General features: G+C 38.9%; 3 protein-coding genes and 1 long non-coding RNA gene across 11 annotated transcripts; 2 read left to right on the top strand and 2 right to left on the bottom strand.

Annotated features, from left to right (window-relative positions):
- Positions 1 to 5,720: 5,720 nt before the first annotated feature.
- IFT80 (intraflagellar transport 80) lies at positions 5,721 to 52,998 on the bottom strand. Its single transcript, XM_080604031.1, has 20 exons — positions 52,855 to 52,998; positions 50,757 to 50,845; positions 49,802 to 50,020; positions 42,165 to 42,275; positions 39,795 to 39,863; positions 34,691 to 34,800; positions 34,026 to 34,115; positions 33,059 to 33,196; positions 23,989 to 24,168; positions 21,308 to 21,426; positions 20,365 to 20,439; positions 18,609 to 18,772; positions 16,141 to 16,205; positions 15,448 to 15,583; positions 14,771 to 14,918; positions 13,811 to 13,982; positions 11,298 to 11,387; positions 11,027 to 11,199; positions 9,777 to 9,900; positions 5,721 to 6,969 (listed from the first exon to the last, which is right to left on the bottom strand). The coding sequence occupies exons 2-20, from the start codon at positions 50,794 to 50,796 to the stop codon at positions 6,856 to 6,858; spliced, it is 2,337 nt and encodes a 778-aa protein (XP_080460157.1). The 5' UTR covers positions 50,797 to 50,845; positions 52,855 to 52,998; the 3' UTR covers positions 5,721 to 6,855.
- Positions 52,999 to 53,584: 586 nt separating this feature from the next.
- On the top strand, positions 53,585 to 90,388 carry SMC4 (structural maintenance of chromosomes 4). Of its 6 annotated transcripts, none has more exons than XM_080604418.1 (25): positions 53,585 to 53,795; positions 54,797 to 54,980; positions 55,559 to 55,755; positions 56,894 to 57,072; positions 57,678 to 57,869; positions 59,597 to 59,773; positions 73,053 to 73,217; positions 74,267 to 74,394; positions 74,889 to 75,029; positions 75,850 to 76,000; positions 77,264 to 77,428; positions 77,636 to 77,869; positions 78,444 to 78,629; positions 79,482 to 79,643; positions 80,296 to 80,521; positions 80,616 to 80,695; positions 81,766 to 81,918; positions 82,066 to 82,192; positions 83,587 to 83,776; positions 84,117 to 84,261; positions 84,936 to 85,109; positions 86,314 to 86,496; positions 87,607 to 87,839; positions 88,469 to 88,652; positions 90,027 to 90,388. In XM_080604418.1, exons 3-25 carry the CDS (start codon positions 55,626 to 55,628, stop codon positions 90,198 to 90,200), a joined length of 3,879 nt encoding a protein of 1,292 aa, XP_080460544.1. In that variant the 5' UTR covers positions 53,585 to 53,795; positions 54,797 to 54,980; positions 55,559 to 55,625; the 3' UTR covers positions 90,201 to 90,388. The 6 variants fall into 6 exon arrangements, with proteins under 6 accessions (XP_080460544.1, XP_080460545.1, XP_080460542.1 ...); XM_080604419.1 differs by having other exon boundaries at positions 55,564 to 55,755; XM_080604416.1 differs by lacking the exon at positions 54,797 to 54,980.
- A 1,518-nt stretch (positions 90,389 to 91,906) lies between these two features.
- On the bottom strand, positions 91,907 to 97,810 carry TRIM59 (tripartite motif containing 59). Of its 3 annotated transcripts, none has more exons than XM_080604426.1 (3): positions 97,699 to 97,810; positions 96,216 to 96,352; positions 91,907 to 95,204 (listed from the first exon to the last, which is right to left on the bottom strand). In XM_080604426.1, exon 3 carries the CDS (start codon positions 95,199 to 95,201, stop codon positions 93,966 to 93,968), a length of 1,236 nt encoding a protein of 411 aa, XP_080460552.1. In that variant the 5' UTR covers positions 95,202 to 95,204; positions 96,216 to 96,352; positions 97,699 to 97,810; the 3' UTR covers positions 91,907 to 93,965. The 3 variants fall into 3 exon arrangements, with proteins under 3 accessions (XP_080460552.1, XP_080460551.1, XP_080460553.1); XM_080604425.1 differs by lacking the exon at positions 97,699 to 97,810 and adding an exon at positions 97,356 to 97,660; XM_080604427.1 differs by lacking the exons at positions 96,216 to 96,352; positions 97,699 to 97,810 and adding an exon at positions 97,356 to 97,661.
- On the top strand, positions 97,803 to 100,499 carry LOC308199791. Its single transcript, XR_013954946.1, has 3 exons — positions 97,803 to 98,034; positions 98,322 to 98,403; positions 99,759 to 100,499. It is a non-coding gene; the product is annotated as an uncharacterized lncRNA (long non-coding RNA).
- Positions 100,500 to 101,357: the final 858 nt, after the last annotated feature.

A 101,357-nucleotide genomic window follows, 5' to 3' on the forward strand; every position in this document is an offset into this window, starting at 1 on the left:
GGGGATGGAGTGGTGCTGGCAGCACTGGGGTGGGAAATGCTCTGCTCAATGAAAGCATCTTGATGCAGAAGGGAAGGGCAAGAAGGGAAAAGGAGAGGTTTTCCAGCTTGCCTGGGGCATTGCCCAGCTCCTGGTGACCCCCTGCTTGGCAGGGATAAAAACTGGGGCACCTGAAACCCCTGCACGGGGATGCAGGAGAGTGGCTGGGACGCGGCAGGGCATGTGGAGCCGGAGGAGGGCAGGACTGTCCCCGTGCCCCCAGGCTCGTGGCACCCCAGCTAACCCCCGGTTGCGAGCAGACAGACATTATTTCACCTCCCGATGCTCGGGGTGACCTCGGGATGTGCGAGCGCAGCCAGCGAGGGCCCGGCCAGATGGGAACGGCTCCTTCGTGTGCCTTCTGACTCATGCGATTCGTGTGGGTGGCAGAGAAACCGCTCCGAGAGAAGAAGGAATGGGAAAAAATCCGCTGCTATATTTAACCACAAATAATAGGAAGAGGCTGAGTTTTTGGGCTAAGTTGTAAATAACAGTGAGATGAAATCATCTCAGAAATTCATGACTGTATCGCTGCCGCCCCTTGAGAACCGGCGTGACTAACGAGGACTGTGGCTTGGAAAAATGTTGCCCCCTGTTTAAAAAAAAAAAAAAAAAGATATTTCATTATTCCAGGCCACGGCAGCGATCCTTCCAACCGTGACAAATTGTTCTTTATTGCCTCTCAGTTGTTGCCGCGCTTTAATGTATTTCGGCGTTGGTGTGTTGAAGTGGAACACCGCGGCCGGCAGCGCGCCCGCCCCGATGGGCTGCCAGCAGGGGCCTCGAAACGAAACCTCTGCTCCTGGACGGTGCTGAACCCCGGCCATAATCCTGGATCATCTGCAGAAATTAATACCTTTGGCTCAGAAGGCAAACAGCCATGGGAGCAAATCGTGCCTGTTACACGAGCGGCTTCATTGTGTGAGTGTTGTGCGAGGAGCCGCTCGCTAGTTGTAGCGCTGGAAGCCTCGGCCAAGGCCGGTGAATGAACGGGAGCCTTCACAGATCGAAGGGTTCGAGTCCCAGTCGCAGTGAGGTATTGCAGGGGGAGAACTGGCACGATCCAACTTTGCTGATGCTTATTTTGAATAGAAGGAATAAAAAGGAGTAAGTTAACTGTGACATGGAAACTGGGATGCCTGACAGCACGCTTGATATCGATACAAGTTTGCTGCGATATTTCCACATTTTATTTATTTGAAGAAAACACATTTTGCTTCTGGAGAACATCCAGAATCGTTAAGCAGAAGAAATGACCTAGTCTGGGAAGGAATCGCAGTCATGCATGAGTGTTTGAGCCTCTCTCTCTCACTTTCCCTTTTTTTAATAGTCTAAAAAGAAAATATTTGCTGGCAGTAGAGATTTCTGGGCTGTGAGGTAATGGCTTTTTTTTTTCATACATATGCAGAGTCATCTTCTTGTTTCCTAAGCCTTATTGCAGTTACAGATGTGCTCAGAAAATATGAAGTAATAGAGCCCAGCTATGTGTTTTTAATTCAAGCAATTCAGAGCTCGCCCGAACTGAGCAGCGCTCGAAAGCAAGCTGTGGCTGGGCATTTTTATGAGCTTCTGTTTTTACAGAAATTTTTAAAAATACTTGTTCTTTGGCAAAACGCTTTGAACGTTGTGAAGACCATCAAGGGTTGAGCTCGTTTCTGTCACAAACCTAGATTGTCATCCACGAGCCACGGGATTACTTCTCACAGTGCTGCTCCCTGCGCTGAGGCTTCCAGGGTCTTGCCAAAAGGAGAAGCCCCTGCTTCGGCGTGCTTTTTCCCAATTAGTTTTCCCATATTTGGAGGAAACATAAAAGAAAAGGCAAGGCAGATGTGAAGCATCGTTCCAAAAAGAGCATTTTATGCAGCGGGCTCCCGTGAAGACAGGTTTGGAGTTACACAAGTGCCAATGGTCGCTGGGAAAATTAAGCCGACTATAAAATAATTACTGTGCCCGGTCAGCTCTTTGGCACCATTTGAAAGATCTGGAGGTCAAGTATTTAACGATCTGCTGCTCCAAAGGGATCGATGCATTTCTGCAGGGGTCATTTGCAGGATCGGTAATTGCACATCCCCCAAAAACTGGAGGAAAGTGACTTCGGCGGCTCCTTCACAGAAACCGCTCGGCAGCCCGGGCATTTGCTGGAGCCCCGGGCACCTGCAGCTCTGGGGGGAGGCACAACGATGAGCTGGCGATGAGTTACTTGTGCTCAGCTCGTTGCTCGTTGCAGCCTCTGCCCAGTGCTGCTCTGTAGGGAACCTTTTCTCACCGTCCTTGATCCTGAGCCCTGCAAAATCTGCAGCAGATACGGTCGGTGTGAGACTACCCAAACGCAAGGATGACAGCAGGAGTATCGCTTACGGGTATCAGCACTGAAATCACTGCGGGTCGAGTAAACAGGACAAAGGAAGCTGACCCGGCACACGTGACAGCACGTAGGTGGCTTAGCTGCTGCGTATCAGATCTGGCCTGATCGCCTAAGAGGAAGCCAAGCAGAAAAGTGCTGGTCATTTTTTGCCATGTTTCACGTTAGTAAGTTTTTCCATGGCTGGAACAGAGCTCTCGCTCCTCTCCCGGTTGCCTGAGGAGTTTTGCAGTTGAGCTGATGGGAATCAGCAAAAAACACAGCTGAGGTCTGGGGTTACTGCGGAGCACGTGGATGGATACAGGGGTGGATCGGGCCCCCACCAGCACGGGCACTCAGGGGTCAGGAACTGCTCATCCCCATGCCCTTGGGTACCGCTCAGCCCCGCATCCTTGGGTACATCCCCGTGTCCTCAGGTACCGTTTGTCCCCACAACCTCAGGCTCATCCCCATGCCCTCGGGTACCACTTGTCCCCACGTCTCCAAGTACTGCTCATCCCAGTACCTCGGGTACCGTTTATTTCCATGCCCTTGGGTACCTCTTGCCCTTGGTACTGTTTATCTCCATGCCCTTGGGTACCTTGGCAGCTCTCATCCCTGCCCCAGCCCTGTATTTAATGCCTTGAGTCAATCCTGAAATATTAATACATAAATAAATGATTTTTTTAAATCATTTTTCGTTCTATTTCTAAATACTACCAACATTTACCACGAGATCTGTTTTAAAAAGCTGCCAGCTCTTCCATTATTTGCTATTTATAGCTTTGACTATTCTGAAGTGAAATAAGGCGACTGAAAACAATGCGGCTTTAACGAGCCAAACTGGCCTCCCAGCGTACCATGCTGTAATGTGATTGAAATGTGTCCCCTTTTCAAGCGGCAGAACACAGTCGGGTGCTGCTGGGGCTGCCGTGCTCACCTCGCAGAACTTCACCTCTGCTTCTGCAGCGGTTTGCCTCGCGCCCCTTGCTCAGCCTCAGTTGCGGGACCAATTCTGCTCAGTTCTGGCCTCACCCAGCCGCGCAGAGACAGCCGCGTCTTGCCAGAGCGCTGCCTTCTGTTCTTACGTGGTGAAAATTCCCAACTTTTTTCTTCCTTTTTCCGGAGAGCTAAATGGTAACGGAGGTTATCATTTCGGTCGAGTGGCCCAAAACAAACACCGTGCGGGCTTACATTAATTTTCGGGCAGATTTGCCAGATATACCCCCGAAATCACGTAACGGCTGGCACCAGGCCGTTAGGATACAGCTCTTAAATTACTTCACTGCTTGAAGGAGTGGAGTTCACAGCTTTGAGGCATTTTCCATTCCTAGGACCCACTTTGTCAGTGTAACAGCAACTTTTCGGTTCCTATTTTGCTTCTTTTGGAACCCAAAGCACCGACACATCATAATTCTATGGAAGGCTCTTTTCTGTCCCCCTTCTACCATCAGTATTTCCATTCACTGTTAAATAGAAGCTACGTGCTTTCTGAAGAAATAGCAAGACCAAGTCCCACAGGATTTCAGGACATTTTTTGCTATCTACAAGAGCGAATTTTATCTTTTACCAGAGTGCAGGCTGACAGGTTTGGATGACATCCCAGTGCAGCTTAAGGCAGAGCCGGGGAGGCTCCCCGCACAGCTGTGCTAACTGTATGCATCTCACCGAAGCCCCTCGCCTCTGAAACCCGGGTCAGCTCCTTTCTGGGCAGTTTCTGTTAAATTCGGCGAGAGCTGCACAGCTGCAGCTGTCCTCTGCTTTGCCAACCGATTCCTTGGCCCGTCAATGGTCCTCACCAACTGCGCCAGTTTCCAGCAGGGACGAGGATGCTCCCCTTCCAGCTCTCTTGGGTAGGGCCAAGCTCAGCGGGCACAGGGAGCCTGGTCCAGCTTGTGTGGATGAGCATCTGGCTGGATGAGCACAAGTGAGTGACTTCATCTGTCCAGAAGGGAATAACAACACCGGCCATCTTCATCAAGTGCCATGCCATTCATTAAGGTTTCCTGGTTTGGGGGGTTGAAATCCTTCAAAGTTACAATTTGCCAGCCTTTCCGCTCTCCAAGCGCATCACACACATTAACTTCTTGGAATCCCCAAACCCACACTGCAACAGCCAGCTACAGGGCTCCCACCTGCAGACGGCAAAAGTGAGGCTGGGAGAGGCCACGGAGAAGCCACAGGTAGAGTGGAAGCCTGGAGCTCCCAGCTCCCACCTCTCGCTGCTGTTGCCTCTTACCTCCCTCAAAGCTGCTGCTACGAGACAGCTTCTGGCCCCCTGTACAAACACAAGATACCTACAGTCATCTTACCATTTGCAGCACCTGGAATAAGCGCAGCCAAGATGGTAATGAAAGCTAAACGCGATGCAAAGCAATGTTAAAGCAGCAGTTCCTTTTATATTTTTTATTTATTTTGGTAATCCACGAGGATGTGCTAAAACCTCTTGTCACTGCTCTTCATCAGTCACCACTGACGCCTACCCTTGCTTTCATATTCCCTTCCAAAACATTTAGTATATAATTTTCAGCAATTTACACCTTCAAGTTGTCAGCTGGTCATAACATATAGCCCTCAAGACAGCAACACTCAATGAGCAAGTCGTTACCTACAATTTCTTTGTTTTTCTATTTAGCACAAACATGCTCAGCATAGCACGTAGCTCAGGTCTGGAAGAGCACAGAAAAGAAATGAATCTCAGTGGCAAACACCTTTAGGTCTTCACTGTGCTTTCGTCTAGGTACAGAACCACCTTTTCCATCCCCTAAATATACAACACTTCTTCATACTTAGACATGGAAATCCAGCTTGCAGTACTGCTGCATCACTGCGGACAATGCAAACACCAACCTGAAGGGCAGACACTTTAACACAGGATCCTTGCAAGCACGACATCCATTCCCTCGTTTTATCTCAGACTTTACAATTGCTAATTGTTGCACCAGGCATTTTTAAGAAGCTGAACAAATTTGCTGCTTCTACTGCGCTTCCAGCTGGCCCAGGAATAGAAGAGCAAGACTGAGTTGAGATACTGAACTTTTTATCACCACTAGCTGGTTTTCACAAATTGCTTACATCGCATCACAAATATAAGCCAGCCTTTATAAATCTAACATTAAACACTTGCCGTTAGTGATATTTTGGGCTCAATTCTGGAACTAGTAAGTGCTCTCTGCAAGTCAATGGAAGGTGAAGAAGGTGTTCGCTGTCACATGTACTTGATGTATTTGGGAGCTTCAAAGGAGCTACACCAAAATTATTGTTTTATTTAGCAACAAGGCAAATCAATTAGGCGATCGCCTAATAATTTATCTATCAGCTACATTAAAAAAGCCCACACTTATTTGATTATTTTTATTAAGAAAATTATGAACTGTGCAAAAGAAGTGTCACATAGTCATTTATAAAACACAAGAAATTCACCTGATATATAGATATTTAACATTTTGATGGTAACATTTGAAAGATTATTCTAAAGCATCAGTTCTGAATAACCTGCTCACATCTTTATACTGCAAAGGGCTTCTATAAAGAGCATCTAACATTTGCAGTCACTTTCTTATGTAGAAGACAAAAAAGTATGTACTGATGAAATAGCACACATGTAAAAACAATTTTTTAAAATCAAATGCTTTGGGCAGAGAAAATACGTGTAAAGCTCTTGCCTATTTTAAGTGAATACGATATTTTAACCTTTAGGAAGCTCTGAGTATCATTCTCAATTAAATGTGCTAGATGCTACAAAACCAACCCATAACGCTGTTCATTACTTCAAACAACAGTCAAAGCAACTTCCACAGTATATTGAACAATTTACACTACCTTGGAAAATACTCTTTATTATGAAATTGTTTGCTAAGAGACAAACCTGAGTTGCTGAAGCAATCTGAAATCATCTATTGAAGAACTTGCTAATAGATAGATATTAGCAGAACTATGTACTACCAGAACTGTACAACTGCAAGTGAAATATTCTGTAACTGACAAGTGCAACCTCTTTTTTTTTTTTTAATTCTCAATGCTTACAGTTCATTTCAAGGCAATTTAAACACGTCTTCTCAGAGGCTCCCTGAGGTTGCAGGAATAACCAGATTACAATACCCAGATTACTTAACTGGTTGCTTAAACAGGGAAATCAGTACTCAACTAGGGACAACCAATGTTAAACAATTTTAACGGCAACGAAAATTTAAAAGCCAATAATGGAAAGACAAAAATTAACTTCCCCTTTTTTCTTGTATGTACTTATTATGGACTACGGTGTAACTATTCACTGGAGTTAGGGCATCAGAAAGTAAATCCAGCCCAAAGTGAGACTGTAATAAATAATTCTGCCTGTCATCCAACAATTAACAAGAACTACATCAACTCGAACTCCCGTTCCCTGCAAAATATTTGTTGATTTTTACTTGTTCGTCAAAATATGCCAGTACAAAATACTCAAGAAGCACTTACTAATATTGCCAAAAGGACAGTTATTGCTGCACAGTCACACTAGCTCTCACTGTGGCACTGGCTGCTGCTCGTTCTCTTTCTTTAGCAATTTCCATCTCTATTTTGGCTTTGATTTTATTCCAGTCAACTTCCAGCTGCAAGAACAGAAAAGCGAGTACAACAAGGTCGAATAATATTGTATAGATAGGTCAGACAGCTATTCACTGGCAGGAGAATCTGAAGTTATGAAGTGACCTTACTGCTCTTTATGTAGCTCTTCATGGATGTCAACTTACACTAATGGAATGTACCAAGGCACAGCTGAGTTCTAGCAAACTGAGCTTTCCACCTCTAAATTAAAAGAAAACTTGACATAATTTAAAAAATATTTACATCTTGATGTGTAAAGAAAAAAAAACACCAACAACATTAAAACAGGAAAATAACTTGGATCATCTTACATCTAACTTAAATGTAATGAAATGTGTCCTATTACTCAGATTATACCTTTATCAATAATACATGCAGTAGTATCTTTTGACTGCACCTAAAGCCCACCAAGTAAACTGTTGGCATATTACACTAGTTATTTAATATAACAGAAATCAGACTTCTGCTTGAAATTTTTCTTCTATATCAAGAAGTGTTTTAGCTTTATTCAGGCTTTTCTCCAGCAGCAGAGAATTGTTGTCTTCTGGTTGTATTCTACTTCAGTGAAACTTCAGACAATAGATACAGTACGATATCCATGGTACAGTTGGGTACAATAGTTGTCTTTGTGTCAAAAATGCCTGACAAGAAAGCATGGATCATGGTGCATTTGATGACTACAAAAACATGTCCAAAAACTGGACAAAAAAGTAATTGCAAAGTTCAGTTTCCCTGCTGGAGAATGAAGACTGTCAAAGATGGGATGGGGAAAAAATCTCAACTGCTGCACAGGGAATTTCCAGAGTAGCTGTTATCCTGTTAACTAAGTCATGAAATAAGGAAGATTCTCTGCCAGGGAAGATGTAACTGCAATACCCACATTCTCATGTGAAAAGGTTAATCCCTCAATTCAGGATGCATTTGCTGGGTCCAGGTGCTTTGGATCTGATGACTGAAATCTTTATGGAGCTCTAAGAAAGAATGTGTTTGCTTTAACAGATGTCACGCAGATGCTAAACATACCATGGAAAGGGCTAATTCTACCATCTAGCCCAGAGAGCTACTTGCCAGTGAAGCCAACAAGCCTTGCCAGTGACACCTAGTAACTGCCAAGATATGGATTCTCAGTATACATATTAGGTACATAATACCTTATATATAAAGATGTGAGATATAACAACTAAGCACATTGTTTAGATTCCGTATCTGATCGCAGATCAGTGGTCTCAGCTGCAGTATAGAAAAGACATAAAGACCTCGGTTCTTAAGCCTGGAGGAGTTTTTGGTGGTGAGAAAAAAAAGCGAGAGATCTTTCTTTTCCCAGGGATGGAATAGCAACGCAAAATCTTGATTTTTCTCTTTGTCGTCCTCATCATTTTATTCTAAATTCGCTGCTTGAGTTTGACAGGCTGCATTAGGAATTCAGTTACCACAGTAGCCAACAGCATCAAACTGACTTCATTAGGTAGGTCCCCTCCTAGCTTCAGATCCAGCAGACGAGCTCCAGGACATGGACAGGGAATACAGCTCGAGGACTTGTTGACTCCAGGAACTTCCCACACTCTAACACCCAATCTTCAAGACTGAGTGTAAGGTGAAACCCCTGCATAGGCTCTACTCACATCACTCTGCTCACACCCTGTCACTGACAAGATGTTATTGCTTAGGAACCCTTCCAGCTCTCTCGATGATTTAAAGACAAGACAGTATTATCTAAAAAGTGTCTTTCAGAAGCATCAGGGGATTAATATGATTTTTGCTCAGTAATGGATCTAAAGTACATAGAAGGCATACTTTTGGCTCAGCAGCTGAAAATGCTGCACAATAAGAGTGGTTGGAATCCGTTCTGTTATTTTTCTGCATTTCCTAGGTAAAGTACTGTAGAGCAGTTCATCAGGCAGCTAGATGTTGTGCAGATTTTTATTCTTGTTTATGAAGTGAGACATCCTCAGAAGTGCTAAAAGTTAATGACTTACATTAGAAATCAAGCTTTATTGGAAGTAATGGGCACTGTCCAATTAAAGGATCTGAGCTAACAGCTCAGATGCAGTTCCTGACCCATCAGCGACTGTGGCTGAAAGGATCTGTTGAAGTACACGTCTCTTTTCATAGCTGCACCCTCAAAATGCTTAGAAACAGCAAGGGGAAGAGCAGGAGGGACATAAGGGCTGCTCAGTGAAATTGCCACCTAAGGTACACATGCGGTACCTCTCATCAAGGTAACGCACTGAAGATACTCTGGTGGAATCTGAGATACTTTTAGCTTATGAACAGTAAGATCTCTCCTCAGTCTTTAAGATCTGTGAAATGCTAATACATTGAAATAACCAATTGATTATGGAGAGACTTTCCAGAGGTTTGAAGAAATATATATAGCTATTTATCATATTTGGCAGAACAGTTCATAATCCACTCTTAACATATATATGGTTACTTTCAAAGTTTGTTATCGTTGCTATCCATAAAAGTATGTAAAAATGCTGAAGACATTTAAGAGGTCTGCATTCAACTATACTAAGTTCTAGCTCCCTGTTTATAGAAAACAACTGTGCCTTCATTTGTACAATCTTTGCCAGGTACTAAATATGTACATTCCATATCTGTGCCTTCAAATAAAACACACGCACAATGATGACTAGGCAAGTAGCCACACATCAAGCCATGAATTTGCACTCAATCAGATGTAAAATCTTGAGATTTGTGTCCGCATTTGAACCAAAGAAGGAAAAATGCAAAAACAACTCCACCCTCACAATGGCTACAAAGAACAGGCTGACCTAAAGCTGTAGGAATAATCCCAAGGAATACTTACACCTTCTGCATACTGCAAAAATCTTTTGTTTGTTTCTTTTTTACCAAAGTCCTCTAGGAACTTCTGTCGATAAGCCAGGACTGTGTCAACATGTGTCTTGTGCTTTACTGCTAGCTCTAGCGCCCTGGAATAAAACAGAAACGGGCTTGTCAGGCTATATAAATGTTCTGGCACAACTACAATCACCACGGTTTTGCAAAACAATATGCTGAACAGCATTTGGGCTGCAGGCAAAGATTCTTAATCTGTAGTGCCAAGCGGTTTCACATTAGTATCAATCACGGGTTGATAGGTTAAAAGTAGCCAGTGAAATGTGACTGTCTACTTTATGATGCATGCTATGAAAAATATCCAACAATTTATTTCTGTTGACAACCTCATCACATCATTGGAGCTTGACAATAAGAATCTTTACTTCAAGGAAAAAGAATAAGAATGCTTAGAGTTCAGCACTCGATAAAAGGGGCAAAATTAATCATTTTTAATAACTTTATAATAGTCAGGAATTAACATATGTATTTACAGCATAGGCTACACAGCACTTAAGAATATTATATAGGTAGGAAAGATTAGCCATTGGACTAGGATAATTGACTACCCTCATGTCTGCTTTCATTTGAATTGTATAAGGAATACTTAACACTTGAAAAGCTTACTTTTTACATGATGCTTATTAAGCAACACGATCAAAAATACAGATGTGAGGGGGAAAAAATGTTTTGCCCACAGCAAAATGCACATAATAGCAGGGCAATTAGTAATAAATAGCCTCAGAAGATTCTTTTAGAAAACGTGGGGTTCTTGTTTAAAGGAGAAATTCCTACTTTGTTTTCTCATTCCTAATTCATATTTCATCCACCTACACAGTGCTGGGAGTCTGAACAGCCACACACCTATTTTTAGCAACAAGACATTTCAAAACAGCTTTAATTCTTTGGGGGTCACATACAATTTGAGGTATTGCTAGGGACTTTTCTGTGTTAACAACATAAAAAAGTAAAATGTTACTTAAACATGCTTCTAAGCATGTTTCAGACTTCTTATCACAGAATAATTTTATCTTCTAAATCTGATAGAAAACAATTAATTTTACTTCTTTAGTTATTGTGATCATCTTTTTACAGCTTGGGGCAATTACAGACAGAAAATTAATGAGGAAAGCATCTGCAATAACACAGTTGAACTAAAAAAATTTACAGGTTACCTTAGTAAGACTGCTTATAAACATATTGTGTTTAAAGAAATACTACCTATCCCAGTTGTAAAGATTAATGTTGACTTGAATAGCTTGATAAATAAGGCCTGTCTGAAGAAGCAGGGTTTCAGCTTCTTGTGTATTTCCACTGAAGAGGAGTATATGAGCCATCCTCGACTCTTTTGATGGAAGATCTTTGATGGAATTGATATACTGAACTTTGTCAATCTGTTAATGAGATTTATAATAGTTTAATAAGGGAAATCAATTAATTAAATCATTTTTGCAGCTATTTAACTCGGAAATAGTTAACTCCATTTTCTTACCTCACCAATTGATGCATAGGCAATTTCTGCCGTAGCCATATCTTTATTGGCAACTGCCATAGCCGCTAAACATGCCCACATAGTTTGATCCTGAAATTAAAAAAAAAAAAAAAAGTAATTCCTCAAACTTCAAATGTTTAGCATTATACCAAGAATGACTTCTCAAAGCAAGTATATAGGTCCTGAAAACAATGTAGAAAAATACAATATTTCTCAGTATGCCATTCACTGCACTGTGGTCTAAGTCTCTTATTAGAAATCCCCTATGTAATTATTTTTCAGAAATTCCTTACTATAAGAACTCTGATGTTGTGATCAGCTGAGATTGACAGTGTGGCCGAATGAATCATTAGTTTTCACCATCTCAGGCAGTAATGAACTCTTGCCATAGTATTATTTTACGACCTCATCATTGGTGTCCCCATCACTACTTGTGGAACTACATTGGACACCAAAGCACTGAGGAAGGTTAAAATAATTATTTTAACTTGGTTCATACCAACCCGGCTTCACAAATAACTACTGGAACCATAATGCTGACAATAGCAATAATTGTTCATATATAGTATGCTTACGATAAAGGTAGGAGAAAGGAACAAATACTTGATAGTGGAACAGATTATGAACCTGCTGAAAAGTAAATAAGAGCTTCAAAATTTCCATCTCCTTTGTGATATTTTCAGTTCATTTTATGTTTAGAATTAAGAATTAGAAAAGCTTGGTAGTAATGGTAATAATATTATACCCTGTTCTCTATTTTCATGCCTTTTGCTTTTTTTTTGGGCATTCTTAAGGAAACCCCACAGACTCAGAAAAACATTTAGGAAAATCCTAACATTTTCGTGTCCTCCTTTTTTACGTTTAACTACACTACAACAAAAGACCTACTACTTAAACATCTTAGAGTATCTTAGGATACAATATCTGAAACCAGCAGGTGGTTATATATTCAAAAATATAATTTTGAATGCACTTGTCAGTCCATATGCACTCAGAATTAAGTTGTTTTTAATGTTTTTGTTAAGCATGTTTGATAGTAAATTTGAAAATAAATATTTTTTGTAATGTAAATATGTTTTTAAAAGCTGCAGAGAGAACTGCTGATTTAAGTAAGAATAAACAGCCACATTGAGTATGCTCTAAACATATTCCCATATCCTGACTTATAATCACTTTTGTATGAAAAACAACTGGTAAGACCCGTAAAGTCAATGAAATACAGAAAAGTTTACCTACAGCTACAGCTTCACTATCAACAGAAAGAAACAATACTATTAATATTACTACTTACACAGAGGTTTTGTTTTCTATTTTTAAAGATGCTGCAATTAGATTGTTGAAAAAGTTAACATTATACTATATTGAAAATCCCAGTTCCCACTAAGAAATACCAGAACAGAAGCCTACTATTAGAAGGGCAACACAAAAAATAATTATACCTCTCAATTATTTGGATACGTATTGATTTATAAAGCAAATACACGTTTCAGGTCATGATAATCATACAGAAGTGCTAAGCTCTTTTCTAGGAGTAGCAAGCAGAGCAGCTAGAATAGCTAGAGCTACCGTGCCCTCATGAGCCTCCACCTGCACTGCTGCGTCCAGCTCTGGGGCTCACAGGCAAGAAAGAGACGGACGGACCTGTTAGAGCGTATCCACGAGGATGACCAGAGGCTGGAGCACCTCTCCTATGAAGAGAGGCTGAGGGAGCTGGCGTTGTTCAGCCTAGAGAAGAGGGGACTCCAGGGAGACCTTACGGGGACCTTCCAGTACCTAAAGGGGGCTGCAGGAAAGCTGGGGAGGGACTGTCAGGGAGTGCAGTGACACGACAAGGGGTAATGGCTTTAAACTAAACGAGAGTAGGTTTAAATTAGACATTAAGAAGAAAATCTTCACTATAAGGGAGTGAGGCATGGGAGCGGGCTGCCCTGAGAAGCTGGGGCTGCCCCATCCCTGGCAGCGCCCAAGGCCACGCTGGATGGGATTTGGGCAGCCTGGGCTGGTGGGAAGGGTCCCTGCCCACAGCAGGGGCTTTGAGGTTCCTTCCAACCCAAACCAGTCTATGAATCTATGATTCTATTAAATAGGGGGAAGGAGGCATGGTTTAGTGGGATTTTTCTTTGTTTAAAGACTGCCAGACTCACCTCATCTGTTGCTGTTGCCTAAATACATACAAAAGAAAGCGAAGGAAAAAAAAAGTGAAATAGAATATGAAAAAATACTAGACAACTGTATGTGGAGATACAGAATATTTTTAATCAGTTGTATTTAAGGCCTAAAACTTAAGCTTATTACCAGCTTCCGTGAGTACCTGTGCTTAATCCATTGGAGGTGAGAATAAAAATAAGATTTATATAATTTTTCACCACCGGCCCCCAATCATCAACAACAAAGCAGAATGGAAATAAGATCTAACATCTTACATGCAATCACCATTATTAAAGTAATATTCGAAAGCAAACAAAACACATCAATGAAATTGTATCTGAATGTTGCCAATTATTAAAATTTACCTTGACGAAGCGACATAATCTGACAGCATCTTCCCACTTAGAACTACTAACATACTCATGAAGAATCACAGGGTAAGGTGAAATATTAAGGTGAATAAGTGAACCATCTGCTCTTCTAATTGTTATTTGATTTCCTACAAAATGTACAATCTGGGGATTTTTGCTAAACTCACTGTGTAGAGAAAGAAAAGTCAGTTAATATTCACTTCTTTTGTACTGAAAAGAACATTAGCAACTTAAAGGAATCTTTGTTTATGAAATTACAGCATGATTATACTTTATTTTCAAAGCATATACAAATTTAAGCACCTAGTTATTCAACAGTTATACCTATTGTAGTTCTATTGTTCTCTAAAACTAAAATGATAGCTATGCACATCCACTGGCTGTTAGGCAAATGCGAACCGTGTATTTGTGCAAAAACTAGTTTATATATGTTTTTTCAGTAGAAATATATTTAGGCTCCCATAACTCTTAGAATGAAATTATGAATTCAGGCATTCTTTATGAAAAATTTCCTATCACATATACATGCTGAATTAAACATGGAAAGTAAACACGATGAGCTAGAAATAACGTTATGTGTGACCAGATGTCCTGATACTATTGATCTACAACAGATACTTTAAACTGATCAATTTTCTTTTTTTAAACAACTAAGACATTATTCTGAGATGTCTGATTAAAATTTTGCTTCTGCATCAAGATGTTACTCTACTTTTAAACTGCGCATCATTACTTCAACTCCAAACTTTATGGTATACTTCATAAGACACTTTTTCCTCACTTCCTAAAACACTTTTTCCTTACTTCCTAATCAAATAACGTTAACACTGAAGTAATTTTGAAAGATGCGACCTGCCTTCTCCTCCTTCAACTGCCAAAACTAATATAATCCTTTAAGGAATGAGAAAACTAGTTAAAAAATATACTACACTTTGATCAAAAAGGATATATTACCTTGCATCTTTTTCATATAGAGTTTTTGTCAAAAGGTCTTTATCTACATAGACCGTGTTGGGGTAGTACCAGACTGTAAAACGGGTATCCTGAATCCCACAAAGTATGTTAGATGTGTCATTCCAAGCCAACGTTTGAACCATTGTTCCTTCATTTAAAGGTAACAGAATAAGAATCAGTTGCACAAGAACCTTCAAAATAAATGTATACTTCTTGAAACTCTACTGGAGGAGTAAGTACCTTGTACTTACTGGATCATGCATCTGTCTACAGAATTTAGACCTTTAATTAAAAAAATATAAACCGAAGTGTTTGCTTTTACAAGAAAATGTCTGAAATATTCTGTATTCAAACAGCTCGAATTATTCTGAAGAATACATCCTTCTGTTATATCCTCTTAGTTGCTTACCCTGTAAGTAACAGGGTATGCAGTAACGAGCAATTAAATGTTAACAACTCCTTTATATGTAACTGATGAAAGAGTTATCAGAATTTAGATAAAACGTATTAAAATTGTTGCTATCGCTGTATCGTATGAAAACCACAGAACTATTCCCAATGTTTATTCAAGTCCAATCTCAGTAATAATTACAATGCAAAATTTTGTCTCTTATACTAGATAAAATCTGTTTCCCTGGTAACATGTTGATTAAAAGTTATTTAGACTTTTTTCTCACCTATTTTGACAATCTTCTGTTCTTTCCCAAACCTTTTAACTGAAGTGATATAAAGGTCTCTGTTCTTATCAATAAAAGCTATTTTTCTTTCACTTGTAAGTCCTTTCTGGTCCAAAGCAATCTCCATGATTTCTGACTAAAAAGAAATATGAAAATATCTAATTTTTATTTTGGAATTTCATATCATGGAGAACATGATATTCAAACAAATGATTTACTAAAAACAAGACACAAAACCCTTGAAAAACTGGATTGCGCAGACACTTTTTTTAATGTGTCTTCTCTATTGAATGAAGCATTACATAAATTGAATTTCATGCAGAGTAGGATAGAACTGCAGCAGAGAAGAGTTCAGAGTTTAGGAATTTACTACAGAAGACTACAGAAATAGAAATGGCAGTCCAAAAGTAAAAGCAACATAAATGTTGATCCCCCCTGTAGTTTCAGTCTCTCAAGTGCAGGTGAAAAACTCTCTAGTAACTGAATATAACCTAGAGTAAATCCCTTGGTACATGAACACTGCATAGAGAATCTAACTTTTTATTTTATAAGAGTAAATTAGAGTTGTCAAGCTGCTCTGTATTAAGATCATAAACTTTAGTAGGTTATTAAATATATTAACATCAGGCAAAGCATTATTGATTATTAATTTCAAAATATAACAAAAAAGAGACTTTCTAGCTTTCATCTTACCTTATGGGTTAGAGGCTTTCCATCACCCAGTGGCTTTCCAGACAAAGCATCAAATATGTAGATAACTGAAGGACAAAAATATGGTTTATTAGCTAAAATCAACAGTTCTTTACAGACTTTTCAATAAGTTCCATTCGTTTTCAGAGTATGATAGAACTGTAAGTGGATACATATTACTGTGTGCTTAGTTTACCAAAAACTTTCACGCTCTGGTCAAACAAGAATCTTAGTTTGGAAAATGCAGTCATCATAGTCTGCTGAGCACAGGCAGGAATATTCTCATTTTGCAGTCAGAGTATTCTGTGAAAATTCCCAAACATTGTTATTTTCAGGGCACTGATAGCCACTGTAATATATAATGAGAAAATTAGCACTTTACTGCCTATTTAAACTCCAATTTAAACACTCGATTCAGCATCAGTTCATGGAAAACACAGATGTGACAGCATTTCAGATGCTTGATAACACATCCCACCTGAGGATTTGACGTGCTACCTGTAAGCACACACCATAAAATGAACATGCATGCTCACTCCAAAGGATGGCGATGTTAACATGTTAATCCTGCTGCGTCTTTCTCTCACTAGGACACAGGATGTTGCTTTGAGGTCAGTGGTTATTTAGGCAGGAAAAAAAAAGAAACTGTAAGAGCAGGTGTTCGGAAAGCATCGGTCGAGTTTGCAGAGGAGGAAAAGAAAGGGTTTTGCACAAGCATTACTCTTGGCAGCTGGTTAAATATACAAAAGAAAACGAGTTGTTCCTGAGAAGTGGTATTTTTCTCACTTTTATGCATGGCTCCCTGCATGATGTTTATTTTGATCTTGCTGTACAAACCAATTCTGCTGCTACTATAATAGCTATAGGAAGTGAGATTAAGGGGGGGTAAGAGAAATCTTCTGTACCTAGCTGGCAAGTGAAATTGATTAACTTTTTCTATCTACAATGCTTATTATGGTATTTCAGGTAAGTGCGATTTTGTGTATGTGTGTGGTTTTTGTTTTTTTAAATCTTGAAATCTTAACATTACTTAGAAGCTAAATTATCTCTTTCACCAGTCCGAGAAAGAACAGCTCTTGTGTGCCTTCAACACACACGTATTTTCATGGAATAGCTGGTCACAGCTAGGGCCAGGAGCTCCTTTTTCAGAACAAGCTCTCCTCCCTCCTCCAGCTTCCCTAGAGAATGAGGAAGGACACTAAGTGCACAGATACACATCTTTTTTTTCTGGATTACTGGAGGAGGGAGAGTATCCACATAACGACGCTGAAGTTATGCCTGTCTGTGTTTGGGAGTAAATGGGCTTGTAAAGAGCTCCTGGCTCTGATGTGCAAACTGCTTCCTGCAGCACGCTCAGCTCTTAGATATTTCTATAATGCACTGCATTATGAAAAACAGACCTGCCCTCAAAATAGGGCAAAGAAAAAAATGCTTCTGCTAGGGTGAGTTGAGAAGAATAAACAGGCCTAGATAAGCCACAGCTTCCTGTGCCAAGAATCTGTTTTCCCATGTGCTGGCATATTATAAGGCTTTTTACCACTACTGGTGGGATTCGTAGCAAGAATAGGGAAAAATAAAAATACAAATCCCTACTTATTAGCAGAACAGAAGCTGCTATCAGTAGTTTCATTTGGTGAGCTTATTTTGAAAACATAGCCAGATACCCAAACTCTGTAAATTACAATTTTGATGAAGATCAGCCTGTGTGCAGAACTGGCTGACAAGATTTTCAGGACACTAATAGCAATGATTTGGAGCTGGAGATGCTCTTGGGTTTTATTCAGGATGATGGCCAAAGGAACAGGGCCAGAGAGTGGATTTACCATCAAAATCCAAAGTTTGTGTAGATACAGATGCAGACAGCAGTCAGTATTCTTGTATGAATTTTCCACGTTTTCTTCATTTATCCATAGTACTTCTACTGTTTTTATCCTAACTGCATCAAAGGTGTCAATATGGCAATAAAGTCTGTGTTATACATACTAATATATAAAAAACCATACATACACTTGTGCAATAGAAATACACAGAGTAAAAAAGACCAGAAAAAATCCAACTTTTCACTTACCTGTTTATAATTGTTTTGAAAACCACTTATTTCTTCTGAATACATTTCACTAAAATATATTGTTACTTATAAAAGTCCATTTTATTATTATGGAAGAGCCACCGTGCAGGTATTTACTGCAAATATTCCATGGTTTTCCAATGTATTACATGCAGCTGGAAGTTCGGAAACATATATATTCTCATTCATTTTTTTTTAATCAAAGGTATACAAGACCCATCATTTTACGTCATTTTTATTATATTATTATATTTGATTTGTACCATCAATAAATTCTTCATGCTCTATGCTTACGTTTTATAATAATTATGCTAAGCATGGAAAACAAAGTTAAATGCATAGATGCTGAAAACTTCACAGTAAATTATTAGCAAACATGGAACTATCAGAACTGAGAACTTACCCTTTTCATCAGCTTTGTCTTTTACTGCCAGAGTATCATTACTCAGAGATACTGTCTGGGCATTTAAAATGTCTGTTCTCATTCCTGGAAATTTTGGAGAGGAAATTAATCTCCCTTCATAGGAATATAAATAAAGTCCTCCACCATCTACGAGAAGAAAATGCCTAAAAAAAAAAAAAAAAGCTAATTGTTTAATAATATAGAAAAGAAGGATGACCATTTCAACCATTTGAAGACAATTGTCTATTATTCTGCAAATGTTTTCAGTTAAATGACATAATTTCTAAGCCTTACATAGTTGACATTCTGAAAGCTCTGAGCAGATGACTTCAGTTTTAATGTGAATGTTATCTTTTTCCATAAGAAATATTTATTATCTGGAACTACTATGATTTTATCAGTTATAGATATTTTAAGATTTAATCTTATGACGCCTGATGACACAGCATATAACTACACACAGTATTCCCTGCACATCACCACACAAGAGAACCCTGACCATCGGTTTGTGTACTTTGTGCATATATTTGAGAAAAAGCCCTAATATTTAGGGCTAGCTTTGAAAGAGTATTATCTGCATCATTTCCTTCACTATGACTGGATTATAACGTAAAGAAAATAGAAGACACTGTTAACAAACTGCTTGCCATCTATTTAGATGTAGAGCTTCAGTGAAATAAATTATTTGCCAGAACACGTTGCAATCTTTTATATAGAATATAAATACTTCTGCATAACAATAATTGTTTGTTAAGTACAGTATCTATAGTTCATAGACACAAAATACATCCATTAAAAAAAAAAACGGTAGACTCCCAACTATTGTAAATATCATTGCCATTGGCACCAAATGAACCACCATCTGTTTGCACACAGATCTGCCAGCGTAGACATATTTTACTAAAATTTTAGGTTCAGTTCTGTGGAGTAGGGATCACCTTCACTGCCATAGAACCTGTATCGTGTTTGCAAACTATACTTTTAATTAGCAGTACAAAACTTCAAATCTAGAATTCGATCTTCAGAATCCTGGCTACTTGCTTCCCCTTCCTGTACTGCAGTCTCTCTGCAGTCCAAGACACGCGTGTTTAATCTGGGGCACTCAAAAACGCAGGGAGTATTGCACTGCATTATGCTGGAAAAGCTGTCCAAGAATACTTGCCCAAGAGAATTAAGACTAAAATTGAAACTGAAGATTTTTGAATTCTGCTCCTATTCGTAGTCCTTTAAAAGACTCTCCTACAAAAGCACACGTAAAGATCTCTGACAAATGATTTTCAGGAAATACAGATTAAAACATTTTTAAACTGAGAAAAAAAAATGTAATTTCTTGTAAACATAGTACATATATGTAAGAAAAATGAAAGCATCATTTATTTTTTATTTTGCATACCTGGCAATGTTTCTAATAAAACTTGGAGGCCTAAGTTAATTTCTATAAAATATATTCCACTTCAAAAAAGCAATATAGAACATAGAAAAGAGACGTTACTGTAATAGAGGAAGATTTACTTTCTTCCATAAATGAGTATAACCATACACATGTAATATATGATAAGATTCATTACCACCATCACAGATGTATGTCAAATACACTGGCTATGCCTTCAGAAGCTACTTACCAATACTGTATATTTTTGTCTATTTCTAAAATCTCCTGTGTGTTATTTTGTTTTGTTTCCTAAGAACTTGGTGGCAAAGTTTTTCAGAAACACATCTCAAGAAGTATCTAATAATGAACATTACAGTAAGCTACCTTTCTGCTTGCAGAATCAAAGTGACTGTTCCTTCCTTCAGGTCAAAGATAAGTGGTGTATTCCAGTTCTTTGTACTACAGGAAAAAGAAATTCATCACTTGTTAAAACCATTATCGTAACACACCATCGTAAATACAAAGTTGAATTCACTAAGTAAAGCACACACATTTTAATCATTTAATATTGTTACAAAGGGAGTTTTTCAACAAGGAAAACGACATATAAGAAGCCAAGTAACACTGATAACTGTGCAGTATGATCCAGTAACACTTCTGCTTTCTTTTTTGCATCTCTTCACACTAGCTGTAGCTGACCTAGGTGTCTGAGTGAACAGAAAAATCACGTTTGTATGAAGCAAGTAAATTTTTAAAGTACTTCTAAATCGCAGCTCAACTCTTAGAGTGATCTGGAGTCAGGATGCACGCCCTGTTACAGGCTGGATTATTGTTCAACATCAGTCGTCTCACTGAGCTGATTGGTTGCTTCAGCAGTAAACTTTAGATCTCAGCATATGAAACAGAATATCATGTTCTTAAAAAATGATGTAGGATTGAATCATTCTGATTTTATTCCAAAACAACTGGCATGCCAGAAGCAGTATTCAAATAAAGTCACTGGATGGAGTCACCTAATGGGGACAAATACATTTGCATCCAGTCATCATTATTGCTGCCTCTATCTGAAAAGAGCAGAAATTTTTGTGGCCACATGTTGGTGCGCTGACTGGCTGTACAAGAAGCTAGAAGAAGCTGGAAGAAAGGATGACAGAAGGAGGGCAACTGTACTCAAATACATTTTGTTGTATATGATGCTAGATAGAGTATTTCAATTAGTTTCAAAAACAAATAGGTCATGAACTACTGTACTTCAAATAAAGTTTCTGCTGCTTTCTTACAACAGTGAAATAAATTCAAAAAAGCTTCATGAATACGTATTACTTACGAAAATACGTAACACTGAAGAGAAGTTGAGACAACCAAATGCCCATAGTTCAAAGAGGCCTTGATAACCCTGTCACGGAATTCCAGCAAATCAACTGCATCATTAATAACGTTGTGCACCTAATTGAGAGAAATCTTTAGATGAATAAAATGGCAATAAATGAAATGAAAGTTGTTAAATATTATATTCTTTCTTATTATAAGCACATGCTGATACTATTATATCATTAGTAGAAGAACACAATTATGTTGGAATAGGCACTTGCACAGTACTGGTGGAAAACTTAAAATGCAAAGGTTCTATAAACTCTGAATAAACAATGAATATGCTTTTGAAACAAATTTTGGGAAAAAAAAAGAAATTTTGCTTTAAATGTAATTTTTATCTGTTAATTTTCTGTCTTTGTGAATGGATGTTCTATTCAAAAATCAATAGCATAATCACAGCTGGGTACTCCAAGAGTCAATCGTTAAAAACAGAAAAAGCACAACAGCAGGAATGCTCAAGGAATAAAAATTACTCAAGAGCTGGATAGACTTCCTTAAAAGAAAGAAATGAATAATTAATGCTTAATTGGAACACAGAAGGTATAAGCAAAATATAATACATGGAGTTGATAAAAGCATCTGTGATCAAGGATGTCTGAAAGTTCCCATTTTAACGCTCACTGTTCAGCTGGTTAAACAATTTGAAATGTAATAAATACTTCAGTGATCCCATCATGATCCCATCTGAATACTTAGCAATAACCAAGGTTTTGATAAAGATATGCTGTCTCGTTATTAAACAGTTCTGGCTATTTAACATACTTTAAGAGAAATTTAGGATATGACCTTGATTAAGTAGGCCGTGTCATTTCTGTGAAAATTTGCTCAGATGACAATGTTACAAGAAAATCACAGTTTGTAACCAACACAGATTTTTGAGCTCAAAGATGCCTTTAGATTGTAGTTGCATGAAATCTACTAGGGTGGTAATTTCTCCTTGATTTTCTCCATTCTTCAACGAATTGCAAAACGAGGATTGAACTCAATTATTATGGAGGTCTAGAACAATTTCCAAAGGCATATTAATTTTTGTGTTCACTGTAGTGATATGTCCATAACTAACTTTGCTATTGTAATAATAAGGACAAAGGAATGCATCTAGAAATTTTGTGGGTAAGATTTTTCTATATAAATATATAGGAATAAAATAAAATAAAATAAAATAAAATAAAATAAAATAAAATAAAATAAAATAAAATAAAATAAAATAAAATAAAATAAAATAAAATAAAATAAAATAAAATAAAATAAAATAAAATAAAATCTTGGATCAGGGTTAGCTATCCTTCCTCAGTTGTTTGCATATTCAAACTCCCTGGAGTTATTAACAGAGCCCATCTGTTACGAGTCGATGTCTGGGAATGAAAGAAGAAATACGAATTTTTACCTGCTAATTTGTCTTCTGTGTTCCCAGACACTGACTCATATTATCCCACCCACTAGACACAATTGTTATACAGCATTCCTGTTGTTACAACTTTTCCCAATTACATAGTCAACATGAAAGAATTGAGACCAAAAAACATTTAAGGGCCTAATTAGGAATTTAGGAACTTGAATTTGATATTGAAAATATTGGCCTGGTGTCTAATATCAAATGTGTAATTTGGAAAATTTGTAAGATGGAAATCTTATATTACCCCACTGTCCACTGAGCAAATGTTGTGAGTCAGTGTCTGGGAACACAGAAGACAAGTTAGAAGGTAAAATTCATATTTTTGTATTAATTCCCAGATATTTGGTAACCTAAATGTGGATCCGGGCCAAGATTTTTCGAAGGAAGGATCCTGAGCTTAAGCTCCAGAAACCACATGTAGGGCCTGCTGGCTTCCAGCAGCGCTGAGACTTGGCAGCTCCCCCGGAGCTCGGTGCCTATGGCTCGGCACTCAGGGGCTGGAAGCACCAAGCGGGTACCTGATGTGTGATATATGATGCATGACAAAGTTCTGCACCTTTGGAAGATCTGGATCTAGGCTGCGATACAGCACGTGGTGCAGATAAGCAGCTACAGCCAGCAACCAAATGTATCTGGAAATTCACTGAGACAGCGACATTCATCATAGCTTCACTAACGACATGGGCACAGCACGCCTAGCTAAAGGATCAGCTGTTACGAGGTGCATCAGTCCCTCCAGCATCTTAAGAACGCAGGTAAGGCAAAGAAAGTTCCTCTGTATTGCCTACACTTGGTCAGGCAGCTTCATCTTTGCTGACAGTTACTGTAACACTATTGAAATAATACCATGCTTTGGTTTTGGCCCACGTATTTGTATTGTTTTCTGCATAAACATTTTCATTACACTTGAAATTATCTCTCATAAGCTGCCTCCCACAGCTAATTTCACATGTTCTCCAAATGGGCTTTATTTTATTCTGGAGGATAAAGTACTTCTGGCTCATCTGGCAGTATGGTTTAGTCTACAGAGATCTGATCTTCTGTACAAGGGATAACTATTTACATTATTTGCTAACTCTGGCCATTTTATGATCTTAACATTTTCAGTGATATATACATGGAAATAAAGGATAGTCAATAATATTTGTTACTTGGGGATTCAAAATTCAAATCTGGTACTGAGAAAAGCCTTAGAAAGCGACTACTCGGGATGTAGAGTTCTGCATAGTTAAGATTACCTGCATGGTTCTCCTCTTAATCAATGTTATTTCAAAGTTCTTCCACTCCCAGCGCTGCTCCACAACGTGGGCAAAGATGACGTGCCCATTGCCACATGCTCCAGCTAGCTGAGTGCCGTCAACAGACCAAGCAATATTAAATATGCTGCCAGTGTTGGGCTTCTCTAAAGCATAGGACCACTTGCAGAAAAAAAGAGAAAAGAATTCTTAACCGTTTTGTACTTGTTTGGAAATAATTGATTGTAATAAATAGTTACAGAGTTATTCACATTTTTTTAACAGAAATGTATCAATGGCATAACTTTTTATCACAGTTTTAACAAGCAAACCAAAGAGATTAGATTCTTAAATCAGATTACTTGAAAAGCGGGGACACAAAAAAAGGAAACCATCAGATATGGCAGAAATGAAGAATGTCCCAGTGCCTGAAGTACAGTAGGTAAAAGTTAACTAGACAAGGTATATTTAAAGCATACCTAGCCATCCATAAAGCTAGGCAATCACTACATGAAAATTAAGGAAGCACCCTTAGAAACAATGACACTGGTAACGCTGGTACAGTAGGCTACAGTCCTAAGTGTGTGCATTCAGCTTATGCTGCAGCGGCGGCTGTTCCTGCACACAGAACTAGCACTGCCCAGGCAAAATCAGCTTAGAGCAGCCACTGCTGCCGCACAGAGAGCTGCCGTTGCTCCTCACCATGCTGCCAACCTAAGCGGATGGAGAGAAGCACTGAAAGAGATGCCTACGCATCGTTCTCCTCCTAGCACGGGAAGATGCTAGATACCTTGCCCGCCTTTCTCCCTAGTCTCTGTTATTGTTATTTTGAAGGGGAAAGATGTATTAACGTTTCCAGTTGCTATGCCTGCAACAAAAACAAGAAGTTGAAACATTACTGCAACCACAGTCTGAGATCTGGCCTAGCCTTGGAGAGAACTAGAGCAGCTTACATTTAATGCTAAGCTTAATTTTATTCCTTTCCCATATTTACATTTTCTCCAGTGAAAACCTTCATTCTCAAATTCACTCAGCCTTATGTGCAAGACTCCTCTAAATTTAGGTGGATCCTTGTCAATACACTCTTGTCAAAAACTAGAATTATCAGACCAAGACACCCGTCTTCTCTTTCTTGCATCTCAGAAACGCAGTTGAAACAAGTCATCCCAAACCTGAGAACAAGCGTTTCCCTGAAAGTGGGTGACAAAAATGAAATAACCTTTTTATGGACTTCTAGGAAGAATTTAAACCAGAGTTTAAAAGGAGAAGCAAATCTCAACTATAGCCCCTTCAGAACTGTATAACAGAATATTTTTAATAGCATTTAGCTCTTGCAGAACCACCTGAATATTCAAACACATTTGAAAACTTAAGAATCAAATCATTAAGAAAAAACATGTGATCGAAGTTAAATGTAGACATTGGATTCTCGTGACTTTCAGATACATGATATTACACCAAAGGGGAGACAGCTGGAAGAAAATATTCACCTAATGTTTCTAACACATTTCATACTCTGATTTCTTTTGCAGTACCCATAAGACCAAAGAAATATGAAGTCCTTCACGCAAAGTCTTTGTATGACTTATCCAAAATGAAATCACAAAAATCGTATTAAAATAAAGGTGTCGGAGCAACTTTCAATAGCAGGGAAACACAACGGGATGAAATTCAAGCTCCCAGTTGTGCTGACGATGTGCAGCGTACTCTCTGAGATGACTTACTGAGTTACGGCTCTTTTACAGCCGAGGCACACGAGGGCAAGTGAAAGACAATGTCAGCACTGACTGACTTTCCAATTTCAAGCACTCAATTTTAAGGTTTCAGCTTCCGTGCCTCTTGGCTCAGACACACCATTCACTGCCTATATAATCTGCAGTTGGGGAAGGTAATTGCTTTTTACTTTTCCTTTTTTTTTTTTTTTCTTTTTTGGAGAAAAGTCCATAACTTACTCTTCTGCCTCAACAGGATGAGCTCTGTATGAGACACTCCGTAGTAATTAAAAGCATATCTTTAATTTGTGTCTGACATCCTTACATGGGGAATGAGTAAGCTCTTGAGTTGTAGGGCCATGCGATGATTGCAACAGGCACACTCAGAATGCTCTACATGTCCTCCTACATCTGAGACATTTTTCACAGCTGGCCAGATGTGGTCTGAAAAGAGTGTGAAGAAGCACTATTTCAAAGCTGGGTATTAGGATCTTCTCAAGCAGACAAGAGTTTTTTTCTAAGGCCATTTACGTCAGATAAAGGCTTCAAGCCATCAACTAAGAACCACATCATGGAGCTTGAAGCATCTGGCTTTAGGGCTAACTTTTTATGCAGAGCAGATAGACTGCACCTCTGAAAGAGAATACATTTCCCAAATTACCTCTTTATAAGACAAAAGTCTGCTTTTCTTTCAGGTATTTCAAACACTTACTAACATGTTTCCAGATTACAACCTAAAATACATACATTTTTAAAAATATAAAACAGTTAGAAAGTTTTATTTCCTATTCCTTTCAGAAAGCACCTGATGTAATTCAGAGCACTCCTGTGATCCGTACTCCCTGAAGATGTCTGATACATCGTGCACACAAAAAGCTCCAATAAATAAAGATAATTTACCTCTTCATTTGCAAAACAGAAACAATTTCTACAAACTGTTATGCATCCCCTCCATACACTGAGTTAAAAAAAACCAGGATATGGCTATGACTGTATGAATGACTGTACGAATGTTCTTCCAACATTGTCCGAAATGCTGCAATCTTATCCTGTGGTATTACTCTTTGGCTTATACTTCTCCTGTGTCATAATTAATTCTTTATTGAATTCAATGAACTACCCTCAAGAACAAAACCAGTAGTTATAGAAGTTTCATTATATTAAATGAATACCTAAAAGCAATAACTTAAGCTTCCCTTTTCTGATTACACAATGTAGTAAAAATAGATGAAGCACTGCGGCCATTGAATATTGTCTGACTTCCAGAAATGGAAACGGAGTAGGCTCTTGAGACGTGGGTCAATTTTAATGAGCAAATTCAGAGGAACAAGGATAGCCTTTCAAATGCATAATATTGATAGATCAAGACTCAATATGAAGGATCGAGTTAGTTATTATTTCTGGACCGAGTGCAGTAAGTTAAGAATGGTTATCCACATAATACCACTGCATAAATACATGGAAAAGAAACATAATGAAGAAAGAGCATTCTGTTATATTTTAAATGATAAAAATAATGCTAATGTCAACCGTGGATGGTTCGTTGTTCCTGGCTGGTCTCTGTTCAGGGTCTCTTTACAAGTGCGCGGAGCTTGGTGCAGGGAGCACTGACACAGGCTGAACTAAAGCTGATACTGCTGAGCCTCCCCATGAAGTCAGAATCTGCACAACATACCTAATCAGCCGGCTTTAACTATCATCTTTGCTAATTTTGCCTTTCTTTACAAAAAGAGAACACGCGATCTCCCCTGCAGACCACTCCAGGATTCATAGAGCAGAAGGGACCAAGAGGAACCGCACGCTCTTGGCCCCGCGCAGCCCGACCGGGCTGACATTTGCACAAAGGCTCAGCTCTTGCTAAATAAGAACTTTTACTTGTTTATTTTAAAGTGAAGGACCAGTCTGGCTTGTGCCCTGCTGGGGAATTCACATTAGTGCACTGGTAGCTGATATCTCAAAACTTACTGCAGTCTGCATGCCCATTAAGGCTGGCAAGTGATGTTTTAGTGCAAACTGCCTGGAAGCTTCACTTCAGAAAATGCCTATTAATTTTATCATATAACAGAAGACACGTCAAATATTACGAGATTATAAAATCAATTATCCAAAGCAAATCTATACTCGGATGCTTTAGAAACACCTGAATATTCATACACATACAGACCTAGCTTGTAGGATGCGTATGTCTCTACGCGACTCCACCCTTATTTTACTGAGTATAAAACATAAGGCTTATTGTACCAAAAACACCCTTATCGGGCTTCCACCTCCCACCACACCAGCATCCACAGAAGATCCTGCAGACCACAGACAACACGCATAACTGGTGGTAAGGAATCCAGAGCTACGGGTGGAGATACAGCAATTTACTACCTGAGAAGGAGAAACTTTCCTCAGCGTGTGACTTGAAGAAAGCAGAGGACTAAGAAGGGTTCCTGTTGCCTTCTCAAACATTTGTTGGAATTAGCTCTAGTAATTAAAGTTAATTATCAAAAAAAAGACTAAGCCAGTACCTCCAGGGGAGGTATTATGCTGCTTTCCAAAAATTCTCCTGAAATCCAAGCACGCTCTCGTAATTATTGGACCCCAGAAGAACTAAAAATAGGATGACAAACTGTCCCATATAAATTCTTAACCTTAGAAAATGAAACATTGATGTAATTCTTTATATAGATTATTACTTCCATAGATGATCCACATGTTTTCATTTTCTTCCAGAAGTCACATTAGCCAATTCTAATAAATTAAAATATGTCAGCTTGGAAAGAATTGGTCAGCAACATAACTCCATGGGAAACCCATCTGTAAATTTTTTTATTTTATTGAGCTACAAAGAATTCAGAATCTTGATTGTTAATAAAGGTAGATGAAATAGAGACAGCGCAGAAGAAAAAACACAAAAACTTATTTTGCTACACTGCCAAGTGCATATCTGTGAGAAGCAAGACTAAATGTAATGGGATCAAAGCTCATTGTAACTCTATAGGAAACAGATTTGCTGTGATTTCTACAGTGCTGTAGTTTAGGACAATTCTGAATGGTATGAAAACACACGCATTGTATACAGCCGCTTTCAAAATCTTGCCATCTTTTTTATATTAGTCTAATATCTAATGGTAATATAAAAGACATATTATAATGTTAATTTTACAATAGTCACACACTTCACTGTCCTGAATGGGGATCATGGTTTTAAAGATAAATCTTAAATTATTTTCAAAGCTTCTCTGTACATACCTGCTACACTGTAGTTTTAAAATCCTTAGATGCTTTTTTTCCCCTCATTTATCAATAGTTTAAAAAATAAGGAAAAAAAGAACACCGCTAACTATTTAACATATGACCAATTCTGGATATCAAATAATGCAACAAATAATGCAATAACTCATTATATTTGTCTTCTTGAGAAAAAGCTGAAAAGAACCATGTAACAACAGAGCTCAACAGAGCCATAGCACCATACTTCCACTTGCTTTAAATGGGGTGAGGAATAGCTGTTACATGTGCAGATCTTTTTCCTTTATTTTCTACAGATATTAGGCAATGTTCCCTACATTTTATTGCTGTGGTTTTTATATTATTCTTCTACTCTCCAAAGCATTCACAACACAACCTGTCTTAGGAGCAGATGGGTAGGGTCCATTTTCTAAGGCACTTACGTGGGAGTGGAGTGGAGAAGGAGGAAATCAGTGAATTTCAGTCATTCTTACCATCTCTTACTGTGTAAATATTTTGACCTGATCAGTAATGTCAAGGGAAGCACGCAGAGCCACAGGAAATAGCTTACATAAATGAACTTTTTAAGCATTGCCCTCCAACCAAGTGATTAGATTCGGAAAAGCTGCGAACACCAGGAGGGTTCAAGTCTATCTCTCAACATATCCAGCATTACGTTTCAATATTTATGCCTTAAAATTAATCTTAGTAGCCTCTACAGGATTAATGATCACAGACACTAGGGCAGACAACAAATTCCAACAGTAAATATATTTTGTTTGTTATTCTGTACGGTAGCCATAATAATTTATTTTAGATAAATAAAGCTATCAAGAGCAAAGGTGATTTTTAAATGAAGAAATAAAACTTTTCTAAGAGTTACTGCTATATTTTTAGTTTTCTTTCTTAACGTACAGCTGCCAGAACAAAGTATCCAGGAAGAAAAAAAGAATAGGAGAAAAGAACATACACTAACAGAATTTAATTTAATTATGTCCCAAAACTGAACACATATGCTAGAGAAGAGTTAATGATATATATATCGCCTGATGGCTCCCTAAGGAGCAATTTGCCAATATAGCTCCATTACATCAGACATAATAAAAATGTCTATGTTGACCAGTAAAAGCCAGGTCTGGTTCTCTTCAAACTCCATCACTCTGGTGGTATGTGAATCATTCTTCCTTTTCCCCCATTACTAGCAAAGCTAGTTCTTTAGTAACTATTTACATTTAATGTCAGGAAAGAAACTTTCATTAAAAGTCACGACTTTTGAAGATAATAATTTATCATTGCTAGCTGCTAAATAGAGAAAAACATCTGGCACTAGCTACTGTACATGCCTTTATTTCTTTGAGAGTTGAGTAATAAACCAGGTAAAAGAGCCCTTAATTTTGTGAAAAAATAAACCTATCTGCATTTTTTTAAAGTCCACAAGCAGACTTCTTATTATATACTGATTAAAAAATTACTCATTTTTAGTTAGTAGGAGTTTCAACTGTACTTACAATAAATTAGATTATATAATGGCTAGCAAGAAAAACAGTAATGCCCTGGAGATCAGAAACAAAAGCTATACAAAACAGCCTACAAGATGGCAGAAAAAAAATATCTAGTATTTGTCTTCCTTTTCCAGTACATCAGTCTTCATCACATTTAAGCTTAAATCTATGTTGAGTGCAAAATGTTATTTAAATTGCTGGCACCACCCACAAAAGAGCATATGTATTTCAGTTTACCATTTGCTAATATAGCTCCGTAATCCCAGTACTCAGAAAGGAGGCGGAAAGCGGTTGTGAATGAAGAGAGCACGGTTTAAAGTGCTCTTTGAGGAAGAATACTAGTGGTAACGGCCGGTCTGGTTGTTTAAAGTCCTGTGTTACATAACATCGTCCAACACAGATGTAGTTGTACTAGCATAAATATAACTTATTTGGCTGCAAAATATGCTATATGTATAGAAACACTTCTACAATGGCATATTTATATAGGCAGATGGAAAGGCAACAGAGCAGATTACTGCTTTAATTACGTTTTAAATAGAGTTACTCGGCATATTAAATGGAGACAAATCCTCTTATCCACTTCGCCTAGGAAAAAAAGTTTAGGGGCAGTCAGAAAGACAATGCCACACTCTCCACGCCTAACATTAACCTGACCAGAAGGATGCCAGGAGAAGAAATGATGTCCCCACCGGCGATAGAGACTGTGAACAGCGATCTGAACGTCCCACCGTCTGACAGTTGAGAGGTGACCGCACAATCGTTATGATTGCATGCACAGAGTATTTATCCATTTTCTTGAGAGAGGCAGTATTTAACTCTGAACAAAACGTAGGCAGAGAAATCTAACAGTAAGATATACCTGCTTTTAAAAGAATAGTTTCAATGATGAAAAACATTACACGATGGAAACTGCAATCGATTGTAACGATGTTTGCACTGTTTAATATGCATTTTCTCTGCTTTGTATAATCCACGTGAAATGTGAGGTGATAAAAGGAAACTTCTCACAGTATATTTGTTCTCAAAACATATACCAAAAAGAGACAGGAAATACCTTTTTTACTTCTATATTTTTTATACCTACTTCAGTAACTTTTTTTTTTTTAAACCTATGTGAAAGTTACCTGTTTTCGTTTGCACAAGCTAATAAAGCTCCAACTCAACTTTACTCTTCTGAACTTTCTAGTGTGCTTTTAACACATAGGTGATAAAAAAAATCTCCTTAACGTAAATATCTGAAAAAATCAGATATAAATAAAGCAGATTAAACAAAACAATCTGCAGAGTAATGCTTTCCAGAAGAAAATTGCATGTGAGGTGCTTTCCTTCAAGACAACTGTACACAAATTTTACTTATACAGATTAAGTAGCACGAGGAATTTCTCAAAGCAAGAGGGAAAGGCACAGAAAATTGAAGCAATCCCCGCTTCAAATTTAAAGGCCTCATTTACATTTATTTTTTTTTAGGGAAGATTACCAAAATCAGAATCAGTACAGAAAGTGAAATACGAAGACTCAGAGATCCTACCCTGCACGCCTCTTCTCGTACAATTTTTAAAGGCTATTCTCATGAATGTAAAACTACCTGAAACGTGCCGTCCCGGTTCACAGCAGGGAAAAACCCGAGGTACTGAGGATGCCCCCAGACACCACAGCAAACGCTGCTTTCCCAACCTGAGCAAAAGTGCAATGAATGCAACAACAAAAGAGGTAGAGAATGGGTCAATGAAAGTCCCAAACCGGCAAGGTTTGATGCAATTCGAGTCTGAACAAAAAGATGCAGAACCACAGGAAATCCACAGAGACAATCAGGTCAATCTGTGCTTTGGGCTAACTTTTTTAGAATACCAGCGAAGGCAGATGAAACCACATTAATTTTAATTGAAGACCAAGTTGGAAGAAAAAAAAATACTAGGTCAGCAACAGCAAACTCGGAGTAAAGCTGCAAGTCAAAAAAAAAAGCAAACAACAACAACAAATGAGAGTTAGCTCCTTTAGGTGCGTCTTTCTTCTGTTATTCTACAGTCAGGTAGTAATAGAGAAGATCAGATGGGACGATTAAAGCATATCTTAGCTAGAATAATTATGCCCTGTCCATCCATTAGAAACAAAATCATAAATGTTCTCTTAGCTCCTCTTTTACTACTGCTTTAGCGTTATCATTTCTGATGTCTGACAATTGCATTTTGTGATCTTATAAAATATGCCTGTCGATTCTTAGAATTTTTAAGGAAAAATAAGCTAAATAATATATGCATAGGAAATTTTATTCTTTTTTTTTTTTTTTCCCATGGACATTGTTCTTTTATCTCCTTTTTTAAGACAGCTCATTGTCATTCACTACTTGCTTTTTCAGTTAGTAGCATTTCATTATAGCCTTACAGGATATGCTTGTAAATTCTTACAGTTTTAAAGGAAAAAAAATTTAAAAAAAAAAGCAAGCCAACAAACAAACAAGCAAACAAAAACAAAAAAGTATAACGTCCTGAAAGACAATATTATTTAAAGAATTTTTACCCACCAGAACATACTTAGATGTGCAGCTAGGCAGATCAAGAAGTATAACCCCAGGAATATTTACTGTATTATCAATAAATTTGCACAGTTCTACATCTGCTGTTTCTCAGCATTATTACTTACCCCAGTTTTATCACATAGACGTAAAGTATGAAAAGACCCCACAGCAAATAATTCTCCATCCCCAGACCAAGCAATGGATGTTATAGGATATTCGTGGGGCTGTGAGCTGTACAGTAGATGCCCATAACTGTCCCATACCTTAAAAAAATATATTAAAAACGTTATATGACCACACCTTGCATGCACCTCTATGTATTCTAGACCTAACCCTCACAATTACAAAAGTTAGAGCAATACAGTCTCCTAGTTACTTTAGTGTGCTGTTGTGTAACTGGAAAAAAAAAAAATCACACATCGTATTATAGTTCATCTTTCATTATAGGCTGCTCCTAATCAATATTGGTTAGTTTAATGCAATGGACTTGACTTTGCTGCTATGGCAAATATTACATTATTCTCTATATAAAATATTTTGAAATAATGAGTTTTGTTTCCTGTACTTTACTGTAAGTCTGTAACATAACGACAAGGTTTATTTTATTTGCACTTGCTTCCCAAAAATGCAAGGTACTCCTCAAATTTCTAGACCAAACAGATTTTCTCACTGAATGTAACCACTAGAAGACCAAGAAGTCAATTAATAGCATCAAGTCATTTGCAGTGGCTTTACCTCCTCTAATTTTGTCATTACTCCTTTCAGATATGTCAAATATGTCATAGGTTAGGTTACATTATTCCAAGTACTCATTTTTACAGTTCTACGTATTTTCCTGTAGGAGTTTATTTCAGTTGCATTTTACTAATTTTTGTTCTAGCATACCTTTTCAGACACGCTTCTAATTTTATGCTACTAGACAGAGTGAGGCTTAAAAATAATGTAAATAGAGTAACAAGTTTTTCTTGAAAACTGAAAGCCTTCTCATTTAATTTTGAGCTTCTCAGTGGTATTAAGATTAGAAAACTTCAGAATGCCTACAAATATGTTTTGGATAATTTAGTTTCCCCTAAAAAGTTAACCAGTACACACCTTATATTTACAATCTTCACCTGCAGAAAGAATAAGCTCATTGACTGAGTTCCAGTCAGTTTTTAAAATAAGGCCATCGTGGGCTTTCCACTGAAACAGAAAAACAAAACAAAAACATAAGTGCAACAAGTCTGAGAATTTCTATGTTTAATACTTACCATTAATTATCATTTAGTAGTATTCACACACTCCAGTGTAGATCAAGGTTTCCAACAATACAAATGCACGGGCTTATTCTCTTCTGTAGAAGAATAAATTAAAGACAGCCTGGAACAAGGCCGAATGAAAGCCTAACAATCTGCACGAAAAGAACGTTCCAGAGGACTGCTGCTGTATCTTTCAGCCTTTTTCTAACAAATAGAAAGGGAAAGGCTCTTGCATCTTTCTGCTTCCTCCTTGTTCATTTCTGTAAACTAAAAATTATTTGACAATTTCTATTGTGGATATTCTTCAGGCATGTGATTAAGCATTTCCCTTTTTGTAAATACTTTCTCTCTCTCTCTCAAAAAAGGAAGTTTTAGTTGAAATAGGAGGTGGACAGAAAAAAAGAGCCACATGCATGCTGCCTGGAAAATTTTAGCACAAACGTTCAATGTTTGGCAAAGCTATAGATAACTGAAAAGAGTTTTCACATGGGAAGTGAGACCTTAATGTATTAATGATACCTGTAAAACTTTAACATTTGGTTGGAGAGGTTTAATAATCAGCTGCTTTCCTGAAGTATAGAGAACCTTTTCAGAATCAGGTCCCCAGGCTACTGAGTACACCGGCGTTCCTGTAGACACAAAGAAAACATTTCTTATGACTTAACTGATCAAATTATGCAGAAACTGCAACAGCCACTTCAAACTGGTTACTTCAAATCACACATCAAAGATTCAGGAGTAGCAGAAAGCCAGCCTACAGGCAACCATTTGTCCTCCACATGTGTCTGTCTGCACTCACAGCCACGTTTACTGGTTCACTTCATGTTTTAGACAGCCATAGGAACAGCAGTAACATGGACACGACCCCGAAAACCAGCCCTGAAGACCTTCAGCTCGCACTGCGCAGCCTTCCCGCACTCCTCGAGGGAACAAAAATACACGGAGTGAAGCCCTGGCAAATCCACTCGAGAAATGAACACCTACCACTTTCAGTTGGACCACTCTAAAACTGACCTCTGAACAAAACATCTACACTTACAAAAATATATAAATAATTGATGGCTTTTCCAATGCTACACCTGGGTTACAGAAAAATGTATACGGATTTATTACTGTTGTAGGTAGTTTTGTATTGCACCAAAAATATTTTTTAAGATGCCCAGGATCCATAAAGAATCCTCTAACATAACACATTTTTTTTGGTTTGCTGCACTTATAAAACAAGCAAGCGTTGCACATACAAGCAGCTTACAAAATCAAATGACAAAAGATAACACTAGAAAGAGTGGCCTGCAGACTTCACAGATTTTTCCCAGTTAACTGATTTTTTTTTCAGGTTGAAAACTCCACAACGAGGTATCTGGAATCAAACTGACTGTTCTGTTTTAAACACATGTTATGTTACAGCTTTTAAATGACCTTTTTTGAAAATAGAAGAAAGTGAAAAATTGCACTGAAAAAGCATCCAGGAAAAAAAAAAAATCAGACTTGCCAACTATGCAAATATTTTCCGTAGTACTTGACAGGATTAGTCTCCCCTCAAGAAGAATCAAAGTATTACCGTGCTTGATTCCTTGCAAATAGAAGTAAAAAAATAAGTAAAGAGCATGTCCAAACGTTTGTTTCTATCACAGCAAAAGCCCTGTAGCAATGAACAGCAAGTTTCAGCACAGCCTCAACAGTACAAGACATGGAAACTGTGCATATAAAAGTGCAAGGAGAGGGACTGGGCAGTAAGTCCCTGTTAGATCATTGTTCCTTTTTGTAAGACTTGCTTCAGCATCTTCTGAAATGGGAAAGAGAAGCCTTATTTCACGCCTGTTTTTCACCTACTGACTGAACATCCTCACTGGCAGAAATGAGGCCCTTGAAGACGGGTTCGATTGCCTAAAATTCTACCTGAGAAATAAGAAACCTCAGAAAGAGTAGTTGTTACAAGCTAAATATTTGTATTTGATGACTTCATAATTTTAGAAGAGGAACACAGAAAGCAATTCTCCTGAATTCTCAGAAATCTGCACTTCTTAGGGATTCCTGCATATTTTAGCTGATAACTAATTATCAAGTTGATCAAATGAATTAATATTGAGTAAATAAACCATTTTTAGTATAGCTATCATTTATGGTAATTAAAAAAAACAAAGGCCTGAGAAATGCTCGTAGGCAGTAAACTTTCCAAATATACTTCTGGCAATTATGCTCCATTTCAAAAAACAAATGACTTAGGTATTACCTCTTAACGGGAATATTTTGAGATTTAGACAGCTAAGTAATTGAACTGACATATCGACTTTCTTAAAATCATCTAATATCGTACCACTTCGGTCTTCAGATGTTCTCTCTGAAGAGAAAAAGGTTTTATTATGGCAACGTCAATTCAACACACAAAACTTGATTCGAGCTTCCACATACTCAAAAGTCTAAACTGCAAGTGATGTCATTGTTCCTGAATATTTCTGTACCTTGCGCATTTGCTTTTATGAAGTCATTTATTCTATGTTACTTGGAAATATAGGATGATGTAATTTTTGTTGTCAACCATGATAGGAGTCAACTCAGAAACACACAGCATGCATTAAGCAAATCTGGCACTAGCTATTATCCTACTGGCAGCAATCTATGCTTAAAATGACAAATTCTGTCACCAGCTGCACAGAAATTCTAAATAAACTAATTTTTGTCCTGCTCTGATGCTGATTTAACAATCAGAAGACTTTTAGATTTAAACCAAATGTTTAACTTTTTTATGATGGCTGACTACTTAACCACAATTTCCAGGGCTTAACAGCAGGAGCTAAGTTAACTCATTTCCTTCTGCACTTAACAAGAACTTGGTTGGGAAAAGACTGCCAACACATTGCACTGCTGTGCAGAGAAAAGTTCAGCAGGACAGAAACTGCAGTGAATTGTACTGGTGATAAACAGCTTGAGGACAAAGTACTGTGACAAAAGATGTGATAAAAGCAGACAAGGTGGACTGAGGGAAGATCCGAAGAAGGAGTATCAGCACGAAGCATGCAGGGTGGGCTTCTTCACATCTCAGTGCTCTTCTCGCAGATGTTAATCCCCAGCGATTCATCCCAGCGGCCACTGTGTGTAGCAGAGAAGGAGCTAAGGTTGAGTGCCAGAGTGATGGAGCAGCCACTCAGACGCTTTCAGCCACAGCAGATACTTTGGTATGTACAACAGCAAGTCTGTGTGAGACCTCTCCCATTCACAGAAGTAGAAATATAATTCATACAACGTATGTCTCTATTGCAGCTCTATAATAGGAGTGTCGTACATTTTGAGTACATTTTGAGTACATTTTGAGTACATTTTGTCCCCTAAAAAGTAAGCTCCACTTCATAACACCTTGTAATTAGACTGTTTCCAGTCCAGATGTTGTCAGTTTGCTTCCAGTAGCCAGAAAGGTAAAGGAAGAAGATGAAGATACTCTACAGGTGAAAAAGCGAGCTCGTGCTCAAAGAGCAATACAGCAACGAGAGCAGCACATGATGGCCAAAGGCTGGATGCAGCAGAGGCCGTGGGCTCACACGAACTTGACTCCGTGCATTGGCACAATGGAAGGACACGCGGCCACTGCACTCCATATAAGTTCCGAAAAAGCAAAAAAAAGGGGAAAATATATGTTCATGTTTTTCTAGTGAATAAAAATCCAAAGATAGAACAGGCACGTAGACCATCAACCAAAGATAAGAGCCTGAAAATTTATTCCTAATACAAAGAGTGGAATGACTAGAATGTTAGTAACAGTAATCCCTGCATTTCTCAAGATTATCGATAATGAAGTGAAAAATTAGCTCAAACCCAATATAACCCTCTTAAACAACATACACATTTCTGCAGAATCCTATTCTGACCTTAGGTATGTCAGCAGCTTACAGAATGGTCTGTGGGAATCTGATCCTATCACGTTTAAAGGGCTTTGGAGCCTCATAGGTCCTTATCTTAAAACACAAATACATAGATAATTATTTCAAGCAGACCCAATTCTTATAGCGTACCAGAAATTCTAACAAATCAATGGAAATTCAACTTGCATATTTCAAACTAGAATGTCTCTTACTTTAGAATCTACATGAAACCTCAAATAAGCATATAAAAACACAAAAAAAACTTAAAACATATAACTGAAAAATAAAGATGAGTTTGTGCTTCAAGCATTTTTTTCCAAAAGTCACAGTTCAGTTAGCTTGCCTTTTTACATTGTAAGCATGAAAAAAAAATATTACATCTGAATATGAACTTCCTCAACAAAATTGAAATACATTTTACATTCACTCCTGTGGTTAAGATGCCTTCAACAGGTTGAAAGAATTTAGATAATTTGTTTTAGAAAGAGATAAGGGTCTGACATTTAACCCAACCCCAGGTGCATGTGGTTTCTTAAAAAATGTCAAAGGGTCACATGATCTCAATGTATGAAGTCTGAAAAACAAAATCTAGCTCAGTATCTTCACTGAAATAGTACAGAAATGTTAGAAATTGTAATTATAAGAAAACAGCATTTCAAAAATACCAAACTGCATTTGTATAAATACGTATTTTCAGCTTGCACTGTTGTATTTTTACAATAATGTAATTTTAAATTGATTTAATAAAAATAACTGAAATGTTCTACTATGCATAGAACTGTAGTTGCAAAGCCAAGATCAAGGTTAGGTCTCCACAGCCCCAGTTCAACAAAGAAATGAAGTACAGGAATGGTTTCACTTCTGTAAGACTGTTTGCATATATTAAATTAGTTACTGGGTTAAATAGGGCTGTTAAGAGTTTTAAAGGGCACAGGAACTAACCTATATACATTTTGCATCTTTCAAGCATTCTTGCAATGCTCTTAGTAACTTTTTTTTCCTCAGTTTCGCTGTAAGAGTCTGTGGCTTAATATTTAAAACTGATTCTTCTTATTTTTAATTCTTTAGTCTCTCCAGAATCCTTAGCGTGGAACTGAAACTGTTGTCTGAAAATATTGCAACAGTACATTTAATTTTACCTTTTTTTTCTTGAAAAATATCTTATTGAAAATTCAAGCTACACAGTTTTTCCTTTAAATTTATCATATAAAAACAACAGTTTGGAGGGAGGGATCGAATACAAACCATTTCAGATGAAAAGCAAATGTTAAAAAAAAAATAACAAAAACAGGAAAACTGGAATCTAAAACAAACTATTTCATACTCAGAACTTCTAATCACAGTTCAGTAATAAAAATTAAACATATATTTTTGCCATTTTCCTTACATCTTAGCAATTTATCCAGCCCAAGACAAAACAAAAGGCAAACACCCACTGAGAAACTTCTACAGGTTGTAGTTAGCATGTCAGTAGGAAAAGGTGATTGTGCTCTATCCTGAAAAAAAATAATCACTTGACAAAAAATTCATAAGAGATATGATATTCAAAAAAAGACAAAACGGATAATAGAAGCTCTTCTTCATTGCAGAGAAGCTCCTGCTTTGAAAATATTTGCTGAAAAATGCCATGATTTATCTTTAATTTTAGTGAAGATTACCTGGGCCTAAAGATCATTAACCAAACCAGGCTTAGGGTCTGTTATTTAAATATATTTTAGATGCCTCAAATTTAAAGTTCTAACTGAACTTTAAGAAAATTAACTTACCTTGCTGAGCTAACGTGGATCTCAGCATTCCACTTTTAGACCAGATTTTCACTTGCCCATCTTCACCAACTGAAAAGTTATCACAGAAATCAACTTAAAAGCAGTAATAAGTCTAACAATCGTGGCAGTTGTAAACTTACGGCATTTATTGGGAAGTAGTGAAGTTAAAATAAGCCTGGATCTTTACACAAGTAATATAGTTTTTACATAGTCTTCCTAACATGCAAATAGATAGTATTTTAAAGAAAAATATTTAAGTCCTTTTCTACTGTTATCAACAAGTCTCTTCCTCTCCTGAAACTCCTTATGGTCTTCTTATCTGAAGCTGCTCCTAGCAAGAGAAAGTCCATCCCTATTCAAGCACTCTAAGTTACGTATTTGTTATTTAGCATCACTAGTAGTCTGCATCTATTTACAGTTCAATGTCCCAGAGGCTGATTAAATGAATCTCTTAAGAGTCCAAAGAGAGAAGGCGCAGATTTTAAGTATTAAACTGGAGGCTTCACAGTTGATAAATGGTGAAACCGAAGATAACTGGGGGCTCAAGTTGGAAGGCTTAAATTTCATAACATAACTGCATGCTACCAAGAAACTTAATTTACTTATCAAAACTCTTATATGCTATACAGCAGATTTAGTTATGTGCATATAAAAGAACAGAGATTTTCTAAGGTGTTATCATATTTAAAATGCACAGTTCTTTGCCTTTATTTAAATCCCCCTGATTCGACTGATCGGGAAAAAGGTGCACCTGGACCCTTGATGCCATTCTTTCTTTTGAAGGTAATTTACTTCCAGACTTCAGGTTTTTATATATGGAAGATTTACCTCTTAGATAGTATTAAAAGTGTAACAAACACAATGAAAAAAAATCCTGTGCCCATTTGATACTGTAAAAATAGAGCCATAAAGGACATTTTAACTGATACAGTATCACCAACGATTCTCTATTCAACTCTCTTGTTGCAGGAGAAGAGTGGTTGACCTCAGAGTACGCTATTTGGATGTGGAGGTGAATTCACACATTCCCCATAAGCATCATGCAGTTTTTCAAAAAAAAAAAAATAAAAAATAGAAAGGCAAGTTTGACTTTTTCTTTGGAGAACTTCCTGAGGCAAATTTGCCTTTAAAAAGAACAATATTTCTATCCCTCTGGGATTTTTAGGAACATGCCAGACGGAGTCCCTTAAAGCACCATTTTAGAGACAGACTGAGTCTGGAAACAAGCAGATCCAAAATTATCTTCAGTACTTCTGGACTGAGTTGGATCTTGTCCAAAGAAATCAGCTGTGCTAGATCAACAGGAGGCTGCAGAAAATTCTGACACCAGCAGAAATCAAGAAGTCTATCACAGGAAACACAATTAGCTTCCCCTTAACATCAAGATAGGTTTTCTTGAGGAAAGTGACAAAAGCAATTAATTACCAAAAGATTTAGGGGAAAAAAAGACACGTAGAGATGCAGACACCAGGAGATCACTCTTCCAGCACCGACAGAGAAAAGAATTAGACAGCAGCTAGACTGCGCCACTCCAAACAGTCAAGGAAGAGCTGCACAGGAACATCGAAGATGCTCATGAGGCCTCAGTAAACTTTGCTGGCCCAAAAGCTCCAATGACATGTGCAGGTATAAACGTGCCAACTTAGCGACCTTTTTTTTTTTTTAACGGTCAAGAAAAAAACACACAAGTATTCTCCTTTACAAAGTACTCAATATTTACAAAAGCCTCTAAGCATTGATATTAAAAACATTTACTTTCAAGTAAATAGGATAACTTCTAATAAACAGCATCACAATAAAACAGAAATGTTTTTTTACTCACTTTTGTATTAAGGTAGCGAATCATATTCTAAAACATCATTGATCAAACAGCACAAAATTAATTTATATTAAACAAAGTGATAATACCTCGAGTGATAACAAAGACTTAAAAAAAAAGCAACTTATTTTGGCACACTTTACTTGTTACTGATTTTGTGTTTCCATTTCCCCCCCTTTCTCACAAGGGAGAGAATTTCAAGCTAGACCACTATGTGAACACTTTAATAGACTCAGTTTTATTCATTCAAATTCAATATAAGAAGAATACCTGCCAGAAATCTGGGACTACATCTTTTAAATATATGTCAGGGATTAAGCTATGTTTCCAAAACATTTTGTTGGGTTTATCCTATAGCGTAAAGCTCATGCTCTACACATTTTATTACGCACTAATGTTTCATAAATTTTAATACTACATTTTTGTACCCTTTCACTTCTTCATGGCATATCATCTACGTATATGAAAAAAAAAAACAAACGGCTTTATTTTGCGAGCTCTCTTCTGTTATTTCAGTTTTCAAACCGCTTCATTTCCTCAGGAGCGCTTACCTGTGGCCAGCGCTGTTCCCTCGGAATTCCACCTTCCTGCAAGCACGGCTCCGCAGTGGGCTTCCACGCTTTTCTCTACTCTTCCCGATTTGGAAATTAAGTGGAACTTCCCTAAACGAAAGTTCAATACAGAAATTGAGTACCTATTTTTGCAAATCGGTGTTTATTTTCTTCTCTTCTGTTAACAATGCACACGCAGAACGAGATGAAGAAACCAACGGAAACAAGAACAGAAAGCGCAATTACATTGTTCACAACTATGATTAGCCCAAACAAATGAACTTTTGCAGAAGAAACATTTGTAAACTAGCTAAAACATGTTTTTTTTTCCCCTTTTGGTATACGTAATCTTTGTTTTGCCTACTCATTTTGCTTGTGCCCCTCTAAAGTGTGCGCGTTTCTCTGGGGACGCAGCCGCCTGCTGTTATTTCATTGTCCGAAAGCTAACAAACAGAGGTACGCACGCTGCAGCCCAGCAGAGTCCTTGGGTTTTCTTTTTTTTAAGATCTGAAAAATCACTCAACACCAAAAGGATAATGGAAAAGCTCCTACAATCTGACCATCAGCGAGCGCGTTTCTCTGAGGAAGTCCTACTGCTTGCATTATGGGGCTGTTATGGAAATTCACAGAAGCCAAAAAACAAAGCTATTAATGATTTCAACAGAAGCATGAGGAAGTCTTTCTTTCCAAATGAGGGATGTTGCTTAAATCCAGGAAGATCAAATTTAAACTGGACCAAAGAGCAGACAAAGGAGGGCTTGGAAACATGTGGCAGAACAAATGTGTGGCTTAGAATAGTTCAGCAACTCAAATTAACTACTTTAAAACCAAAACTCTTTTAAAATTATTTTATCTAATATCTGCCAGTAAGGCCCTAAAAGCTATTTTCAGCGTGAGCAGAATTCTTTGAAATAAACACTACACGGCTACCTCACACCAAGTGCACGCAAATGCTCCGTCACTTCAGATGGGATCAGTTTTCCGTTAATAACATACACATATGAGCCTCCTGCTTGGGAGTATGAATTATAGGACAGGCCACACCTGGTCTGGTTAAATAGCGGGATCCCAGAATGTATTGAGAAAACACAGAGAGAAAGGGGGGGGTATATTTTGAGTTAAGAACGGCGTGGAAATAAGTGCCCAAAGGTATTTTCGTTGGTCATTGCCCTTATGACAAGCTTGAGGGAGAGGAATGGATAAAAAGAAGGCAGCTTAACCTGCCAAAATGAGGTATCTCCTGTGCAGAAGAACTAGATACCTAGCTGGAACTACAATATTGACTTCAGCAAAAAGACCCTTCAGCAGTCACCAGCTAATGGGAAAGCTTCCAGAGCACCGCTGCGCTCAGCGCTCCTTAAGGAAAAGCACAGAAGTCGGCTGCCTCTTGCAGGAGGTGGAGGAAGGCTCTCTGACCCCGGGGAGCTGGTAGGGTAGGCTACGGCCCCTGAAGTAACTGGATGATGGAAGCCATCAGCAGAGGTGCCAGGAGCATCTCTAGAAAACCCAGCAGCAGTGAGACAGGGCCCGGCTGAGTGCAGGCAGAGGCGGCCGCGCCACCAGCACGGGCCGGGCCTGGCACAAAGAGCTGGGGGCAGAAAAACAGACTAAAAACCTGTCTATCTTAGTAAAGAAACACGTTATCAAGGCAAGTATGTGTGTGCAGGTGAGAGTGGAGTTAGCTATGAACCACACAGAAAGTAAAACCTTAGACACCACCACTCTAAACACACATTAAAAAAAAAAAAAAACCACTTCACCAATCTTGGCTACTGTGCAAGCGGCCTGCGCTTCCAGGAGCCTGAAGTGACTTTTATTGTGTTTTATTTTGCACTTCAATTTAAGAAACAAAACAAAAACAAAACTTGAAAACAAAAGCAGACTAAAAGCAAACACAAAGCATTCTGGTAGATCTGTCAGTAAATAAACATCAGGCGGACATCAGCGCTCTTCCTAGTATTATTCAAATGAGTACAATTACGCTTTGTCTTCATTTTAAGCATATAAACAAAAAGGCACAAGCATCCAGCCAACTCTCTGCCAATGCAGGATTTCCAAGCTAAGGACTTAATACTGAAGAAAAAGAATGGTTTGTATAAATCAGTTTATTTGAACAGACCATTTTAAAGATCACACACTGAACTACACATTTTGGCTTTTCATTACCACTCAGTAAAGGCCTCGGTACTCCTCTAAGACGCCCCCGCAACCTGACAAAAACCAGGAAACAAACAAACAAAAAACAAAGAACAACAAAAAAATTGACAGTTGGCAAGCGACTGAGTATTTGGGTTTAAGTCACATTATCGGGAAAACAATGGGCCATGTCACTGTACAGGATAAAGCCCTGTGACACTGGGAGGCATTCAACTCGCTGGTCCATCTTCTGCACCCCTTCCCGGTCTGCCAGCTCCTACTTTTTCACAAGGCATCTTCCAAATAATAAAACGTAGAATACATTTTCAAATAAAAACAGGTCCATCTTTGGTGCTAAGAATTCATCTGGAAAGAGGATCGTGTGTTTAAAAACTGTTCAGTAATACCTAAGCACAAATCAAAATCTTCAAGGTTGTCATCTTTATTTCTGCAATTTCTTTACTTTTCCAGCATGAATTTACAACTTATGATAGTCAAATCAATGCGACTCATTAAATACATTTTTTTCATTGCATTCTTACATGGAAGTTGCTCCAAAAGCAATTTTCAATGGATTTCTCTGCCTTCTTCTCTCTTCTGTTCTTCAATTTAACATTCAAGTAGTAGAGGCTTTCAAATAGAAGTTATTGCCTTCTTATACACAATTAAGAAAGGGAAAATTTTAGCTATATGCTTGGAATAGATAGAAGTGATTCAACTTAACCTTACTTTAAATCTGAGATTTGTAAAATACTGTTCCCTGATTTTTATGAAGTACTGAAGCCAGAAGCTGTCCTCAAGCCTAAAGTGACTCTCCAGTTCTGGAGGAATTTCAAGTGGGAGATTAGCAGCCTATTTAAATACAGAATAAAAAAGATGTATGTTTTGTTCATTACTTTCCACAGACTCTTAAATGCTGACCTAATGCAAAATTATTAATGAAAAAAAAGAGTTAAAAAAATAGGTCTATTCCCTCATGATTTGTGCTTAATATGCAATTTAAAGCTGAACATATTCTTTATTTTTGTAAATAAAGTAGTAACATAATCAATGTAAGTAGGAAGTAAAAGAACAATATCCCACAAGAGATGAAACTCAGAAGAACACCCAAGAGGATTAAATTTACATTTGCTCTAATTTCACAAACATCTGGAGTTGAACCAGGAATTAAATGCAACCCTGTAAAGACATTATACTCAATTTCCATCAGATTCAGCAAATTTCCAGGAATCCTTATCACAGAGACGAATTAGCTGCTGCAGGAAAATTGCAGGCTTGACACATAAGGCATGATATATATGTAGTAGCTAAACAAAATTTAAAATTTTACTATTAAAAAAAAGTAATTCAGAAACAAAACTTGATTATACACTTACAATGCAGTAATTCACTCACACATGCATAAAAAAAAACAAACCTTTGCAAGATAAGTTATATCCATTAAAAGTGCTAGGTTACAGTAGAAGAAAAACTGAAAATTTCTGCATCAAGATTTATCTCCATTTATTCTTCTCCAAATTAGGTTAGCACTGTTTTTTTTTATTTCTATTTCATTGGGTAAAATTGAACAAAACTATAATTTTTTTTGACTAATACATTTCAGGAACAGTTTTCCAAAAATCAACTTTTCAGGCTGAATTTACCACTCATTGCTAGGAGCTTACCCCTTAGTCTGAACAACAGCTACTAGGTTAAAAAAAAAAAGTCTGTGAGAAAGCAGATAAAGTGCTGACTTATACAAGACAAAAAACATGAATTAATTACGATACAAATAACTAACTCCATGATTAGCAAAGCTAATCAAATTTTACTGCCTAAGAAGGGAGTCCAGCTGAATCCTCCCAGCATTGCGGGGATGGTGACAACTCTTGCATGTGGACTGTCACCAGCCTGTGTCACAGCTGCCCCCTCGTTACAGTGTTCACTAATTCAGTGTTTTTTCATCACATTGCTGCCCCTTTCCGTAAAAATTGTAGGGATGGAGGACACTGTCTCTCTGGAGCTAGCTCCAAAGTTATTGATTACCTGGCAGCAAGCCCCCTCTGAGTCTGACCATGGAGTCCCACTTTCTTTCTTTTCTTAGGGAGCAGGAAAAAAGAAGTTTCTAGGTCAGTTTTTTCATTCAGTTTTAAATTTAGACTCGAAGCTTATATACAAATTGGGATTTACTCTATTCAGTTTAATAAAAACTACACCCTATCTTCCTTATGCAATATCCTATGTTACCCTCCTACCTCAGGGTGTCCACTGCTCTGTACAACCTTCTGTCACCCGAGAAACAAGACAGGCCAGGAGACTGCAGACTTTGAATGGACAGTACCTATTCCAGCTGTAACACCGTTAAGGTGATAAGCCTTAGGAATGTGCCGAGAACTGTACAATCCGAAGGGCCTATGTGTTTGTAAAAAGAAAAAAAAAATCCCACTGAGCAATAAAAAAAATCCCTCTGCAAGTTGGCAGAGGCAGCCAAATCAGTTTATACTGCATGCAAGAAACAGCTGCATTAAAAGAAAGTGAAAGTTAATCAAGCTGATCTCCAGAAGCTGGACAATGACAGTTTACAGACTCTCAAGTGCATATGGATTCTGAGACAGTGTTACATGATTGTTTACATGTTTTATAAAAAAAAAAATCCCCCCCCCTTTTTTTTTTAAATATGGAAGAGACAGCATTCTTCCTGGCCCTTTTGTCTCTATTCCTTGCAGCTGAAATCTTTACGAAGTACTCCAACATTAGCTAGAATCCCAAAATGACAACTTTAGGCTAGACAGAATACGTTTGGTAAAAGTTACAAATGAACAAAAAAAGTCTTATCAAGGAAAATGCAGATCAAGATTAAGGGACTGGTTTAGAATTTGTTGGTCAGACAACTAAAATCTCGTGCAGCAACAAGAATCATCTGCTAGGCTGCAAGAACCCCTCACTATAAACCCCTACAATTGATTTAAGTCACTTAGAGTAATCCCAACCTCTAAGAATTAAGTGACAGCCTTAAAAAGTCCTAACAAATCCCAGATAAGATTCGGGGCCCTACCTATACATGATGTTATTCGTGACTCTTTATTGCTAACGGGCAGCTCTGTTGCAGTTCAATTAACCCACTTGCAGGAGAAGGGCACCCCTACCTACTAGACGCTACATCAACTAGAACTGCTACCTTACGTAAATTTGCAAGGGGTATAAACTAAAGCATGCCAGAAGGGATGCTACCAGAACGTGCTTTTTTCATTTTTTATTTAAGATTTCTGAAAAAAATAAAACCAGATTTTCAACCTTTCAATTAATCTATGGATACAATTTATTTTTCCTCACGTATCTTACTGATACAAAACCCAGAGGAAAATGAGAGAAAAAAAATTGCATACCGGACTAAAGTCATCTTTTTCATGAAGGTATTTGTAGCCCTCATCCACATATCGAATACCTTGAAGAGATCTTGGCCTCCAGTCCGTGAACTGAACTCTCATCCTTCCTTATTGTAAAGTGCAACCATTGCTAGCAGCCAGAGAAATTGACAAAATTTCATGCAAGGAATGAATTTTCCCTGCCTTCTTCAAGCAGGTGTTATCTCTCCCCATCCATACAGAAAGCCACGGTGGACACACCAGCTCCGGCCTGCTAATGCCCAGTAACAAACCCTCTATTCCCTACCAGGCTCGCTGGGAAGCTAGGCGCACAAGCAGCCCTCACAACGGAAACATACTAGACCCACAAATCCAAGGTTCTGGCCACAACATGGGCAGAAGCTAACTGGAAATCATCCACCAGTCCCACTGAAACCATCAATAGGTCCCCGTGAAAGCGATCGATAAGGTCAGGGACTGATGGCCATTATTATTCTGATGGGAACTCTACAACTGACCACGATCTGTTCTGCCTGAAAGAGCTGGCAGGGATTTAAAGCAGCGAAGTGCTTTGAGTTCACTGCTGAGAAACTCCCATCGCTGCCGTTTGTGTCGGAACGCAGCCTTACCACCAAGACCTCTGACAGCTGGCAGAAGAATATAAACTCCGTTTAGTAGATTCGTGTGATCTGCTTCTTTGTGCACATAATTAACGCTGTCAGCACGACAGTTAATTGACTTATTCTGAAACCTTTCACTGCATTTTCAACAGATTAAAACAAAGGTACAAGATGTTAGGATCTATGTAAGGACTGCCCAACTTCTGCAAGCGAGTCACAGAGCTTTTCCAAGTCCCCCATTCGCCACGTTCTTGGATGCACCACAAGGAAGTGTTAGAAACCCTTCCCAAACTAACATCCCATCAGCAGGCTCGTGGTCAATAACAAGGTCAATGTAAGATAAAATAAAAGCAGATTTCATAAAGGATCAAACACCTTGCAGTCTTAGTTTTAAAACTGACAGGTTCAGGAAGAAACACCCTAGTCTAAATTACTGGCTTTCCACACCGTAGGTTCTTTACAGCAGAAATAAAAAGGGGGTGGATGAAAATTTCTCTTTGCTGTTATTTTTCATATTTTCTTTTAAAAAAATGTAGAATCCAAGTGTTTTACTTAACGAAGAAAAGGGATAAGAGAAGAAGAGAAAGGGAAAATATATGCAGAAAACTGTCAATGGCATGGATCATAATCCCAATTGCAGCACCAGGAAGAAAGGAGACAAGTCTGACATGACTTGAATGGACTGCTTCATAATAAATGTAAAATAATAATGAAACTAGTTACCTAAGATTTCTTCACTGAAACAGGGATATGAAAAATTTGCCATCATACAGGAAAAATTTTTGACTGTGTTTAAGTTGGACAAAAATTAACGTCTCTTTGGGGAGGAAGAAAGAAAACAAGCAATCATCAAACCTCCTGGCTCCTGCTTCCCTTCCACAAAGCAGAATCCGCGCACTGGAATACAGTCACTACCATCACTACTGTCATAAAGTCCAGTCCGGTACACGACTACACTGGAGACACAGCAGCACACAGCAAATATATGTGTATACACGTCTGCCACCATGGCAGACACACAGACTAGTCTTACAGATCTGATGACAGCCAGAACTAGCTGCTTCAGAGGGATATTCAAGACTCCAGAGAAAGCAGATACGAGACGTGTTCTTGTAGTATGTCCAAGATATAGCCTACGTTGATATTAAACATAACAATTAAGCAATTTTGGTATCTTCTGTTTTGATAGCTGTAAGTGATCTGGGATCTATGTTGGTGAGTAGTCCAGACATATTTAAAGCTACTGGATAACGAAATAGACAAATGGGAAACGAGCTGCGAAATATGACAGAATTTAACTTTACATATACAATTATGTATCTGCTGACAGAAGTATGTCTAATAATGTTGTATCAGTGAAAACTATACTAATACAATGTATTAATTTTGAAACATCTATTTTGTTACATCAGTGCAACTCCTATATAGGTATTTGAAATTGTTTTATTGCAGATTATTTACATGCAAATAATTCTGTGAGTGTTTGTGACATAAGCACAAAGTGGTATAACATTATAAGTATTTTTAATTGACTTACCATCAGAACTTGTAAGAACAAAGCTCTCAGCATGGGACTGCTTCTTCCCACCTACGCTTCTGGGAAGCCAGTGAAGATCTATGGGATAAGTATCATCTGGGAGTTTCACTACTCGGGTAGTCTCACTAGTTAAAAGGTTCCATTTCATAATTTGGTGGTCATCACTGCAGGAATATAGCTCATCAGCTGTAGTCCATCCCACACAGCTAACTAGTTCCTTATGTATAATTAAATTAAGGAAATCTGAAAATTTTAATCATTAAAAATGGACACAATATCTCAGTACAGTAACATTATTTTCATAAGATTACATGAAATGTTTCGTATATAGGAAATATAATTCTTCATTTTTTTCTTTGCTCTTTTGTATCAAGGAAAGAGATGATAGAAATTCACCAGGATATAAAGCAGACAAGCCATATCATGCAAAAATAGAATTACTATGATATATATTTATTTATTGAAACATTGCAGAACTGTTGGGTTACACCTGTACAGCATCTTAGTGAACAATACAAGTGCAAATCGCCCTGTTATTGTTCACATCAACACACGTGGTGTTGGTTTATTAACACCACAATGTATTTAAACTGTTGACATATTTGTTAAGAAATGTAATATCACACTTTTGTTTATATCTGCTATGTGTGCATCCTCTTACAAGCAAGTATATAATATCACTACTCCTATTTACTGCCTTGGAAAGATTTAACATCACTACAAACAGGAAAGAAAAACTCAAAAGTTAGTAGCAAAACATTGACAGCTTCTGAAGAATGTTCCACATCTCTTAAAACATTGCCCTTAAAGACTGTACCAGATGGTGAGATTAAAAAAAAGAGACCTGCAATTTACAAATATTTTACTACAAGGTTTAAGATAAATAAAAACCTTTCTAGAAAAGAAACTAAACAAAAATAATATGTTTTTCTGTGGTTTATTCTGAGACAAAGGATATGCTTTGGTTCCTTTAAAAGTGAAGTCTTCAGTCTCATTTCAGTTGTTCAGATGTATCATTAAAAATGGTACGTAGATATGTTAAAACTGTAATAGAACAAAGCAAACATATATAAGTAGCCAAAACTAAAAAGGAAGATACCAACAGCAAGACAAAGTTTTGAATGACCAGTATTGCATTAGCACTGTGCCAAAATAAGCACCAAAATGAACCTGAGTTTTAAGGGAATTCTGTTTGTACAGTACCCAACTGCATACTTAACGTGATTGCTGAGTATAAACACTGGGCAATTTAAAGAACAACTCATGGTAGGAGCATTTTGCTGGAATGTTGTAAGCTGAAACACTGACGTAGCCTTGTGCAGACATATAGCCATGACAGTAGCAAGGGAAAACCTGGAATCACAAACTTTTCAAGAAGCTTCGTGCTTAGCGACAGCACTATGAGAAAAGCTATGTTATGAAAATAATCCTGCTGTGACCAAATTATACAATATCTTACTCTGTCACCCACCGCTATTTGTAATGTTCATGATACTTCACTGCAACGCAGTAATTCCATAACCAGTTCAAAGAGGTCCCGCGGTCCCATCCCCTTCCCTCTTTTAACAGCAAAAGCCTTGCGAGTCTGTGCCTGGACAGGATGGAGGCACTGATCCGGGTTAAAACTCATTCGCCCTTCAGGATGGAAAGAAGCGAGTGCGAGAGGTTTGGGGCAAACGGTATGCTCCAGGAGAGCACAATGACACACAATACGACCTTCTGAACTCCTGGAATTTTTTCCATCATAAAAACGACGACGTGTCAAACAGGTACTATGCAGAACTTAAGAAACATTAAAAGGATACCCAAAGGATAAAATAACTTAATTTTCAACCCTACTTAACTATTGCGTGTGTCAATCGATGTAATTTTTAAATAATTCTCTCTCTCATATTTGAATGTCTAATTTCGTTCTCATGCCTTAACCAAAAACTGCGTGGCAAACCAAAAAACTCACCATGCAGGCGTTTAGAAGGGGCCTAAGTTTGTGCTCAACTTCCAACTTTTAATCAAGTCCCTGACTTCCATATAGTAGTAAAGCCTTTGCTCAGCGGGGCCATATACCTGTTCAGCCTACACTGCAATGTTTTCCACACTTAACCCCACCCTTTCAGCTGCTTCTTGGTAGTTTTTAACTTCTTATTTCTCACTTCAGAGTTTCAGGAGACGTGCTGGTATGGCCAGCTTCCACCGCAGGGACACCCCAAACAAATCGTCATGTGAATTTTTAAAAAAAAAAAATCACATTAATTCTGTTAATTTACTTTCAAGGAATGAAATAATTATCGTGATTTTTGAAAAGGCCAGTTCGAAGCACTCCTTACGTGCACCTGAATGGCACGAACGCTTCCCCTTGCCCGAGATACTCGCAGAGCGCTCCGCGGCCGTGCGGCTGCACCTGTCAGCGCCAGGGGAGGTGTGAGGGGCACAGGACAGCTCGGACAGCGGCGAATCCTCTCACCCTACACCCTTCGTGCATGCATTCAGGGCAGGAACTCAGCAGAGCCTAACTGCTAGCGCATCAGCTGAAAGCATTTCCTACAAGCTTTTAAAAAAGATACGGCAATCAGGAGGCGGCTGGGCACCAACTGCAGGCAGCAAGTTGCTCTACATGAGCTCGGCTCAGCTTCTCCCGGCCTCAAACTGTTGCCCTTTTTTAAAAAAACACCTCAGCCCCGTGCCTCCTCGTCGCAATTCCCATCCTGCGCTCTCCTCCCCTCAGCTGCTCTCCCTCCGGAGCTGCTGGACGAGAAGTGAGGGCTCAGGGAGGGCCCAGGAGGGCTCAGAGAGGGCCGGAGAGGCTGAGCAAGGCTGTGCGCGGCGGACAGAGGGAGGCAGAGGGACGCGGCCCCCCCTTTTCCCTCAGGGACAGGGCCGAGGCCGGTGCCCAGCTCGCTCCCCAGCGGCCGCTCCCTCCCGCCAAGCACCCCCGTGGAGCCGGGGGACCACCGGTCCCCAGCCGCCCGCCTGCCCGCGGCTCTCCCCGCACCTCCGCGGGTCCCAGCTCGTAGCCCCCCCCCTCACACCGCCGCCCCCTGCCCGGCCGCCTTTACCTGCGCCGGGACGGGGGGAGCAGAGCGGAGACAGCCGCGGCCGGCCTGAGGCGGCCCCCGGCGGCTCCCGCCCGCCTCCCGGCACAGGCGGCGTGTCCGCGGCCCCCCCGTCTCTATAGCGACTTCCCGCGAGACTTCGCCTTCCTCCTCCTCCTCCTCCTCCTCCTCCTCCTCCTCCTCCTTCTTCTTCCTCCCTCCTCCTCCTCCTCCTCCCTCCCTCCCCCCCTCCGCCACCTCACGGGCCCGGGCGGGCCGTGACAGACCAGGTGACGCGGCCCCCCGCGCCGCCCGTTAATTAGCGCCGACTGAAAACCCCGCTCCATTTTTATTATTATCACTTTTTTTTTTAATTAATTATTATTATATTGTACTCGTAAAGGCCCCGTCCGCCCGGCCCAGCCGTCCCGCCGCACGCCCAGGCGCCGCCCACTGACCTACTTCCAAAACCCGACCGACCCCCCCCGGCCCCTTTGCACGGGGAGCGGCTGAGGCGCCTCAACCACCGCCTATCGCGCCTCAACCTCCCTCGTTAAAAAGCCGTAAAAAAATAAAATAAAATAAAATAAAAAAACACCCTAAAAACGGCCCCGAGCGCGGTGAGGCGCCAAGATGGCGCCCGGCGGGGCTTTTTTTTTTTTTTTTTTTTTTTTTTCCTTTTTTTTTTTTTCCCTCCTTTCAAACGCGCGGCGGGCCGGCCCCCGCCCCTCCCAGCGTGCCCCGCGCCTTTCTAACGAATTTCGGTTCGAGTTCGCCGTTTGGGCGCCATTTTCGAGTGTGGCAGCCGCCGAGCCGCCGCGGCCAGCCCGGCCCGCAGCCCCGCTGCCGCTCCAAGCCGCCCCGGACGGGGAGCCGGCGGCCGGTCCCCGGGGCAGGGGGACGCGGGGAGCTTCCTGAGGAGGAGGCGTCCCTGAGGAAGGCGAGCGGCGGGGGTCGCTGAGGCGGTGAGGAGAGCGGCCGGGAGCGGGGGCGGCGGGCGCTGCCCTCAAAGCCCTGAGGGGCGGCGGAGCCCCCCTGGCTGCGAGGGGCTCGGTGCCCGGCCCCGCTGCGTGAGGGGTTTTGGGGGGAGAGGTGGCAGCGGGCTGTCCGCAGCCCCGGGGGTAGGGGAGGCAGCGCTCCCCCTGCGCCCTAGGGACCGGCGGGGGGAGCGGGGTGCCGAGCCCCGGGGTGCGGAGGCCGGGCTTTGATCCGCTTATAAAGCGGGGACCTTCCCGCAGCCAGCTCCGCTGCTCCTCCGTGCCCCGAGCCCGAGGGCTAAGCCGCTTGAAAAGCCCGCGGCGGGGCTGCAGCCGCATCCCTCAGGGCGAGGGGTGGCTTTAAAGGCTCCGAGCTGCTCGCTGACACCGGCTCTCGGCCTCGGAGCCGTGAGGGAGCCTCTCTGCCCGGCTCCTTCTCGCTCTGCCCGGGGCAGGGGGTCGCCGAGAGATGCTTTTAACCCGCACCTCGGGGCTGGCCTGAGGTGGTGGTGGGGGGGGGGGGACTGGGCACGGGCTTGGGAAGTTCGTGAGGGAGCCGGCGGCCGCTTCATCGCGGTTTGAAGGCTGAGGTGAGGGATCGGGCTGGTCCCTCCTGGTGAAGGCTGTGCGGCTTGGAAGGGGCCGATAAGGTAGATGGGTCCGTATTGCGCCATTCCGCTTGAGCGGAACGGTTTTTTGAGGAAAAAAATAAGTAAATCTGGTGCTCTGAGAGCTCTAATTGTCTGAGACAGCCATTGCGGAACACTTCTGAACCGGGGCACTGACTCAAATTGCCTTAAAATGAGATCTCTCGCTCGTTTCCCCCCCTCCCCCATTGTCCCAAATGAAGGGCTCTCATGAGAGTGTGGGCTGGGGGTAGGTCTGAAAACGTCAAATGATTGGCACCAATTGTAAGATGACTTTCTAACCACGTCAGTTTTTTATCTTGTGAGAAGTAAACTTTCTCATGTCTGTTTTTTTCTGCAAAGTAACTTCGCCACTTGCTGCGATTTAAACTCTTTGGGGAGAGTTTCGCTCCCGCGGCCGTCTTTCTTCGCATCGGTTGTTTTCTATTTCTACTTTTTTTGGGGAGCTGTGCTTAAGTGCCAGCTGATGGACTTTTGTACCGCTTCCTTCTTGATCAGATAACGTGAACATCAGAACTAGATGAAGGTATTTCGTCTTGCTTTCTCTGTTAAATGCTGAATGCTAGCAGTAGAGGCTGTTATATCTCGTGAAACGAGCGTATTGATTTAAACCGCTTAAGAGCCAAGCGTTTGCTATAATTACACGGCTCTTTTTGTTTGTGTACACGCATACAGCCAGCATGGAGTGTTGAAAGTAAAGCGGGTGTCAGGTCTGAAAGGTGTATGTGAAGAGCGCTTCCAGGAGAGGGGAGACATATGGCTTTTCAGTTTGTTTTGCAAATGCGTCTTTAACTCTTTGGCCCCCAGCATCACGGTTGCTTTCTCTGAGCGTGCTAACTCCACTGAACATGGCCGTGTGAGTTTTCAGTAGGTAGATTCGTACTGTTTCTGCAGATTAGGGTGGGTCCGTTGTTTTTTGGGGTGATGGATGATATGTTTGCGAGGCTCAGCCTTTGTTTTCGTTTCGAATTTGGATTTTTGCCTTCAAAATACATCTAGTCTTTAGTTTCCACGATAGTCAAACATCTGGATTAACACATAGGTATATTCCTTAGGGGATTGTAGTTCAACGCGTAGATCACAGGGTTTTCTTGTTTGTGTCAGAAAAGGAGGTAGATCCCTTCAGTAGTTTGATTGCTTGGAGTTGGAGGGGAGCAGCCAACAGATAACCATGGCAAGCAAGAGCACCAAAACATCCACAGCAGCCCATCAGAAGGGCAGGAAGCCTTTAGAGGATTCCGCCAGTGACATGGAAGTGGAAAAACAAGGAGGCAGACAGCTTGGTGAAGTACGACCACAAGGTAGGTCTGAATTTTGTGGTTCCGATGGCATGTAAACTAGACGATAGTGCATGTTTAGCAACAATGCTCAGTTGAATTTACTGATTATGCCAGATGGGGATTCACTCCTTTCTCGTTTAGAAAGGAATATTGAAAGCCTTGACTCCTGGCAAGTTTAAACTGCTTTTAAAGTGGTAAAGAGGGTTTGCAAAGAGTTAAAGTGTTTGGACCAGTGACACAGTACAAGTGCAAAAGCAATTTTGTAGGTTTTCTCCTAATAAAGCCTATTTCGTATTCCTGTTCTATAACATTGTACTTAAGATTATGATACAACAGCAGGATTTTTCAAATTTATATGCAGCCAATGGTATGGGTTTTCTTGGAATGGAATAAATGTCAAGTTTATTTACTTAACTCTTAAAATGATTTGACTTTCTTTTTCATGAACCAGTGTGTTTTCTTGTGTTCCTTGAGGTTTTTGTTGAAAATGTCTGGAAAAACAGCAGCGTGTGTCTTTTTCGGTAGCCAGATAGGCAGTTATTAAAGCAAAGGTATTTGACAAATGGATTGATATGTTGAAATTGGTGGCAAAAACTGCTGTCTATTTGAAGAAAAAGTTGCTAGTAACTGTTGAAAAGCTGCTTTGCTTACAACTAGCAGATATCCAGGGGGCCAGTTTGTTTTCGTAACAAACTTCCTGTCTTTGCAGAGTAGTTGTGCTGTCATTACAGCTTTCAGAGCATTGTGCAGCGATCCCCAAATCTTGCAGAGTGACTTGCGAGCACGCTTGAAATGTGGCTTTGCACTTATTAATTAGAAAGACTTTGCCTGTTTCAGATTTGTAGGCTTATTGTGACGGTTGTAGCAACTGTAATTACAGAGTGCCTATTAAAGTGTGTTAGAATAAGAATTACATAATGAAAGAACAAACCCACTAGTGAATCGATGGGACATCTTAAGTACCTCTTTTTAAAGATTCAGTTCATTGGAAGGAGGATTTTAATACCACTTAGCTTATTTTAATAATTGCACTCAAATGTACAGGTCTGGTTAATATGGAAACGATGTTTGCTTATCGAATTGAACACTTTACAAGGTGTCTAGTCATTGAGAGCTTATAGTCTTAATTTTCTTTCTGCTTATTTTGGATGGTTTTTAGCAGTCTCAGATGAGGTGCTTGAAAATCGAAGTTTAGAAGAGATTTTGGGTAGCATCCCTCCTCCCCCACCTCCAGCAATGACCAATGAACCTGGTGCTCCTCGTCTCATGATAACTCATATTGTAAACCACAACTTCAAATCCTATGCAGGGGAGCAAACTTTGGGACCTTTTCATAAGGTATCTTTCTTTTACCTTAATCATTTCCTAAATGAAGGTAAGACTTCACAGTGCTGGTATTCCTTCCTGTATTTTCACATAACCTTACCTCAGAAAAACTGAAGAATATTTAGGTTTTAGAATTGCTTCTAGGGTGATATTCTCTATTTTAGTTGTTGGACAGAAGAGAAAACAGTTAAGTGCAACTTTCTGATAATGTACGATTTTAATTTGTCAGTAAACCTTAAAAAAGCACACTTTTCTCTTTATTTCGTTTACTGGGGAATTTTTAGGGGTAAGTCTGAAGAATGAGAATATTTTTTAGTGCCCACAAGAGACTTACGTGGCTAATCATGAAACTTTCCTTGCGAACATGCTTGCTAAGTGCAGTATCGTTTTGAGTTAACAAGTTAAAATTTAGAAAGCTGAGCTGAGTTGAGGTGTTTTTTTCTTAAATAAGCTGTACTGCTCTACCTTTGGCAGTGAAGATTAAGCTATCAAATAATCTGCAGTTTTCTTCACTAGAAATAGTAGTTTTAAACTATTCACAAATGAAGTAGATGATGTTACACTGGCCAGGATCTATTTCCCTTTGACTGTCACTTTTTTTTTCTTTTACTATGCAGCGTTTTTCATGTATTATTGGGCCAAATGGCAGTGGAAAATCCAATATCATTGATGCAATGCTTTTTGTGTTTGGGTATCGAGCACAAAAAATCAGATCCAAAAAACTCTCTGTGCTGATCCATAGTTCTGATGAGCATATGGACATCCAGAGTTGTTCTGTGGAAGTCCACTTCCAAAAGATCGTTGACAAGGTATGTATTCCTCTATTCAGAGCAGGGGAGACTTATTTTCTTTAAGGATTTGACGGCTTTAATAATTGATTAGTCTGAGCTGGGGAAAACTTCATAGCATAATTAGTTTACCATTGGGATGTAAAACATCAATTCAAAGTTTAGAATTAGCTTAAAAATCCTCTATTGAGTAGTGCACTTCTTAAAATATTAATAGGAGCTCTTCTCTTTTTTTTTCTGCAACACTACTATCTGGAACATGTTCATTTTAAAGCTACTTAGAAATATGTGATAGTCATTTTAAGAAATCGTTTTAGAGTTGTCATTTCTTTTACCTCAAGTAAATAAAGCTTTTTTCTGAAATTAACAACACCTCTAAAAATTTTTAAGTCTACATTTGGACATGTTGCATATTCTTAAGCTTATATTACAAGCATATAGATTAAGAGATAAAACCCTTTTAAGCAAAACTTTTCAAACCAATTGAAAGTATTTTAGAAAATTTAGAAAATGTAAAATTAATCTGAAACTCTTATTTACACTTCATATACTATAAACGTGCCTGCAATTTTAAAATAGATTTTTCGTAAAAAAAATTCTATACTTCACACCCTATGAGTAAACACTTTTGAACCTGATATTTTGTTTGAATGAAATAAAGTGTTGACAATTTAAAAAATATTTATTTTGTTTGCCACTTCACAAATTGGTTAAAAACTTCTGTACAATTTTGTTGACAATTGTCTGTTGCAGTTACAGTGCAAACAATTTATTTTACTTGATTTTAATTTAATTTTTGTGGACACTTAGTCTGGCTGAAGTATCATCTTGAGTTTGAGGTTAGTCAATATAGTGGGAAATGTACATTGAAGTTTCAAAACTTGTGGCAATAAGATGACAATATATACAGTCTTTAAAGGAACTGTTTTAAAACAGAATTTTTCTTTGACTTGATCTACATTTACACATCTTTTGCTTCTGTCTGTAAGAGCCAGATTCAATAATTATTTATTCTTATTTTTGACTTGACTTTGTTAACATCTAGAAGCTAAATTTATGATGTTAAAAACTTCTGAATGCATTATATACAAATTTCATTATGCTCTTGGGGCTTAATCTGGGAAAGTGGCAGGGCAATTTTAGTCTATACAAGAAGCATGCAACAATTTGAACTTTTTAAAAGTATAGTACCAGCTTTACTGTAGCTGCTGCTTTTTAGGTAAGTTCTTTTGAAGCTGATGATATCATATTTATCACATCTCTAATGTTTTGCTTTTTTGTCTTCTACAGTTTCTCTTTAGAGCTCCTCGGCTAAGAGTAACTTCTTTTCCTAGCACTATAAAAGAGCTTAAATGTAGACGGTGGCAAGTCATTCAAGACTTCCTAAACTAAAATTAAAAGGGCAGAATATCAAAGGCACTTTAGAGTTGAAGTAGGCTGTTTCTTTTGTGATGTGAAGCAGTGGTAAAGAGAATAATTTACGTATTTTCAAAGCAATAGCTTCTGTTGGAGATGGGAAAGGCATAATATGAGGGCCATGCTGTTTAAACAATTTGGGGTATTTTTGTCCAGTTCTCAAGATATTTTTTTGAGGTATATATCTTTAAGGCAGTTCCCACTTCTATTGGACCCCAGAGTGCAGTAAGCCTAAGCCTTAACATGATAAAATTTCTGTGCTTAATTGTGAAATATGAGGTAAACCTGTGATATACTAATTGTTCTTTTGGCATTGTTTTTCCTCAAAACAGGAAGGAGATGATTATGAAGTCATTCCTAACAGCAATTTTTGTGTATCTAGAACTGCCTATAGAGATAATTCTTCTGTCTATCACATTAATGGAAAGAAGTCAACATTCAAAGATGTTGGTATTCTTCTTCGAAGTCATGGAATTGATCTGGACCATAACAGATTCTTGATTTTACAGGTTGGTGCATGAATAAAAACAATTTTAAGCAAAACTGTATTTCCAGTTACAGTTACCAAAATACCGTTTAGGATTTGAGTCTTATATTTGAGGCCTTAAAGTACTCTAGCAGCACATCATGGTTTGCATGCTCTAATAAAGATGCGAATCATTATTTGCTGCTTTAGAAATTTAAGGAAGAGAACCAGTTGAAGATGCTAACATAAATTTTTCTGTTAATGAATTTGTGTTCCTGACATGTGGATGAATAGAAGAGTTGTCATACTTGTTCCGCCCTAGCAGCACGTAAATATTGGTGTAGTAAAATAAACCTTAAACCCCAATATTATTGTGCTGCTTAAGCGTGGCAGAGATTCAGCAACTTGTCTATACTTTAGATAAAAGTGCATCAATATGAACTTAAATCTTAATGATTCTACTGTTAAGTTACGTACAGTTCTTATATTATAGGCATGGTTTTACTGCGGAAGCATGTATATAAAAATTAATTGCATAAAAAATCGACTACAAGAAAAAAGCACATGAAGTGTACTTTTTATTTACATTTATTTACCAACTCCAGGGTACTCAAAGAAGAGCAGCTTTATAGCCAATTCAAGATATGTTTTAAAAACTACAGTTTACAACACATACTGTAAAAATAATAGAATTTATCAACATAACTTATATTTGCATTTGGGTTTAACATTATAAGGTTCGCTGGCATATGTTTGCTGTTTAAAAGACAGGCTGAAGAGAAACGCAGTAATTTTTCTTGTGCTTAAATAATCTAGAATTTTGCTAGTGCTAAAGAACTACTTAAAATTGGGTTATAATACTTCATGGAAATTTTTAAATAGTCAACTGAGTAAATATATGTGCAATTACCTGTAATTATTTCACTACTAAGTCCCAAATCTACTCTGAAGGATCATGGCCTAGAAAATTAATGAACAGCGGAAGCCTCCCAAGATCTGAAATTTTCAATAGAGATTATTTTAGGCCTGTTTTTGTCAAAGGAGCTTCCAGTTCCCCTCTATCAAAAAAAAAAGTTCTCTTTGCTTCACTTCCTCAAGTCTTCTTGTGCCGTCCTTTTTTACAGTTACACCCACAAAAAGAGGATATGTCTGTTGTGAAGTCTCCATGCCAATTAATTATTCCATCCAACACCTTACTCCTATTTTCTGTTTTAACTTGGAGGGAGAAGTACCTCCAACCAAACAACTGGTAGTATACACTTTTTTCTCTCTATAGCTGTTCTTCACAATTATCATCACAGGAAAATTTCTAACAGGGAGAGACTTCAGTGAAAGATTAAACTTTGGTAGAAATTATGGTGCAGAAGTATCTAAAGCTTGTTGTTGGAGAGCATGCCCTTCCTCTATTGGGAGGGGAAGGAAGCATTTTAGAGGGAGTTTTGCTAAACAGCTTTTCTTTTTAAATGTATTTTTTTTAGCTAATTTGATTTTTCTTCTCCCACAATCATTTCCCAGGAATTTACCAATGGGAGGAACATATCTACTCCTAAAAGCTTGAGTTTCATGTTTTTCATGTGTATAATGGAAAATCAGGGGAAGTATAATCAATATTAAGACATCAAGAGATGGTTCCAACCATGTTTTTCATTCCACTGAACTTTGTGGATAATGTGTTACAATGAACTGCAGAGGAATCCCCATAGATATTTTTTGTTTCTTAGTGTCGCTGAGGCAAGGGCCTTTTTCTTTTCATGTAAGTTTGTGTCATTTTTGTTTTTAAGTGAAGTCTGTGGATTGGGCCATACAGAGTTGAGTACTTTCCATTTGGGAAATGCGGCGGTGTTTGCCACATAATGACAGCAGAACTTGAAAACCCAAACACTGAAAATTATAATTAGAAGTAAATGACACCATGTCAGAAAGCTAAGGCTACATACTACTGTGACAAGCATTGCCCATTTTTCCCTAATGTTTTTCAAATTAAGTTTGAAGAATAAGTGACAGTTCTATTATGCTTTTGCTTCTCTCATGTTATAGTTCAGTTAGAATGGCCTGGTTTAGTTCAATATCAAGTCAGAAAAATTTCCCATTAAAATAAATCACATCTCTTTGATTTCTGACTGTCAATAGGGTGTAATAAAATATTTCACTTTTAATAGAGGTTTTGGGAAAAAATGTTAGTTAAGCAGTTGTCAAATGCTATTTTCTATCTGTTACAGAGTATTCAGTGATACTAAAGGAAAAGTTGTTAAAGAACAGGTTATACAAATAGTAACAAACACTTCTAGTTACTTTATTAGTGTCCTGCTAGCATTTTTAGCATTACTCAATAGCAAATATGTGTTCCAGAAGACTCTCTTTTTTTTGTTTGTTTCTTTACCCACCCCCATATTGCAGTCTTTCTCTGACATAGCAGATTTTGGTGCTTTTTAGGATAAAGTTTGAAAGCTTAGGCCAGATCTTTTTTATTATTTTATTTATTTATTTATTTTAAATGTTGTGTAAGGCAGGATATGGGTACTTTTGATGTTGTACTGAAAATATTAAAATCAAACTGATGACTTCTGAGTAACATTGCAAAAAACACCTGTGAAAAAAACAGAATATATAACACTAATTGAGCAGTTCTATAAATATTATAAGTTCTGTGCCTGAACTAGCTAATTAGAAAAATCTTATTTAAAAATATATGTATATTTTTGGTTACAATGAGATGTTGCCAACATTTAACAGAAATTTGTTGCTTGTGATCTTTAGGTTCCAACGCTTGCATATCTTATATTTTTTAATAAATTGCTGTATGCTGTTTAGCACTTTGGGAACAGAAAACTGTTCAGTGCACCATTAATGAGCTTGCCACAGTCTGAAACTGCAACAGAAAAAAATGCTTCTTGTCACTTTTTTTTTGAAAGTATGCTGAGCACTGCAGTAATATCTATCATCTTGCTGCTATTTTTTCTCTCTTCCACACTTAATACCCCAGCTTCAGTAACTTGTATATCTCTAAAGAACAACAAATAAAATCATAAGTCTTTTAGCTTTTCTTGAATGCTTGGAACATCAGTGTGCAGAAAACTGTGGGTTCTGTGCACTAACCGGGTTGGGCAAAGCTCAGAAGGTAAGTGTGTTTGCTGTTGCTCAATAGTGACTCCTCCAGCAGGTTAATCTTGAGGCCAGACAGAAATCTCAGCCTCTTTATCATGGCTGGCTTGTCTCTCCAGAATTATTAAATAACTAGGGAGAACTTGAAGGAATGTCAGTTAAGGACATCCGTGGGGTAGGCACGTCTGGGGAGTGAAACAAGCTGTGGACAGTAACTGTTAACACCTGCTGAAATGGGCTTTTGATATATTTCAAGGTAAGAGAAGTACAGTTAATATAAACTTTTTAAAAAGAAAGTGGATTTTCATAACCAACGCCTACGGAGCGGCTTTGCAGATGAATATTGTGGAAATAGTAAATATTGCAAGATTTTGAATTGCTTTTGTGCTAAATAAAGGACTTCTATGAATTGAAATCAATTTACTTTAGACCTTTATCTCTTTCAAACTGAAATGTTTTAAGTAATTCTTTACTAATTAGTGTCACATGTTTTTGATAGACAATTAAAATACTCCCATGTAATCTTAAGCAAGTATAAACAGCTACAGTGATTTTTATATGCTTTTTTTTAACTGATTGGAACAGCGTTTTTAATGTACTAATAAGTCTTATCCTATGGCAAGTTTGTGTTGCCAGAAAGGAAGTTTAGTCAAGTTTTTCACCTGCTGCTTTGTGGAAATAACGTAGGAGTCGCTCTTCCAGTGTATTTGAGAGGAAATGAGGGGGAGCAGATTTTCTTTTCGCTTTGAGATAAGCCAGAAGTTCCCAATTGTTGAGGTCTGCTTTCCTAATGAGGCACACCAACACTTGAGCTAAAGCATCTAAGGCGAGCACAAGCTGAAAAGCTCTACTGGGATTATAAATGGACATCTATGCTGCCAAAGTTGGTGGTGAAGAGAAGTTTGTTCTGGAGAGGTCAAGGACAGTTCAGCTGAAGTGGTAGGGAGAATTAAAACAAGTATGATAATCAAATGAAAACAGATATTTTTGAATAAGATGTTATGTAAAAATAGAAGCTTCACACTTGATGCATAGAGTACAGAAGTAATTTCACTGCTTAAATATTAAGCTTTGTCCTGATGTGAATAGAGAGCAGTACAAGATACGCTGATACTTCTATACTTGCAATTTCAAAATGAATTCTCTTGGTATCAGAAAACTTGTTGCTAGTTTACATGATTTTTATTTTGCAAATTCCGAACGAACACTGTAACCAATGTTTATTAAACTTTTTTTAGGAAAAATAGGGAAAAATGGAAAGAGGACGCGAAAATGCGCTTTCTTGGTGTTATTGAGTGATCAGTTAGGTAGTTTAGTTAGAATGTACCAATAATCTTAAAACAGTCAAACACTGTACGCTGAATTTGCAATAGCTGACTTAGATTCCAAAGTGACTCTAGACTTGCACTCAATTTGTATTCTTGTATTGAATACAAAAATGTCCTTAAGAAAGCTTCTAAAATTAGACGGACGTGCAAACAGCTTGACAAAGGCTACTTTTAAATTATTTCCAGAATGCAGAATAGTACTTTCGTGCAGACAACTGAACGCTGTATAACGGGCTAATTCTAAGTTTTTCCTCCATCTTTGGACAGTAGTGGCATTGTAGATTTGTGTACTTTATTACTTCTTTCCCTTCCTTGATTTCCCACCTAGTTCATAACACTTTCCTTGGGTGGCAGAAAACAAAGTTGAATATTTGATACGTAGTCTTCTGCTTATTTGTCATCTGGTAAAATTGAAGGACAGTAATGAGAGATGACTTCAAGCATTAAGTAACAGCAGCAATAACACAGAATTGGAAGAAAGTGTTGTGGCTTACAAGAGGAACTGTGCTACAAATTTCCAGGAGAAGAATAAGCTTGCAGAAATTAGTTATCTATGTACGTCATTTCAAAGGCTCAGTGTTGCGTAGGACTAGAATTCATAGTCAAAACTTTACATGGAGAGTGGAGTATGGGCACACTGTCAAAGTTGAGTCAAATTGAAATGACCACTGTGGAAGACTTGAGGTACGCAAATTTAGCACTTGGTTTTTGACACTTCATACCGTATTCTTGCTTAAAAAGTGAGATATGTCATTTTGATAAAGTGAAAAATAAAGTTGTGTGAGCACTGTCATGTGAGTAAAACATAAAAATAAAAAACGGGAAAGGGGTTGAAAACAGTGCAAGTAGCATACAGGGAAATGGGAAGACTCATCTCGCATTGCAACTTAGCGGCTCATATTACGTAAGATAAAAGTGCAATCAGGGCACCTTTAATATCAAGGAACTGCATAAAATACACTGGAAAGAACTTCGTGAGACAGCCTGTGTCAGAGAAACTGAGAATTAATCAACTTCCAAGCTAGCACTTACCAAGTGATACAAGTTGATACTCATTACTGCTTTTCATCTAATTTTGTTCCTGACTGCAGTAGTTCTGAGTTGTCAATTAATCCTGTAGAACTGGAGCTGCACAACAGAAGAGCCCACACCCTAGTAGCAGCAGTTAGTGTTAGTCCTACTTCTGATGTCAGTGTTAAGTGGGTTAGAATAGAAGACAAAGGATGGAAAAACACTAACTGGAATATACTGTAAGTAGTCTTTGTAGAAATATGGCTCTTATAGTAAACATTCTAGATGTTCTAATGTGGCTTCTCCTTCAAGCAAATCCCTGATGTTACTGGTTTCGTTCCGCTGGCTGCATGAGCCATTGCTGTTCGTTATGCTGGTGATGCTAAGAAGTTGCACGTGCTGAATTTTCAACTCTTGTAGCTCACTGATGAAATACTTAGAAAATCTCTTGTCCACATTCCCCTTGCCTGGGAGAAATGTTTTAAGGGAGAAACGGAAATAACCTGTGTTCTGTGAAATAAGATTCAAAATTCTAAGCTTTAATATTATTTTAAGAGAACTTTGTCTTTTGCCAGATCGCTTCTGTCTAGCATTCCACAGTAAAAAGTTAAGAAGGGAAATCAAGTTATGACATTGATCACATGCTTTTCTTCAGTAGGAGAAACAATGACAGATTCAGACTACTGCTGCTATAATCCACTACAAAACTTTGAATGAGAGTTGGTTGTTGTAACTGCAAGTACTATTTTCTCAGCATTCTGGATGTGCAGGCTACAAGTCCACTATTTGCTTCAGTTCGGTGCTTAAGGGACAAGTTCTGTTGACTACCTGTTGCATAATAAAGACAATCCTATTGTTTCTAAGCTTAATGTGGTATGAATTTTCCTCCTGACTTGAATGGCCCTTTTTGGGGGGGAACAAATATACTTGTTTAAACCATTTTCCTCTAAAATTCAATGTGCTTACCTTGAATCTTATGCATGCATATATAATACACTGTCACAAGCATCGCAGGACCATTAATCTGTTGTTGCTTGACAAAGGTAAATGCAATAATGGTCTTGACTACTGTCTAGATTTCTGCATCACTTAAGTCAGTGGGATAAATGAAGCAGAATTGGTTATTACCAGAAAGTTGCAAACTGTAATTCACTTAATCAGTTAGTTTAATAACCAAATTAAATATACCTACCGATAGTATTGAAGAAGTTGCAAGATTATTATAATTGTGCTGCAACAGGTGTTAGATTCTGGATTACGGTGTAGTCTGCAGATACTCATCACTCCAAGATTTTGGGCTCACTAACAAAACTTCATTTTTGTGGGTCTTTTAAGGAGCCTTAAAAGCTAGTACCTTATCAAGGATGTGCCACTATTACAGTGAAACCAATACAATGTTGTTCTGAACATTAAAAAAGTGATTGCCTTAAAATTACCACTGGCTATAGCCACAGTTGTCATATTTAAAATTTTGTGAAACAAAATTACCTGTTTTGAACATAACACTAGTCAATAGATTTCAGTCTTTAAATATTTTAGCACTTTGGTCACAAGGCAGGAGTTAGCAATTGGACAGACCACAGTAGCTAGGTTTATTTTATTTTTCTTTACTCCAAACAGTGATAGCAAAATAATTCTGAAACAGCTGTCCCGTTTATTGATGCAGAACCACAGCTAGGTAGATTGGACACCCAGGTTTAGGGAGTTAAATCTGACTGCTGAAACTTCAGGGAACTTAGTATGGGAGGGAAAATACCTAGGCTGTTACAGGAGGTGCTCCCTATTTGCAGTGGTCATCTTTTGTACAGTTTGAGGAAGGTGGCTTTGCTGCTGCCCGGTGCCTCAAAGCTGGGGAAAATATAAACAAAAAGAAAAGCTGTATAAAGAATTTATCTAACTTACTCGTATCATGGAAATATGATTTTTTTTTTCTTTTTTAAGCCTGGCTTCAATATACAAAGCATGTTAAAGTTCCATAAAGGATTCAAGAGCCTTCTTCTGTGTTCTACTTGAACAGTTCAAGTGCAAAAATGAGGCAAATAGGATGTCCTGCTCTCTAAGGTAGTGCCTCGCTTGGTCTCAGTGATGTATCAAAACATGAGAGGTTTTTCCAACATAAAGTATTGCATCCTGGAGGTAGTATTTTCTCTAAAACTTTCTAATGAGTATGGCTGAATATAAATTTCAATTCAGTTAAGTGTTACACTACTGTAACTGTAGTAGTTACGCTACACTAGTGTAAAGCAAACAAACAAAAAAAGACCCTGCCCCAGAAACTTCTCAAAAGAAAACAACCACAGAACTACCCAGTACTCAACCCAGAATTCTGTTCACGTTTGTCTACTGGATGGCAAACTACAAAATATTCCAAAACATGTTTTATTTTGTCCATGCTTCACCATGCTTCTGAAGTGTTGATGTGTGGGTTTTAACACCCAAACGTTAGTCTAATTTGTTAGATTGTATAGGACCATGCTAATTTATCTTAAGTTATTCAGCACTTTGTTTCACAGCTTCAGACTATGGCATAAGAAAATGACAACCCCAGATCCTGGAAAAAATATTTTTACCTATTTCCTGCTATAATTCTTCAGTGGATGTCTTAGCAAAGTAGATGTCATGCGTGCTGCATTAACGGTTTAGTTGACAAAACTTTGTGTTGCAAGACACTGCCTTTAAAAGTTATTTTTCACAACTTTTCATGGATGAGGAGGCAGTAATTGGTAAGCAGGCATCTTTCTCTGTAGGCTCTCCAGAAACCACTAGTCATAACGCAGATAAATTTTCACAACAAAGAAAGGTATTGTTTCATCCTTCATGAGAAGTTTTAAGACTGCTTTCAGCAATCTTTCAAATTAAAAGACTTACTAGTTTCATACCACAATTTCAAAGGGGAATCTGAGAGCTTTATTCTGAACCTCCTTAATCCCAGCATTACGACAGATGGAACTACTTCTGTCTGTACACAGTGCAAAATAACAACCTCTTCAATTTATCACCATTTGGAGCTGGATAACGTCAGTATTAGGATTAGTACGTTACAGCCACCGGTCAGACTTAGTAGCTTTAGGGCTAGAGTTTCAATTCACAGGCCCTACTCTCAGTCTAAAGGGAGGTTGCAGGAACATGATGCTACTGTCTGCCAAAATCAACAAGCTAGGAGTTATCTGCAAAAGTGAAAAAACTCTGATTTCAGGACTGGTGATAAGAGTTGAAGAAAGGCAGCTTAATGAATGGGTCGGAGCAGTTTGACTTTGCTTAAAATTCAAATTTTTATGTGGATAAACTCTGGGTAAGCTGATTTAAAGCTTTCTGCTCTGCGGAATTAGTTGTTTTAAGAACTGAATGTATGATTTTAGAGAAAACAGAGGTAGTAGTTCTAAGAAATTAGGTGATGGAGAGTTTAGGCATTTTATTGGCCCACCTTTTGGGGGCTACGTGGCAGGTGAAATTCTTGCCCTGCACAAATTGGTTTTAGAAAGGTACATACAGCAGCAGAGTGACTTCTTAAGCAGGCTGCCTGTACTATCTGAGATGTGCTTGCCCTGATGAGAATTTTAGTCTAACATGCATACAGAAGAGTGCATGCAGTGTGAAAACTGAAAATTAATGGATTCAGCCTATAGTAGATATCTTACAGTGAATGTATAGCGTTCCCCAGTCACTCAAAGGATGCAAGTTTAACTTCTGCTGAAATGCACAGAACTCAAAATAGACAGACCGCTGACTTGGCAGCCTGATAACTAAATAGCGATAGATCACAGTGATTTTGGCACCTCTTCTGGCAGTTCAGCAGACATCTTTATGGGTACCCACCCACCGTGTCCTCGTGGGCTTGAACTTGACAGGCAGAGCAAGTCCAGGCTCTCCTGTCTAGGGTATTTACTGGAGCTTCTCCACCCTGTGCTGACCCCCTCAGTGTCCTTACCCGAGGCGTTGGTTTCAAATGGTTCATTTGAAACTCTTATGTTGGTTTTTGAAGGCTTTTACAGTTTACTTGCCTTAAAGTTTTTTCTCTGTAATATTACAATAGAAATTTGCACTTAGAAAGTATCTTAAACATCGTGGCAGTGAAATAATTCAGCTGTGCAAAGGAAGGCAGAATCTTCTATTTCAAAATTCCTTGAAGTTACTCCTTGTGATTTTGGCTAGAGGAAATGGCTTTCAAGTGAGAAAGGTTCTTGCTTTTTTAAATATATATAATTTGGTAGCCATCTGTCACATGAGTTTTCTGATTGTTTGCCACAGCTGTCAGAAATTTTTTACACTGATTGACTTGTGTTCTCCATCAAAATGCACCAATAACTGTTTTCTGATAACTAATCTGAGACGTTCTATGGAAACTGTTCTTTATGTTTATTAGGCAGTGTCTGAGTTGACCACTTCTGTCACTAGTAGTGTGCCAGCATCCCAATAATTTCAGTCTGTCACAATGCAGAAACTGAGAAATTTAGTTTGTACTTCCATTTAGAAATTTTGCACCGAATGTGCAGCCTTCTCAAAATGTTAATCGGATATTTGGTGGGTTTTCATACTTTTCATACATACTTGTATATATGTATTTCATGTGTATAAATGTTTCATTCTATATTTCATATAAAAAAGGATGTTTTGTCCTCTGTTAGCTGTTTGTCAGCGTCACCAGTTTCTTAATGTTAACATCCATTTTGATTGTCTCCTCAAATAGAGGATGAACTTTTTTTGCACGTTGCTCCCTCTCCCCTAGTGAATTCATGCCTGCAAGCGAGAGGAAGGTGGCTGAGGCAAATAGGTAATGTGATTTCCTGGTGGTCAGTTTTGCGACTTCTCAAGTGTAGGTGTGACAGCTACATTATGAAAACACGCTTGGGCGTGCTTTTCAACAAATGTCTGCCTGCTGTCTTCTTAGTTTCACTTTCAGAAATGCTGTCCGTGTTTTGAAAGATCTTCTACTAGATAAATGAACGGCGATATATTTTTGATACAGTGCAGATAATCGTGGATCAAGTGTTTAAAAAATTAGACAACAGTTAAATTGACTGTATCAAGTTTTAACAGAATGCAAAGCTGCAAAACATTTTCTCCTGTTGCTCATTGTCATGACTACTTGCAAGAAGAGCAGGTACAACTTTTTCAGTCTCCTTTATCAATGCTAATAACTGGATACCTTTTGATTTCTTAGCGTGCTAACTATAGGGATAGCCTAAACTGATTTCTTAACAGAAAACTTGGTGAGTAATTTAAATATTAAATAATACTTCATAGTCTTAGGGTTCAGTTATCATATAAGTAGTCCAATTGTTTTCACTTTTACCCTTCATAAGAAAAGGATTTAAAAATGTAAGTACCTAGTACTATCTGCATGTCTTTACATAAGATCTGAAGGCTATGTAATTCTAAACTTGTTGCCTTTTTTAAGGCAGAGGAGTTGCATATAAAATTGGCACTACTCAGCCCAACAAGTTCAGTTTGTGTTTATCATCTTCTCACCAGTACCCAATTCACTTCAACTTCTCAAAACTTTGTTGTGTCGATTTCCTAAACTTTACACACGGGTAAGGTTGTATTCCTCGTTATGTGGTGATGTATTTATTCACCATGTAGACCACCAAAACTCTGATTTCTTAATTTATGAGATTAGACTCAGATACAGTAGGGTTAAGCTTCATTACTAATGTGCTATATCATTAAGCATGTTGTACTGTATTCAGTTATATTTAGTGAGCTGTGGAGAACCCTCACAACTACGTTATCTTTCTTAGATATTCATGATTTAAAGAGGGTTAATTATACTTATTAAAAGCCATGTTATGAAAAAATGTTGCTTTATGTTCCATGCTTGTCCACTTAGAGTAAAATACAATTGCTCTGCTTGTGTTAAATCCAGCATCATTTTGTGGTTTGTGCCCAGTTTAAAAAGAGAGGAGGGGGGAATAGAAGAGGAAAGCAAGTGCAAAGTCAAACTGCAGCACCTACCTTGAGGGTGTATAACATGGAAGATGGATTTTCAGTGACAATTTTTTCTTGGATGTAAACAGAGGAATCAATTACAATGCAGGAAGAAACAGTATGGAGATTTATGTGACAATTCTGCAGAAATCTGGGAGGTTACAATGAGTGCCCTATCCATGAGCAACATGGCACTGACACGTGGTTTTGGTAGAGAAATCATACTTATGTTGGAAGGAAACAAATGTAGTTGGAGTTGTACATAATGCAGCTGCAATTATTAGGAAACTAATTGCTTGCCTTTTTAATACCCATAAGAAGTAAAAAGTGAGATTTTTGTGTCTTGGCAAACCTATTCACACTTCTTATAAACAGTAATTATCAAAAAATAATAGCTTAGGTGCATTTAACTTCTAGAATTTTAAAATAAATTAAAAAAATAACACTTTGGCTCCTGTGTTTTAGTTTAACATGGGAATTTCTTATGTGTAAGGAATTACTAGTTCTCATTTTTAAAATTTGCAAAACTTCACTTTTTCCCTTCTACTCAGCCAAATGGTATTTACTGGTTGGAAGAAAAACAGGGCCGCTAGGTGTCATTGTGCACTGAGTAAGTGGAGCAAAGTTACTCTGGCAAAAAAAATCTAGTGCATTCGTTAGTCAATGTCCAGGAGTACCCCGTCCTCAGCTCTCTTAGCTGCTTACAGCTCTGATTCATCATGCTGGCCTAGAAATCCTAGCCGTTGTCGACTTCTGTCAAAGCAGTCCCTTCTGGTTTTCCAGCAGTCTTGTTAATCACTCCATCTTCTGTGTGTTCTTGAGAATTTCGTCCTTATCCATACTTTGTAGAGACTTGGCTTCAGCTCAAGCAGCAAACAGTGACAACTAAATTCTCGAGTGCGTTTTCAGTCTGTGGACGTTGACTTACAGGCCTTTTTTACGTACGTAGATTGGATGCTAGAATATAAATCTTGTTTTTAAATCTTAACAGTTCTAAAACAAAATCATATTAGAACTTGTTATATCATGGGTTTAAGTACATGTCACAAAGGCCAATACAATCCTGCAATATTGTGTATCTGTTTAACAAAGAAGGTGTCTTGTATGCCTAGCTCTCCAAATTTTTGAGTAGTGAGTAGTTTGTACTTGGTCTTCTCTTTATTTAACTTTTGCAGCTTCTGTCACATCTATTCTTGCTTTAGACATGACTTTAATATACATATATTCATATTCATGTCTTTACCTTCTGATATATGGCAGGCTATTTACAAAATATAATCCGTACTTTGAAGATTTCATGCTGCTCTGTCCTAAGCATAAAATACAGCAGATTTTTTTTTAATTAGCTAATGCTAACATCAGTAAAATAAGCCATCATTGTCTCAGTTTAATCTTTGTTAAATCTTATTTTGTAAAAATCAAATTGCTGTTAGTGTTCAGCTTAATAATGTAAAGCTAATGCTGTATATAGAGGAAAATGAAATAAACGAAGTCTAATACCTAAAGTGTTTTTTTCTAACCATCAAGTCTCAGTTATATGAATTACAGGTGTTTTCTAAAGGGAACTTTCGGGGACTTCAATCCTGATTAACGACTATTGGGTGCTACATGACCTAGAGGGCATGCTTTATTCTCTTCTTCTTTTTTTAGGTTGGGGGAAAACATTTTGAATATTTAGAGCAATGAAGCAAAATTTAGACCTGACTGTGGGCTTCAAAAGAGATGCTGTTTTTCACGCACATCATCATGCACTGCTTGGAGGAAGTCTGTTCATTTTGATCTTTCCCACGTGTTGCGACTATGATCAGTCAGTTCTGACTATTTTGTTCTTCTCTCATAATGTTAGGATGCGGCCGTATACGTGCGTTCCAAAGGCGTTTGTGTGTTTTCAGAATGCTAACTCTTTCCTCCAGGAAAAAGAGTTAAGAAAATATTAAACTTTTCTTTTCCAAGGGGGAAGTTGAACAGATTTCAATGATGAAACCGAAAGGCCAGACTGAACATGACGAAGGCATGCTCGAATACTTGGAAGACTTGATAGGGTCTGCACGACTGAAAGAACCTATCCAAACTCTGTGTCGCAGAGTAGAGGTTTTAAATGAACAGAGAGGAGAAAAGGTGAGTCTCATAAAGTTTGGTTTGAATTATAAGTTGAAGATATAAACCTGCAGTGTTTCATTATTAGATCTTTTAGAGAAGAAGTTAACATAAAGACTTGTTGGGTAAAGATTTGGCACTCTTTACAACAGTAGAAGTACCGTGAAACTTAACTCTTTATTGCATTTAATATTTCTGTCACTAATAAAAGTGGGCAGTCAATGTCAGTTGCCTTTCTTTAAACGCTTACAAAGCCGTTGGCTTCTGATTCCCAAAGGTTTGCATGAGTTGGAACACAAGATTTTACCTGCTGAACATCTCTGATCACATCTGCATGTGTTAAATGCTTCTGCTCAGTGACTGAATAGCAAAACAGGTTGGCGCTAGCTGAATACATACAGATATAGCCCTGCCTGAGTCGTATTGCAAAACAGCAAGTAGGAGAAGTAGGAGGGAAACATAGCACTGCCACCGTGATGCACACCCAACTGCATGAGGAAACTTACAGAAAATTAGTCGTGACTTGAGCTGCACAGATCTGTTGCAGAAATTGCTTTCATAGCACACTACTTACGCATTTAGTTCTAAAAGTAGTAAAATATCAAAGTTCATTTTTATTTCACTTGATGTATCCTTGGTAAATCCTAATATGTTGTAGATTTTTTTCTTTTAAGCTGGAAAGGAAAACAAAAGACGTAGTCACGGGATTTAACTTGAAAGGGGCTAGTGAAAATAGGTACAGACTGTCTGTGTAACTCCTTTTTATTGCTCACCTACTTTTCCTTGGTTTGCCTGAGCTGTTCCTAGCATCTGTAGGATTCCTTTTTAGTTTTAAATTACTGTTTGAATTGCCCTAAAATACAGTCTCTGCTCAGTCTCTGCTCAGGAAATAGTGATCTCTTATTTCAGAAGGTTTACAGTAATAAATAGACTTGCAGAGTTACTTGTGGGACGGCATCTCTCCAGAGGTGTTATCTGTGTGTTATAAAGGGTCTGGAGCTTATTTTTCTCACGGTTTGTTCTTCTGTCTCCTAGCATTAAAATCAGCTTTAACTGTCTGTTTTTTCTAGTTAAATAGAATTAAAATGGTGGAAAAAGAAAAGGATGCTTTAGAAGCGGACAAGAATAAAGCCATTGAATTTCTTTCTTTGGAAAATAAAATGTTTAAAGAAAAGAATAAAATCTGTCAATACTATATGTAAGTACTTTTCTGAAGTTTAGATCTGGCTTTAATGTGGTAGTGGTGGAGTTAAACTCTGCGTCCATATCTGTAATAAGAAATTTTTCGTTTTTCTTGACAGACATATCAGCTATTCAAAGTTAGTCGAATGGTATGAGACTAGTGATTTTTAGCTTCAAGTGACAAAGTTAATTCTCAAATAATGATAGATCATTTTCATTAAAAACTTAAAAACAGAAGAAAACCTGCTTGCCAGCTTCTTACAAGCAACGCTAGTTTGGCAGATTAACCTCTTACAGCTTTATACTTAAAATGAGAAAGTAGATAATTTAAAGATTATTTTTATCTGAAATGTCAATATAGTTTTGAATTAAATTGGCAATGTTAATGGATATTAGGATATAATATTTGACAATCATTTTATTATCCGTCAGATTGTTGGAAATATATATTCATTAAGAATGTTGATTTTATCTAAAAATGATGTTTTTGTAATACTTTTTTTTTCCTAGCTATGACCTACAGAAACGAATAAATGATTTGGAAATGCAGAAAGAAAAAACACAGGAAGAAACAAAAGATATTAATGAGAAGAGCAGCAAACTTGCAGATGAAATGAAAGCCAAGAATAAAGCTGTAAAAGAACTTGACAAGTAAGTATTTTAGGTATGGATTCATAAACTAGGAGTACTGTGTTTTATATGTTCTGCGTATATATGGTGTTAGAATTACCAGGATTTTCAGAAAAAAATCAGATTCTCCCAAGAGTTGGACTCAATGATCCTTGTGGGACCCTTGAGTCACTTATAGGATACATAAAGATTTTCTGGCATGTATCAAGTGGTATTTTACACAGAAATAAATTTTGATATTTTAGTTGGATTGATTTGGTCCGACACTTTGCTTCTCTTAGAGAAATCTGTGTAATATCCACAGTTAACAACAGGAAAATATCTGTTTTTTATGGACATAGAAGTACATACTTCTTTTTTCATGCTAACTGTACAGAAAAATAACTGGAATTTTGTTTCAGTTTTTTATATACATATCTATAATGCTTAGGTACATGAATGGTAGGTATTTTTCTCTGATTTCCATATGAAACTCTTAACCTTTGAATTGAATTTCCCTACAATTGATTTATCTGGGTACTATTCTTCAATCTGACTACAGTATGAACCTTCTCATCCTCTGAGACCATAGTAATTTGAGAGACGTGAATCACAAATATTATTGTAGAAAAAGATAAACACATTTTCAGGAACTTTAATATTGCTTTTACTAGTTGATCTTTGCTGATTAAACAACATTTACCTGGGGAAAACACTGTGAACATAGTAAATGTTAGATACTGTTTTTTGGAAAAACTGACTTAGTATTGCTTTAAATCCTGTGTGCTCACCAAGCCAAGCTCTATTGAAATTACTTTTTTTAAGATACAGAGTAGATAATTCTTTCTTCTTTCCCTTCTAGGAAACTCAAAAAAATTACAGAGTTTGTGGAGGAAAATAAAGCAAAATTTACGGAGTTGGACTTGCAGGATGTTAAAGTAAGGGAAAAATTAAAACATGCTAAAAGCAAGACTAAAAAATTGGAAAAGCAACTTCAAAAGGACAAAGAAAAGGTAGTGTGAGCTACAACTTGTTTTACTTAAAGAAATGTAATTGGTTGCTGTAGATAAGAACATCTTTGTGAAGCTGGGTAAAGGTAAACAAAAAGGACACCAATTCTACTTCATGCAGCAAAGAAAACCTAAAAATGTTTTAAATTTTTCAGCCAGATATTTTCTGTCATTTGGCAGCTGGGGTTTTTGTTTGCAAAACTGTGATGTATTTTTTTTATCCCTTAAATAACTGTTCCTTGCACATCTTACTATGGGAGACTGGCCAGCAGTACCAGGCCATTTCCTGCCTACAGGCAAAGTCAGAAGCTTTCCTGTTGCTTCTCAATTCTGTTGAGTGGTTTCATGTCTTGAAAAGCATCTTTTTGCCATATTTGTTGAGATTACAGGGATATTGTTCTCAAAGTTTTTACCCTTTTAAACATTTTTTCTTCTCTTTCCATAGTTAATTACATGAACTTAATGGATATATTTTATCAAGTTGGCTGCTACCATTTCTTTTAGATCTTAAGTCACTCACTGAATCAAAAAATAGCCTTTTGAAAGTAGGTATGAAAGAATTAAGCCTTATTGTGGCTCAAATACTTTTGTTCTTATGCATGAAGCTACAGCTTGGCTCTACAAGTGAACAAGACTTGCAGGTAAAATCCAGGCCTCTTGCTAGAGCCACGATGCATCTAATCTTAAAAAAAAATGTGATCTTCATTAATGTGGTACTGCCACACCATACAGGCTGATTAAATTCAAAAGTCTTTGGGTTCTCTTAATTATATTCTTGCCCAGTGTGCCTCTGAAATGTTGAGAGAAGCTTGTCAGTACCTTTAAGGAATCTTCTTTTGAACCTACTCTGCTGTCGAAAAGAAGATTGCTGTCCAAAAGAAGATAAGATGCCTTGTAACTAGACAGAGAATATAGAAGCCTCCAGTATGCTAAAGACGAAATGATAACTGCAAGATGCGTGCTGATTACTGGAGCATAAGGCAATCCGCAGGACATGTATTTTTTTTATATATATATATTTATATATATATTATATTATATATATACATATATTATATATTTTTATATATATATATATATGGTTCTTCATCACGTCCTGATGCCATTTTCCCTTTTCATTCAGTAGATAGAAATACCAGGCAGAGTCAGCCTATTGGGCCTCACACTTTGGCTTCCACATAGAAATTGAAAGGCGAAGGTTTAAAGATAAGGCGAAAGTGTTTTGTTTCAGTGGGAGAGAAAGTTAAAAATCTTTTCCTTCTGTAGGTAGAAGAACTGAAAAATGCATCTTCTAATAGTGAAAAAAGTATCAGCGATGCAACATCTAAGAAAGAGCTTCTTGAAAAGGCAAAAGACGAAGAAGAAGAAAAACTCAAGAAGGTTATGAATAGCCTTCAGAAAGAAACAAAAGGAATTCAGCAAGAAAAAGAGGTTTGAACTGTTTTGATTTCGTACGCTCACTGTATTACCCAAGTTTGTTAATAAATTCAGATAGACTTATCTATTTAACTAACAGTTTTCATATCTATTTTCTGCTACTAAAAAGAACGTGCCTATTTTCTTTTTTTTTCATATAGCATGATTGGCATAATAAATTCCACAGTTGTCTGTTTTGACTTGTAACGTTCGTTTTTGCAGGCCAAAGAGAAGGAGCTTATGGAGTTTAATAAAACGGTGAATGAAGCACGTTCAAAGATGGACGTAGCACAGTCAGAGCTTGATATCTACCTCAGCCGTCACAACACTGCTGTGTCTCACTTAAATAAGGCAAAGGAGGCTCTGACGTCTGTTTCTGAAACTCTCAAAGAAAGGAAAGCTGCTATCAAAGACATATCTGCAAAATTACCCAAAGCTGAACAGGAATTAAAGGAGGTGAGACATAACTTTCTCATACATTATTTCTTTGAGTTATAATTAAATGTTGTGATATACAAACCAAAGTCCTAGTGTTTGTTTTAGCAGTTATCATGGTGAAAATAAATTAAAAACTTCCTCCAATCAAATAGCATTAAAAAATACGTTTGGATACTCATTTAACAACTGAAGTTAAGTCTCTGCTTTCAAATGTTTTTTTGCATTAAGAAAATGGTAACATTAAGTACGGGAAATTAAATTCTGTGCATCTCAGCAAGGAAATCAGTTTAAATACAATAATTAGACATGGTGAGGTAAATAAATGGCTATGTTTCGGAGCCATTTGAATTTCACTTCTTCCTCCACTCTCATTCGCCACAGAAAAAAATCCCGATACCTTGTTCTAAGCCCAATTCATAAGCTATTGTACCATATCAAAATATACTAAATCTCAGCCATGAGCCATTCTTCTGGTTTTGCTACCTCTCCTTGTCAATAGCTACTTTCATTGCTTACACAGTCATGAATCTAAATGTCCTTGAATACAGGAGGTTTTCTGATGCTAAGATAACGTCTTTCTTTTAACTGTTAGAAAGAGAATAGGCTTGAGAAGCTGGGAACAGATGAAACAGAAGTGAAGGATCTTGTTCGAAATCTGCGTCAAAAAGTAGAAGAAGCCAAAAGTTCTTTAGCACAAAATCGCAGTCGAGGAAAAGTGCTCGAGGCTCTGCTTCAGCAGAAGAAGTCTGGAAATATTCGTGGAATATACGGAAGACTGGTAATTTTTAAAAGGCCATTATAGATTTATTCGTAAAATTTATGGCGACAGAGTATTTTTGTGTATATAAGTAAAAGGTAGAATTCCTCAATTCTCTTATTAATTTGGACAGACTTGCAAATCCTCTGGGCTTGGTATAAATTTAAAAAAAAAAAAAAGATTACTGAAATTCACTATCCTTGGGACTAAGGAAAGGCAGTGCTATGAGAAAGCTTATGTTCAAGCCAAGTATACTAACAAAGTCATGTAACCTCCCCGTGCTTTGGTCCTGCCTGTGCTTCTGAGTTTGGGCTGTGATTGACAGCTGGGGTGAATCTGATTCCTTTGACAATTAGGATCACCTATATCAGAGAAGTGGAGTGGTGTTTTTATCTTCTGGTACCACAGAAGGTAGAATTAGTTGGTAACCATCCATTTGGTAAATGTCATGTCCGACCTAGCTGACCAATATATGAAATGATTTTGTTAGGCCAGACTGCCTCACTAAAATACTGGCATATAAAATTTACCTTTTTCTACAGACAGTAAATACGTGCTACCACATTGCTTTGCCAGGCTTATCACTTTTGAAGCTCTAAATATATGAATTTATCTTCTATCATGGAAACAAGTACGTGAGAAATATAAAAGTAGCAGTGTGCAGGAGAGGTCAGGTGTGATACTAATTTGCAAATTTTAAATAAGGTTTAAGTTCTTTGACAAAAAAAAAGAAAATAAAAATTTTATAATTTGTTTTCATCTCATTTCATTTTATGTAAAGTTTTGGTCTTATCTCTCAATACCAAGATAAAACTTTGGTGCCAAGCTAATCAGAGTACTTCTGCTTCTCCCCTACCACCTCTCAATTACTAGGGAGACTTGGGAGCTATCGATGAAAAGTATGATGTTGCTATTTCGTCATCTTGTAGTGCCTTAGATTACATCGTTGTCGATACAATCGATATTGCACAGGAATGTGTGGAATTCTTAAAGAAAACAGGAATTGGAGTTGCCACGTTTATAGCCTTGGACAAAGTAAGTATTGGCACTCTGGCAAAACAAATTATGTTGCTGATTTACCCCAAGGTGCACAGTGTTAATACTGTATATTGCAGATATATTATGTATTAATATCTATATGTATAAATATGACTTATATTGATATATTACACTGCATATGTATTAATACATGTAAAGGTAGAATATAAAACATTTTAATAGGATGTTGGTACCTTAGAATATTCTACTAGCAAACAGTAAAGTTTAATTACAGAGAATTACAAAGCTTTTTGGATACCTGCATGTGTACAACAAATATTTGGTGTGTCCTTTAGTCTATTCTTTTTATTTATGTATTTTATATATATATATGTAATTTTTATATTCATTTTTTCTTAAATTAGCAAACTTAATAATCCTAGTAATATAGTAACTGTAAACTATGAAACTTAAGCAACAAGTTTGGCAAGCAAAGGGACAAATGAATTATCAGTGAGTTTTTAATTATGCTGCAAGTAAGTAGAGATCCCTAAGGAAGGAAGCTTTCCAGTTAATTACCATTCTGAGAAGTATTGTTACACTTAACTAGAGAACGATTACATTTGCTTTAAATCCTTAACGTACCTCACAATAATGAAATGACTTCGTAATTTATCCTTTCACTTGTTCGTTTACTTTTTTGATGTAGATGGCTGTATGGGAAAAACATCTTAAAAAAATCCCAACCCCTGAAAACGCTCCTCGGTTGTTTGATATGGTGAAAATAGAAGACAAGACCTTTCGCGTGGCTTTTTACTTTGCGTTACGTGATACCCTGGTAGTTAATACCTTGGAAGACGCTTCCAGAATAGCCTTCCAAAAAGATAAAAGGTGGAGGGTTGTAACGTTGAAAGGGGAAGTCATCGAGCAATCAGGTATTTAAGTGCAAACTTACAGATATTCAGCGCTTCATAGGTGATATCTATGCAAAATTAGTACGCTAACTTCTTTTCCTCTTTTTTACTTTAGGAACAATGACTGGTGGTGGAAATAAAGTAATAAAGGGCAGAATGGGCTCCTCGGTTGTAATTGATGTTTCAGAAGAAGAGGTTAGTGCATAATCTTAATTAAAAGTGGAATTTCTTCAAAGTTCCTTATGTTTTGGCAGTTCATACGCATATGCCCTATGTCCTTTTAAATCTGTGTGAGTAGTTAACAAGATGCAAGACACACTCATAGTGATTTATAAAGCTGATGCACACTTACCCACACTTGTTCACACTCCTACCATTGTATGCCTTTTTAATTTTTAGTCGCATCGTGCAGCCTTTTAATAGCTTGGAAATTAATTGAAGGTAAGTGTGAGAGTGTGGAAGAGACAGACCATAAGGAACAGTTGCAGTGCAGAGCTCAGCAGCACAAAAGACAGATTTGGTCCATTGCTTTGTAACATTATAAGATTTCTCAGGAAGTGGCAGGATTCTTCTTCAATTTTTTTATGACAAGGATATTTTTGAAAAAATCAAAATACAGCTTGCCTTCCAAATTTATTCTGAACAAAGGTTGAATATCTGCTTACCTCTGAGGACACAGAAACAGCAGTTTGCTGAAGTATATCCGTGTCTGTGCCTATCAGGCAGTTCTTTATATGTAGAAAAAGGAAATGGGCTGAGATCTGAAATGTACCACTACTCCTTCTACTCTTGAAGGTGAATTTCGAGACTTGGTCTCCTAGTCAGTGACTACATGCAGAAGCCTGTCTTCCTAAAACCAGCTTACCACAACATCCAACGAGCACCAAATCTTACCAACTAAAGAACAATAGAAATTGCATCTAGCTTCTGCTTGTATCTTTTTTGGATTCTGCCTTCATTACTGACTTAAGCTTTCCAAGCTTAATCTCTTTTTATTTCCGTGAAGCAATTTTCTATTACAAGCTATTTTGACAGGGATCCTACAGCTTCTTTTTCCTTATGCTTGCTCCTCTTTATTTCACTTCTCACTGATCTTCTCAGCAGTCGGCCTCCGTGTTCTGTCCAGCTACAGCAAATTCTCAAGTTTTTACTTCACTTTCATCTCATGCTTTAAGAAATCATAGACTGTCTAGCACACGAATGAGAACATGCTGTGTTTTGTGGTGGTGACACGAGGCAAGTGATCACATCTCATTTTTGTGTAGATCAGTAGAATGGAATCTCAGCTGCAGAAGGATTCCAAAAGAGCAGAACAGTGTGAAGAAGAGAAATTGCAACTCGAAGAAGATGTACCAAAACTACGCCACAATGTTCGGGAAATGAGAAATACTTTAGAAAAGTATACAGCAAGTATCCAGGTGAACAAGCTTCTTATTGAGGCACTATCTGGCTTCTCCATGCATGTGCGGGAGACCAGTTTCTCAGCCTCAAGTTAATACAGGCCTTGTCAGTGTCAAAGATCTTTTTTAATGCATGGAGTTCTAACACAGCTGTGTTTTCTGTAGAATTATTCTGAACAAGAGGTTCTTCTAAAAGGCCAAGTTAAGGAACTTGAAGCAAACGTAATTGCTACTGCTCCGGACAAAAACAAACAGAAGGAACTGGAAAAAATCATTGATGGTTACAAAAAAGGTACTTGTTGTGGAAAAAGGGATTATAAATAAAAAATGGAGTTATGATCAGTTACTAATAAAGGAGCAAATGCTACGGCTTTGTTCTTCCAGATTATTGGTGCTGTACAGCATCTTGGTTTGGAACCTCTTCTAAGGGCTGGGGGTGAGGTTGGAAAGCACTTCTTCTAGAAATTCTCATTTCCAAACCTTTTTCTTGCAATTGTTTGTGTTTCGGTCAAGCTGAAGTAAACATAAATTTTAGTATGTTTCGATTATTTGATTAGATTTTTTTTAATTGGCTTTATTACATGTAGGAATGCAGAGATTCTTTTAGTTTCGTTAGGAGTAAGAATTGTTAATGTGGATAGTAATGACATTAAAGTCAAGTAAAGCCGTTTGCCATGCTCTAATGGGACTATTATGTGATTCTATGAAATAAATACTGTGCATTTTGTTGAAGGTATGCTGTACCCCAGGGTTTTTGTGAAACTGAATTTGCTTTCAAAACTTCAATAATAATTCCCCTGAAGAAATTAGTAGCTTAGGAAAGTAAACCTTGACTGCTTGGTTGTATTTCTTACTTGGGGAATAATATGAACACAATAAAAACACAATTCCCTTCCCCACAGTTCTTTTTCAACGATAAACGTCAGGAGTGTAGGAATGCTTTACTTTTTCAATCACGCTAAAATTTGAGGTTATAAATATCTTCTCAGATATTTCTGCCATATGATGGAGAGACACAAACCTGTGCAGTCCTCTGGAGAGGTGACTGCACTCTGCCTTTGAAGGCTCTCTGCTTTTCCTCTTCCGTCCCCAAAAGGAAATTATAAATCTGTAGCAAACTTACTGTGAGACTTTTATTTTGTTTTCCCCTTAAAATACCATGGTGCCAGGTATCTTGATTTTTGAAAGCTGTTCAAATCACCAGGATGGTTTTGTTGAGTTGCAAGTATAAGCTGAACAAGGAAACAAATCTACCTTGAAGGTGGAGTAGGCTATCGTACTATTTGGCATGAATCTAACTAAGTGGTCATACCAGCTACTGAACAGTAGTGACTAGTTCTTATAATTTTACCCCTTTGAGCATTTTCCAATTAAAGGAATGCAAAGAATGAGCTTGGAACATGTTGCTGCTTCTGTCTTATACATGTATTTAAGTAGTATATAAACATTATAGTGATGCTTTACACCAAAAATGCTTTGGGGATGTAACAGTTGTCAGAAGGATGTGGGTAGTGTTTTTTGTTGCCACATTAAAAAAAACGCATTTTTTGCAGTACAAAGAAATACGTACATTTCTCAAGATGTTAACACAGCAGAGCTTTTTGTCACATGAATCTTGATGTATTGCAACAGCCTGGTGCTCCTAGAGACAGCATAATGACATTAACCCCATTTTGTTTGTGACAGATTATGAGCGCGTTGCTGAAAAAGCTGGTAAAATGGAAAGCGAAGTTAAAAGATTACATAAGCTCATAATTGATACCAATAATCAAAAACTTAAAGTACACCAAGACAAACTTGATAAGATCAACAAAGAAATAGATGAACATACTTCAGCTATTACTAAAGCCCAAGTGGCAATCAAGAGCGCACAAAGGTATGGTAGACATCGATGTGTTCAATTTTAAAGCCTAGCAATTTTGTATAGCCACAAGTCACGTCTGGTTACCGTTAAATCTTCATCTTCACAGGGGAGATCTGTCAGGCCGGAGGAGATGTGTGCTCACTTCTTTATGGCTAGAGGAAAACTGAGGGAAGGAGGTCATAAGCTCTTTCTCTAAACTGACTTACCTCTGACTCACCTCAAACTGAGACTATTTATAACGTGTTGGGTTATCAGCAGCTAGCGAACAAGCTTTCTAAGATCATGTTTCTGGATTACGTTATGTCGTATTTGCACTCGTGTAAAGTATACAAATACCTTGGTATCCATTCAGAAACCTGAAAAAATCTGAAGAGGCTGTTCTTCGCACTGAGAAGGAAATTGGAGATAATGAGAAAGAAATTAAAGACTTAACAGAAGAGTTGACTGTGCTAGAAGACAAAGCCACTGAGGTTATGAATGAGCGCAGGCAAGCTGAAGTAAGCATAATGTTTATTTGGTGTATTTCTTCATAGAGAATGCACTCTGAAATAAATTGTAGATAGTATTTGTTGTGCCAAAGGTGTCCTAATTGCTGATGTCTGTTAAACTTCATCCTGAGACATTCCAGGCAGGCCTAGCCATATGGAAATGGGTTGGTTGCATTAGCTGGTAGCTTCATTTAAAAAGCAGTTTGAACTTCAGACTTGATGACACTGTCCTAAAATGCCTTTTTTCTAAGTTACTCTACTACTCATTCTCCAAAAATTCATATGAGAATTAAACAGCAAAGAATGTTCTTTTCTCTGTCCAACAATATATTGTGTGCATTCTCACAAAATTGATCGTTAATGAAAAATAATCATTAATGAAAGGTGATCTTTAAATAAAAAATAAATAAAAAATAAAACAGTCCTAGTAAATGGTCTGATCTTCAGGTAAGGATTTGTTTAATCCAGATCTAGATTAAAAACGTAATCTGTGGCATATTTTCACAAGTGGTGTTCCAGAATTCAGGGATCAGGTCAACCTAATTACAAGAGTGTATTTGGTTACATCAATACTTAAGACTGTGGAGAGTAAGCTCTGTGAATAATATAGTGAAAACAAACCTGAGAAACTGGTAATGCTTCACAGGCAACTGATTAATGCATTTCTTTTGTCATTTCTGTAGGAAGCACTGCCAGCAGTTCAGGAGGAGCATCGCAGTTTACTCCAGCAGATAAGTGCTATTCAAGATGATGAACATGCACTTCAAAGGGAAGCTCTCAGTGTAAGACTTAAAATCGAACAAATTGACGGTCATATTTCTACACACCAATCAAAGGTTAAATACTGGCAAAAAGAGGTAAGGAAATTGTTTAGTTCATAGAACTTGATCTATGAGATCCCAAAAGACTAATATGTTACCGTGTAGTAGAAAACAGATAATTTAGGCAAAAAATGATATTTAGCTCATGATTTATTGGTGTTTGAGCTGTAAAAGCCAACTCTAAAAAAGATAATATGCATGAAATGGTTCAGCTTCTGACTTTTTTTTTACTTAAGAAAGAATGGTAGGCTACCTGTAACTGATGTAACACTATCTAAGACTAATTAAGAGCATTGAGGGAAAATTGAGGAGTGTGACGCTGATAACTAAAAGGCAGGTTATATATAACCATATTCAGTGCTGTATCCACTGAAATGCTCTTTAGAACACACTAAGACCTTTCCCTTGAAAACATCTCACCAGAAACTTGCAGCCCATTTGGTGCAGCAAATTCACTCCCTCGCCGTAGATATGTGGGCCAGTAGGAATTCAGTGGGGCCAGGGAGAAACTCTGCTAGTCAGAGTTCACTGCCTGAACCAGCTCGTAAGTTAATTCAGAGCCAGTAGGAACAAGGAATTATGAACTCGAGGTGCTACAACAGCTAGCTTCTTGGATTTGGGGTTGGAGCAGGACTGCTGACAGCCCACACTCAGTGTGAACACAGAGGTCGCCTTTTTACAGACCTTGTTGCTTGCCACTCAAAGCCCATTATGTCCGTTTTGACTGTTTCAGTTCTTAGAACAAACCAGTTTTGAGCATTGTCTGATTCCTGGTGTGTTAATTTCATCAAAAACATCTCTGATCAGCTTTGGGGTAGGGCTTTTAAATTCTTCTGGAAGCAATTCTGCACAGAATCCTGACTTTTTTGGCCCACAGGCTAGTTGAGTGTAGAGAGTCAACAAAAGACTATGGTAGGGGTGGCTTTGTTTTGTTTTTCCTGATTTCTGGAAAGAGCAAAGATCAGGCATGTGCACAGAGAGACACGTTCAGGAAAAACAGGTCAGTTAGTTGGAATTTTGGAGATCATAAAGATACATTGTCATTGTATTATGTGTCCTTCCTACTCCAAATTTAAATCTGATAATTAAAAATAAATCTTCATTTTAAAGAGAATTAAGTGAAGAAACTTGGAATGTTTGGAAGGTTCACTATATACTAATACAGAAAATGTTATAGAAACATGTTCATGTGATAACTGATGTGATCTTTAAAGTTTTCTTGTAACTTTTTGAATTTTAGATATCAAAATTATCACTGCACGTCATAGAAGATAAGCCACCTGAAGAACTTCCAGTGCTCAGTCAAGAAGAGCTTGAGGCTATCAAGGATCCAGACATTATCACCAATCAGATAGCTCTCCTGGAAGCGCAGTGTCATGAAATGAAACCAAACCTCAGTGCTATTGCAGAATTCAGGAAGAAGGTAAGCTGAATTACCATCATGTAGTGGTAGGATTCGCCTTTCTGATACTGCACTGCCTGTCAGCGCAATAGCGTAGTACACCCCTCCGCTAGGGCAAGGCTCTGTACGTGGCTTTATGTTTTCCAGTGCGTAAATCTTGATATTAATATAATTATTAATTGGTGAAGTACAGAGATAGCTTTCCAATCATGCATTTTTCTTCAGGTGACTGCTCAAATGGATCTTGCGCTTGAATTACATGCAAAAATACACTCCTTAGCTAAGTGAGAAGGGAAAATACCTATAAGCATACAAGGAAAATGTGGTCCTGTTCTTCATTTCCCTTGTGTTGCGCCTGAAAACTAAAATGGAACACTTGATTTTTTTTTCCCCTTTTCTCCTCTGCATGCCGTGCTGTTGCTAGCATGCAGGATATTTGTTAGCTCATATTGAGCTACTTGTGAAGGTTGCATCTAGGAGCTTACAGACTGTTTGTATATTTGATGCCATAGATGCTAGGTGAAGACAAGTTTCTTATGTGAAAGTTTGTTTATTTAGAGTCAACTAGTTTTGACTGGACAGATGCACACTGTACTAAGATCTTTTTCTCCTCATGTACTCACTTCAAGCTGCTGGACTGTGCAACAGATTATTTTTTTTAAATGAGGATTTTCTATCTGCTCTCTAAAGCCATCTCACAAAAATATAAAGATCCTTATCATTGCTGGCAATAAATATAAAGACAAAATAAGTTATTTTTAAAAGCGGAGCCAGAAGGATTTTAATATTCCTGCAGAATGTTTGAGAGATGATCTACACCAGCTACGCATAGTTTTTACGAGCAGAGAGTTCGTGAGCTATAAGGTTACCTGAAGCACAGAGCTACTAAAATAGACACTCGTTTAATGAGGACTTCAAGTTAATTAAATGGCTGTAGGAGTCCGTTTTAGAAGTGAACAAATAAAAAAGGGAGGGTATGTTCTTGTCTATTTTTTTGTTTCAAAGCTGTTAGTCGTTCAGGGGAAAATGAGTTTTCAAATATTAAAAATGAAAAAAAAGCTTAAAATCTCAAATAGAGACAGTTTCTTTAACTGCACTTTTGTTTGTTTTGTGTTTCTTTTTTTTCTACAGGAAGAGTTATACTTGAAACGTGTGGCTGAATTGGATGAAATTACCAACGAGAGAGACAAATTTAGGCAAGCTTTTGAAGATCTGAGGAAACAAAGGCTAAATGAATTTATGGCAGGATTCAACGTAATAACGAATAAACTGAAGGAAAACTACCAGATGCTTACTTTGGGAGGAGATGCTGAATTGGAACTTGTAGACAGTCTGGATCTGTTCTCCGAGGGAATCATGTTTAGGTTTGTCAAAATACTTGATATTGCTGCAATTCTTTTGCTTTATTGCTTTTTTGACTTTCTTTAAAGTAAATTTTCTGTGGTCATCAGCAAACCAAGGCGGTCTTACTTCTTAGCAAATACTGGGAGATGCTGACAGAAGCCAAAACTTTTTAGCATTGAAGAATGAGGAGATTCGTTTCGCTTGGAGAAATAAGTAACTAGCAGCAATTAGAAAGCTTTGACTTTGAAGTGATTTCCCAGATTTGTTAATTCCCAAGTCGTTTAACTCTGCCTAGGGAATCATGTCAGTCATATGGGTAAGTGGGGATTGTTCTGTCATAAATGGTCCTAAGAGTACGTTCATTACTTAATAGAATAGTACTTTTGAAAGGTAATTAAATAGCAATTCTTAAGTGTTAGGCCTCCCCCAGAGAACAGCTGAGTGAGCACCCCCAGAGCTACCCGTGGTGAACAGCTCAGTGCCTCCCGGTTGTGGAGGACTGAGCATCAAGCAGCTCATCCACGGTTTGTCTGGCTTCTTTAGACGCCTGTGTCTTCCAAGAACTCCCTCCTGTCTTGACTCGCTTTTCACACAGCACGTTTATTTTGATCATGAACAGAAATAATGCACAAACTCTAACTTGTTTCAGTGTTCGGCCTCCAAAGAAAAGTTGGAAGAAGATCTTTAACTTATCAGGAGGAGAGAAGACTCTAAGTTCACTGGCTCTAGTTTTTGCGCTTCATCATTACAAGCCAACACCGCTTTATTTTATGGATGAGATTGATGCAGCACTTGACTTCAAAAATGTGTCTATTGTAGCATTTTACATATATGTAAGTATTTAACTACTACAGTCTATTTTTTCCTAAGATTTTTTCTTCTCTGCTCATAAAGACAAAGTGGTATCACCGTTACAAAGCAGACTTAAATATTATGAGTGGTGTGCTATTTGCAAATAACTGTGCAGAAACTACGTACTAAGCAGATTTCCAGAAAGGTGCTTAGAATGTAGCTCTCTGCATATTTTTTTCTAAGCTGCTAAGTTTGTTGCTGTCTCGAAATGAGGCTACTAACAGGATATACAGGTTGTCTTCCCTCTGACTGTAGTTTCAGAAGCTGTCTAAAGAGTGCTGGAGCTTGCTGGTGGTGCTGTATTCCAGCCTATCCTTGCGTTACTCCTTCCTCTTTAAAATACACTTTCGCTGATCAGCTCTAGTCGGCGCAGATGCCCTTAGTGTAGGTGTTCACGTACCCAAGCTCATGACTTCACTCTGAGGTGTGGCCGAGGTTCCTTGGTTTTATGCTTCCATTTCCTTAACACGAGCCGTTTCCCTCAGGCTTCAGTGAGGAGGCTGCGTTGATCTGTGTCTTAGTGCCTTTTGTTTCAGGCCCTTAGAAGTTCTGTCATGGCCATAGTTAAGCTGAGCAAACATTTACATGGCTGCATTCCTGACTGCTGATTTAAACTTAAAATTTTCAGAATTATCCAAAGTATAACCACTGGTTTTAGGAACAGCCTAGAAGTGCCAAAGATTATGACTTAGCTACTTAAAATCAGGAAAGCAATTCAAGGATACCTATCTGCAACTGTTATTTTAAACTTTGCTTCAGCAATGCATTACTGTCACACTTGTGAATTTACACTGTTACTCCTGGGTTCCTAAAGAAAACTGGTGGTTTTATTTTTAAAGCGGTAACAACTCTAGGTATTTTACCTGTTTGTGCCTTAGGGTCCCAGAACTACAAGCCTTCAAGGCTTGTCCCCTTTATCAAAGGGTGTGTGGAGATAGGTTTGTTTTGCTTTGTGTCCCTAACACAGCCCTTGTTAGAGCTGTTCAGGTAAGTTAGCAACCCCCACCTTCAGTAAGCCTGGTGGAGTTCACATTAAAACTGTGATGAACTGCATGTCTGCGAAGCTTTAGTACGTTTATATTTAAACAAACTCACTCGAACAGGTCATGTAAAAGAGGAAAACAGGGGAAGCTCGTGCTCAAGTCAACTGCAGTGCTTTGTGCTGAAAGCCAAGCAAGCTACGAGTGTGTTGTGAGGTTTTGAGCAGTCATCAGCTGTAGATCTGTTAACGACACCGTGACTGATCGGCGTATTTATCGCCAACATCCACAGCTCCTAAAACCTGCATACAGACACCATGCAAGAACATAGCTGTCTGAAATCCTGTGAGCTAATGCAAATAACTTATTTTTCAGGAACAAACAAAAAATGCACAATTTATCATCATCTCCCTGCGAAACAACATGTTTGAGATTGCAGACAGACTGATTGGAATATACAAGACTCACAATACCACAAAAGGCGTGGCAACCAACCCAAAAGTCATTGCATCTAAAGGACTGGCCGAACCTTGGCAGTGTTGTACGTAATATAAAAGTAGCATGAATGAAAACAAGAATATGAAATACTTCTCAATGTCTATTTACATTCTCATTGCTGCTCACTGTGTCTTTTCTAATAAAACTTTGTATATTGAGATTTTTTTTCCTTTAGTTTTAAGGCTTCTATTTGAGCTTGTTAATAAAACTAGTCTCTAAATAAATTCCTTTATCATTATACAGTCTATGGGGGTCTTAATTATATGAATTGATTAGAAAAAACAAAGCTTTCTCTAATTACACACCACCTAGCTGCATTCTAATATTCCATGGGCAAGCTTTATGTCAATGCTTGGGTTCTGCATGAAGTTATAAAGGCCTGGTTTTGTTTTTTTGGTTTTACTGTAAGTAAATTGCCTTTAAATGCCATCAAAGAAAGAGCACACTTATTTATTAATCCCGCAGTAACTCACCTGTTGCTCTTACCATCGTTTCACAAAGGGCTGAACGATTCCCGCTGAGGAGGCAGGGTTGTTCAAATCCTCACCCTCCTCCTGTCGCTCGCCCAGCTGTTACAGGAAGTTTTCCATACTCGGCATCAGCGCTTCAATTCACGTGGTGTGCTTTGAGTCAGAGCTTTTTCGTACTTTAAGTACTGGAGCTGTATGTGTTACTCCACAAGTCAGGCCAGTATCTGGCACGTTTTCAGTAATAACTGATCCCTGAACTAGACGTGGCTCATACGTTGGGATGAGATGCTTCACTGCTGTATGTCAGAATCTCCTTTGGTCAGAAAATAATTGTACGTTACGTGCTACTTAAAGTCGCTCCTGTTAGTCAGCAGGGCTTAGCCAAATATTTGTTATCGCCTTAAAAAAATAATTAACCACTGATGTGCGTATAAAATGGCTGTTAGTAGAAAAGCTTGCTAAGCACAGTTCTAGAACGGCAGTTTGTTTTTTCTGTGCTTAGTCCTTGTTTACATTTCCAGCTCTTTGCCGTTTTCATACTAAGCACAGTTAACAAACCTGAGTTAGTTTATCCTGGGTTTTGTTGTCACGTCCTGAATAGGGGAGTGGCGCACCCAGTGAAATACTGCGTGAAATCACAGAGCAGCAACAGTGAGGTGCACAACAGCAGAAGACAAAAATACAAGGCATTTCCTACCCATCCTAACGCCAGCCATGCGTTTTCTCCCCATCTCAAGCTGACTCTAGACCACCTTGAAGTACAGCTCGAGGCTCAATTTAAGGTTTCAGTTTGTTTTTAGTTCTCACTATCTACTCCCATACCAAGTAGCAGGCACTTAGTCTTCCCCAGGGTGAATTGGTTTTGGCCGCAGCAGTAATTGCTGCGTGACGCCCCTGCCCTTACCTCAGCCCTCCAGCTCCTCTGCCGAATTTTGGCCCCGTCCTTCAGAGGAGGGGTGGGCAGCTGGCACCCAGCTGAAGTGAATCCACCACGCCTTCAGGCAGAAGTGAAAGGGGCCCAAGCTGGATAACGCAAAACAACACGAACTCTGCATCAAGCGACTAAAGGGCTTGCTGCGTCAGAGACCCTTCACCACGTCTGTACTACAAAAAATGGGGCAAGGGGAAGCAAAGGAAGCAGACCCAGCACTGCCGGATACCCACGTTCTTGCTCCAACGACAGTTGCTGCTCCTGTCGCGTGGCTCCAGCTCAGCCCCATGCTCCGGCTCTGTTTAGGATTAGAGGGAGACTCTGTACAGTAAAGAAATCAAGGTGTTAGCCATCCCTACTGTAAGAATACATTTTATTTGTATGTGCATTTATTAAAATATATAGTACATAAGTACAAGTACTAAATGTTTCAATCAGTGATAAAGGCATCTTACAAATTCGTGTTGTCTGGAAAAATAAAATTTCATTATAAAATTTTCATAAGATTTTTAAAAGTTAGGAAAATAAAGGACAGGAAGGTAAGTCAAAAAAGAAGCCTCGTGGTAGTAGGCATACAGTTAGCACCAGGATTTCAGAGACTTACACGCCAAATGCCAGCCTTCTAGCAGAGTTTTAGAGAAGAACAACTAGCCCGATTCCAAAGTGTTACTGGGAAATCGATGTGCCGATTTATCCAGTCCCCGGACACACCTACACACTATTTCAAAACCTGACCGGTGGTATCACTGGGATTTGACTCTGTAACGCTAAAAGGCACGTCCAAATTACAGAAACCGAAATTCCTCTGGCGCACTGCTGGTTCACACCTTTCAGTCAAAGCCACACAACAGAAACCCCCAAGCTGCAGAAGGGTGCTGCACAGCAGCCCTTCGCTTACACCTCACGTTTTAGCAATGCAGCAACAGCAGGACATCAACATTCGTCAGACTTCACTTAGGCTTAAGGAACGCACCAGCATCACAGCGGGGGACTGAGCCGGCTCTCACCTCTCGCTGCAGTCAGTGGCAGCGGTTGCTATTTCGCAGGAGCCCCCACCGGAGCCTGCTGGTAGCAACACACAAGTTTGGGTTTGCGCACGGGTTTTAACGTGTCACGTAGCGAAAGGCTACCCACAGAACTAAATCACTATTTAAACACCTCGTATATTTTTAAATAATAATAAATCAAGCACCCAAGGAATGCTGCTATCCTAAAATATACTATTATGTTTATGAAGTCATAATTAGACGTATAAAGAGTCCATTTTTGGTTTTTATAAATCATTAGTTCATTGTAAACTCCTCTGTGTTCTGCTGTTCTGACGGCAGCGCTTAAAGGCTGTTTGATTACAGCTGACTCAGTAACAACTGAAGGTCAAGGGCTGCTGCCATTGTGAATTTCTCAGAGCACAGCTTAGTACCTCTTCAAAAGAAGTAAAGCATGGTACTGATTATTTGATTGCAGAACAAAATGCTGTCATTTTTTCTCCTAGGTCAAGGTAAAGACCTCCATTATTTGTGCTGAAAGCCTGAAAATTTACTCATTTTCAAGATATTTAAGGGCTCTTGACATTTGAAATCCTTACACCACCGATTTCAAAGGGAGTTTTGCTACTTACTGCAATATGTATCTGTTTTCACTACATATTAATTCTTTCAGCAAAAATTCAAGGCTCATTTTAGGAAGTGGTGCAAATTCCCCGTTAGCCTAAATAAATACCTGATTTGTGCGTAGGTGGCACTAAAACCTGCATGCAATACTTTACCACAAGTACTGCAGACACCGCTCTGTAAACTGGAGATAACTATTTAAAAGAGATTTAAAAAACACATTATAAAAAAGGATGAAATCATGGCACTAGTAACCAGAAACATACAAAATGAAAACGAGGTCCATTAATATACGATTTAAAGACTACAGATCAGGTATGTCAGTTAAATTACCTTTAGAAAGAGGTCAATAAAACACTAAATGCAAGCTTCACGTACACCAGAGCTTGTAACTGACTGACTTGTCTAGGACCAGCCACTTTGCCACCTGAGATGCTTTTTTTAAACTTTTAATGTTGTGGTGTTTTTATTAAAAACATAATTAGATTATGTTACCATTAAAAAACCGTAGAGGGTTGAGGAGTTTTTACAATCAGGAGGCTGCCTACAGCTTCCTCACAGACATTGCTTCTGCCTAGCTTCCAGTTTTACCAACCACCTACCTACTTGCTGTGCGAGCAGATGAACACGTCTTTTTGGTTATAAATCTTCTCATTTAACTAAGAGTTAAATGATGAAACCTATACAGAAAAAGGAAGAATGTGGAAAAGAAAGAAAAAGCGTATCGTTTTAACAACCCAGCTATTAAGTAGAAACTTCAATTAAAAATAAATCTTGGGGATTCCTGCAGTAAGTTCTAATTTAATCATTGAAATAGCCAAAGAGGAACAATCATCCCTAAAAACCTCACCAGTAGATTAAATTTACGGCACAGCGCATCCGCTATAGTCTGCAAATGAGCACAAAAACCTTGATAAATAGATAGCAAGAATTCTGAAATGTAAGTGGGAACAGTTTCAATTCCAAATGACGATACCAGTTTGGGAAATGCAAACAGAGCTATGGCTACTATTACAAAAAGAAGCATGACTGTTAGAGGATTTACAGCCTGGAGGAGTTCTTTAGATTTTCCTCTTTCTTTTTCCTTGCTTTTGCTCTGTAATTTCCTTTTTGGAATCAGTTTTATTTTTGGAGTAAGGATCTTGTTGATCTGACCAATTTCGGTTTTAGACCACACATCCTTCAACAGGTGACCAACCCTGGGGTAAATCTCAACAGGTTTAACATCCGGTAGCTGCTTCTCTTTCAAAGCCTTTATCCGTTGATATACACCATCCACCTTCTCAAGAAAAACAAGCGGGGACTCTTCTTTCTGAATAGACGTGTTCAGTGACATTAATTCAAGCTGTTCTTCCCTCATTTTTTTTAAATTCTCAATGAGAGGATCATATTCTTCCAAAATCTGTCTGTTGATTTCATCCAGTGCGGAGAGCAGAGCTTGTTTTTTATGCTCCAATGTATCGCTCAGTTTCTTAAAGTACAGAACCACTACTTTTTTATCATCTTGAACAACGCTTTCACACTGGGATTTCTGTTCTTTCAGCTTTTCAATAAGCAAATATACATCCACCCAGTGTTTATCAGTCAGCTGCTCAAGAATTTTTCCAGAAGACTGCTTCTCTTTTATGTAGGCACTGTAGAGGTCATCTATGGGATGCCCGTTGTGTTTTCCTATTGTAAGGCAATGACCACACACCATTTTTTTATCCAAAAGACAGTAAACGTTCAGCGGCTGCCTATAATGTTCACTGCAAGTCGCAACATCAGAATGATCTTCCTGACGGTATTTCTCAATAATAGATTTCAGTGCAAAGTTGATAGGCAGCGATTCAGTGCCAGAGTCGGGAATCTCAACGACGCTCCTACAGTTTGGACACTTCAGAAGAATTCTCAAGGGTCTCCAAATGGAAAAGTTGCCTGACAGATCAAGAACACCTTCCAGACAATTTCTACAGAACGTATGGGAACAAGGCAGAACACGGGGATCAGTAAACAGGCTGTAGCAGATGGAACACGTTAACTCTTCCTCAAAGTGATGCATGTCCTACAAAAGAAAAAGAGAAAACCATTTGAACTCTTCTTACAATCATTTAAAGTTGTCTTATTAACCTAAAGGCCTCAATGTGAAATTTAATAACCAGTAGCCTAACCTACGCTGGCATTTTCATTGCCAAGGGGAAAAAACATGAAAAATGCAAGTGATCGATGGTTTAAAGAGCTAAGCTAATGATCTTCACATAGATGAACACTGTCTACTCACGTATTTCCAACTTCTGCCTTAAAAAGACAGAAAAAGCAACTAATCTAATACACTGGCTACATAAGTGTTGTTTTTTCTAAATTATTAATTACTGTAGGAAATACATTTAAATGTATATATTGATAAAATTAAAGTGAATCTTAGGAAAGTTACTTCAACTTAACTAATTTTTTAGGTTTTGCTCATGGTTAGAAAAAAAAACACGAATCCTTAGCAAGTACCCTCATTCATTATTTTCTCCCATAGATGTGTAAATAATACAACTTAAAAAACCCTCTATGTCTAACACCACTTCTTCCCGCCCCCCCCTTAAATGTAGGGCTGTAAGTTCCCTTCAAACAAAATGTTCCAGGAGGGAAATTTTCTTTACAAAGCGTGTCTACATTATTCGATCTGCGTAAAAGGCAAGATAAAATTAATCTTCAAAAACTGGTTTTAATTGCAAAGTACCTGCCTGCTACCAGAAAAACGAAGGAGCCAATTTCAGGCTTTCCTTAGCACTATCACGAACCACCTCCAGGCTCTGAAAAGCAAGCAGCTGCTGGCGGGGCAGCGCGCAGCCCTAACGGAGGCACGCATCGCAGCACGGCTGCTGGAGCTGAGGCAGGAGCGAGTCCAAGTCAGGCCAGTCCCGAGGCCTGCGCGGCTCCGCTGCCTGTCGCGCCCCTCTTCCTCCCCTTCCAGGCCGCCTGGGCGGGAGCTGCCACGCTCTGCAGCACTGCTGCCCGCAGCCCCTCTGGCCGGGCAGAGACCGGGCTTCTCCTGCCCGGTTACTCAGAAGTTTAAAACCATTACCCTGATTGCCAGCAGTGATCCTCGCCGTTGGTGCCCTGTATTGTTTCCGTTCGTTCTAGATGATTACTCAGCAGCTGTGCTGGGGAAGCAGAAGGTAGAAGCGCCTAAATCACCGGCAGCAGCGTGGAGAAAATAGCCTGCATGTGAACAACAGGGGAAATAAGTTAGTAGATGGTTACCAGATACAGAGCTGCTGGGAATGCCAGGGAAAAAAGATAAAGATGACCTAACACCAGAGTTAAGCAAAGAACAAGAAAAAAAGTTTCCCAGTGAAAGAAAGAAAAGGCAGGAAGCTCATAAATGCTTTCCTGTACCGAGCAGATATTTTCCTTAAATATTCCAAACAACTCTGGTAGCAAATACACATGTGTACATAGGTATTTATACTAGGAGAGTCATTCAGTGTAAGCAAATCACAACCCAGAAGATATTACAAAAATTCAAAGAGTAATTGTGCCAGTAACACACCCGGTTTCAGAAATCTCCTAACAACAGAAGGCCTACTTCGTGGCATTTTGTCCTCTTCTAATGAGCGATACAACAGATGAGATGAAAGCATGTAACACAGCATGCCTGCTACAGCTACGTTTCAAAAATGACTAGTCTGACGTTCTTTGTACAGACTTCACGGGTATTTTTTTTTTCCCAGCACAGCTTTCATTTAAGCAGGTCAAAGTAACAGGGCGTGTTCACTGACAGCACTGCACTCCTGACCTAGAGAGCCAGACACCCTTCGTTTCGTTAATTATGCAAGCCATTGTTTAGAAACAGTTCTATCTGGAATGCAGCGGTTAGGTGGTAAGTAACCACTTTACAATAAGAATCAGCTGTAACAAGCTGACAGACCCCATTTGGCTCCGGAGGGTTTTAGAAGATGAGTTTGGCAGCAGGTTACAGCCGAGCCAAGCAAGGGAAGCGTCACAGTGGAAGGTGAGGCAGAGCTGGGTGCTGCCGGGCTCCCTGCGCTCTGACAGGGAGGGGAAGGGACCACGAAGGGACCTCGCCGCGCCCTGCTGCGCTTCAGCCAAGCCAGCCTCAGAAGCCCCCGAGCTGCAGGGGGCCGTGAAGTTCTCCTGTACCACCAGAACAGAAGCCCAAATAAGAAGCGAAGCGACGCACGGCCAGCGTCTCCCCACTTACCGGCTGTTATCGCAGTAAAGGGTGACGGAACTCACTCTCCGGGAAATAAAAGGCCCGGTTGCGGCTCCAGTACCTGTTAAGCCGCCAGGACAAACGGCATCGCGGTGCAGCTCCCGGCTCCGGTGACCGACCACGGGCCGGGCACCAGCAGCCACCGCTCGGGGCTTTCCTCCCGGCCCTGCCGAGCGGCGTTCCCGTCACCCACCCCACAAACACCCCACGCCCCCTGCCCTGCTCCTCCGCCGGGCGACCCCTCCTCGCCCACCGCTCGCCCCAGCGCCGGGGGCACCGCTCGGAGCCCCCCCGGTCCCCTCGGAGCCCCCCCCCGGTCCCCGCCGCTCACCGCCGCCGGCCCGGCCCCGCCGCTCCCCTCAGCGCCCCGAGCCGCGCATGCGCCCGGGCGGCGGCGCCCAACGGCCCCGGGCCGCGCCGTTCGAATGGTAACGGTCGGGAACGGCCCCTAACGGCCGGTAACGGTCGGGAACGGCCCCTGACGGCCGGTAACGGTCCGGAACGGCCCCTGACGGCCCCCCCGCCGCGTGTGGGGGGGCTCCGGGCAGAGCGGGAGCGGGCCCCGGGGCGGCTGACAGGGACGCAGCTCCCCTGCGGGCTGGGACGGCTCCACCGAGGCTTTGGGGCTGGACGCCAACAGTGCAAACCGTTGGGGTGCGGCCAGGAGGTAATTTGTGATTAAGAAGTCATTTGGAGTTAAAGTATACATATATAAGTCTATATATACTATATACTTGACTGAATTTTCAAGGTTGAGGGAAAGAAACACGTGTATGGCAAGACCCAGGAGAAGGGCTAATCAGGAACAACACACCTGAGGGCACCATCATCAGTAATGAAACATGAGGCGTTCACGAAAAGGGAAACACCTCGGCATACAGCCGTGTTTTCCTTGTCCACACCTTTGCGTCAGTGTTGCAACCGGTGCTTTACCAAAGCCCTTTGTCTTCGCAGTATGGGATAAATTCACCCTGAAGCTGGAAACTGAGAGAAGTCTTCTGACATTTGCTTCAGGGAGACCAGGAACAGACCTTCGGCAAGTACTAATCAGAGAAATACAAAATAAACAAATAGATAATAATAAAAAAAAGGAGGTAAGTATTAAGGTTCAGTTTAATGTTAGGCTTGTTTACCTACCTTGGCTCCTAAAGGCAGTGAAGGTACTTTAAGTGAAGCAAAACTGCCACTGCCATACTTTAAAAATGGGCAGCCATAATGAAGACTGTAGAGTTTGTCTTCTCCTTGCTGAGCAAAACCAGAGATTGCAGTAGAAAGTGAAAGGATTAGGATCACTGTTACTGACAGTGTTTTACTGCCATCTGTTACACTGGTAAATCAATTAAAGTACCCAATGTGTAGACTTCTCTCATACTCCAGAATATTCCATGCTTATTTACAATCCACTGAACTACGCTAAACCAAAACTGTACAGTTGTTCTCAGGTGTTACTTTTACAGTGCATCTGAAAAAGGAATTCCTTTAATGTTGTAACGTAAATCATAATACGTCATTATTCAAAAGTTACCTAAACATCTGTCTTAAAACTGGCATTTAGAGGACCTTACATAAATATCTGGGAAACATCTGGAATTGTGTTTGGAATAATAGAAATATCATACTATAATGAATTAACCATCACACTTTAGCAGATAGGCATGCAGTTTATAATTTCTACTGTAATTGGTCTTTGTGGAGGGAAATGCATTATGATAATACGAGCCTTAAATTCATTTTTATGCTAGTTACACCACTTCAGTATCGAATATCCAACACTTTTAACTTCTTTGTATCCTATCATGTAGGAATTATTCACTATTTTCACCTTGAGTAGTGCTTTCTGTCATTGTAGCACTTTCTATCACTACTTGTGGCAGTATAAAGGCTGTCATCCACGTGCAACAAGCTCAAAAGGAAAAAGGCTCTAAGGAAGTATACATTTCCAAGTTCTTATATTGTTTCATGGTGTTTGTTACAAAAACTCTTGGCTGGTGATTATTTCTGCTACCTGAATCTAGTTTCTAATACGTGTTCCTTGTGGTCATGCCCTTGCCTACTCTGGCTTTCCACACAGTCCCCACAGAATGTAGGTTGCTCTTATTTTTGCATTCCAACAGCAAATGTGGAAGGATTAAAAATATACCCCTTTTATTCCCCTCTCAGTGACAGAGGGGAAGAAATACACAAATATTTTAGTGACACTCAGCTAATTTGGATGACCTAATACGAATATCATGTGCGATTTGACGTGTTACCTGGCAGCTCCAGTTGCTTCTGAGTACGCCTGATACAGGGCCTGGGCTTAGAGCACCACTGGCCATATATCACAAGGGTTTTCTCTCAAGGCACAGCACTTGCTCTCAGCAGGACTAACTGCTTTTCTCCGTTTTTCAGCACCGTGCTTTTCCTGGAGTTGTTGACCCAGCAAGGCCCGCCTGCTCCACCACCCAGACGGGCCCAGTGCTGAGGGCCAGGACGTGGCCATGCTCCCCGCTTCCGAGCCGCCGTCCTGCTCCACAGAAGCGGCGATGCGTCCCGTGTACCTGCACACCAAGAAAGGCAAAAGGCGAAGGGGCAGCTTGGAGGCAGCTGTAGTCCAGAGCTTAGCCCTGGGGGTGACGTGCACGACTGCAGCCTACCCCAGCTGGGTTGTGGTCAGAGTCGACTCGCTCCATTTCGTGCTGGGCATTATCTGTGTCCTTAATCACGTAGAGCCCTCTTCCAACTGCCACTTCGTGGGCCGTGCAGGACTCGCCTTTATGAGCTTGACAGCTCTCTGCTGCCTGCTGGCCCTCCTCAGCAGCTGCGGGGCCATGCTGCTCGACATCCTGGGGCTGAAGGTGGGCAGGGTGACCGCCCCTTTCCTGCACGGCCTCGTTGTCCTGTTCACTGCCATGGCAGTGCTCTCGTCCTGCGGTCTCTGGGCATTGACGAGGCACGGCCTCCGCACCGCAGAGCGCCCACAGCTCTTAGGCCACTCCTCGGTCTTTGGCTCAAGCTTCTACTTCTGTATCCTTGCTTGTGCCCTAGCAGTCGTTGCAACTGGCTGGAGCTACGCCGCCTGGGCACACGTTGATCTTTCCGTGACCCTCTGCCTCGCCAGCACCAGTCGGCAGCAGACGCACCCGGTCCCTGTGGATGAGCACGGCAGCGCTAACAACATACACTGCTTTGAGACTGGCCTACCCCTGGCCGCATGCGTTGCCTTCCTCCAGAGGGAAACGGAGTCCCAAGCAGAACCAGGTCTGCCCTCCAAGCAAGAAGGAGCTGAACCCCCAGCAGAGGAAGGTGCCCACCTCACCCACGAGGAAACCTGCCTCCAGCTAGAGGAAGGTTTGACTCCCAAACAAGAAAATACGTGCCCAGATGTCCCCGAGGATCCCCATCCTACAAAAGAAGACTGACTCCAGAATAGAAGAGGGTTATTCCCCCCAAACAGCAAAGACAACATGGGAGAAAGAAATTTCCATTTAATAGAGGAAAAGGCTAAATGACGCAGGCAAGAGCTCCTCTCTTCATGGAGGTACTGACTACATTGCCCTCTGAGACCTGCCCACTCAACTATCCAGACACTACCCAGTAAAATATTTATCCAAACCTTATGCGTCAGAATTTTTCAGTAAAATTCTTGCTTTGCCATGAGAGGGACTTAAGATGCTGTAAAACAAAGCCTTCCTTAAAAAAAATAAAAATAGTGGTTTGGAGAAACATTAGGTCATTCCTTACTTGAAAACAGGAGTAAAATGTCTTAAAATCTTCCAAAAGAAGGCATCCTTCCCAGAAGAGATGCAGTACTGCAAAGTGAGACGAAGAAAAAATGTCAAAATACTTAGTTCTAAAATAAGAAATAATTTACTTATAAAATTTCCAAAATATGAGATATGGTTCTTCAAATAATTAGTTCAGTTTAGGTTTGCCTTAGATTTGTGGAACTGAAACAGTGAAGATTAAAACAGCAGGAATTTTGTTACGCTGGCTTTATTCCCATATGGG

This window comes from Anser brachyrhynchus (assembly GCF_964034855.1).
Source record: "Anser brachyrhynchus genome assembly, chromosome: 9".
Lineage (NCBI taxonomy): Eukaryota > Metazoa > Chordata > Aves > Anseriformes > Anatidae > Anser > Anser brachyrhynchus.

Excerpts from the sequence above, each read along its gene's own strand:
- SMC4 (XM_080604418.1), top strand. The coding sequence starts at position 55,626 with ATGGCAAGCAAGAGCACCAAAACATCCACAGCAGCCCATCAGAAGGGC. Across the intron at positions 74,395-74,888 it reads AAAATCTGTCAATACTATAT|CTATGACCTACAGAAACGAA; the intron begins GTAAGTACTTTT and ends TTTTTTTCCTAG. Across the intron at positions 84,262-84,935 it reads ATGAGCGCAGGCAAGCTGAA|GAAGCACTGCCAGCAGTTCA; the intron begins GTAAGCATAATG and ends TCATTTCTGTAG.
- TRIM59 (XM_080604426.1), bottom strand. The coding sequence starts at position 95,201 with ATGCATCACTTTGAGGAAGAGTTAACGTGTTCCATCTGCTACAGCCTG.
- IFT80 (XM_080604031.1), bottom strand. The coding sequence starts at position 50,796 with ATGAGACTGAAGACTTCACTTTTAAAGGAACCAAAGCATA. Across the intron at positions 18,773-20,364 it reads TTGATTCTGCAAGCAGAAAG|GCATTTTCTTCTCGTAGATG; the intron begins GTAGCTTACTGT and ends TTTTTTTTTTAG. Across the intron at positions 11,200-11,297 it reads CCTATGCATCAATTGGTGAG|ATTGACAAAGTTCAGTATAT; the intron begins GTAAGAAAATGG and ends TCTCATTAACAG.